Source organism: Emys orbicularis, chromosome 16 (assembly GCF_028017835.1).
Source record: "Emys orbicularis isolate rEmyOrb1 chromosome 16, rEmyOrb1.hap1, whole genome shotgun sequence".
Classification (NCBI taxonomy): Eukaryota; Metazoa; Chordata; order Testudines; family Emydidae; genus Emys; species Emys orbicularis.
Window position 1 is genome coordinate 30,398,961 of NC_088698.1, and position 132,892 is coordinate 30,531,852.

The 132,892-nt window shown below is 43.9% G+C and overlaps 4 protein-coding genes across 8 annotated transcripts; 2 read left to right on the plus strand and 2 right to left on the minus strand.

Moving 5' to 3' along the window:
- Positions 1-10,854: 10,854 nt before the first annotated feature.
- Positions 10,855-26,455, minus strand: GLTP (glycolipid transfer protein). The gene is made up of 5 exons (XM_065417837.1): positions 26,353-26,455; positions 15,178-15,239; positions 14,233-14,366; positions 12,765-12,915; positions 10,855-11,820 (listed from the first exon to the last, which is right to left on the minus strand). The coding sequence occupies exons 1-5, from the start codon at positions 26,453-26,455 to the stop codon at positions 11,638-11,640; spliced, it is 633 nt and encodes a 210-aa protein (XP_065273909.1). The 3' UTR covers positions 10,855-11,637.
- A 9,299-nt stretch (positions 26,456-35,754) lies between these two features.
- On the plus strand, positions 35,755-46,587 carry TCHP (trichoplein keratin filament binding). The gene is made up of 12 exons (XM_065417839.1): positions 35,755-35,945; positions 36,472-36,682; positions 37,547-37,603; positions 38,725-38,793; positions 40,952-41,125; positions 42,125-42,237; positions 42,578-42,644; positions 42,970-43,142; positions 44,188-44,269; positions 44,535-44,720; positions 45,097-45,240; positions 46,186-46,587. The coding sequence occupies exons 1-12, from the start codon at positions 35,755-35,757 to the stop codon at positions 46,216-46,218; spliced, it is 1,500 nt and encodes a 499-aa protein (XP_065273911.1). The 3' UTR covers positions 46,219-46,587.
- A 7,047-nt stretch (positions 46,588-53,634) lies between these two features.
- On the minus strand, positions 53,635-103,651 carry GIT2 (GIT ArfGAP 2). 4 transcript variants are annotated; one of them, XM_065417559.1, is made up of 22 exons: positions 103,600-103,651; positions 94,308-94,441; positions 91,869-91,981; positions 90,692-90,797; positions 90,184-90,270; positions 89,900-90,030; positions 88,763-88,857; positions 87,086-87,131; positions 86,577-86,582; positions 80,048-80,096; positions 77,011-77,083; positions 76,572-76,669; positions 75,741-75,852; positions 74,484-74,626; positions 73,461-73,610; positions 69,260-69,508; positions 67,311-67,400; positions 62,621-62,703; positions 62,293-62,481; positions 59,349-59,474; positions 54,680-54,743; positions 53,635-53,847 (listed from the first exon to the last, which is right to left on the minus strand). In XM_065417559.1, the coding sequence occupies exons 1-22, from the start codon at positions 103,649-103,651 to the stop codon at positions 53,635-53,637; spliced, it is 2,409 nt and encodes an 802-aa protein (XP_065273631.1). The 4 variants fall into 4 exon arrangements, with proteins under 4 accessions (XP_065273631.1, XP_065273630.1, XP_065273632.1 ...); XM_065417558.1 differs by lacking the exon at positions 86,577-86,582 and having other exon boundaries at positions 80,048-80,099; XM_065417560.1 differs by lacking the exons at positions 59,349-59,474; positions 86,577-86,582 and having other exon boundaries at positions 80,048-80,099.
- A 2,785-nt stretch (positions 103,652-106,436) lies between these two features.
- On the plus strand, positions 106,437-125,988 carry ANKRD13A (ankyrin repeat domain 13A). Of its 2 annotated transcripts, XM_065417546.1 has the most exons (16): positions 106,437-106,552; positions 109,300-109,432; positions 109,593-109,717; positions 110,246-110,291; positions 111,038-111,181; positions 111,752-111,947; positions 113,288-113,354; positions 116,847-116,928; positions 117,755-117,813; positions 118,277-118,279; positions 119,018-119,148; positions 119,901-120,058; positions 120,912-121,025; positions 122,143-122,303; positions 122,756-122,823; positions 123,920-125,988. In XM_065417546.1, exons 1-16 carry the CDS (start codon positions 106,457-106,459, stop codon positions 124,116-124,118), a joined length of 1,782 nt encoding a protein of 593 aa, XP_065273618.1. In that variant the 5' UTR covers positions 106,437-106,456; the 3' UTR covers positions 124,119-125,988. The 2 variants fall into 2 exon arrangements, with proteins under 2 accessions (XP_065273618.1, XP_065273617.1); XM_065417545.1 differs by lacking the exon at positions 118,277-118,279.
- Positions 125,989-132,892: the final 6,904 nt, after the last annotated feature.

Here is a 132,892-nt window from a genome sequence, read left to right on the forward strand (position 1 = left end):
GGCGGGGCTAGGGTATTCGGTTTTGTGAGATTAGAAAGTTGGCAACCCTAGCCTTTGGCTAGGAGATGGCGATCTCTCCCCCTGGACAGGGCCTCCCCACAGTGATGCAGGGCCCTGCCACCTTTAAAGGAGAATGCCACAATAGTCTTGCACAGGGGCACTTGGGAACCGCAGCTGCCCACTCGCTGGGCCAGGCACCTGTCACATCTCTGCCCTGCAATCTGCTCTGGATTCCAGTCCCCTCCCCGGTGCCCTGCAGCGGGGACCTTCTGACCTATGTAGCTCGGGTTATAGACACACCTGAGATCCCCTCTCTGCCCCAGACATCAGGACAGCTGGGAGTCCGATTTACAGGGAAGGGCTCCCGAGAGTCCCGGTGTCAGCGAGGGGCTCTCGGATCTGCAGCTCAGTCCCCAGAGCTTGTTGACCTTTAGGTCACACTCAGAGGCCTGTTGATTTGCACAGGCTTTTGGCAGAGGGGATACTGGGTGGGGTCAGAGGTTCTGTTTCCCTTGGGGGCTGAGGCTGCAATTTGCATGGAGCCAGGTGGTACCAGGGTTCCATTCTTGGCTTTAAATTTCCAAAGAGACTGGCTGACCCAGGCATGCTCCAAATCCAAACCGGCCAGCACCTATCCAGCCGTCTCCACGCCGCCTGCAGGTTTGCCCCTGAGATCCAGCCTGAAAGGTGGTGAGTGACCCACCTTGGGGGAGCTGCAAGCCACACACAGGCAGGCTCCAGTTTTGGATCAAGAGCTACAATTTGTGGCTCGAGGACCCCCCCCCCCCCCCCCCGCTGCGTGAGACGCACCAGAGCAGAATGAGACTGACCCGCCATTAATGCCACATGACACAGCAGGAAGGGAGGGCCGTGCACGCTAATCACCGTCATTTCCCCGGGCACACACAGGCTAGTACAGTCCCAAAGTTTCATTTGGAGAAAAAAGGCAATGCCTGCAGTCTGCCTTGTGAATTAGCAGCGTCTGGGTCGCTCCCGTCCTTGGCATTCAAACCACTGCTTCTCTGATGAGCCATCAGACATGTTTCCTCTTAGGAGGGAGCCACTCGACACAAAAGATTTAAACTTCCAGTTTCTATGTATCCTCTCGAGAGAAGCGGGACAATCTCGCCGCAGACTGCGAAGCCCTGAGAGCCGACGCCAGGGGAGAGTCACTAATAATTAGCAATGCCAATCACAAACGATTTCCGGCTCTGGACTCTGGGGCTGACCTGGTGTACCAGGCAGCGGTTGTGTTGCTGTGTCTTGTACAGCACTAGACACACTCTCAGCTGGGGAGCGGATGGGGGGGGGGGCTGCTGACGTGTTACTGTGGCTCTTTGGCAATGTACATCGATAAATTCTGGCTCCTTCTCAGGCTCAGGTTGGTCACCCTGGTCTAGATACTGAACTCCCCTCTCTTCAGGGCCTGGCTCAGTGACTGTTTCTGCTCAGTGATGGGGGAAGCCACTGCCTGCCCTGCACCTGTCCCATGAGGACATAATGCCCTTCAGTCTCCAGGGCTCTTGGTCTGGCAGAGGGAGACCCTGTCAATAATATAGAGGTCTGACACCACAAAGGACAGCCTGCCTTGGACTGGGCTAGTCTCTCCGACAAGGCCCAGGGTGGACAAGCAAGTGGGATCCCTTCAGATTTATGGGCATCGCCTACAAATGCCAAGAATTGGTTCAACAACTAATTCCTGTAGAGAACTAAGAAAACTGCTGCTCAAATTGCTCCCAAACGAGCACGCTCCCTAATCTACCCTGGAGATTCACCCCCGCCAGCCATAGGGCATGCCGGCGGAGTGACACACAAACACTCTGGAAACCAGCCCGGCTGACTTTGTTATTATACAAACAATCTGGTGAGTCTGAATGGTTGCTGAGATATTAAAGTGAAAAGCAGGGTGGACAGACAGACAGACAGACAGACAGATAGATAGATAGATAGACTCCCATTAGAGTTGAAGAAGGACCCATTGATATCAGAGTGCTGGGTGTATCAGAAACACCCAGATGAGTCAGACAGAGAGATTAGACATAGATCCCTCTAGGTTTGCAATAAGGCCTCAGAGAGAGATTGCTGGAACTGGCTGGTGAATTTCCGGATTCTCAGCCATAAGGAGAGGGAAAGCAATGGTAGGTGAAATGGAGGCAGGCGGGTCAAGAGGAGCTCCCCTCCATCACCAGTCAGAGAGCTGCGGATTTAGCCTGCTGAGCATTTGTGGGTTTCAATGCGCCTGCAGCCATTCCTCACCACATCCCAAATCCTGTCACAACACGCCTGATTGCATCAGAAAGCGATTCCCCTCCCTTAATCCAACTTCTGGCCCGGTGGCGGTGCCTGCCTGGCCACTGCAGTGTCTGCAGAGTGGCTCTTCCGTTCCCTGCCACCACAGATGCCAGATAAAAGGCTTTTCCGACAGTGCTGAGCCCCAGTGACACAGAAGACCATTCAAGAGGGGTGCTGGAGCCCAGTAACCCTGACATCGCCTTTAGCACATGGAGCGTTTGCTCCCATCAGCCCAATGACTGAATTGCAGGGAAACTCCCTGCACTACGCTATTTCACCGACAATCTGCAGCAGAGATTTCAGCCAGGCAGAAACCACTGCACTGTTCACCACTGCTTCATGCCTCATGTACACGGGGTGAAACACACCTCCCCAGCTGTGCCACACGCATGGTACGTCCTCATGGACGCAACACCCTCCCAGCAGGACTTGCCACTAATGAATGCTACTGTACTTCGTGCCAGGACTGCTGCTTCCTCTCTTCGGTTCATATAATCACCGCCCCATCTGAGCATGGGCCAGTAGTGCATTAAGTGATGTCATGTGTTAGCTCTCTCCTCTCCCCAGGGGAAGAGAAGGGTTTGGAAGGGAGGGTTTGTTTGGGAATTACTTATTGATCGGATACTTCTCGACACAGGATGCTACATGTTTGTGAGAGGAGGGAAGGGCGAGGAAAGGCGCCTTGTGCTTTAAGGAGAAGGTGGCAGGGTTGTGTGGCATAGTTCCAGTCACACACATGAACCAAGCCTGCTCCACAGCAACCGACCTGATAGTGTCACTTCTGACACCCCCCCCAACACGCTCCAGCTCCCTCCCTCTGGACAGTGACCCGGGCGGGTACAGAGCCTCAGAGAGGCCAAAGCCCCAATGGAGAGGAGAAATGCTGCCCCCAGCAAAACAGTGTGTGACCCCTGGAGAGGGCACCCCCACAGCATCCTAGGGGAGGGGGATCCCCCAGGTGTGGTAGGGAGCCGAGCCCCGGGGGGGGGAATCCCCCAGGTGCGTCCTAGGGAGCCGAGCCCCAGGGAGGGGGGGATCCCCCAGGTGTGGCGGGGAGCCGAGCCCCAGGGAGGGGGGGATCCCCCAGGTGTGGCGGGGAGCCGAGCCCCAGGGGAAGGGGGCATCCCCCAGGTGTGGCGGGGAGCCGAGCCCCAGGGGAAGGGGGCATCCCCCAGGTGTGGCGGGGAGCCGAGCCCCAGGGGAAGGGGGCATCCCCCAGGTGTGGCGGGGAGCCGAGCCCCAGGGGAAGGGGGCATCCCCCAGGTGTGGCGGGGAGCCGAGCCCCAGGGAGGGGGGATCCCCAGGTGTGGCGGGGAGCCGAGCCCCAGGGGAGGGGGGGGATCCCCCAGGTGTGGCGGGGAGCCGAGCCCCAGGGGGGGGGGGGGATCCCCCAGGTGTGGCGGGGAGCCGAGCCCCAGGGGAGGGGGGGATCCCCCAGGTGTGGCGGGGAGCCGAGCCCCAGGGGAGGGGGGGATCCCCCAGGTGTGGCGGGGAGCCGAGCCCCAGGGGAAGGGGGGATCCCCCAGGTGTGGCGGGGAGCCGAGCCCCAGGGGAAGGGGGGATCCCCCAGGTGTGGCGGGGAGCCGAGCCCCAGGGGAAGGGGGGATCCCCCAGGTGTGGCGGGGAGCCGAGCCCCAGGAGCTCGGGGCAGCCCGGCGGGGATGCTGGGAAAGCCCGGAGGGGACCGGGCTCCGCAGATGGTTCGGTTCGGTCTCCCGCGCCCCGCCCAGCCCCACGCCTCCCCGCCGCGGGCAGACGGCGCCCCGGTACCTTCCGTTCGCTTCCCCGGCGGAGCGCAGCTAAAGCCGAAGGGGCCCGGCCCGTCTCCCCCGGAGCGCTGGGGTCTCTGGGACGCGCCGCAGAGCCGGGACTGGGCGCCCCGCGCTGGCCGTGATTGACCTGAGTCCCGCGGCCCCACCCCGCCTGGAGCGAGGGAGGGAGCCCGGGCCGCCCCCCGGCCCAGCGCCAGCCCCTGCCGGCGTCTCCAGCCGGAGCGGCTCAGGTTCCCTCCGAGGGCACCGCCTCCTGCCCGGCCCTGCGCGCCCCGACCCTGCCCCGGGGAACCCGGACCCTGCGCCCCGACCCTGCTCTGCCCAGCACCTGGGGACCCGCTCCCTACACCCCGACCCTGCCCCGGGGAACCCGCTCCCTGTGCCCCGACCCTGCCCGGCACCGGAGGACCCACTCCCTGCGCCTCGACTCTGCCCTGCTCCCTGGTCCCCAGACTCTCTTCTGTGCCTGGTATGGGGAGACCCGGACCCACCCTGCTTCCATAGCACCCCCGCTCCACGGGGGCTCATTAATGTGAAGGGACTGGAGCAAAGACAAGGGGGCAGCACAATGGGAATGGGGGACAGCTGGTGCCAGGTAAGAGCCACCCAGCTCTGCCTGTGCTCCTCCCGCTGCCCTGCTGTCCCTCCCTGAAACACCAGCCTTGGTCTCTCCTTTTCTCACCGGAGATCCAGGGATGTGCACAAATGACGCCTGGGGCCTTGGCCAGGAAACTCACTTGCCTTGTGACAGAAGCTGGGACATCACCCAGCTCTTCCCACCCCAGGCCACCCCAGTTGTGCAAGCCTGTCCCTGCTTACAACAGCCTGCTCAGGAGACTAGCATGGTTTGCATGGGGCTGGGTGTAGCTGGGAGGCACCAATCCCGGTGCTGGAGGAGAGGCTCTGGGGAACTTGGGCTATGAGAGAGAGAGCATTCCTGAGGGCTGGGGTAACTCTTTACCTGACTCCTCTCCCCTGGTTTCAAGCCCAGCATTGTCTATGCCAGGGACCCCTGCAGATCCAAGCTGTAGATCGGTTTCCCTTCTGGACAGGGACTGTGTGGGCAGCAGCTAGGACATTGGGGGTGCTACTGTCAAGCAAAGGATAAAGCAGAACAAGCAATTTTCATTCCAAGCAAATTGAGGAACCTGTTTAACCTGAGCGTAATAACGCCCCTTGCTGGGTAACTGCGCTAGGCTGTTGGTGCTGCATAGGAAGTTACCTAGCCACCATACAGCATCTGGGAAGAAACCTTTTGACCTCTAAAGATGACTTCTGTTCTCAACAGGCCACTCCCTGGAGGCTGCGTGTCATAAGCCTACCAGCAAAGAGCAATTGCTAGTTTACTGCCATGTGCATGCACCTGGATTTTGGTCTAGTAAGTGGAGCTGAGGACTGTGAATCGGGACTCCTGAGTTCTTTTCCTAACTTGCTACCAACTTGCTGTGTAACCTTGGGCAACACAATTGTGCTTGTTTCTTTGTGTGTAAATGCATATAATGCCTACTTCGGAGGCCTTCATTTAAGTGGGTTAAGAACGCTGGGATCACTGAATGGACAGGGTGCTGGAGTTGCGCAAAGTACTATTATCATCTATTATAAGCAGAGCCGGTAACATTACACTTAAGTTTACCTGACACCTTCCATTATAAGATCCTGTTTTCAGTTTCTTATAACTTTGCCAAATTTTAACCATTTGGGATGAAATTTTCCATGCCAGGTGTTTGCCTCCAGCTGAACTTTTTTGGAAAGTTTCAGCTAAAATGGTTCAGCTATTTTATAGAATGAGGTTAGGGGGAAATACATTATTTTGCCCATGTCAAAAAAATTCATACAGCTGTTCTGTTGGGAAGTTCTAGCACCTCCCTGCTTTGGAGAAAGCACTTGAAATATGGCAGTGGGATTGCCCAGTGTCAGAGACGTGCCTTTTGCTATTCCCATGAAAATCTGCCAAATTTAGCAGTTATTAGCATTTGAAAAATCTCAGTTTGTACATGCTCAGTAGAGACTTGTTAGAGTTTGGCAGCTAAATTCTCCAAAGAGTCCATCCACACTGAGCATGCTCCAACCCCTTGCAGTGTGGCCATGTGTGACCAGACTGAACATGCACCCAGGGCCGGCTCCAGGCACCAGCTTAACAAGCAAGTGCTTGGGGTGGCCAAGGGAGAGGGGCGGCACCTGCGGCAATTCGGGGGCGGCAGGTCCCTCACTCCCTCTAGGAGCGAAGGACCTGCCGCTGAACTGCCGCCGCCAATCGCGGCTTTTTTTTTTTTTTTGGCTTGGGGCGGCAGAAATGCTGGAGCCGGCCCTGCATGCACCATCACCACAGAGTGACTGAGCATGCTCCAGCCCAGGGCTGCAGGGGCTGAGCAGGACTTTCCCTGCCATTGCGTCTCCTGGCAGCTGGGGGACTGCTGTGGCACCAGGCCCTGGAACTGAGAGCAAGGAGCCTGGCCCTCCGGTGCTGCTCTCAGCGCTCCCCTTGCAAGAGCCTGGTGGAGGGGAGATAGGAGCTTGGAAGGGAGGTGGGTTAGGAGCAGGAGGGGACAGGAGCAGGAGCAGAGAGAGTCGGAACAATGGGGGGGAAAGGGCAGGAGTCATGAGTGGGGGAGGATAGGAGCAGGGTTAAGGGGAACATGGATGGGAGCGGGAGCAGAGGGGAAAACGGGCAGGACTCAGGTGCGGTGAATGGGCAGGGACTGGGGGAGGGATGGCAGCAGGGGGGAATATGAGCAGAAGGGGACAAGGAGAGCCTGGGGCGGGGGGACAGGGCAGGAGGGTCTATAACCACCAGAGAACTTGCCCCCATCCCAACCTGGAACTGCCCCCAGCATTCCTGAATCTCAACATTGCTTTGCTGTCTGCCAGAGCTGTGAAACCACCCCCAAAGTGCGTGCCTCCATCGCCCTCTAGCGACAGGACCACAGCAGCTCATTAAGCAAGCGCTGCCCGGGATGCTGAATGAGGCAGGTATGCTGTGCAAAGAATAGTATGTGATGGGGTAATTAAAGACTGCATCACAGTGCATATGCACAAAGGGGTCAAATGAAGCCCTTAACTCTGGTGTTATTGTGTCCTACAAAGCACATGAACGTGCACGGTGCTTTCCAGACAAACGCAAGCCAACGTCCCCAGCCCACGGTCACTCACCGGTCTGAAGAGGGGATTCCGGTGGCACTGATGGTTATTATAACTAGGGCAAAGTGGATGCGTATCAAAGCTCGGTGCCCACACAGAGCAGAGCAGAGGCTGCCATAGCCAAGGCTGGAGCCACTGAGCCCATGGCATTAAATCCACAGACAATGTAGTTGCGATAATGGATAATCATTTTGTCTGATTGAGGCTGGTGCATAAAAGCAAGGGGGAAAGCTGAAGACAGAACCATTATTGACTATCTGCACCCAGAATGCCTTCGCTATCAATGTACTGGGCCAAAGTCTATTCCTGTTTACACCAGCTTAAATCTGGACCAACTCTGTTTAAATCAGGCTGGATTTACCCTGGAGTAGGTGACAGCAGAATGTGATACATCCCATCCACGAGCCAACTCCAGAGCAGACTGTTGCTGAGCGTGTGGCGGTTTACATATCGTACTGTTTGGGAGTTTGGATTGGCTGATGGGATTTTTTAAATTCTGGTCAGTGAACAAGGAGCTGCAGCAATCAGCATGTAAAGTGAGCAAGAGCAAGCATAGGAACAAGGGTGATTATTTTTAGATAATAAAACAGCTGGGAACAAGGAGGACCCCGTGCAGTGGGATCAGCCAGACGCCCATGGACCACCAGCAAGTGCGGGGATGCGATCAGTGGTCCGTTGGCCAGTTTAAGAACTGCTGTAAACTGTGGCTGTTCTGAATGTTCTTGGAATGGTATTTGTCACTGACAAAGGGCCTGATTCTGCTTCTCCTGAAGTCCGTGTCAATGCTCCCACTGGGGAACAGGATAGGGCCCAATCCTTAGTGTGTCTGTAACCACTGGGCACTACCCTCTCCCATTCCATCCCTTGCTTTCAAATAATCTGGTGTCCCACCAAACGCCATTGAGAATCATTCTGAACACACACGTGCCTTATTTGTGTTAGTCACCCGTGCTTGTCACCTTCAGAGAGTGCCAACAAAACACTGTTTGCTCTGGAAGCCAGTGTATAGCTACAGCAGGATTCCTACCACAATCACGCATTAGCACTTGCCTTTAGAGGGACACAGTACTGCTGCCTCCTATAAATGCTCCTTCCCCATAGTTTCTCTTCAGTGAAGTCCCTATTACTGCTACTGTCAGGAGCGAGCGGGTTTGGTAGGGAACTCACCAAGGTTCATCAGCATATTCACACTCTCGAGGACCAAAAATATATATAATTATTTATAAAGTCAGCCACTTTGAAAGGTGAGCTGCTGGGGCCCTTTGCGGTGGAAGTCAACGGGCTGCATCTTTGCACGTCAGACACTGAAAGACCAAAGATTGGCAAACGTCTCCATTCAGCTCTATGAGCGGTTACATTCTGCACTGACTGATGAATGCTAAAATCACCCCACTGGCAATTAACCCTGTCACTGCTGGTCAGGGCCGCCCGGGGGGGGGGGGGCAAGTGGGGCAATTTGCCCCAGGCCCCGCAGGGGCCCCCATGAGAATATAGTTTTTTTGGTTGTTTTTTTTTTTTTAAGGAAGGGGCCCCTGAAATTGCTTTGCCCCAGGTCCCCTGAATCCTCTGGGCGGCCCTGCTGCTGGTCAGCATCTCAGGCCCCTCCACGTGACCTGTTTGCATAGCATGGCTTGAACATACCCCTCACTCTGAATTCCAGGCGGCTAGGAGGACAGGCACCCGTCCTGCATGTTCTGAAGATGCTGATGGCTCAAGGCCACAGCTCCATCCTGGAACGTTCGGCTCCGCCCACTGGACTCCAGCACTGCGCAGGGGGATTGTGGGAGGCCATACAAAGCTTTGTCCCAATGCAGCACTCCAGGGCAAGTACATCAATAAGCCAGGAGGAGTGAATGACCCTCCGAGAGCAACACTTTAAAACCAAAACAAACCCACAAGGTAACTGTGCCCATCACTCTGCCCAAGGCACCTTGGTACTGTGGAAGATTCACTAGAAGCTCAGATGTTTTTGGTGTCTTGGCAATTCAGCCCCCCGCTGCTGCAGGAGAAGGGGAGTCAGCAGCCCTTCTCTCCCAGGAGACTTAGGACAGAACACTTACTGCTCAGGCCCCAGGGCAAGCAGCATGAGCAGTGCTCATCACACACAGGCAGAGCGTTCCTGCAGCTTTAAGAGCAGTTTGCCCCTTACAACACATGAGACCAGGATGGTCCTGTTGGTACTCTTCATGTCAGGCAGGGCGGGTGGGGGGTGGTGGTACTCAGGTGATGCTAGCTGCTGCTTGGGCCCAGCTTGAGGGAGCACATGTATGGGCTGGCTCATCACTGGCCCCCAGCTGGGAAGCTACCTCACTGCTTCTCCTGCCCCTCTGCTGCATGAGCCAAGGCAGAACACCCACCCCAGGAATCCAGACAGGACTCACACCTCAACCTGGGCAGCAGGTGGAGCCCCCAGCCAGAGCCCCAACTCCACCCACCTCCCCCAGAGAAGGCCCAAGCCAGCCAGTGCACTCCAAGCTGCGCTGCGCCTCCACCTCCTGAGACCCCAAGCTACCCCCCCTGGGAAAAGCTCATCTCTTCCCAAGAACCTGAGATTTTGATATGCCCCATGCAGGGTCCGGGGCCAGAACGTGTTACTCAGCTTCCCGAGTTCATCAGTAAGCTTCCTGGACACCAGAGAGCTTACTGCTGAACCCAGGAAGGTGAGTAGCACACAGCCTGCATGGGGCATAAGCAAAAACTTCCCCTGCAAACCCCACAACCAGCTGTGCTAGGGGATGCATAGCCTGCCCTGGCCTTCTATACCCACCGCCTACACGCCTTGCTGTAAGATGGCCGCCCCTCTGATCAGGGATTCCCCAAGCTCCCTTCTCCAGCTGATCGCTATGCTGACAGCAGCCCCCTGTGTGCAGTCTCAGCAATGGCAAGGCGGGGCTTGTGACAGAGCACCTTTTCCTTCCTTCCATGGAATAGGGCATCCTGCATGCCCTGAGACAAGGCACGTTTAGAGGGAAGCCTGGATTGGTGCAGCCCTGTTCTGTAGCTCACAGGGGACAATGCTGGCATGTTCCAGCAGCACTACATTTTACTCTGAGATCAATAAAGTATTAAGCATGGGATCAGATGAGCACCTGGCCAGATTTTAACCAACCTTTTTTCTCCTAATGCTGAGCACGTGGATGGAAAAAGCAGAGCCTAGTACCTGAAAGTGTAGCTAGATCCCATGGAAATACTTTAAACAGTAGAACTCTGTGCCAAGTTAAGATAGCCAAGGTGGCCTGTAAAAACCACAGGTAGGAAAAGGCAGCAGGCAATTTGAACCCCATTACTCTGTGCCTCCACACTGGTAAAAGTTGGAGGAGCAGGACAGCCAAATAAAGTTTAAATAGCAAACATAAGTCAGCTGAACTAAAGCTAGATCATGCTAAACAGCAAATAGCCCCATCTGCTGGTGAGATACAAGGACTCTAGATCTGAAATAGGCTTGTAGGTAATTTAGCTACTAGAATTATCTAACTGCAGATCTAGGACTCCAGATGTTTGCAGAGTGAAGCATCACATTATCAAACAGATGCTCTATGTAAAATTTAAGAGAACAGATGGGGTGAGGAGACTGGCACCGAAGGAGAAGGAATTTCTCTAGTCAGATAACATCAAAAGAATTTCAAAACAGATGTTTCATTTTTAGCATTTATTTGAAGTTCTCTCCCCTCCCTCCCTCATTGTCCTAAGGTAAGGCTCAGTTGTGCCACAAACCACTATTAAGGCAACTTGTATCTCTGGAGACAAATTTTTAAGATACACATAGCAGTTACAAGTGGTTTAACTTGGAGTAACTGTCCCTGAAGAAATAGTTAAGCAGAAGAAACCATTCCCACACTGGAGGAAACTCAGAATCCTACAAGATTTCAATGTGACCGGGGTGGGGGGTGGAAAAAAAATCACTGAAGGCTTATTTTCTTGCAAATTTCTGGCATTAATTTTGGAAGCTTCTCAGTCACAGTGTAATCAAGCTGTTTAACCATATTAACCCCCCACACAGGCCATCATCGGTAACTGCTGCAACGGGAGTACAAACACATTGTGGTATCTAAATATACACCAATATCTTCATAAGACACACACTTCTCTCAAACTGAGGCAGAGCCAGAAAATAGCAGCAGCTAAGCATTGTTGTCAGTTACACCTCATTCCCCTAGACAGCGTTTAAAGAAATCTGTTAAGTAAAGAGTAGAAAGTTTCATTGCTCCCCAGTTGGTAAATAGGTGTTTGAAGTTCCATGAAGATTTGAGATACAATCATTACTTTATTGCTCTGTTTCTATAGAAAACGATTTAAAAACCAGGCTATTCCCTGCATATCCAGGCCAGGAATCAGTCACTTGCTGACCAGGAGCAGCCCCCGTGCTCAGTGCTTTAGGGTTCCCACTTTAGGATTAAGGTAGTGTATACTTGGTGGTAGGAGTCCTGTGCAAATGTTAAGCTTTGTAGTTCAGTTCTGCATTCATTTTTGTGTACATATCATAAATTGCATCCAGCACAGGAGTGGCTTTTGCTAGGAACTGGTGGATCTTCTCTAAAGTCTCCTCCTCGTTCACTTCTTTTCCTTTCTCAAGAGCCTTCAGTAAATCCGACTTGTAAGGAAGAGCATAGACGGATCCCTAAGAGGGGGAAAACTTGTAGTGAAGCAGAGGTACGCAAGACACCTGGTGCGCTTCAGAGTTCACACTGTTTTTTGTACAAATGGACGATAAAATGAACACATCTTGGACTGTATGCACCCTAGAAGCTGCATGAGCTCAGCACCTCAAAGCAGCAGGCCCACAAGGCTTAAAGCCAAAGGTAGGTGCAAAACTTAAGTTTCCTTCTAAGTTGCCTAATTGACTGAGGAAATCCTCACTATAGAAGATTAAATCAGCACTACCATCCCTTGCTCCCTGCCAAGACACCCCCCTGAGCTCACCATTGTCCATTTTGCCTACCACAAACTCCCACTGCCTTGCCCAGGCTCCCATTAGCTCTGTTAGGGCCCATCCCCCAAGCAGAACACTCCCGGCTCTGCACCAAAGTGGTGAGTTCTTACAAGCTCAGCTGAGACCAACAACCTGCCACACAGAAGTTGCTGTGACAGGCATCTACCACAGCAAACTTTGATAGCACCCCCACTGGCTACTCAGAATTGAGCATCTCCTTGGGATCAGGGAGACTAGCCCAGAGCCCACAAGTCCCCTGCATAGCACCAACTGGCCAGGATTCCCAGGAGTGACTAGTGACAGAGGCCCAGGGGCTGGGTTTTCAGCAGGCAGGAGCTCTGCACTCGGAGAAGTCAGGTTCCTTTACAGTGTGTAGATTGACTCCCAAACCCTGACTCCCAAACCCCGAGACACTTTGGAAAATCATGTCCCCTCCCGGCCAAGCCTAGGAGAAGAAGCGGAGCAGAGCCCAATCCTGCACTCCTTATGCAGGAGAGACTAAAGGTATTTATAGGGTGAGCATCTAGGCACCAACTCCCAGCCGCTTTCACCACGAAGCACTGCTCCAGGGGCTATGCCCAGCCAGTCAGTCGGGCGTCTCTCCCCCGGTCCCTTTGGAGGCAAGCACTCACTGAAAAGAGCTTCTGCAGCATCCAGCCATGATATTTCTTCAGGGCTATTTCATAGGCTTTCAGTGCATTGACTCGGATGAGGTTCGGGTTTTCCTCATCCCTCTCGCCATCCGAAAGGCTCTGCAGGAGAACTTGAATGAACTTCAGGCCCCTGAGTGAATAAGGAGAGCACAGAACAGCTGTGTGAGAGGTTTGCACTAGACACACAACTATCCATCAGGCATTTCACAGTTCTACTATCACCAGTCAGCCCAAGTTAGGAGAGAAACAGCATCTGCCAGCTTGGCAATTCCCTGCAAGTGTCACCCACGGTACCAGTCTCAAAACGCCTCCCCGAGGGAGGTTAACAGGCTGTGGCTGCAGCAGGATTCTGGATTTCTTGCAGCAGGGTTGTCACATGGCCCTCTCCAGAATTTACCATTCCTGCCATGTATGCATCAGGCAGCCCACATGGTCTAGGCCAAACCTCCTTTTGAGCTCCCCCCTCCCCCACACACCATAAAAACTCCAAGGGCCAGCGGGGGGTGGGGGGGTGGAAGGGGAGAAGAGAGACAGGGGAAAGTTCAGGGCTCCTGGCTTCAGCCACCGCGTTGAGGGTATTTCAGGGCTTCAGCCACAGAAGGGGGCACAGGGCTCCAGACACTGGGAGGGGGCGTTCAGGGCTCTGCGCACAGCTTTAGCCCCGGAGTGGGAGATGCGCTGGGGCTTGGGGCTTCAGCCCTGTGGCTCTGCTCCCGGCTCCTGCCCCGCTGGGGCACAGGGCTTTAGCCTGCAATGGGTGCCAGGGCTAGGGGCTCTGGGCTTCAGCTCTGCCTGGGCACTGGGGCTTTAGCCCTGCTGGAAATGCAGAGGCTCAGGGCTCCCTGCGGCTACGCTCCCATTTTCAGCCTGGTGTGGGCACTGGGGCTCTAGACCTGTGGGGGCACCAGGGCTTGGGGCTCTGTGCTTCTGCCTTGCAGCTCTGTTCCCAGCTTCAGCCCTGCAGGAGCACTGGGGCACCAGGCTTCAGCTCTGCTGATGGCTTCAGCCACCGGGTGTGTGGGGGGGGTGCACACGCCTCAGGGCTTGGAGCTCCAGATTTCGAGCACTTGGCGGAGGGGTAGGGGGTGCTTGGGACTCTGGTCCAGACTTCAGCCCCCTGCCTTTGGCTTCACCCTTGTGGGGAGGGTCAGCTCTGCTGGGGCTGAGCTTCAGCCCCCTGAAACCAGCTCACAGCCCCCGGGGGCTGCAGACCCCTGGTTGAGAACCACTGGGGTAGAACAGACTATGTATGGAAGCCAGTAGCCTTGTTTTACCAGGTGACAGACATACTGGAGGGGGACAAATTAATAGCAATGGAGTTTTAACTAGGCCAGAACCACGCAGAGCGACTCGTTCTCTGTAGTGGAATCAGCATTTGGCATGCAAGTCTAGAGAGCGAGAGATTTACACCCACAAGTGTGCAACAGCCACACAATCCACATTTCACCTTTTTAGCCACATTAGTGCCAGTGTTGCACCAGTTTTCGGCCACTCTGGTCCATACATTTCCTTCTCCACTTCCAAAATATTCTTTAGCGTTTTGAACTTGGTAGGATTTGATTCATAAACTGCTCGGATTTTCTGAAATAGACCAAAAGAAATAATTCAGAGCTTTGCCTGAACGCAGCCTACAGCCTTAGAAACGAGTGTATTGCAATTAAAATGCAGTGTTATGAGCACTGACCTCTGCACTCCCATTACAGGCAGCTTAGCAATGTTCAGCAACATTGCAGGAGGAGGAGGAGAGAAAATGGTCTAAGTATTTATCCAAATTCAGGGTGTTTAACATTGGTAGATAGCATCACAGCTGCATAAACGGGGAAATCAGCGATGAACTAGCCAAAAAGCATGTTTGCTGGAAACCCAAGTCCACAGAACTGCAGGCTCCTTCAGGAAGAGACTCCCATTTTATGACTGCAATTTAACTAAGAATATTCCCAAGGCCTGCTGGAGACATTGGCCTGGTGCTCTCGCCAATTTTGTTCCTTGCATTCATTGCTATAGGCACTGTGTGGAATTTCAAGCAGAAGCAACTAACTGAAGAGGCCAGTCAATACAGAAACCTAATAGCAAATGTCAATCCTGAACCTAGAGAGGTCTTCGCGGGGGGAGGGGGAGGAGGTAGGAAGCAAGAAGCAACCCTGGACTGAATGCTCCTCTGCTTGAAGCCGTGCTAAGAAACCCAGTGTGACCCTCTTTGCCATCTCCAATTCACAGCTTTCCATTTTGACAACAGCTTCACATGGAGAAATTCGCCATATTCAAGTCTCCCCAGCACAGCACAATTATTAGTGATTGTAGCCTTTAGTGTTGGGAGTTTGGTGACGTGGTGCAAGTACCACCAGAATACAGGTCTTGAAGAATCGGAGATCTCAGGGATACCCCTTCCTACCTTGATATTTCCAGCTAGATCTGCTTTGACTGGCGAATACACGATTGGTGTCCCAAGGCAATCTAGAAAAAAAAAAATGAGGGCGTGTGTCAGGAAGGCCAACAAAAAGCCAATTTATGTCACAGAACAGATCCCTGAATCAGGGTATACAACCAGATACCTCTGAAATACAGTCAAAAGGCAACAGATCCAGAACAGATCAGATACAAACAAGCCAGGGTGAAAAAAGTATGAGGTATCTACAAACAGCCGAGCTACAAAGGGGGTGTCCAGTGGATAAATAACCACACACACTTGGGGCAAAAAATCACAAGCAGTCCTACTGCTTCTATCTTCACAGCACTTCGGGGACAAGCCAATTCAGCTTCAGCTCCTACCAGTCGGTACCACCAATTTACTGGGGCAGCAAGTGAATCCTGCTTAAGGTCAAAATGCTCTCAAGGCAGTCAGCTCGGTTATGCTGTATTACCACATCACTTTAGATCCCCCAGTTTCATCGTCACTGTCACGCGTCAGCTGTTTAGTGCTTACACATGTCCCAGTTTGAACGCTTTCCTTTGTCGAGGAATCTGACTTCCCAGCCCTCTATGGCCTTGTCCTCACTGCTCAAAAGGAGGGATGTTTGCATGAGCTGTCAGGAGGGAAGAACACAGGGAAAAACAACATACTTCAGTTTTACCATGAGGTCAACCCCAGGTGAGGGTCGAGCGCTGGCCAGGTCCAGCTTACCTCACTATAAAACTGAAGTGCCGTGTCTTCATTGTGCTCTTCCCTTGGGACAGCTCACACACTAGTTTCTCTGAGGTAAGGCACACTAGTTTTTCAGTTCTTAGCAATAATCTGTGGATTCCGATTACTTCCTCCCTTCCATTGTTGTGAACCTTATTTTTAATCAAGGCTGGTTAACTGAAGGGCAGTGCCACCGACTGTTAGTGTGTAACATTTCCCTGACCCCTGAACAATCCTTCAGAGAAATCCGTGACCCTATTTGCATAGGGCTGGCAATGATATTTTGATCCAGCAGAGATGCCAAGGGATACAGACCCTTTACCTCTAGGTCACAGGCCTGAATTTGGATTGGGTTGAAATGGACCAGGAGTTGGGAGTCTCCCTTGGACAAGCGCACAAGGCAGAAAAACCCAGCTCCACAGTCAGCCCCTTCCAGCAGGGTCAGAGGCACCAGAGGCTGAATGATCCCGCTCACCCTTCCCAGCGCTCTTGCCAGGCCAGGGCAGAACCACACTGACAATGGGGAAGAGGGAAGGACGAGAGCAAGGCAGAGCTAGGTCAGCTTCATGGCTGCCCATGACGTGCCTGCACTTCACGGTCTCCAAATTCACTTTATCGAAGCCTGAAGCTTTAATTTCTTGTGCTTCAGCCAGATCCCCAGAGTTACGTACAGAGATGGGGAAGGGCCCTGGCACACTTGCAGTGCTGGCTCTCAAGAACATCTCCCCTAAACCGGAGGACAGCACACAGCAGAGCACCAGGGGCCAGATCCCTCATGCAGAGAGCGCCATGTGGGCAGGTACCACAAGCACTTGGGAACCATTTTCACGCCATCTCACTACTTGACCCAACTTGAAGGGGGTTTAGGTTACTGTACTGTGACTTATGGAGTTCGAACAAAGTGTTTCAGTAAAATCAATGCATCCAATTAAAAGATACAGCACATCATTTATAGTGGCTGGCAATCAAGGCAGCCATTATACTGCTTTATATGCTGCTTTAGTAGGGGGACTTTTGTAATGCAATTCTCCCACAATAGCAGACATTGTCAGGAGCACGACCACGGAGGCAGCCCCTGGAACAGAACACTAGCTATTGTCTGATGGACATTTAACTTAGCAACAGATTCCACCCATGCAATGAGAGATGGACACGGCCGAGAACTGCACATCCTGACATCAGGGCACGGAAAGGCAACAGAATCAGCACTCTGGGTTTGCCACTGAGGAGCATCAGCCCAGGAAATGCAACTGGGGCAATGCACGCAATACCCCCACCCCGCAGCGTCTGGGGCTCCCTGATACAGTGCAATCCCCACTGGCAGCACACCTTGGGCACCACACTCTCCCAGCGGGATTTTTCTGCATGGGGCCGGCCAGTCTGCTTAGAAAAAAGAAGTCGCTGTACACATTCCATGACGCCCCTGCCCCTCCCCCACAGATGGAAATGCCTAACAGGCTATGGAAATCCTGTTAGCCAGCAGCCTGGGACCACCAGGCCCGTCCACACTAGACAAGCGAACGGGTTCATTATTTCCACGGGACAAGCGCCTGAGCTCCCCCAGCCCCAGCACACTGATGGGAGAGGAGTTTGACCTAGACATACATTACTGCAGCACCCAGAGGCCCCAGCCCATCACTGCACTGGCTGAAGAGGAGAGGACGTGAGCACAGCTTGGGCCATGCGATGTTCAAGCTGGAAGCCAGACTCCCCAAGGAGATGGCAGCCAGGGCAAGGTGCAGGGTCAGCTGGAGGGAGACGGGTCAGGAGCAAAGGCAGATCCTGAGCCTTCAGCATCAGGAGGATGGTTGAGACTGTGCAAGTGAGCTCACCCGGAGAGAGCAGAGGGAGACGAGAGAGAGCAGAGCGGGATCCCCTCCCAGAACAGCCAGACAGGGAGGAGAACCAGGAGGCAGTCAGGAAAGCCGAGGCAGGACAGGATGCCAGAAGGAACCTGGGCCTGTCAGGACCCAAAGCAGCAGTGATGTCCACAGGGATGGGCTGAGAAGGAATGCTGGCCTCCATGCCACTGAATGGCAGAGATAGTGGGTTAGGTGAGCAAAGCGCTGTTTGAAAAACCCCTTTTCTGACTCCCCACAGCCCATTCTACTTTGGGGAAAGGGCCCAGGGCTGTCCAGAAGGGAGCCGCGGTGAGATCCCAGTCAACCAAAGCAGCAGCCATCCCAGGGGACACAGCTTTCCAACACCCCGACAGTGCTCACAAGCTGTTTCTTTCTTCCCACCATTAACTTGTTAAAACTTTCAATACACACATACAGGCCTCCCCCATCCCTCCATACGTAAGCTTCTCACAACGTATTAACCCATTGCTACCTTATCTTTCCTATACTTTCAACATTTGATTATACAGAATATGAATCAATTTGCATTACCGTTTATAATTGGTTTATAAAAATCCAACTAGTTTTAAATCTTATTCTGCCTTATTCTACATAGAGAGAAACTGAAGGGGAAAACATTAGAATAAGATGAACAGAAGCAAAATTCAGAGGCTGGGCAAGGAGCGGGGTATGCATTTAATAGGATCATTCAGATCCTTCTAGGAAAGCATCCTCTCTCTGAGACTGTTCTGGTGTACAACTCTTCCCATGGCAGCCCAGCTTATGTTGTCTGTGCTCCAATCGCGGACGCTTCCTGGATTTCCGTTTTCATAGCACTACTCAGCAATTAGTGCTCTGCTGAGCCAAAGGTTTTCAGATTTATTCAGCTTCCAATGAACGTCCATTAGGTTTAAAACTACATGGTTAGCTTGTAACAGCTTTATCAGATAGGAAAAAACTAACTCAGCAAGTAAGTTCTGCCCAAAACATGTGGGTGTAGAGGAGAATTCCCAGAGCGTGGAGCCACAAGCTGCTTCTTGCTCCCCTAAGCTCTCCTATTGCAGCAGCCTGTCCAAGGCTACGCTTAGCACAAACCCGGTCCTGTGAACACGACTGCTCTGCCTGTCACATTCCTGTTTTACCAGTTTTAGCTCAGCTCAGACCGAGTCCTTCTGCTTTGCATTGCCCCAGAGCGCAGCATAATGGCTCTTGCTGGCGGCCTCACCCTAGCAGCTTTGATACCCTTTACAGGGAGGTGCCACCTTCCTATTTCATCCCAGGAAGAAATCCTGGAGAAGCTGGGGATAAAGCTGAGGGTGAGATGAATAATCAGCCCTCTTTCCTGCTTGCGCTATACCAGACACTTATTTGCTCACAATTTAACAGCAGAATATCCACTGTGTTGAAATATCCCAATGCCAAATAAAAATCAGGATTTTTAGGGCTTGTCCACACATGAGTTAGTCCAGAACAGATATCACTTTAAATCCACACCCTACTTTGATCTGAATGAACTTTCAAGTGTAAACAAGCCCTTCAATTACACTGCAGATGTGTCAGTGGTTACACAAGACCATCATTATAGGGAGTTGTGAAGGAGGCGGCTGTTAATGGCTTCACTGTGGTGTGTTTGTAACGCAGGTTACTGCTCCCTAACACAACACTGTCTGCACTAAGGGAGCTGGGAGCTCGGTAAGGTCACAGTGTGATAAAACAAGATTTCTGAACAGAGGTTTTGAGACAAGCCTCTATTGCCAGGGTCACCAGGCTGTCCTATGCTGCATTTGAAGGTTGCTGGTGTGAGACAGCTCCTCTCACACAGCAAAGCTGGTCTGTGTTTTTGAAGGGCTGGCTCAAGGAAAGGAATCCTGGGAAATGGGGAAGGTTCTTGGAGTGACAATACATGCACATCACTTCAGGCTGAAATCTGGTCTCCCAAGCTGCCTTCCCACAACAGCATCTTAAAGTCCTCCCCCAGCCTGATTTGGAACAATGCCGTAAGAACTCAACCAACCGCTAGTGCAGTGGAGGGACAGAAGCCACGAAGTACTATAAAGGTCACTGCACAGAAGACCGAGCTTCCAGTGCCCCGGCAGTGAGGGGGGACAGGACAAGGACAGCAGTCCTGTGGTTAGAGCACTGGACTCCAATCTGGGTTCTATCCCTGGCACTGCCCCTGATTTTCCGGGTGACTTGGTTAAATCATGATCTTGTGTTGTTGCTCAGCTCCCTCTTTGACGTGGTTGGGCTAGCCCAGGCGGCTCTTACAGTGACCAGTTTGACTTGAGGGAATTTGAACTGCGAGCTTCAGCAGTTTTTCAACTCAGTCATTTAGCCAGTTGGATGGGATCTTTGCCAATTAACCTTCTACTGTACGAGTTCTCCAGTGAGAGAACTCCAGTGGTAAAGAGTGACATTTTTGTTCAACAGATCTGCTGCTCCCCATGTGAATTCGGAGTCAACATTGTTATTCAAAGTTACTGTTTTTTACCCCAGATAGCTATCGGCAGCAAACAGGCTAGACTCTAGAACCGAACTGTTAACTTGGCTCTAGTCGCAAAGCCAAATCCTGCCTTCACTCTCATCTGTCATAGGCAACATTTGTGGGGCTGCCAGAAGAAAAACAGCTTCTCTTGTACTCTGAAAAATCTGACCGTCATTGAGCATGGAACCTCTGCTGCCCTTTTTACACCGCTGCTTGGCGACACAGGGTTACCCTTCACACAGACTGTTCCAGACCCTCCCACACCAAGCTGCGGTAGGTTTGGTGCGATCACAGATTCCAGGGCTGCAGGTTTAAAACAGCTCCACATTGGAAAGATTCTCCCCCCCCCGTCAGGGCTGCTGACTTTACTACTGAACAGAGGTTCTCACGCTCAGCAAGCATCCCTGCCCATCTCTGGGCAAGGGGTTGGGCAGAGCCAGGGAGTTCAGAGGGGCATCTGTTTGGTGTTTTAGACTGATGGCATCAGTGTCACTCTTCAGCGTTATTGTAAACGGTGACAAATCCTACTGGGCCTTAACTGCCTCCACTGCCTCCAGGAAGCTGACACGAGCAGAACGAGGTCGTACAGCAGCAGCTCTCGCTGAAGTAGCCCCGATGTTCTTCCGACAGCATTACCTAGTCCACTGGCATCCAACTGCCAGGAGGAGCTCAGCATGTTACAATGCAGCGAGACAAATAGGAGAGGCCTGCAATGGAACACAGCGTGACCAAGTGGACTGAACACAGTACTGGGAGCTAGCAATGCCCAGGCACTAACCCTGGCTCCAGTACCCACTTGATGTAGACCACAGACAAGTCACTAACAATTATATATACACACATTTAAAAGCCCCCCCCCAATCACCAGTAGCTGAGTTCCACTTCATTTATGTTCCACATCCCAACCTGATCGGTCAAAAGACAATCCCCACCTCACTCAGAAGGATGCTGCCAGGATACTTCCCTCCCCAGAGCACCGCAGAAAGGTTAATGCTCTTACTTGTGCTGCTGTTACCTGCATTTCCCAAGCCATTCAAGGAAAGAGTTGTTCTACCCATCCTATCCAGTAGATGGAGTCACTGCTTACCTAAGTCATGCTTATGCTGCCAAATCAGGTAAGTAAATACTGGGTTGGAGGGATGGATTCATGTTACATACAGAGTGCAACACACCTTGGGGATTTTTCCCTCTTGATCAGAACATGAATAGCAACATCTAGTAACCGCCACAGCTCACACAAGCAGTCACAACTCAGCGACCTCCCACTGTTTTGAGTGTGGGCTCGAGATCTTCCTTCTTGCTCTCGATTCCCTTTGCTGACAAGTATTGGTAGCCTTCCAAAGACAGTCACCATTAACACACTGCACTGCTGAAGTTCTTTTTCTATAGATCACACACACAAAATGACAGAAGGATAGATGCCTCCTTATTCACTTGGATATCAGACAACAAGAGAAAGCAAAGTATCACTATACCCTGCCTGTAAACAGGGCGGGAATGGTGGCAAGATTCAGTTGCTTCATAATTGAGTGTATGCTACTTATCTGAGAACTGGGCTGATTTCTAATATGCTGCATTCCACTTAACGGAGTAATTTGCAGGAGATATAACCAAGCAGGAACATACCTAATTCTTTTGACTGTCAAACATTTATATTAAAAACATGTTTAGTTTACTGGGACAGGACAAACCCACATGCTCAGGGAGACAGGCAGCTTTCCTGGGAAAGCACCATCAGAACAGCTGTAGAATCTAAGCTTCCATTTTAACCCCCGTGATTGTAACACTAACTCTGCAAATGCAAGCAGAAGGGAATTGACACAGTCCTACAGCTCCAAGGCCTCTGCCAAGCTACAGCAGGGTGAAAACTGAACTATTCCTGGTCAGTTTTATTGCTGCTAGTCAGAACTCTGGGCAGCAATGAAACTAACAGAATCAAGTCAGCTTCCCCACTGCGGCTCAAAAGAGCTGCAAGTCAGTGTCCCCCAAATGACAGATCTTGACCCATTAGGGGGTCACAGGAAAGGTGTAGGTGGGTTGCCTATCACTGCCCTCCCATGTCACTCCTCACCCCATGCATGCTCTGGAAGCATTCTCCTCCCCTCCCCCGCTGCACTCACTGCTGCTGGGCCAGGGGCAGCAGGGTGGGAAGTGGCAGAGGCAGCAGCAGCACAAAGGAAGCAGATGGAGCCAGCAAGCTGACAGCAGTGGCCTGAGAGAGGAGCTGGCTGGGGCTGCAGAAGGGGGAAGGGCTGGGCGAGCCAAGCAGGAGGCTTGGGGGTAGGGGAGGGGAGAGCAGGGCACTGGAGGGCTGAGAAGAGGAGGAGCAGGGGAAGACAAAATGCAGTTGGTGAGTCACCTCAGTAAAAAGTTTGGCAACCACTGTAACAGCTGAGGCAGGCACTGGAGCTATCCGCTGGGAAGGCAGATCAAAACCTGAGTAGGAGAGACAGGCAGAATCACAGACCCCTCTCCACTGCTAAAGCCAGGCGGCTGGGGGAGGGTCAACACTTCATTGGAATCCCAACAGCCTCCTCTTTGCAGGGAGCCCAAGAAGGTAGGGGGCATAGAAATTGGCTTCTCACCTGGTCAGTATCTTTGGCTAGCAGGTTTAATCCTCTGGCTTTTAGGTGTGGGGTACAATTGCCAAACGTTGTGAGTGCCCAGATGGGAGGAGGGAAAGCTTTACAGAAAGTACAGTAGTGAGAAATGTTGTGGGGCTGAAAACTCAGTTTAGGGAGGGAGACATGGTGCAGAGAGAGAGATGAAAGGATGAGGAAACAGTCAAAGACCATGCAGGAAAAGATGCCCCATAAAAAAAAGTTAATGGAGATATCCTATGGAAGGGACCTTGAAAGGTCATTGAGTCCAGCCCCCTGCCTTCACTAGCAGAACCAAGTACTGATTTTTGCCCCAGATCCCTAAATGGCCCCCTCAAGCATTGAACTCACAACCCTGGGTTTAGCAGGCCAATGCTCAAACCACTGAGCTATCCCCTCCGCTCCCCCCATGACCTATTATAAGACAGCACAGGGAAGCAGAGTTCACCTCACTGTGTGCGGTGAAAGAGCAAATCTTTAGACGGCAGATGTACCCAAGGTATGAAGTTTAACTGCCATCACTGCTTGAGGATCAATTGATCAGGGGAGGCCTGGAAGCCACAGAAGTTAGAATCCACCATACCCAAACCTTACATGAATTCTTGAGCAGGCATTCACCACAGTCCTAAAGCTTAGGCAGGGCTTTAGTGCCATGGTAATAAACATCAAGCCTGTTCTTCTGCTTTAGCTGCAACCCTCTCCTGCAGATGTGAAGAGTGGGGTTTTACTTTACCCTGCTTCGTTAACCCTGCAGCCTGCTCAGTTGAGTGCTGACTTTCCAGCCAAGTCCTGAGAACTGAAATGCAGAGTTCAGCCCTGAAAGGGAAACAATTCTTACATCTCAACCACTGAACAAAACAGATCCAGTAACTGTGAAGAGAATGCAATTGTTAGCGGGCGACTCAGCCCCATCTCCAGGTCTCTCATGGAACACAATGTCTGTCTCAGGAAGCAGAACAACATTTCAGGTCGATTTTTTTAGTCTAATGGCCTGTGTAACACAGGCCAGAGAAAATCATCCATAAATTCTGCAACAAGCCTTGTGGCCTACTTGTCAACTCCCCTGGGGTGAGCAAGTAAACAATGTCTTGTCCCAACAACACGCTAGATGCCAGGCAAGCGGATTTTACGCCTGGGGAGCTCATTTTCTAGGACATGATTCAGACTGCCAATTCCTTGAGGACTGGGCAACGGTCTCCCATTTAAATCCATGACAGGGGGTGCTGCCAACTCTAGCTGAGGCAGAATAACTGATGCAGTTTTCTCAAGCACCATCAGCATATTTAATGCCAGGTCATGGGGGCCTGTTCTTGTGGCTGGACTGGCTCCATTTACAAGACGTCTGAGGGAGCAGGGAAAGAAGGAATATCACCACCCAAAATCCCCCTTTCCTTGAGGGGGGGCACTGAAATCATGGGAAGCTGCTGCTTCACTGATGCCCTTTCCTGGGGCCAGGCAAACACTCACTTGTCCTGTGGCTCTTCCAGATACATTTTTCTGGACATCCCGCCTGGGCACGGAGTTTCCCTACAAAGCCCTTGTGGACCCAACACACTATGCAGCCTTAAATGCTGCCTTCAGACCCCCCTCACCTTATTCCAATGCAACTAATTCAGCTGAATTTTAAAGGGGGAGACTGCTGTTTAACAGTCGCCTCAGCCACCTCCCAATATATTAAGATCTTGGAGAAGTGCTGGAAAAGTGTGTCATTATCGGAGTCCGAGTTTAGAGCGAATCATCACTTTACACCTGCCTGTGCCCCTCCTCTTAGGACATTGTAACAGAACCACAAGCCAAGTCTCCCATGCTTTTGAAAACCAAACAGCCCCCCCCTTCTAAAAAAAAACAAAAAAAAAAAACACACCGATCAAGGCTGTGCTGGGTTTGAGGCCAGAACAAACAAGCAGTGCTTTAAACCCCAGAAAGTTAAAGCTTCTAACAAACACTGGCAGATCCATCAATATAGGGCTCATAGTGAGAGTCATATACAAACCGACCATGTCCTCTCCACACACTTAAACTATTGACCATGTTTAGGTGCATTTGGCTGATGTAACCATGTCTCATAAAAGCCCCACATACCATTGCCGAGCTGTGTCAATTAACACAGAACCCCTTGAAAAGATTCCCAGGTTTTGTTTTGTTTTTTAAAAAATCAGCAGCATCAGCCCACACATAGGAGAGAAAGCCTTCTCTGAAGGGTTGTGCTAAGTCAGGAAAGCAGTTTAGGGAACATTAAGGGTGTGCCAAACTTTTCTATTTTCCACAGTCCCCCTCTCCAGCCCAGTCAGTTACAAACTTATTGCACAGCCATACCACATGCCGGTACAAAGACTGCATGGAGCCTAGGCCTTGGCATGTTACGTTTTTAAGGTGTTGACATTTTGTGATAAGTTTTGCAGGAATAAGCTATCCCGGTATAAGCAGCTTTATACCAATATAACTGAGCTACATTAGGCACTGTACATCTTTAACGCAGTACAGCTGGTGTGTCTAGATGAGCCCTTAGATGGCTGTACTCCAGTTAATTACACCATTTCCCCTAATACAGCTTTCCTTCCTACATGTAAAAAGCAGCACATGAAACACCAGAGTCCATGCACTGGCAAAGTGCTAGAAATGCCTTAACTCTAAATTAAGGAGCCAGCTGAACCCCCCCACCCCACAGAGCCTCTCCAACAAACTCCCATGGGTTTCGCTAACCCTCACACCTCTCTGGACACAGCTGCTGAGGATCTGGTACAAGGTCTCCTGACTCTCTCAGCTCCAGGCGATAAGCACAGTGTGCCAGCCAATACAGTCTGACCCTCTGTCTAACTGAGCGTGTCCGAGACAGGCTGGAGCATCCTGACACTACCTGAAACAGAAAAGCAAGCACTGTTGAGAGGGCTGGGTACACGAGGGCACAGCAAGCGAGTGACCTGCAGGGCACAGGGAAGGATCCCTGAGCTAGCAAAACAGCTGCTGTGAGAAAATGGCTCAGACTTGACAGATATCCGGGGCACACGCACCCTATCAGCTACCCACCGACAGGCCACTGGACTCATCTCAAAGGCAGCACAGCCGCTGTGCCTGACATCCGTGTCTATCCCGGGTTGGGCTGCCAGGGCACATCTCCCCCCCTGGCCGGGACAGGGGCCCAAGCGCACAGGGCGTGTTAGGGGCCAACCTGTGCACAGCACCCCCGGGGCTGGAGCAGGGTCTGTCCAGCGTCAGGCCTGGCATGGAGCAAAGGGCTCCCCTTCGCCTGCACCTCACCACAGAGAGCTTAAACCCAGCAAGCAGCGCACCAGGGACTCCAGCGGGCGGAGGGGAAACGAGCCACATCCCCGGGGGCGAGCTGGCTCACCGGGTCCTGCCCTGCACCCCCCCCCCCGGGGGTGCTTCCCCCCACCCAGCCGACCCAGGCCGCTTCCCCTGCCCTGCCCAGCCCCGCACCCACCCGCCGGGGGCTTCCCCAGCCCCACGCCTCGGGCTAGACCCTGCCCCAGCCCCGCGGCGCGGCACCCCTGCCCCTCACCGAAGAAGGGCGGCAGATGCGCCACGGCGTCCAAGAAGGGGCCGGTCTCGATCTCCCGGTCCGCCGGCACCACCCGGAACTCGTGCTCCAGCAGCAGCGCCATGGCTGGGGGCGAGGCCGCCTGCGCCACGAGCCCGACCGGAGCCGCCGCCGCCTGGGCTCGCACTGAGCGCGCGGGGCGGAGCACCCGGCTAGAGCCTCTTTAGGGCGGGGCCCAATTGCCGGCCTGACGTGTCCCGCCCAATCACCGGGCTACTTCCGCCCCAGCCCGCCCAATCACCGGGGCCTGCCCGGGCCCGCCCATCCCCAGGGCCGGGCGCCCCGGCCCGCCCATTTCGGAAGTGAGCATGGACAGCCACGCCTCCCCCGGCCCCGCGCGCCCCCTGGGGGTGACAGTCCGTGCGGCAGGCGCAGCGCGTGGGCCAGCCACACCTGCGCCCCCATGGAGCCCTGGCCCAGGGGATGGGCCTGCAGTGTGGAGCCAGGGCACTGGGACGTGTTACGTACCCCTCCCTATAACGCACCAGCCTGGGTCACCCAATGACATCCATAGACAGCAGGCTTAAAACAAACAGAAGAAAGGATGTCTTCACCCAAGCCACAGTTAACCTGTGGAACTCCTCGCCAGGGGATGTTGTGGAGCCCAAAATGATAATTGGGTAAAAAAACACAACAACTTGGTAGTTCATGGCAGATAGGGACATCAATTGCTATTAGCCAGGCTGGTCAGCGACACAACCCACTGCTTTGGGTGGCCCAACCCTCTGACTGCTGGCAGCTGGGACTGAGAGACCAGGGACGGATCACTTGATAATTGCCCTATTCTGTTCATTCCCTCGGAATCATCTGGCATTAGCCACTATCTGGATACAGGGCTAGACGGACCATTGGTCTGACCCAATGTGGCCGTTCTTATGATAATTTGCCTGGTACTGAAGTTAGGTTTATCAGTCTGTAATTGCCAGGATCATCTCTGGAACCTTCTTTTAAAATCTACGTTATATCAGCTACCCTTCCTGTCATCTGGTACAGTGGTTGATTTAAGTGATCGATTACATATACATACCACAGATAATAGATCTGCAATTTCATATTTGAGTTCCTTCAGAACTCTTGGGTGAACACCAGAGCTGGTGCTAGGCATAAGGAGAGACAGCAATTGCTTAGGGCCCCGAGCAGCTCGAAGGGCCCCCTTATTCACTTTTTAGTATGAGAATTTCCTTGTTTTATACAGGGGGGTTTTCCTGCTTAGGGTCCGCAATGGGCTAGCACCGACTCTAGTGAACACCATCTGGTCCTGGTGACTTATTACTGTTTGATTGATCCATTTGTTCCCAATCCTCCTGTATGGACACCTCAATCTGGGACAGTTGCTCAGATTTGTCACCAAAAAAGAATGGCTCAGGTGTGGGAAATGGCCTCACATCCTCTGCAGTGAAGACAGATGCAAATAATTCATTTAGCTTGTGTGCAACAGCTTTGTCTTCTTTGAGTGCCCCTTTAGCACCCCGATGGCCCAGTGACCTCACTGATTGTTTGGCAGGCTTCCTGCTTCTCCTGTACTTAAAAAACATGTTGTTGTTAGTTTTTGTGTCTTTTACTAGTTGCTCTTCAATTTCTTTTTTGGCCTGACTAATTATACTTTTCCACTTGACTTGCCAGAGTTTATGCTCCTTTCTGTTTTCCTGGGTAAGGTCAGACTTGCAATCTTTAAAGGAAGTCTTTTTGTCTCAAACCACCTCTTTTACTTTGTTGTTTAGCCACGGTGGCATTTTTTGCTGTTTTTTTTAAATTTGGGGTATACATATAGTTTGAGCCTCTATCATGGTGTTTTAGTGCCAGTGCCCAGTGCGCCCCACCTTAGTGCCATCCACAGCTCCCAGTGCACCCTGCCATGCTAGTGCCAGACACAGCCCCTGGCATGCACCAGTATGCTAGTGCCAACCAGAGCACCAGGCATGTCCTGCTACGCTAGTGGCAGCAGTGCCCAACACTCCCCAGCTAAGCAGCATCACAAAGCCTAGTACACCCCCCTGCAGAGGTGCCCCGTATGTCCCATGGAACATAAGAACGGCCATACAGGGTCAGACCAAAGGTCCATCTAGCCCAGTTTCCTGTCTTCCGACAATGGCCAATGCCAGGTGCCCCAGAGGGAATGAACAGAACAGGTAATCATTGAGTGATCCATCCCGTCACCCATTCCCAGCTTCTGGCAAACAGAGGCTAGGGACACCATCCCTGCCATTCTGGCTAATAGCCATTGATGGAGGTAGCACTAGTGATGCATGATGTGCCCCGTGGACCAAGCCGATTCTTAGCATTATCCCCAGAAGGCAGCTTGCTAGCCAAGTCACCCTTCTGGAATTAATGCCATCCAGCACCAAAGGCCTACATGCCTGTTGGCCAAGCTGAGTTAATAGCAGCCAGCACCAATGGCTTTCAAAGGTAGGTTGCAGGCCAGAGCTGTAAAAACTGGGACTGGTCCCTGTGTTCTGTGGAGGTTATCCTGACAACCTGAAGTCCAGGATATTTCATGAAGGTTGAACCTTTTATCTGTTTTCCCCTCCCAAAATGTATCTTTCAGTTGCTTTTAAATGCTGCATTATATGCCAAGAGCCCTGTGCTGGGTCATTAACCTGATCAGGATAACATCCCATTCTGGCTCAGGAGCAAAATATATTTCACTGCTTTCTTGGCTAAAGGTCAACCTGGCCGGGACAAATGTATCTCGAGGCCTTTTTGTGCCAGGAACTACAGTGTGTTGCTTAAGACAGAATTTTGTGCCTTTTGGTGCCTGTCCACACTGCAGCCTCAAACTGCGCTGGCTCTCCCCATTTGTGAAAATATCTGCCAATTACAGCTCCACCTCGCAGGGTAGAGCCACGTGAGACAGAACTGTGCTGGAGCAGCTGCACTGAACGCAGTTCAGAAATGTGTGTATATATGATTTTATCTACAATAGCATCTATAAATCAAACTGTAATCCTAGCAACACATGCTGGTAAAACCGACTGGTTGTGCAGACTCTTTATTTATACTTCATTGGCCCTGGTCCAGAGGTTCCTTTCTCAGGCCTTAATGAGGTATTCTAATCTAGTTTGTCATTAATTATTTAATATAGCTAAATTTTTTATATGGCACATAACTTACTGTCCTTGTTAGATCAGGCTTAAAAAACTTGACATGCAGACGGTGAATTTTAAAATTCCTTCAAAAGGGAGGAAAAAGAGATTCAAACCAAAATCCTGCACACAGAGTGCTTTTTCCACTCAGAGCCCATGTGCAGTGCTTTTTTCATGGGCAAAGAGAGTGCTTTCCCTAAATTCATACTGGGCTCCAGGGCACATCTGAAACAAAATACACCCATGGGGAAATGGAACTCTGGGAAGAAAAGACAAGATAGAAATGTAGTAAATTGTAGTAACTAACATTAATCCCATTAAGCTTGGCAGGCACCAGTGTAGATATAGAACTTGTTAGTGACAGAAGCCTGAATCAGATTGTCTATCACTGCAGTATCCTTGAGAAGCAACTTGCTGAATAATACATCTTCACTAATTTGTCTCAAAAGCACAATTTCATAAAAAGTCCTGTACATAATTAAATATATAAAAATTGTGTGAATGCAATGTTAAGGTAGCACAATTAAAATCAGAAAGTGCAGAAGTAGAGGTTCCAACACCCCATTAACTTGTCATCTCCTCTCTGTTTTACATATATATTATACATTTTACAGTATGCATATGTAGCTTGGCCCAAAGTTGGGTATATATAATTGTAACTTGAGGATTAACAGGTTCTTGTCCCAAGATCAGGCACAGTAAGATTATTGTAAAATTATCATATAATTTGGGAACCCCGATGTGCACAGGTGCAATACTTACACTATAGGAACTCTCTTTATATATAAATATATGATTTATTAATAATTTAGCAAAGTTATACACACCCTTAAACTCAACAAGGCAGATAGAGATAATACAGAAAGTACATTTGGACGTCCATACTTACACCCTTATCTTTCTTAACCAATTTAACCATTATCTTACATACTTAACCATTATCGTTCAGACAACCATTATCTTTCTCATCACTGTCATCGTCCTCATCTTCCCCGGTGGCCATCATTCTAGCCCCTCACAAGGTCTACATCTTTCCACCCTCCTGCTGCCCCTGGGATGTTACTTTTATAGTAGGTTACGCTGACGCTGCCATGTCCAATGCATATTCAATAGAGGTCCTTATTTGTATTTCCTCCCCTTAAGGTGTCCGTTTTCTATCGGTTAGTGTATATATGATGTTACCCTATTAGCATACACATCAAATTGATGTCTTGGCACCTTTGCGGTCGGACGTTCTGTCTGGAACCTTCTGGATGCTGGTGTCAGCTATGTTCTGTGGGTGGCTGATGTCGGTATTCTGGACAAAATTCCCCCTCTTGCATGTTACTTTCAGTTCCCTATAATTTATGAGTTACTTAAATTTATCTGTGCCAAAGGTTATAGGCCTCAAGCCTCGCACTATCTGTTAAAGCCAAATCTTACAGGATAAAAGCCTGTAGGTTCCTTGCATTACTACTAAATATAATAAAGCAGAATAACAAAGCAATGCATATAATACATGTAAGCTGGCCCATTGGGCTACACATAGTAAGATCAAACGGGACATTTAACCAGCAAAACAAGTGCAAAACATTGCATATGTGCATCACAATCAGGTTAATGTTGCTGTTGGAACCTGAATTTCTGTATTTTCTGAGTCTTTGTGATTTGAACTTTGCAGCACTAATAGTAAATTGGTGCAATATTTTGCATTTAATTTCCTGGGTTTTAGAAAAAGAATAAATGTCTTAAGTTGGCATAAGTGCTTATCTTAACTCAAATGATGAAGAGGATAACTTTAAACTGCCTTAAATATTTACAGCACAATAAATACTTAAAGTGCTTGAAAGCCTTACAATGGTGTAAGGTTTTAAGGCACAGTAAGTACCTGAGGTAGCAACAAGTGCCTAAAACAACTCAAATCCTACAGCTCACTGAACCTGTTCAACCATTTTATTTGTGGCTGCAGAACTGTTCAAACTACTACTAACACACATATACAAGTGTGCACTTACGAAAGAGCTTAAGCTTATTTAGGACCCAATCCCCCAGGTGCTGGACACTCTCATCACACACAGTGGTGAGCTCAGCACCTCAGAGGATCAGGCTCTTCGTTTGTAAGATCACGAGGGCCAGGACCTTGGGTCAAATCCTGGCTCTATTGAAGTCAATAGCAAAACTCCCATTTATGTCAATAGGGTTAGGATTTCACCCCTTTTCTGTTTTTATAACGTGTCATGTAGACTTTGAGCACTGTATAAATAATTTATATGAATAGCTGCTTTAAGCCTCCAGACTGACAGGTGTCTATTGACATGCAGTTAAAGCGCAGGGTGATTAGGTGCACACTTAAAAAACCTCAAAAATGTTTTGTGCTCAGTTGTATAAAGAGAATGTATTTTGCAAGCTGTAAATGCCAGCTCTGGATATACCTGGCTTTCTATTTCTGTACTTTTTTACCTCCTTTTTAGAATGGTGCCTATTGCTATTTGTCTTTTTTAAAATGCCGGATTTTGTTCAAAATTTAACAACAACAAAAGCACTTTGAGCAGAAAACAATCCTAGAAATATCCAGCTCAGCAGGCATTTGTTAGTAAATAATGAGCATGTGAAACCAGGGGATTACATTGTTAAACAACTTTCACTCTAGCATGTGTGATTGAGCGCCCACTAGTTGAATTGTGTTTGAGTGGGATCTTTCTCCGATAGACCCAGCCTCCTCCTCTGTCTTGATGAATTCAGAGATGGCACAGCTCAGTTTTTGTGAAATGAGAATAGAAGCAATTCTGATGTCATAGGTATTCAGAGTTCATGATTTGTATGCGATATTTAGCTAAGTGTGAGTTATTCGCCTACAATCCACAAACACTTGTATTTGTTAGTTGCACAACCTCTGTCTTCTTTACAACTTCTAGCTGAAGAACTTGGACCTGTCAGCAAGAGGGAGTGTGAACAGATGATAAACTGCAAGTAAAAGGTATTTGGAATATGATTCACTTGGAATAGTTTGTTCTGTGTCTTGGGGTTTGTTGACTTCCGTTTGCAAGTCTACGGTCCTTTCTTGAGTATGAGCTCTCTGTCCTCTCTGAGAATTTATATCAGCCAGGTCAAAAGTTCATGTAGTTCAGTTTTGCCATACTCAAGTCATTAGGGTGCCCTTCTTGCTGATTACTGCTATATCTGAGCGGTATTTTATAGCTAGAACCTGCTGCAGGATTATTTAAGAAAGATTTGTAGTAATAATATAAATTAAAAGCACCTAATTTAGGGGAGTTTTGTAATGTACTGGCCAGGCCTGTAAGCAAATGAATGAGTCTAAATTATTAATATTACTTGAGAGACTTACATTTCTGGTATCCTACAACCAGAGATGAGAACACCAACTTTTAAAAATGCATCCAGTTTGCAACCTTATCTCCATTAGGTTTATAACCTTGCTTGGCAATGTCAGGAAAACCTGCTACCCATTGGAAAATGTGACCAGAACAGTCTCTCCAGCCTTTGTAGAGATGCAGAAGCTTAGAAACTTGCAACCACATCCTGCTGTCTAAAGGGCAGTGCATCTAATTTGCCCCCCACCATAACAGTGATACTCTTACCCTGAGCTCTTATTAAGTGACTAATAATGATCAGCCTATGTATGTTCTTGCACCAAATGTAGAATTCAACAAGACATAGGATGATTAGAGTGAGTATCAAGCGATTGTTGATTTGAATCAGTGGGATTTCTTCAGGTTCATACAGACACCAGATGATTTGGGACTAGCTTGTTGAGAACACCAGGTTGCGCTCCCTTTCATCTTTATGAGTTCACCCCCACTACAACACTGCCTGCACCTGTAGCAAGTGCTGTTGTCAACAACTTGTTCCTCATTCACTGTAACTTTTAAACCAGGTCTGAAAGAAATTAAATTCCTAACCCTCCAGTGCAAGTAACATTTCAACTTATTCAATGATAACTGCTGACAATAACAGAGCATTTTCAAAACCCAGCACCAGCTCAAAGCTCAGAGCAAAACCCCACTCAGTTAGAGACATCCCAGTGGTACTGCCAGATGTATCAGAGGTATCTCCTTGATGGCCTGTCAGATCTCTGGTCTTAATGGTCAGCGTGTGGATGTTTTGTCATGCTTTGCTCATCATACAGCCTGCTTTCCAAAGGTTAACATGCAGACAGCTACGTTCCTTTTGAATACTGGCTTATCTCCGAAACTCATCTATTCTGCACACAGGACATTGAAGGCAATTCAGCCATTTCAATATTCCCTGCTAAAGAAATAGTTTCAATAAGGTCAGACTCAAGAGAGCATGATTTACTGTCACATTGAGTGCAAGGCTGTAATGTAGGTGCCTAAAATGTTCACATGTATTTTTTGATAGAAGGAGACATCTCAAGTCAATTCAGGGCCAAAAAAACTAGGTATTTATAAAAACAAGGCTTTATAATGCCTAATATCAATGTTTTTTAATTCAATTGAAATGGTGTTCTGTTTGGCACTAAACCTTCCCCTGCAGCATTTGCAACCTCAATTATTTCACCTGAGGCTACTTCATGACAATCAGAGAATGTAGGATTTACTAATGCACTCACAAGGCAGGAGAGAAGGCCCACCACAATGTATTAAATCACTGCAATAGTCAGTTTGTGTCTGCTGCTCAGGCTACTGGAAACTTCTCCTTTGTCCGGGGTCTGCTCAGAGGTATAACCTGAGCCTTTGCAGAGTCATTACTACTATCACATCATGTCATTAACATTGTAACTCCCATCCATCCTCATCACAAGTAAAACTGATTGGAAGGAAAAGCAAAACTAACAAGTCCATCTTCTGGGTTATCCTGCCTGGAATGATAAAAGCAAACAAATGTCATAAATGGTGAAAAATACATTAGCTCATTAACATTCTTCCTGTGTGAACAATACTGGTGTTATTAGCAGCACAGGCAAATTGAAATGCATAATTTTAATTTCAAGATTGACCCTTTAAAATGCAGGTGTCTGCCCATGGAATTAATTCTGTCTCACCTCTCCTTTTATCTCTTCATCCTTGCATTCTCCTACTACTCACATACCTCTGGAGCACTCTCCCTATCGCAGTGAGACCACACTCTCTTCCTTCTAATCCCCCTTGAAAGTAAACCACTCCTTCTACAATGCCCACTTAAATGCTCATCCCACACTGGACAAAATGCTGCCAGCCAATCCAGTATAGGGAAATAGATGTAAAAAGCCAGCAGCACTAGTAAACTGCATTGTCTGTAGCTCATGGTGGGGTTTACTGTGGTTGATCACCATCCATCCACTTAGTGTAAACTCCTGGGAGGGATGATGCCTTCTTCTGTGTCTTGTATAGAGTCCAGCTCAGAATAGGGACTTTACCAATAAAATTAACAGTGACAGGTTAGTGAGTCCTTCACGTTCCTGAATATCTGGCCGGGCTTGTTAAACAATAAAGGGCCAGATTTTCAAATGTGTTTGTTGTTCAAAATGAAAATACATGCAGAGTGAACGTGACTGTATGTGCAAACAGTCTGCATGCATGTGCAAATAGCGCACGTTTGTGCATGTAATTGTCAGCGTCAAAAGGGTTTGAGTGGGAATGTGTGCGTGCAAACGTGTGTGAGCAGCACGGAGGATGTGAGTGGGAATGTGTGCGTGCAAACGTGTGAGCACAGAGTGTCTGAGTGGGAATGTGTGCGTGCAAACGTGTGTGAGCAGCACGGAGGATGTGAGTGGGAATGTGTGCGTGCAAACGTGTGAGCACAGAGGGTCTGAGTGGGAATGTGTGCGTACAAACGTGTGTGAGCAGCACGGAGGATGTGAGTGGGAATGTGTGCGTGCACAGAGTGGTGGAGGCGGTTTGCACGGGTCAGCTGGGGAAACTGCCCGCGCGCACAGGAGGGACCGGGGAGGAGAGGGCGGGGTCTCGCCTCATTGGGCGCTCAGGGACAGCGTGTCCCTCGAAGGAGCCCGTAGCCCCGCCCGGAAGCGTTGCCATGGTGCTGCGCGGCGGAGGCCGGAAGTGCTGAAGCCGTTACTGTTTCCCCGGCGGGCGCCGCTCGGAGGGAGTTCTCCCTTCACCCGGTGCCACCCCGCGGGCTCTGTCGGTAAAGGTCCCTTGGGGGCAGCCCAGCAGCGCCTCGGGCCCCGCAGCCGGTGGCTGCATCTCGCCCGGGGGCACGAGCGGGGCTGGCCCCTGCCTGGCGCTGGCCTCCCCTCGCCCACCCCCGGGAGTGCGGGGCCTGCCCGGGCCGACCCTCGGAGGCTGAGCCGCGGTGACCCCGCCGCGCACGGGCTGGGCCGATGGCGTTGCCTACGCTGCCCGCCTGCTGGCCCAGCCGGAGCAGAGCCCTGGAGAAGCAGATCGTGCGGCAGCGGGACCAGGAGGCCCGTTGGCGGCAGCAGTGGGAGCGGAACAGCCGCTATTTCAAACAGTCCGGAGTCTGCAGCTCCAAACAGAGCCAGTGGAGCTCGCGCCGGTCCTATCAGCAGAGGTGAGACTCCGCCGGCGGGCCGCGGGGGCTCCCCGTCCCCAGGGCTGTGGGCTTCGTGTTCTAGGGCGGGGGGGGTCTCAAACTGGGGGTCGCGAGCTGCCAGCCTCCACCCCAAACCCCGCTTTGCCTCCAGCATTTACAATGGGGTTAAAGAAATTAAAAAGTGTTTTTAAATTTTAAGGGGGGGGGGGCGCACTCAGAGGCTTGCTGTGTGAAAGGGGTCACCAGTACAAAAGTTTGAGAACCGCTGTTCTAGGGCCTCTGGGATTAGGCCTTGGGGCATCGCCATCATTCCCGTAAGGAGGGCAGAAGGACTTGTGCATGCCCTGGTATAGGAGGCAGAGGACACTGGGAGGTCCAGTTTTGTTCTTAGTCTGGTCAACTGAGAAGGTTTTTGGAACAGCAAGTGGTCTGTGTCATTAGACTGACACATGGCCCCACTGCCATGTGTCCTGTGTTTTGCAGACTCTCTTACTCTGGGCTAGCAGGATGCTTAATCCTCTCTTCCGTTGTGTGTCTTTGGTAGCATGAATGCATATCATTGTGAGAAAATGAAAGAGGAAAAAAAAATCAACTTGGAGCACAGACGAGAACAACTTAGGAAACTTTTGTATGAGGAGCGAGAATTGCTAACAGCAGAACTCAGGGAGATGAGACTGAACGAGGAGTCTGAGCTGAACAAGATCAGAGAGAGAAGTGAAGATTTGAAATCTGCTAGAGAAGAGCGTCGGAAAAAGGTAACTTGTGAGAAGTGGTCTGAGGTGTGTGTGTGTGTGTAGGCTAAGCTGGGGTGCCCTTCTGTCCCTCTCACACCTGCAGCTGAGGGTAAGTCTCTCTTTGATTTAAAACTTGATTAGAGAAATAAGTGTCCCCTGTGTCTGCCTGATTCTGTGTCCTGCAGGAAAGGGAACTCGTGATTTCTAAATACCTGTTTTGGCCTTGGTTAACTGAGTGTCAAACAACATGAGAGGAAGAACTAGTCTTGACTTCTTCTTGCTATTGAAGATCCCTCAGCACTTTTTGTAAGAGCTGGGGTGCTATCCTTGAGATCCTGACTAATTATATTCAGCCTAGTTTATATTGCTGCAGCAGTTTTAACTGGGGAAGTCATTCTTCACTTTCCCTCCTGTTGCTACTTCCATGGGTGGCTGCCAAACTGAACCATGAATTGGCTGCATGTCACTGGTGGGTGAGTCAATCCTTAAATAGACAGTTTGCAAAGCATTTGGAGAGCCCCCTGGAGGAGAGATGCCATATAATTCTATACAGTAATATGTCTAAAAATTCTGGGGTTTAGCCTCTTATTGGAGGATTAAGCCTTAATAAGAATAATTCCCCTCCCCCCATATAGTTACAATAGTATATGTTCCTGACATGCTGATGGGATGGCCAATCCCTTTGATTTAAACTGAGTGTTTTTTAATCCATTTAAAAAAAATGGATCTGGTAACATTCCAAATATGTATTCACTAGCTGTCTGGGGGATTGTCTAGTGCTGTATTTCCCAACCTTGATCATACTTAACAGATGTTTTGGGAGATTGTAATATTTGTTAAAATTTGATCTACTCTGATGTGATCTGACTCATGTTTTGTTGATAGGTTGCTGAAGAGCTGCTGTATGAACACTGGAAGAAGAACAATACCAAACTCCGAGAGGTGATAATTATTCACTTCACTAATGTTCTGAGTGTACTAAATCAGGTTTTAGATTTTTTTAAAATGAAGTAACAGATGTCAAGCCAAGAAAAATGGTTCAACTACTTAAGAGTTCTGTATCATCACTCCAAAGGCATGTGCTCTTCCAAATAATCAGAAACCTCTTTATTCCACTGACTGCAGACCCTCAAATGCAATCACTAAAGTAGAAGCACCTCCTTGTGAGGTGAGGTTGGTGCCAGTGCAAGAAACTAGACAGACAGCAAGATTCTCAGATACTTGGCTCTTGCCTTGTACTATAGGCTTAGCGGATACAATTTTCAAAAGAATCAAAGTCCCTTTGGAAGTCAGTGGGACAGAACTTCTAGAATCAAAGTCCCTTTGGAAGTCAGTGGGACAGAACTTCTTAAGGGACTTTGATTCTTTTGAAAATTGTATCCTGTACCACTAAAGTGCTTTCTTAGCTTTTGTTCCGCTGGTCCTCCACTCTGCCTGCTTATTGCTATATTCTTTAACGTTTGTGATTATTCCCAACTAGTCCTGTGATTGGAATTGCTACGTGAGTCCTAGGGCTGGCAGGGGCTGAGGAAGGCTGTACCAATTGCATGTTCAGACCTTGGCAGAAAGAGCATCCCACTGCTGGCTGTAAAACACGCCACAACCACTAGTATAAAGGCTCACTTCTGGGGTGGTGGGCAAATCTGCTGGAAGGAATTCTGCTGCTCAGTGTTCCATGCTGCAATCTGATCCTTAGCAGTGACCTCTATGGCTTAGGTAGGGGTGTATCAGTAGGCTCCACAGAGTCCTATCTAACCTTCCTTGGCCAAAGAGGTTCACCAGCATCTCACCTGAGACAGGTGATCATTTAGTCTCTTCTGAAGGCTGAGAATCTCCCTGATATAGCCAAGCTCAGGGGATTCTGCTGCTGCACTGTGGGCTACCCCAGAACAGACAGTTGCCTGGGAATGCAATGCTTACTAGTTAGTTAGTTCTCCCTGTCTGCAGACCTATGGCAATCCACATCATAGTTTCTTAGAGCCTGTTTCATATGACATAGTACAGAATGGGAGACCGGACTGCACCACTTGATTTTCTGATGATCTCTATGTTCCCTTCTTCAGATTGAGTCAGAGCTCCACAAGAAGCATGTGATAGACGTTTGGGGCGATCAGCTCACAGAAAAGAAGCAGGTATGCTAGGATTGCTCTAAGTCAGGGTTTCTCAAACTTCATTGCACCGTGATCCCCTTCTGACAACAAAAATTAAGATATGACCTCAGGAGGGGGGCCTGTAGCCTGAGCCCCGCCACCCAGGGCTTGGGCTTTGGCCCCAGGCGGTGGGGCTTGGGCTCTGGGCCCCAGCAAGTCTAATGCTAGCCCTGATGATCCCATTAGAATGGATTTGCAACCCACTTTGGGGTCCCGACCCACAGTTTGAGAATCACCACTCTAAGTCATACTGGTACCTCTTAGCTGTAGGAGGAGTGCTGAACTGTAAGAGCAGATACTATTTAGGTTTTTTGGGGGTTGGGGAGAGGAATGCTCATTTTATCTGACCTCCCGCTGGGAAACCTTGCTTTCTGTAGAGACTTACAAGCCTTCCACCTCCTGTGCTTAGATATTAGTGTTGTCAGAGGTGGAAGGGACTGCCAAATACTTTCTTCTACTCAGTTGTGAGTGAATGTATAGTGGTGCCTCACTGTTTTATATGAAGATGGGATCTTGCAATTTAATTCTGCCTCATCTTCTCTGTCAGGCAAGTATATAAATCTCCTTTCTGGCTTTATTTCTGGTTTGTTTTCCTGATAATATAAAATCAGCAGCATTGCTTAGTAGACTAAATAAATTGCATGATTTGTTGTGGCACCAAGGGCACTGTTCCAACCTAAGAGACCTAAATGCAGTACCCATGTGAGCACATCTTCAAGAACTTGTTCCTACACCACAAACTAAACTTTGTCAAACTTAACAGTTTCAGATATTGAAATAAGCAAGGTCTTATTTAACTCTTTGGTTAGTCTGAAGGCAGCCCACAGCAGATGGCTATGTTGGCAGTGAAAGTACAGATTGTCAAGCTTCCTGGAGTGGCTCACGGACATGAGTGCCAACTACAGGGCAGACAGTTACAGCCAATTTGGAATTTGTGCCCTTGTTTGTATGTTCTATAATTAAATTTCACCAACCAAGTATCAAGTGTGAACTCCTCAGGCACTATAACAGCCTTAACATGGAGTCACAGACAGTCCCTTGGGGCACTCTGGTTTATCTTGCCATATGATAGATGGACCTTTACACGAAAAAAATCACAATAATATTCAGGTTACTCCCAGTCACCCCAGGTCATTTGTACCTTAGGTTTCTCACCAAAGACAATGCTTGTAGCCAATCCTATAATAAACTAAAGGTTTACTAACTGAGAAAAGGAAATAAGAGTTATTAGGTTAAAGTTGGTAAACACACACACAAATGAGTTATAATCTTAGGTTCCAAAAAGTAATAGACACTGAGGTAATGTGCAGGTTCTATATGTCCTTTAGGGCTTACCCAGCTAAACAGCTGGGGATCTCGTGCTTATACTGTGAAGTGTTGCCTTCTCCCTGAAGTCCAACCAGCATAGGGATAACAATTTCTTCTTGATGTGGATTTTTATTCAAACTATTGCATGTCTCCTCTTCATGGGGAGCAATCAACAAAGTCTTTTGCCCACTGATGTCCAGTGGATTGTCTGGCATCTACAGGTCTTTTGTTGGGCAGGAGATGACACCTCTTGCGGTATATTAGTATTTCATACTTGTTAATGCTTCTCTACAGACTGGGGATTTACAGTTGTAGAGCAAACACTTTTATAATTACAGAGCACACACTTTAATATTACCTTCTAACATGGGGTACCGACATAAGCTGAATACATGCAGCATCCTACAAGCATTTCATAAAGTCTAAACACATTCTTATAACTCTGCTGTCTATATTAACAATAGTAACATGCAGGTGAGCCAGACTGGTTTCCATCTATGTATTTGTCAGTATTCAGTGAAGCCTAGGGGCCTTAGCATGAGTTGGCACCTGGTCTGTCAGCATCACACAGATAAAGAGGGCTCCATTTCAGCATTGTCTCTTTGATCCCTTTAGAGGTGCATAAGGCTTTGAACTAATTAACAAAAAATGTTGAGTACCTTCGTTTCCAGTTGGAATCCAGGGGCTCACTGGGTGCTCTGCATGTTTGAAAATCAGGCTTTTAAAATGTTAGAATATTTGTATATCTAAAACACCCTATTAGTTGAAATACATGTGAGTTTGATATTGAATTACAGTTATTACGTTAAACGTTTTGTTTGGGCTCAATCAGCAAGAAGCAACTGAAAGAGAAGAAAAAAGACGGTATGAAAATGAATATGAACTTGCCCGAAGGGAAGCAATGGAAAGAATGAAACAAGAGGAAGAAAAGAGGCGGCTGGAAGAGAAGAAACGAGCTGAGGTGTTACTGCAACAAATGGAAGAACTGAAGTTCCGGGAGATGGAGGTAACCATTTAGTTTCCCCTCATCTGAAGCAGAGTGCACTTGATAGCCTCCAGTCCAGGTGGGAGATACCAGAGCAGTGAGTTTGTTCTGGAATCCTAGAAGGGAGAGGCCAGGCCAATGTTATGATTCTGGCTGAATTTGTTTCTCAACACTGAGGTGAAGCAGCAGGGCCAGTCGTTCTAATTGGATATGATGTGGCTTCTGCTAGCAGTGGCTTCTTATTTTCTACCTGCGTGTTGGTACTTTTCAGTGAGATTTAACCTTGGGCCTTCATGTGTTCCTCCTTAAGTATTTGAGCACCGCAATTGCATCTGTTGCCTCAGAGAAAGGAGGGTTGTTTTAGGAACCTCACCAAGCACGGTAGCTTGCAGACTGAAGGCTTTTTTCCAACAGGAGTTCCTAGTTATGTCTCCAATATTCTAACACATTAAGGCAAGAGTGAGATTAGTGTGGGATATTTACCATACCCAAAAAGGAGTCTAGTTCTTCTTAGAACTCATCCCACTGCTGGCAGTAAAACCTGCCACAACCACAGGTACAGAGGTTCACTTCTGAGGTGGGGGGCCAGCCTCCTGCTGGAAGGAATTTGTCTCAAAGTGCTTCATGCTGCTAGCTGCCAATACCTGAGAACACTTCCAGGTCAGGGAGGATTTTGTCTTCTTCCCTTCTCCTTATTTCCCACCGGAACTCTCAGGATCAGGCTTTAGGGCTACTGCTCTGTCAACGAGGACCAACGAGTCATTGAGTCAGAAGCTGCTTCAGTGGGCATGGTTGTTGTATTGGAAAGTACATCCTGAAGAACTTACCCTGTTCTAATGGTAGTGCTGGATAAAGAGAATTGCAGATGCTACTCCAGTGTTGATGGGAAAATAAAAGATGGTGCTGTGTAACTGGTTCTCTGTGCTGCTTTTGCCCTCCTGCAACAACTATAAAGGATCTGAGAATGGATGAGGAAGTTGGAGGCCTTAGCTCCCTGAAATGCTATTCCTTTTATAACAGGCAACAAAACTGAAGAAAGAGCAAGAGAATTTACTAAAACAGCAATGGGAGCTGGAGGAGCTGGAAGAAGAGAGGAAGCAAATGGAAGCATGCAGGAAAAAGTTGGAGCTTGGGTATGATATGGTATAGTTCAGTGCTGTGGGTGTTGGGAGAGCCATTCCTGTGTCCATGGTAGCACTTACTATATATGGGGATATTGTCAGTGTCACTGTGGGCTGTATATGTTAATTTACTTAATATTGTATGTCTAGAAAATCAAGAGCAGTGGATGGGCTAGCACTTTAAATAGACATAGAAAAAAAATTACACTAACGCAGTAAGAATGGTTTCCCCCACCACCAATGCTTATAGATGGTACTAGTCATGGTTTGCTTTTCTGAATGTTGCTAAAAGAGAACATGGGACTTTGGAGCTAGTCTGGTTTTGTATCCTCTTTTTTTTTTTTTTTCCTAGTCGCTTTTTGAGACATCAGTATAATGCCCAACTAAAGAGACGTGCACAGCAGATACAACAGGAGCTGGTAAGCCAAGACCAGAGATCACCTAACTATTTTATGTAGTACAGTCATCTTGCACTAAAAACTGCTGTTTCTACATGTTGATTACTTTGTTTGCGTATCTCTTGTCTGTCCAGAGCCATACCAAGCTCCTTCCATCTCCCCCTGGTGGCATTAGGGCAAGAGGAAATTAGGAGTGGTGCTGAGGATCTGTTATGAGCTTCCAGTCTGTGATCAGTCTTGACATTAGCATGATTGTGCACATTGAGAATTTACTTGCGGCCTGGTTTGAAAACCTGCTGTGTGTGTGTGTGTGTGTGAGTGAGTGACTTTTCTGGCTTTTCTCTAGGAGATGGACAGGCAAATACTATTAGCCCTTCTAGAGAAGGAAGATGAGGATCAACGCCTCCACTCTGCTAGACGGGAGCGGGCTGCTGCAGATGCTGCCTGGATGAAACATGTAATTGAGGAGCAGCTCCAGTTAGAAAAGGCCCGAGAGGCAGAACTGGAGACCATTTTTAGGTGAGTCTGACATGCTTGCTGGAGAGAGTTTAAATGTGATGAATGATTCCCTTTAAGAACATCCTCTCTTCTAGGTTGGTAGAACTCTGTAAATGTTACTTTGTTGATACACACAGGTGAGGAAGGGACCACTAGAAGCCATCTTCTTCCTGGCTTCCTAGTTAGTCTTGCAGTTTTAGAAGGGAAGGCTGATTACACAGAGTCCTGTGTAACAGAAGTAGGGGTGGGTTTTAGGTCCTTTTCTACTTTCCATCTTTTATGTTGAATGGTTTAGCCATCCAGTCACAATGTGGAGGTAACACAAGGATATTCAGGTGAAAGGACACAGTTCTTTTGGCTGAAAAGCATCAAGACCTTCTGGTTCCTTCTCCTTGATGGGAGTGATTCCATAATCCGTCTTTCTCTTGCTGCAACTAGTACTAGAGTTAATAAACAGGGAGCAACTATTTTTAGAAGTAATGGATTGGCAACCGTGAACAAGTCCAATCCTTGCCCATCCACATCATGACTCTAGTCAGACTTTTCTGACAAGAACTTAAAACCAGCATTTGATCATCCAGCCAATGGGCTTTGGGGCCTACGTATGACTTCTAAAATTGTGTGTTGTTTCCTTTGTTTCTCAAGAGAGATGGAAGTTGAAAGAGAATCCACTGTAACCCCACTGACTTCAAAAAGTTTCCATGGGGGGGGTGAGTGGGAGCAGAATTTGGCTCAGTGAAAGCTAGAGGCGTCGGTATGATACTTCATGCCCAGACAAGTCAGGCTGCACAGGAACTTTCCTTGCTAGACATGCTGTGGGGAAGAGAAGCTTTGCAAACTAAATTTTCTGCCAGGGCCCTGGTTTCCCATCCCTGTCGGAGGCAGAAGCACTCCTGAGCATAAGGTTTATAACAGACAAATTGCTTTCCTGCGGTTCTCTGCCTGCACATGGAAACTAGAGAGGCTGCAGGAAATATGGTATTGAAGACTTCTCTGTTCCTGTCTCTCGTTATTGCAAGCAATAATGCTGGAGATCAACTCTCTCTCTCTCTTCCCCCCCCTTCAGGGAAGAAGCTAAACAAGTGTGGGAAAAAAGAGAAGAAGAATGGGAGAGAGAGAGGAAGGCCAGAGACAGACTGATGAATGAGGTGGTGCCTTCTTGACAGTGATTACTCTACTGGCTGAAAGAGGGACTTTCACACTGGTGTATATTTACATAGAATACATAGTAGCGGCTCAGTAAGGCTGGTTAGCTCTGTGCTGGGGGATGGGCTTTTCTGCTGGCCCAGTGTATTTTCTGAGACCTGGGTTAACTGTCTAGATAAAGATCTGCTTAGTTTGGTTTCTGAGTCTGGCCCCTTTCTTTCTATTTACCCTATTTCTTCCCTTCATCCGCCATCTTACTCCAAACAGGTCCTTGCAGGCCGACTGTGTCAGATCCAAGAGAAGATGGAGCTAAATCGACACGCCCAGGAGGAATGTGTAAAATACCGGGAACAACTGATTAGAGAGCTTGAGGAGGCCAAAGAGCTAACTCGTCGAGAGAGAGAGGAAGAGGAGGAACTAAAAACCGCTCGCAAACAAGAGCTGGAGTCCCAGGTAGAGCCCAGGTCTTCATCAAACCTGCACCCCAGGTCATTAGGATGCTGTTAGCAAATCTCCTTTGCTTACCCAGTTTTGCTAGATTTTAGTGCATGGAAAAATGCTCTTCGATTCCTTAGTGTCAGAACAAGATTCTCGGTAACTTTCTACTGAAACTTTCCCAATTTTGCTAGCAAAGGTAGAGTACACGCGCCAGCAGCTGTAACTGGTGCTTAGTCAGGTAACCTCCCACCCCCATACTAAAGTATCCAATTAACTAAGACGGATCTGACACTGATTCAAGCCTCTTGAGTCCTGACCTTCCCCCCCCTTTGTTTAGTTTGGGTCTCTACCTGTGATCTCACTTTAATAGCTTATCTTTAAAAATACTCAGCTTACAGAGCGTCACCTGCAAGAGCAGGAAGAGTTACAGCGCCAGAAAGAGGAGGAGGAGGAAGCAAGGCTGGCAGAGCAGCACTGTGAGGAGTTAGTGCGGCAAGAGGCCAAGCGCATGACTGAGCGGGGCTATCACAGTAAGGTAAGGAGCAGGATCCTTGGCAGGACCCAATGAAATCATGCATGTTGCCCATGCTAACTTTCCACCCCCAGCTAGTTCATGGTGTTTGACAGTGGAGGTCAGCATGCAGCAGAGAGTAACCAGCAATTGCCTCTGAGCACAGTTCCTCTTCATCAGGAAAAGTCAGAACTGCTCCTGAGGTGGGCAAAGGTTTCACACCTAAAAATGCTCTGTTCTGTCATTGCTCAGGGGCAGTGACTGCTGGCAGAGTAAGTTCACTGCCTCTCCCACACTGCCATTTCTAATGGATCTCCCACTGTCCCTGGAAGGTTCAGATTGCTGTGGTGTTGTCTCAGGTACTGCCCGTTTCCTGTCTTTTGCAGATAGTCATTTTATGAGTCTTTTAAAGCAAGATCTTTCACAATTGCCTCAAAGTATATCCCTAGTTCTCAGTCCATGCACTAGGGTGTGGCTATCACCAGGTGATTCAGAGAGCTGCTCCCAACATCCCCTTCTCTGCCCAAGAATCCAAAAAAGCTGCAAAAGAAGCAGGACCTCGTTAGTATTCTGGCAGCAGGAATGCTGCATTTGACAAACTGGTTTTGGAAAGTTTCTTACATGCCCAGAAAAAAACCTGTCCTATGCCAGCTGGCTTCTAATTTTAGATGATAAGGCAGAGTGGCTTCATTCTTATCCCTTTACCGTAGCAGTGATGGTAACCTCTGACACCCTCCCATTGCTTGGCATTCTGATTTTCTTTGGAGAAGTGACTATCCAAGTCACTGATGGCTTTTCATGAAGGGTGTTGTCTTGTCCATTAATAGAACATGGTACTTTCTGTACAAACCAGAACTACCAGCTGCAGCTTGTCCACTAAGGGGCCAGCACCTTGAGTATTACGTGCCTGGGAGTTTAATTCTGAATGTAAAATTCTTATGGTACTTCTTGCTATTGACTTTCTTCCAGCCCCGTGGTCGTCCAAAAACAGCTTGGACCTGAGAAGGGTTGCCCTTAAGTTCTGAGGTGTGAGCATCATAGCATCAGTATGAAGGACTCAATGTTGCAGGCTATGTGCCTGTTAAACAAGATCAGGATGTTGTGGAATATTTCAAAACCAAGAATCAAGGTGCTGTTGTCATGAAATTGTCAGGAATAGTCCATGAAGCTGATGGAGATGTGCTCAGTGCAAATGAAGGTCGAAGTTTTCAAAAGCATTCAGCCAAATTCTCCCATTGAAGTCAAGGTCAAATTTCCCTTGAATGCAGTAGCAGCAGAGGTAGGCCAATGGAGCTTTACTTGAAAATACTATCCTAAGTGTGGAGATGGCTCTACACCGTTCACAGCTTCTAAACACTGGAAGCAGCTGGAAGTGACACGATGTAGCATGTAAGGCAAAGTCGACTGTCCAACTACACTTCAACCAGGAAAAACAATGATGGAAGAGTAAATATGCAGAAAGCTTTAAAATAGCTGCATGTATTCTTGACTAATGCAACCTAGTTGCATCAATGATACTAAACCACTGACTGTTGCCGTTTATAGCGGAAAGGGTTTCTTTAGCACCATGCTTTTTATATTAACCCTAAGTAATGTTTGCTCAGAAATCCCTCCTGTGCTTCCTTATCCCCATGCATTGTAGAACAGTGTGCATGAGAATTGTAGTGCTATAGTGTGTCAATTCTTGACACAAGTTTCATTTAGGCTCTAGGACTCTAAAGATTTAAATAAATGTTTACTTGTCTGTTTTAGATTTACTCTTTGAAGTTTTCTTACACCATTTCATTTTGAAAAAGAGATCCCTGCATTGGATGTGCTTATGACCAGCTATCTAGTGAACAATGCAGTACTGGCCTCAACAATGGATGGCACTGGCTTGAAATTAGACACTCCTAGTTCTTTGAAAGTGGGGCTTTTCTTTAAAAAAAGGCTAGCTCACCCTTCTTCCCAGACTAGAAACGCGTGCTAAAGGGAGAAGTGATTCTCCGCCCCTGCCCCCCAACTGTACCTTTGTAATGAGGTTCAGAGCTCTTCAGTGACATTACAGCTTGTCTCTGCTGTTAGAATCAGAGCTTCAGCCTGTACAGGAGTGGGGTGGTGGCTGTTGCTTCAAACTACCTCTTCCTACTCATCTACTCAACTGCACTAGCAGGGCCAGTTGAGTTTTCATGTGCTATAACATAGCTCTAAACAAAACAATGTTAGGTTAGAGGTTTAGACCCTCTACCCTATTAGGGACCAGTGTGAAATCCCTGGTTTGGGTGTTAGGTTAGCACACAGGACATAGAGTGAGGTGGGGCAGTAGTTCCATAAAGCCCATGGAAAGAGGTGGTTAGTGCTAGTCTACTGAGTCTTGCTGTGCACCTGGAGGTTTGCATCCTCTATTGTAAAAATCTAATCTTGCCATCATGTGTATTTTTAAAAGGAAAACATGAAAGAGGAGCAACTGCTACCTAAAATTCACCAAGTTTATCCAGTACTTTCACCCCACAGAGAGTCAGGGGGTAATCTTCCCATTTATTTTTTTCAAGTAGATTTTACTGTAATTGAAGGCAGCAAAGTGACTGAGCTCAACAGTTAAAGTAACTACTGCTATGAACATTTTAAGTTGGTGCAGCTGTCTCGCTTAAAACATCTACTATAATGGACAATGATGTTTAGGCAACTCAGATTCCACACGTATTTGCTTGAGGCTAGTGGATTCAATTGTATTGGAAGATTCCCACATTGTGCTAGTGGAGACCCATTGTGTATTACAGGGAGTTAGAATCTTGTGACTTCAAACACTAGTAGCAGTAGCTCTTCTCAGTTTGCATAAGTTCAAAAGTAAATCATGAGTTGAATGAATTTCCATATGTAAATCATCACACAGGTGGTGAGTGCAGAGTGAGTTTCAAGAGGGGAAAATGCCAAAGGCACCTTAATCTAGTGGACCAGTTTTAACTGGTATGAGATACATTCCATATTCATGATACAAAATTCAAGATCAGCACTATGACTTCATTTATGTAATTGTGTTAGACTTTGTCTAAGGCCAGGTCTACATGAGAAGGTTTGATGGTATAGCTCCAGTGGCAAATCCTTCTAGTGGAGGTGTAGTTACCAGCAAAGCAATGCTTTGGCCTGTATAGCTCTCACTAGTTCCCCAAATGAAATGAGCCATGTTACCAAATGTACTTTGCCAGTATAACAATGTCACCAAAAATTAACACCCCTAAGCAACATCACTGTACCAGGAAGAGTTTCTAGAGTACACCCCACCCTATAAAATACAGAATAAAACTGATGTAGTTCAACTGAGCACCATTAATTTCACATTGCCCCCACATTCATTTGCTATAAGCCCCCTTCCAACGGTCAGTGGTGGCTTTTAGTTTTATATTGTGCAGGATTTCCTTCATTGCCTGCCAATACCACTCCTGAAGCAGCAAGGATGGGTTATTACAGCATGATAAAAAATGTGACCATTTGATGCACACAGAATGAAGGAGTAAGAAAAGTAGCTGAATTTATTGGCAGTTTTCAATCCTTTATAGTTTTTTAATTTAACTGGCTGAACACATTAAGGATAGTAATGCTCTACAGTTAAGGAACCAGGCAGAGGTGAGTAAGTTGGTATAACTTATGGCCCTTTGCTACCACATCCCCATCTGTAAAAAGCAACAGAGGGTCCTGTGGCACCTTTAAGACTAACAGAAGTATTGGAGCATAAGCTTTCGTGGGTGAATGCCCAGACGCAAGACTGATGAAGTGGGCATTCACCCACGAAAGCTTATGCTCCAATACTTCTGTTAGTCTTAAAGGTGCCACAGGACCCTCTTGCTTTTTACAGATTCAGACTAACACGGCTACCCCTCTGATACTTGACATCCCCATCTGTAACAGCAGTTGAGACAGACACACTTACTGGTATGTAGCTTCTCTCTCTTCTGGATTTGGCCTACTGATGATGTGCATATGCCAGAAGATAGCAGGAAAACTAGGACCACCAAGGTCTAAATCCTTAATTCAGCTATTTTAAATACGCACTGCTTCTCAGTGCATTAGTTACACGGAGATTTACTCCCTTTGCACTGTTTATAGTACCATCTTGTATGTACTTTGTATTGGGCCCATATATCCCAAAGGCAAAGCACTTTAAAAGCCTGTTTATTGCATAAGTAGCAGGCAAATAATCCCAAACAATTTTATAACACTTAAAGGGTTGTACAGTAATTTTATGTAATACAGTAAACATTAAAGGCTAAATCATGAGTACAATATGGACAGAAATACAAGTTCATAAAAAAGGCATTTTCACTTTCCTGTGCAGCATGGTTTGTAGAGAGAGGATTACATTTCTGTAAGCGCAAGAGGGAAAACATACAAGCTATTTGAAAGTGGGGTTCCAGCCACAGGAAAAAACCCACATCTTTTTGCACCTAACCTACTCCAGATATTTTAATAGCTCCTGCCCTGCAACCATTCAAAGCACGTCTACACTGCAATGTAAGACCAGGGTTAGTAGAACTCGAGTTAGCAGACCCTGGGTTTGTTCACCTAGGGCTTGAGGATTTGTCTACACTGCAATAAAACACCCACACTGGCCATTGACAGCTCTGCAGGGCTACGAACCTTGCAGGGTAGATAGCCGAGCTTGAGCTGAAGCCCAGGCTCTGGGACCCCGCCCTGTGAGCCTGAGTCAGCTGATACAGGCCAGCCGCAGATGGTTTCATCGCAGTGGAGACGTACCCTGAGCATCTACACTCATCTATAACCACAAGTTAGGAATGGCTGAATGCTCCAGCATCTACACTGCATTATGCAGGCCCGAGTCCTAGCACCCTCCAAAATGTGGCTACTCTAGCCCTTTGTTCATGATGCAGTGGGGAAATTTGACCATCCGCTAAACTTGACTGTTCAGAGGACAATGAAAGACAGGGTGTGGGATGCTTCTGGCAGACTCCAGAGCGCAAGTCCAGTAGGGCTGAGCCTACTCTGCAAAGCAATAGGGCTTGAATGCTGGGTCTGGGCGTGACCCTCCTCCCTCCCTGGGGTTCTGGACCGTTGGCTAGTGCAATTTGTGTATAGATACACAGGGGGTTAGGCTTGAGTCTGAGCTCAAACCCTTGGCTTACAGTGCAGTGTAGATACATCCACACAGTCCAAAGCGTAATGCTACACAAGCTTTGGGCCCAATCCACTGCTTTGGCCAACACCAACAATGGGTGGAGTAGATTAATACATTGAGCTAACCAGGGTTTGGTTGGAGTAGAGTCAGCTTTTGCTCCAAGTGCCATTCCCATAAAGTGCACCTCTGTCCTACTGGCTTCTTGAAAGGAAGTACCATGAGAAGAATACGGCCGCTATCACACCAGCTGTAGAACTGCTTAGTGCAAGAACTTGCTACGATGACCAGTACGTAAGCAGAACAGGACTATTTAGACAAGGTGCAGTTTACCAACAGGACCATAAAACTGATGTTTGACATTTAAAAAAATATCTAGATACAGAATGTGAAGTGGGTTACACTTTAGCCACACTTGTATAGCTCCTCATGCCAGAGTCTAATTGAATCGGGTACTTGCAAAACCTGCCGCCAACACAGGAAAGATGTACAGTTATTCATCTGAAGGGACTTTTCCAGTTTTGGCACCGAGCAAGCATTTTAAAAAGTTGATATCCTTAAATAAAATTTTAGGAAACATTAAATTACTCTGTATCCCACACAGGATATGTAAAAACCACGTGTAGTGATGTCCTGATGGATACTAGCAAATAGCATGCTGCATGTCCCTACTGTGCTAGTTCAAAGCAGTTCTTAAGTGGGGTTATTCTATTTCATACAATGCATTACGAGTGCTTTAATTTTGGTAATAGATTTAAAAAATACTTCTCTACTATTCAAATCACAGCCTGGTCTAAATGCATTTCCAGATGCTTAGAGACAGCGCTAGATACAGGAGAGGGGACAGGATACATTATTTATGAATCAGACTGCAACAGGATTATCCCTACCTACTTTCTTTTAATCCCAAAATAGTACAATACTTTAAAAAAGGCAGTTAATTACAACATCAGCATCCAACACTATTATGGCACTTATTCAGTGTTTATATATACATACAAACACATTATAATTTTAAAAGGAAGGAACCTCTGAAGGTTTAATTTTTGTTTGTTAACCTAAAACACGGCAAATTTTTATCACCAAAAAAACCAACCTAAAGAATTGTGATTTAGCAAACTAAATACTGCAGACTCTGCTTATAGAACAGTAGACAGCCTCCTACAATAGAGTGTTTTTGAATCAAACATTTATGTGAAAAATAAATTTAGCATTTATATATTCAGACAAAACATTATATGGTGACTCTTGACCAGTTTACCTGTAATCTCACACTTGAATGGTAACACAGTGAGTAAACTAACATGGCAGACTGCATGCGTGTGGTCCTATGGCTTTTGGGGCCTCCAGAGGAAACTACGAATTGTAGGAGTATTTTATAACAAGGGAAGGTGGTTAGCGTGGTGGAAAACCCGCCTTCAGAGTTCAAACTTCCTCATGTTTTTATATGTATGTAACTATGTATAACATCCAGGGTTTATAATCCAGTCATTATCTGATGGTTTAGCATCACTGGGAAATAGCTATGTTAAGTGTTGTTATAGTTAGAAAAAATAATGAAGAACTACAACATATCTGCTCCCTCTTTGCATTCAGTCTCTTATCTTTTCACTTCAACAACAAAAATAATTCAACTACTTTTCCTTTTAGCTCAACAGCATCTGCACAGCAACAGCGAATCACAAAACATGATAGTTAACTAAGTTCCCATTGCAAGACCAAATTCTGCCCTCAGCTGTTTAACTCACTGCAGATATTGGTACTGTACAGGTGTCACTGAGTGCCTCTGAATCTTCATTACTGATTGCATACGAATCAGAACAGCTGACATTCAGATCTCCGGGGGAGGTTATAGGACTGATTGGTAAACAGGAAAAACATCTTTTTATATATGAACTGAACAAATTGTTTGTAGCCAGACTGGGACCTCTCAATCTCATTTTCACAGGTTCACTTGTAATTAGAACAGTGCTTTAAGTGATTATCAAAACAGGTCAGTAGGCATGAGCTTGACTTAAACTCCTAAGTCCACATTTTCAAAGGTGACAGGCACTTAAGAACCCAAATCTCACCGACTTTCAGTAAGACTCTGGCTCTTTAAGTACCTGTATCCCCCTTGAAAATGAGGATTCAGGTGGTTTTGAAAATTTTACCCATGATCTTTAAAGAAAAAGGTACTGGAACTTAGCTAGGGAATACATTAAAGTGGTTGGTTAGCACATGGTGGGTTGTGTATTGAAGGTGACCCTTAAGGTAGGTGTCAATCTGTATATAGTTTGTAGTTTTTGGAAGCTTGGCATGAGAGGTACTATATAAAAAGTATATTTTTCACATTCCACTACAGTGAGGTATAGATATGATGTACCGTGTCAGGCATGGCTTCTTTTGAACTGGCCCTCTTATCTTCCATTTTAAAGAAATCACTGAACTCTTTAGTGAAACTGCATCTAAAAAGATATTAAACAACAATACTGCTGCAAACAAGACAGCCTTAAAGAGGACACTAAAATGGGAATAAATGCTGTGGGAAACTTCAAAGTGAGTTTTTCAGAGAAATGAAAATGATGGGTTGTAACCACTAATGCCTTTCTAAAGTAACATCAAATGTATAGACTAGTGGCATAGTGACAACTAAAAGAAACTACTTAATCTCATGCTTCCTTCCAAAATAGATAAAAGTGACAAAGACCTTGTAGAGTTAACATTTAATAGGTTTGGATGCCCACAACTACTAGTTTCAGCAGACTAAGGACTGGTTATTGCACAACAGTTGATATGAAACAGAGAATATAACTTTGTATTCAATTCTCAGGAAGACTATATAAAACTTCATTCTACTGACTTTTCACCAGTTACACTCCTGGAGCCTTCACAGTCCACTGTCCTGCTGAGAGAGAGTTTCTTATTCAAGGGGATTCACCATGCAGAGCAGTTCAAGGCTAGATTCTGCCCTTTGATATGCGCATTTGACTTCAAGGAGAGTTGTGTGTGCGCGTGCAATATCCGAAAGCAGAATACAGCTCCAAGGAATCTCCTATAAGAACCTCTGATACAATGTTGGTATGTGATATTGGCTCAACAGCTGTTTGCAACACACTATATTCAGTCATTAAACTGGCAACACAGGCACAAAAATAAGGCAGTGGGTTAAATTAATCTTTGAAAGTTCTGTTAGAAAACATGCAAAAATAATACTGAGTTTAAAAAAGTTGAACTTCCCCCCTTAGTTTTCTTGTAAAAATTTGAAAAGTTACATGTCTAAATTTAAACTCCAATCTCTAAAAAACCAAGACTAAAAAACCCGAGAGGACTCAGTTGTTGTTCTCTTTGGTTGTGATGGTAACCAGTTGTTTAGCAGCCTTGGCAATGTCATATGCACACTGAATCACTTGCTGAGTGACCAGCTGGATGTCCGTGGTAGGGCAGGTCTCTATGGGCAGGGTTTTTTTGCATTCAGACTGGAGTCTGTAGGCACTAGATGTCAGCAGCCGCAGCGACGTCCTTACCAGCTCAGATTTGGGTTTCTAGGAAGGGAAAAGCAAACAAAGCTTGAGCTAGCTAGCATGGATTATACACAGCTGTTTTAGGATGACTTTGAATCAGTGAGATTTAGCATTTGTTTGAAAATGCTTTAATACTGTAGCAAGGTGGCCTGGGCTCAGTAGCTTTTTGCTCGTCAAAGGCCAGGAAAGGAAGGGCTTGTAGGGCACCTTGCGGCAAGACAAGACATTGGGCAGAAGCAGACCCTTTGGAATTCATTGAGACCCACACAGATAATTATTTGCTCCCAGAAAGCTGCCTATAAAAGACCTGAGAAGTGGTCTAAAGACATGGTCTACATCCATGCAAGTCACGAGATGACAGGTCAAGCAAAGTTCTGGTATAGCTCCATCGCTGTTCAAGCAAGATGTAAGCGTCCTTGGCTTATGGGAACTGTGGGCATTTCATCTCAACCAACCTGTGCATCCTGGTGTACCAACTAACTCTACCCACTTGGCATGGTGACAAATAGAAAGGTGCAAGGTCTGACAAAGATCCTCATCTTGATGAAAGTAATGTTCCTCCCTCCTATCTATCCATCTTTTGCTTTTTGTTCATTGCAAAAAATCTAAACCCAGGGAGGAACCACTGTAAAATAAAAAGGAGCGAAAGCTTAGGAATTTTAAATTTCCTTATTGATTTTCTTAACCAAATCAACACCCCCGCCCCCTCCCCCATGTCCAATCAGAAATATTTCACTCATTGCACCAACTTCCCTTAAAAGGTTCTTCTGTCACAAAGCCTCAAGATAAGCGAGATTGAGAGCAGAATACATTTGAGAAACATTGCCATTGCTGAAGAAATAAAGCGACTCACTTTTGGGAACAAGGCTGCCATTTCTGTTACTGCCACATGTATTCTTTCCGAGCACGGTATATAACTGCAAGGAGATGCAAAAAAGAGTATTCAAAAGCAGCAAAAACACTGGATTTTCTTGAAGTTCAATTAGTTAGTGACTATTTCTCCAAAAGCAAACAAGTTAACAGAACGGCACATTATCTTCTAACATTGTCTTAGCACAGCCTCCAAACACAACTGTAGCAGATTCTCTGCAACACGCAAGTCTGATGAAGCTTCCCATTGAAACATTCATTAGTAAATTATGTACAAATTTGTGTTTCAACCACACTGTACTACAAACAACTTCAGGAAAAGCAAGAACTTCACAGCTGATGTAAGACTCTTTGCATTAGGTAAATCAAAGGTTTAAACTATTCTTGGATTAACACAGCTTGTGGGGGAAGGAGTAATGGGTTGCACACGCTATCCTGTATCCAGCACTGTCAGATACTCAAGTATGGAAATACATGCTTACAAATGTGAAAACAGCACATCAGTGTACATGACTGACATTTCCTAAAGTCACAATTTGAACATTCAAATTTTAGAGTTTGGCTCTGCATTCCCACAGAAGTGGCACAATATGTTCTAGAGGGGTTTATCTGCCTGTTCAAAATGTAACGTCAGAGATTTAAAAAAAATTATACATATATGTGTACGTGTGTGTAAGTAAATGGCCAGAAGACAATTGCAGGCACAAAATAAAAGTTCCAGATTCTGCTGTTTAAAGGGTATTTTAACTGGAGACATCAGGATTGCACAAGTGTATCTAAGATCCCAGAGTGACTCTCAGATCCTAGGCTGAGTGTGCAGGGCTGACAAAAAACAAAACACATTCTTGTGTGTGTAGACTGAGATCAGATTTAATCTGCTATTTTAAGAATGGAATTTTCTGTACAAGCCCCAAAGTACTATGAAACCAAACTTTAGTAAAAGATTTAAGTAAGTAAGCTGCCAAGTCAAAGATCTATGCAGACTTAGATATATACTAACCTTGGAAGTGGAGCTGAAAAATCTTTAAAAAAAACAAAAAAAACTTTTATTTAAATGTTTAAGTTTTACACAAATAATATTTTGTCAACAATTTGGGATGATCAAAATTAGAAATGAGACCTACTAGGTCACCTTGTCCATACCCTGGTAGCCAGTGCAGACTGCTTTCCTACAAATGATCTTCTTTGGTTACATTTATGAAGTTCAGAGTTTCTCCAAGAAAAGAATTGCTATTTATCTTTACATCAAATCTGCATAAAGCTATTTTCAAACACTCAGCAGCAATATCTAAGGTGTATGACCTCCACAGACATTTTCACCAGTAATCTCCCAACTGAGCTTTGAAACACACATAAAGATAGAGCAAAAGCTCAGAAACGGACACTGCACAGTATATTGTAGTATTGTTGTAGCCATGTGGATCCTAGGATGTTAGAAAGACAAGGTGGGTGAGCCAATATTTTTTATTGGACCAATTTCTGTTGGTGAAAGAGACAAACTTTCAAGCTACACAGAGCTTTTCTTCAGGCGACTGAAGAAGATAAAAGATCCAATAAAAAGTTATTACCAACATCCACCTGGTCTCTCTAATATCCTGGGACTGACATGGCTACAACACTGCATACAACATGTTGTGAGAGACCATTCCAGGTGGAGTGGCCTGTTAACACCTCTGCAGTCGTAGGACAAAAAAGGGGGGTTAGTGGGTTACTGATTGTTGTAATAAGCCATAAATCCAGTGTCTTTATTAAGACCATGATTTTCAGTGTCTAGCAAAGTTATGAATTTAAGCTCACAGGCTCATCTTTTGAAGATGTTGTGCAAGTTTCCTTTGAGGATGAGGACTGAGAGGTCAGATATGGAGAGATCGTTTTGTGAAAAGTGTTCGCCTGTGGGTGCTGTGGGGTTTTTGTCTGATTTTCTGGGAGAGTTCATTTGAGTGTGTCGTGATTGTCTGGTTCACCCACATAGTTGTTATTGGGCCATTTAATGCACTGGATGAGGTCTACCACATGTTGTGATAGGCACGTGTAGGACCTATGGATCTTGAAAGGTGGGTTGTGGGGGGGTACTGAATGGTCTCCTACAATATGTGTTAACTACTTATGCTAAACAATCTGTTACACCTTGTATTTAGCTCTGACCTTGAGTACCTTTCTCAGACCTGAAGGAAAGCTCTGTGTAGCTCAAAAGCTTGTCTCTTTTACCAACAGAAGTTGGTCCTATAAAAGACATTACTTCCCCCACCTTGTTTCTCCAGTGCACAGTATATACAATCTCAACTCATGTCACTTGTCAGGGCTTCTCAGGGCCAAAGGTTAACCCTTGTGCATTCTTTAGCTTGCTGTGAAGACACAGGCCCAGGAAACAATTCACTTTAGAGAACATTTATTTCCATACTTGACAGTCCATCGTGAACATTAGGCTGTCAATGCAGTATTGTTGAATGTTAAATCTTCCCCGTTCTTCATTGCATAAATCAAAGATTACCAATTTACAGAGAAGCTGTTATGCAACTCCTAATTCTTATTCGGGATGCACACCTCACTTTTTTGGTGAAGTGTAACTACAAGATTGTAAAACTTCATCTAAGGCAAACTGAAAAAAGATGAAGAATGCCTGGTGAATGTAGACACATGGTGAACACGTACTACACCAAACCAGCAAGAGACAGCAACTGGTAAAATACATGCATTTCATCATGGTTAATATTTACTTTTAGACTGCATAGTTTGGGCTAAACTTTCAATTATTCTGGTAAGCAGAACTATTACGAAGTGCTAACTAATAATCCAAAAGTAGATTTTAAGAATCCTTACAGATTCTGCTTTAGACCTTGAAAAATATTTAAAAATTAGAATTAAAATTGATCTCTGTTCAAAAGAGAAGCTTCTGGTCAATAATTTTAGAGTTACCTGAAGCCTGAAAGAAGTTTAGCCTTCTGTCAAAAGTCTACTTTTAAAACCTATACTTTCCAAATACTCCATTTAAGATAATAATCTACAGGATAGTTAGTATAGTTCAGACCTTAAGCTAGTATTTTTAAAATTAGTTTATCAGGCAGTACCATTCAAAAGAAGAATATTTTTCCTTAGCATCATCTCTCAATTCTAAATCTAAAAATCACTTTCAGACTGAAATCACAATCGTTTTATTCAATTAACTTGCAATACTGAACATGCAAAAAAACCCCAAACATGTAAATTACAGATACACTAAAAAGGAAAGCAACACACTTAGGGGTCATTTGAGTTATGCAGGAAAGTTGCTATAAAAGGGGGACATCTTGATTGTGTGTGTGTGTTGCATTCCCATGGGCTCTTCCAAACAAAATGAGACTTCCCACCATCACTAGTTTTTTACCAAAAGTGCACTGTAGCAATCCCTGCTCTACTAGAAAGGAGAGTGGGGCTAATAACCAATTTACTCTCCATGAGCCACACTGAATAGTAGAGGAAACCTACAGAAAACAAGAAAAAAAAGGTGCAGTTTAAGCCTCCACTGATTTCCATGGCACAGTAACAGGCCCCAGTAATTATGGAATGTAAGAGTGTATTAGAGATGCAATAGTTAGGTGCATATTTCCAGGCCATCTGGGTTTGTTGCATCAAAGTTTTCAATGTATATTTGAGGAAAGCCTCTACTGATGTAAGATAAACAGTTCAAACACTAAGTACTTTATTAGTACTATGATTTGTATCACCATAGCATCTAGCAACCCCAGGACCCTATTGTACAAAATGTGCAGACACAAAACGATACTTCTCACTAGTGATGATTTTTTTTTTTTTTTAAACATACTCTGACTAAAATCTGGGTAGACACTAGAGGTCATAGTGCGACTGAATTGGCTTCCTAAATGTACACAAATTTTAGGGAATTGTCAAATTTTGAAAAAATTCTTATTACAGAGAATTTCTGAAGACTTCCTGTAACCCTTCCTCTCACTTTGATAGTGATGACTGGCCATAATAGTGTTTAGGATTAAACCTTGGGGACAGGTCACAGCCCATAAACACTGGATTTTAAACTTTCCTTTAAACAGGTTTTGTATCTCAGATGCAGTAGGTCTTAAAAGATCAGAACAGTATTTTGGTCAGGTTTTGAAGTTTTGGGTTGCCATTACATAAACTTATTAAAACCTAAAATTTAGTTTTGATGGTAATTTATGCAAGCTAGAAACTAGGCTCTAGTATTCACCATAAACAGACTGTTATTAGACTAAAAGAATAAATGTTGTGTGTTATGGGTCATGCAAATAATGCTATTTCTGCAGTAACAGTGCATGGACACTGCTACAACAAATTATGTCATCAATGATCAGATGCAGATTTTTTTGATAAACAATGACCAGAATGGAGAGACAAGCTAGGGCTGTCAGAGGGAAACCTCAAGCCTCTGTTAGCTGTACCACTAGGCCCTGATCTTGCTCCCACTGAAGTCAACAGTAAAAGCTCCTATTAACTTCACAGGACATAGGATTGGCCCCGTAACTCTTAGTACTTATTACCTATAAGTTTTCTTATCATTTAAAGCCTTTCATGCATAACCTCGAACCACCCCGGTGCTGAACGTGCATGAAGGGGGAAAGGCAGCAGAGAAAAAGAGAAAGGACACTGTGCCTGGAAGGCAGGGACAGAGGCCAGAGTACCAGGAGGTAGGCTCAGGCTGCTGATGGGTCCAAGGCTGCAGGGGAGCTCTCTCGGCCCATGGAACCAGGGTACTGAAACAGCCGAGGCTCTGTCTGAGCTTAAGCATGCTTGCACGCTCTAATGGTCTATTTAGACAGATGAGTACAGGAAAAGGAACAAAAAGAGTGAGAAAAAGGAAGGAGTTTCATTAGGAGATGGAAGAACAATTAACATTCATGTTCAGATTATCCATGTGGCAAGTCATTTTTATTTACAATATTCCCAACAAAAGTTTGGAAGCAATCTCATTACAGTTCTCAGAAGTTCAATTATATGACAATATATTTGCAATGGCACTTCTCTAAATAGCCTTATTCATATCAAAATTAAGTTAAATAGATTTGTTCCATTATTTTCCCATATAGCTTGCCCCTGCTATGTGATTCATTGAGCAGTAGCACATCTGAGGCAAAGCCATGCAATATAATACAATATTGCATTTTTGTTCGTGGCTAAGAGCTTTAGAGGGTCACGGTCACCTAAGTATGGTAACCAACATGCTCCATTTGTGGCATAGAAGAAACACTGCTTTAATAACCAAACAACTTGTTCCTTACCCTGATCTCTTAAAGCCTTCCCTTCAATATCTTTCTTCTATAACAAAGAAGGGACAGAAGAGGTCTCTTTGCAAGGCTAATCATTATTTCTTCAAAAGATTTCTCCGTTCATTTTTCTTATTTGCATTTATTAATTTAATTTGTTTTATTTACAGATCTAAAGAGATACTTGTCACTTGTGTTAAAAAAAATGCTCCCTTAACTTGAGGAAGGTTTAAAGTATTCTTTACTAAGCAACCTCACTCAATTTAGCAGGGGAAAAACATGTCCTGGGTTCTTTATTCTAGATGATTTTGGTGCGTTTCAACTATTGTTACTGGTAAAATATACAAATAAAATTTAAAATAAGAATATTGGTTATTTTTTACTGCAGCTCCCCTTTGTAAGAACCCTGGGAGCAAACAACAAGAGTGGTTTATGGAAGGGGCTAAGTCTGAATTTTGACTCAAGTGAGCTCAGTCAGAAAATGCACTCTGACTTCTCCACCCAGGATCACACAGGAAACACTGTGCATCTCCCACCTAGCCAAAGGAAAGTGCAAACAAAGTAAATAAGCATGGAAGAAGCAGAAGTGGCCCCCAGAATGCAACTGTTGCCTATTTTTCCTCAATTGTGGAGGTAAGGAGCTCAGAAACTGAACTATATGAGCTGCAAGATTTAACAAAGGTAGTTAGCCGGTTTCATGGGTAATGTGTTGTATAGTCCTTCAGCGCTGAGGCTGTGACTGCAGTTCAAATGAGAACTGCCAGAGGAAAAGAGAAGTTTATTTGGAGCCTAGGACCACTCAGTGCTAACATGGAATGCACTAACATGCGCTATGATATAGCTGCCATTATATGCCTATAAAAAACTACCTAGGAGAACCACCTGCTGCTGTTGATGCACCACAAAGAATCATTACCAACAACTCAGGGAGATTTGGCAAAGTTAACTGTCAGGTCAGAGTGCATGGGGGGAAGCTCAGGCTGAGTACTAATTTGATGTTCAGATAAATAGGCCGCTTTGATTTTTAGCACTGGCAAACTTGAGAAAAGCCTATCTAGTTCTTGGCTCTACTTTAACAGTTCAGAACAGCTTTTGCTGATGGCTTATCTATTGCTATAAAAAATAGACGATACAGGGCTATGGCTAGGGCCCTACCAAATTCATGGTCCATTTTGGTCAATTTCATGGTTTTAAAATTAGTCAATTTCACATTTTCAGATATTTACATCTGAAATTTCAGGGTGCTGTAGCCTGGGGGTCCCCGACCCAAAAGAGGGTTGGGGGGGCGCGTTGGGGGATTGCCACCCTCACTTTTGTGCTGCCTTCAGAGTTGGGCAGCCATGGAGCTTTCGCCAGGAGGTACCCGCAGGTGGGCATGATTCCCCCCACCCCGAAAGCAGCCATACAGTGGAAGAGGAAATCCTGTCCCACCCCAGCCAGGACTACCCAACTGGGGTGCTCCCAGCAGCACAGGGGAGATCAGACACACCTCCACCTCCGGGAACCTCCTCTGGCTGCAGGAAGCTCTGAAGGCAGCGCAACCACAGAGCTTCCTGCAGCGGAGGGAGGTACCCCAAGGTGGGGCTGATCTACCCCTGAGAGTGGCCATGCAAGGGAAGAGCAAGTCCCATCTCTCCCCAGCCCGGCGCTCTAACAGCTGGAGCACAGTACATGGTAGAAGCCCCCATCGGGGGCACCCGTAGCCCTGCTCCTCCCCCCCCTCCAATAGGTACATCTCATGGGGGAGGTCTGATTTCATGGCCCATGATGTGTTTTTCACAGCCGTGAATTTGGTAGGGCCCTAACTATTACAGAGAACATAGCAATTATGTACACAAACAAAACCATCTGCAGTTTAAGGGCCAAATCCTTCCTGACTGCAGCTGTTTCACAGAGGTTACACTCAGTTACTGCTGAATGTTCCCTTCTAGGTGCCCTGATCTATAACTCCTGTGTAGTTTGAGAATCCAGGGGAAATCCCACTTGTTCCCAGGCCTCTGCAGTGGTCCCTTGACCTCCGCTTTCTTAGCAACAGGATTTGCAAGGGAGCCATCTCCCAACACTTCCCCTTGCTTGTACTGCTTCTTACTGAGTGGGATGCAGGCAGACTGGGAGCAGACACTGCTCCAAACAGCAGCTGCTCCCAGGGATATCTGCCAAGTCCCGAGGAAGTGTTCCATGGAGAGAAGCTATTCCATGTCCTTTTGCCCACAGCCCCAATAACATCTGCTGCTCCCCGCAACCCAGGGAACACATGACCATACATGATTCATTTACATGAAATTAAAGTCTCTACGCTTGGAAGCATTTTATTATATTTTTAATCTTGGAAATTCCAGAGCACTTAGACTCCCATTCTTACCTGTCATGCTTATTCTCTTGTGCTGCTCGCAGCAGCTCCTGGATATTTTTAGTGATCTGTTCAGTTTTTCGAATAACATCTTCTGTACTGGGCAAAGTGGAACTTGGGGTTGCATCTGTATCTGAGTTCTCAGGGATAGATCCTTCACCCTGCCAAATGATACTTCTCTGCCTTCCTTTCCTACCTGGCCTGGGGGAAAAAAAGAAGAATGTTGAAGTGAAGTGGTCACTGGACTACAGAGCAGTTTCTATTAGCACTTAACTAGGGCTTTATGTCTGCAGACACTATACAGACACAAACATTAGCTCATTCATGTAATAAGACATACCCCGTCTCATCCAACTCCAAACTGGGGGTGGGGTTATCATAGTCACTTTCAGGCATGCTATTCTGTTTCTCTAATTTCGATGCCTACAAAGAATAAAGAAATGTTTAAGGATAGTACCTAAAAAAAGAAAGGGTCAAGAACTTTGCCAGGGAACTATTCCCTGTGTAAACTAGTTCATTCTCTTTGCACAAGACTTCATTTAGGTCCTACATTACTTTACAAGCTCAAGCTGTCATGGCCATCAGTCTCTGTTCGGTGCTACGTTATACCCACTCACACATTTTAGGCTAAGATCTTACGGGCTGAGATTTTGTTAATTTCTCTCACTGTCAGCTGTCATGTATGCTTACGTCACTATATGCAGCAGCAATGCTGAAATGAGTTAAATACCATAGGTTATTCCTCCATTTCACCTACAAGAAATAAAGTGTCTTGCTTGGCTAGTTATTCCTTCTTTAGTAAGTAGTTTCTTCACAAAGTACATTAAGTATTTTATTTTTAAAATATATTTTATACCTTGACATATCAGGGAATGTTCTTCCCCAACCATTACAAGCTGATCAGCTTTACAGAGCAGGGGTTCTGCTTCTTCATCATCATAACCCAACATTCAGCTACTTGCCACTGATGATCTTCCTGCCCCCAAGAAAACTTTGCCCCTGTTCCCAGGATATTCAAAAGGGACCCCACACAACGATCTTGGGATCACTTCTGGAGTCTGACAACCACCCCGTTTCAAATGACTGAGCAAATGCGCTTTTGCAGAAGCCTGGAGTTGGAAAATGGAATTAGCTCAACTCCCAGACAACCGCAAGTCTTACATCTTCCAATGCAACACAGGACCACTTTATGGGCAAGAGGGGGACATCACCTATTACTGCTTTATTGGGTATAGTTACCTCTAACCCTCCTCAATATAACACACTTGGCATACTTTTTCCTGAGCAGAGAGTCAGTAATAACTGAGCTTACTTGTATTCCTATGACTTGGGATTTGTATCCCTTGAGATGCCATCATATGGTTCTCTACACTCAGGAAGTTTCTCTCATTAGATTCCATGTAATCTTTCAGGTAACGAGTTATTCTACCACTTCTGTGAGCTCCAGTATAGTTTATACCCAGGGAATATACATCCCAATGATTTTTGTTCTGAATACCTCACAACCTCACCAATCTCAGGAATTCATATCCAAGGAAAGTCTGCAACTTGGGATTTTAAAATAATTCCAGAATAATTCCATGGGACTGGAAAACATAATGCAAAAGCAAGAAAGGGAAGTATACTCTGGAGCTCTCTCCCTCCTTCCTCAAACAGCAGCCCTGGATTACTTATTCTCATTTTCTGGGCCTAACACCAAAGAACAGCAAAGATGCAGCAACTTGCCAACTACAACTCCCCTCAGTGGTGCCCAGGCCAGGGCATTCTACGTTAGTACACATTTTTCTAGAGGACAGACAATTATACCCTTCCCACCTATGAACATGCCACATTAATGTCACTATGAGGTTTGGTCTTTTACTGCACAGTGCAGATCCTGGAATTGAAGTAAAACCAATCTCAACAATGCTAAGGGATTTCCTCATTCGCAGTCACATTAACCTCCCACTGATCTTTATTAGAAAAACAGAGTGAGGTTCAAGGGACCCTCCAGTGACGGATTTTAAAGGAAGGCTCGAATCAGCATGCTTAACACGCACTTTCCATTATAACAGGCACGAATGAGGCTAAGCCTGATAGACAACTCTTTCTATTATTCTTATTTACAGAAGTGCCCCCATGTGCTAGGTGCTTTCCAAACACTAAAGGACAGTCCCTGCTCTGAACAACTCAAACTAAAGAATTTCTATCCAATTTACAGTTACCTTGCATAGAAAGAAACCTAAATTGTGGTGTTCTTTTGATTACATCTAGTAAGGTAACTAGAGAAGATAGAATCTGAAAACAATGCTAGGCAGACTCTGACAATATAAAGCTGTATGTAATAGCATTTGTATGGCATTTATTTATCAGATGGTACACAGATAAAAACTGTTTGCTAAATGGCAAAGCTGAACACTCTGGTCACAAACAAAAACAGCCAGTTAAAAAACCCAGGACTTAGCCTTAGTATTGGAATTAGAGATGTGTAAGGTAGGATTAACCCCCGCGCGCACGCGCGCGCACACACACACACACACAAATATTTGAGCAAGTTTTTAGTTCCAGTAATAAATTAACTGTACCCAAATTGGCAATTCACACTTTACTGTGAAGGAAGACAGCCACTTAAAGATTTGTCATCTGCTACTATTCCATGTAAATCAAGTATTTTTCAGATTGGGCAGAAGTCACCATGTCACTTGTAGTCAGAATTAACTTGTGTTCTGAGGTTTTAAAGAGGGACTTTCATGCTGAAGAAAACAAATATCTGGCTAAAAAAATAAGCAACTGAAAGGCAAATGAATCCTCAAAATGTTGCTATACAAAGCTCTATTCCTCACAGTTCAACTGTTAAATAATAAAGCTTGAGTTGAGACACTGCATAGCTGCCAAAGAAACAGACTGATACAGTGTCAGCTACAGGATTGTGATTTCACTGCGGAATCAGATACAAGGAACAGTTGGGCTAAAAAGGGAGAGAAGGTCTTTTTAAAGAAAGGTATCTCCAAAAATAGCCATGTTTTAAAAAAAGTCATCTATGAATGCTTTTCTCCTTTAATTTGCTCCTGTGAAAGTCCTGATTTAATATTGAAAAGTGGAGCTTAAATCAATAACACACGATACTACAAAATGGGTTCTGTTAAACTATCCATAAATATATTTATATAAAACAGACATAAAAGTATAGGAAGAATACAAATATATTAAGTAGTATATAGCAATAATAGTTACATCCATTAAAGACACTTAATAACTGCAGATCCAAGCTGCAGATGAGAAATGAAATTCACTCACTGTGGTGACCCAAGGTGATTCAAACTTATGCCAATGTTTCATCTTGCTCAAAGAGTGTGTAAAAGATATCAGTTTTCAAATGATAAATTATTCTGAAATATGCTGAATAAACATGTGTAGCAAGAATCTATTTGTTAAAAGCACAGTTCTTATACAATGGTTACCTTGTAGTTGGGGCTTGTTCAGATAGCATTATTCTGCAATTTTTTGGATACATAGAAATATTTCTAAGATCCCACACAAAATGTAAAGTCTATAAATCAGGCATGACCAGTCTACTGCATCAGATTGTTCAATTAGCCAACCATCCCTAACCTTGCGATTTTGTAGTGAGGATACTTCATTCTGTGCTTCTATTAATTGTCCTCACATTGGGTTGGATTTAAGACTGCAGTGGAACAGTGTATAACAAGGATGAGAATACTGCAGGGGTTCTCAAACTTCATTGCACCGCCATCCCGGGAGGGAGGCAAAGCCAAAGCCCCACTTCCCCAAGCCGGGGGGCCAAAGCCGAAGCCCAAGGGCTTCAACCCCAGGCAGGGGGTCTATAATCTTAGCCCCGCTGCCCAGGGCTGAAGCCCTCGGGCTTGGGCTTTGGCCCTGGGCCACAGCAAGTCTAAGCCAGCCATGGCGACACCATTAAAATGGGGTCGCGACCCACTTTGGGATCCCAACCCACAGTTTGAGAACCGCTGGAATATAGCATACTTATCTGTTTCATATTTCAATGTTTTCATAAAAACGTACATAATCACAGAATCATAGGGATGGAAGGGACCTCAAGAGGTCATCTAATCCAGTCCCCTGCACTCCTGGCAGGACTAAGTATTATCTAGACCATAATGTCTCGATGAACCCTGCAGTTCTGAATCAAAACTGTTCATTCATGAGTCAGAAACAATGCAAATAGAGGTATCTTTGGGATACCATAGACTTTTATAGTTCAATTAAAATCCCATAATGTAATGGCTTCTTTTTTTTTTTTAAAGTCAGTGCAGTGCTTTTGTAAGGTCCTAGAAACCAATGTTTGTTGATTCTCAGGCCGCAGCAATCTAAGCTACCTCTAACATTGTGCCATGAATGTACTTTTAACCCTGACCTAAAAGGAGCATTGCTAAGAATGAATTCAGTCTCCAGGCCCATTCAAGCCTTAGCCTCTTTCAGTACCACCAGTAAAAGGGCTACACAATGTTAAACCAAGTGGTGGGGGATATGGATGCTTGTCTGATATAACTGGACAAAGAGCTCACTCATTTCAAACAGTCTACTAAACAGCTGTCAAAAAGTAACATCTCTGTCCATCAGTACCAACCTGGACTGGATGCAAAGTGGTGACCTCTAGAGGTAACAGGCTCCATAGCTTTTACTAACCCTTTGAGCATACCTGTGTCCCATGCAATGCATTTTAGTCAGCAGAAAAAGTACATACTGATATTTCATGAGCCAGTAAGTGCCTGCTAAATTACTTTTCTTCAGCCACCAGCTCATTTTCAATAGCATATTGTGGGATAAGTGATCTGGAGCAACTTGTGCGTGGTGTTAAATGCTACAGGTATTTTAGTTGGTGTGAAGTTAGACAAGAGTGAAGCAAGTGTATCCATAGTATGTGGCAAAAGAAACTGAAAGTGATGAAGTGCTGCTTCATGCAGGGATGAAGGCCAGTTAACAGAGAGAGGGGAAAGGACAGAGGCACAAGGCTTCCAGGGAGATGGCCACCTCCTCCAGGTAACAGACCAATTCAGAAGGTACTTAACCCTTCGTGTGCTTTCATCCCTTGACCAGGAAAGCGTGGAGGGGAAGGAAGGCAGAGATGAAGAGGAGGTCACAAACGCACTCCTCCCGATCTAAAAAAAAAAGGGGGAGGGGAGAGAAACACTCGGGAAAACAAAAAAACCCCACAGATACTCTGAAAATAACTTTTAAACATATGTGCATTTTAAAAATTGGATAAATCAAAGAGATGACATGATCAGAATGATTGAGAAAACTGACTGAGCTAGACTGGACTTGTAACTCCGGCAAAATGCATTTGACTTCTTCAAGCTACTTCGGGTATCAGTATTAAAAGGTGTTGAATTCCAAAGTGAACAAATACATTCACCAAAATGTGAAGTTAAAATTCTGCTTCTGCAAAGGCGTTCATTTAACTAATATATCCCACTAGGATTCAGTAGAAAGATTTTATTAAAGGAAAAAAAAAAAGTATGTTTCTGTAACCAAGTTTCACAAGAAAGAAAGCAATGCTTTAGAACTGTTAGTTCTAAACCAACAAGACGTTAACAAATGAGAAGTTTCAGGAACCTATGAAGCTTTCTTACACTTTGAATAAATTGCTGTGTACAAAAGAATTCTGACATTTCTTGCTGCAGGAACTGACTTTATACTGAAATCTTTCACAGCAAGTCAACATAATCTATGATGAGATCGCTTTTATCATCTAGTTTGAATTTCTAATAAGCACTTTATTATTTCCAGCAGTTTGAGAAGTCCCATACTTGTTCATCAGACTGAAAAACATCCAAGCTTGTGGCATTAATGTCGGATGGTTCAGCTCATCTGCCAAAATGGCACTTCATGTAAAATACTTTAGACATTCATGACTACTGCTTGCACGAAGCATTTTGTTTTATATGCACATGGCACTTTTTTCAAGCCAGGAAAGAAATTTCAACTTTCAAACAACTAAGCAGTCTCTTTCAAATGCATTTAATGTTTGCAATTGAGGAGAATACAAGATAGTGCTGCCTCACAGACAACATATTGACAAAGCCTTAAAATCCTGATTCATGTCAGCAAAAAATACTGCCACACATTTCCCCCTGCCTCTGGCAATTTAAAAAAAGATATGATAAAGAATGAACTCTTGAGTGTTGGTGTATTTTTTGTTGTCAGTCTAGAATGCAGATTCCTTAGAGCAGAATCAGTGTCTATGCTGACCACACTATTGGAACTTTAATAATTTAGGAAAGTACTAATCAGGACAGACTTGGCCACCTAAAAAACTAGGCTGTGAACACTAGAGTTAAAAACGAACAAAGTAAGAGACAATAATGAAAAGCTATATTGCAGAGAGATCCATGAAAGTAAACTCTCTTCCAAGAAAGGGTTGGGTGCTTCGATGTAGCATTTCTACTCATTAGCGATCTTCAGCAAAGTTCAATCCTAGTGTTTTCAAAAGGCTTGCAAGTTCTCATAGACTCATAGACTTTAAGGTCAGAAGGGACCATTATGATCATCTAGTCTGACCTCCCGCATGATGCAGGCCACAAAAGCTGACCCACCCACTCCTGGAATAATTCTCTCCCTTGAGAGTTCTACATATAAGCACATACCTGTATGCCCCAAGATCAGAGATCCACAAACTACACCTATATCTTGTTAAATTCTGGGTTTTTCTCTCCTACTTTTGAAACATTCATGCATGCATATATTGGCAAATATATTGTGGCTAAAGGAAATAGCTGAGCAGAAGCCAAAAGCCTCAATTTACATATCAGAGAATTATGTTACAGCTTTTATTCTTCAAACCATCAAGCTCCTGCAGACATGTTAATACAGCAAACAGTGATAATTCTTACTGTTTTACTTTACTAGGAGGCAGACAGTCTAGAGATTTTGGTAAATAATCAAGTAAACAAACAGAGTTGCAATAGAAAAAGCTGAACATACAAAGAAGAGCAGAAGCATTAGCAGTTTTACTTACATGTGGAGGGAAAGGCTGCAGTCTTGTTATGCTCTCTTCTGGATATGTGACTTCTCCCATTGGGAGGTAGGGTTTCTGACCCGATCCAGTCTCATACATAGACATAGGTCTGCTACCTCGTGCAGATGGTCGTCGCTTTAAAGAAGAATGATTGTTGGGGTCTGTGTATTCAGAACCAGTTTGGACCTGATATATATTGGTTGTGGCCTGTCTTCTGAGGTTCGTATTTTCACTCTGTAGTGTTTGAAGCTGAAAGAAATGTTTAGCAGTGGGACTTTGTTTTTCTACAGCAAGCAAACTGAGTATACAAATACAGCTTGTCACCTTAAAAAAAAAAATCCAGCTAGCTGTTACTAGATTTTATTATTATTTTTAAATGGAATTTTCTCTCTAAAAATCTACTTCATTTGCTTAGACAAAAATATTTTACTGCAGGTCTGGTAGATTTATAAGTGTCAGTTTCAACTTACTATTATTTTAGTTGGGATGCAAGTCAAATTGGATCTTACATTTGGCTGTTGCAGTTAAAAGCATAAGATCCATTTCCAGGTTAGTTGTATTTTTACATAAATTTTTCATTACCACGAAGGCTGTTTGAACAACAGAAAAATAAATTCTTTTCAAGCAAAGCACTCCAGTTCAGCAAACAGTCACTACAGTAACTTAAAGATGACTTAAATAAAGCCTCTGAATATGCAACTGCTAAAATTATAGCACAGATACAGCACAAAGAAAACTAGAGCTTGCTTTGCAAAGCAAGAGGAAAGTGGAGTTAAGCTTATGAAAACAGGATATCAGCTACTGCTTTCTAAGACGCCAACAAGACTATTATTAAAATCTGTGGGTGGGGAAAAAGTGCAGCAATTTAAATTTTGTTGTAGAAGAAAATTTCTCAGAATAAGTTTGCTATATTAACACATCATGAAGAAAACTGCAAATATTTAAATATTATGTACATCTTCTCAAACAATATATGGAGCATACGGTTTCAGACAGCTGATGGGCCATTCATTAGGAGTCACAATATTCGGTATTTACTTGCATTTTGCTTTGCATCATGTGAACCTTCAAGAAAATCAGTCTGTGCTGTAAAATTGTAGTCTGCCTGACACTGTCCAGTACCCATAAGTGAAGATTCTGACTAGCATCCTGAAGCCATTTAAAATATTGCCTCTTCCCACTCTGTGCAGTCTGTCATACCATGTATTGTGTGTTAAGATTTAAGGATCAGTAAAGAGCAATGCTACTCCTTAAAAGTTTGACATTTTAATACAATCAAGCAGGTCCATGCTGCACAATCTCCTTTTCCCTTTATTTTTCACCACATATTTTATAAACCGGGTGTGGTATAATTTCAGCTGTCTGCTGTTTTTCATCTATTGTCATATCAGATCAATTCACCACTGTCACTGTTTAAGTTCACAAACAAGTGCCCATGTGTCAGAAAGTCATCTGTTTTTCATGAGAACACCCTTTCACTCGATTTAGGGAGAACCCATCCATAAGTGACATACACCAATAGAGGCTCTGCCTCTTCTTTAATTGGTATCTTTTTAAAGTAACTGAAGTGTGAGAAATCAGATACATATCATGCTACTAGACAACTAGACAATTTTTTGCTTATATATTTAAATTTAATCTATGCTTAAAAATATCAAATAAACCTATGCCAATTAAGAGACCAAGGGCCATATTCTCAAATGAGATCTGGCTCCTTTGCTCTGCTCAGGTGCTGCAAAGCATTTAGATTCTGACCACAAATGGCCAGCAGAAAACTACCCTGCCATAGGGCAACTTCTTATTGGCCTAAAGCTACTGTAGCTAGGTACTATGCCATCCATCCCCCTTCCCCTTGGAGCAGAGGGTAAGGTGGAGGAGCCATGTCAGGGATGGTGTCCCTAGCCTCTGTTGGCCAGAAGCTGGGACTGGGCGACAGGGGATGGATCACTTGATCCTTACCTGTTCTGTTCATTCCCTCTGAGGCACCTGGCATTGGCCACTGTCGGAAGACAGGATACTGGGCTAGATGGACCTGACCCAGCATGGCCGTTCTTATGAGCTTTGCTATGCCTAGCCGTCGTTGGTGTAAGTCACTAAGCCAGTGACAAATCAGTGCAGCCCCATAGCTGTTCTAAACATCACTGGATCTGGGGCCAGCACAAACTGATCCTCAGAATGAGGGAGCTATGACTGGCTCTCTGATGCACCCTAGGCCCCTCATCTGCTGCACAGGAAAATCTGGCCCTGTCTCCTCCCACTATGCTGTATCAATGTACTAAAATCCTAATATATAATGGATACCCCACTCCTACAGCAAAAGCTTTTTCTAAGATTAGGTTCCTTAAAGCATAAATTTATCTCTAAACCAAAAATTAATTCAAATGATACAGACAGCTGCTTAATCAAGACACCTGCAAAAGTAGCAAAGAAGTCCCATAAGATGTCTTAGGTTCCTCTATACATTTTGCGTTCCAACAGAAATCTCAAAGACAAAAACAGGTAACTGTACATATAACTGCCCTCTTTGTATGCACAGATGTGTTTTGCATCTGCTGTTACCTGCTATGTGAGAGAGCAACTTGGACAATAACACTTGAAACCATGTCCCAACTGCTCAGTTGATCAGGTTAGGGATAAAGCTGAAGATATTCTCAAGCCATGAATGGTATTAAATCCTAATAGCTCAGAGGCCCACAAACACTCCAGGCTCTTGAAAGCAGCAGCACTGCGCAGTGGCATTGTGTCAGGACACTGGAGAAAGCAGATAGGACAATCTTTCTAGTCCTCATTGATGGGGGGAGGGATAGCTCAGTGGTTTGAGCATTGGCCTGCTAAACCCAGGGTTGTGAGTTCAATCCTTGAGGGGACCATTTAGGGATCTGGGGCAAAAATCTGTCTGGGGCTTGATCCTGCTTTGAGCAGCGGGTTGGACTAGATGACCTCCTGAGATCCCTTCCAACCCTGATAGTCTATGATAACTCTTGCGCTACCTTAGGAAAGTTGACATCTCCAGTACTGTAGCTTGACAGCACCTCTGGGCTGGTTTTCTCTACAATTATAGAATACTGCAGTTACAATTATGTGCCATTCCACAGCTGCGCAACTTCAAGGGGGACTGGTTTTATGTCAATTAATGGAATCCCTTCCTGACAAAGTAGACAGGACAGCATGGCAAACAAATCCAGAATAAAGAACAGACAGTGCAGATCACCAAAAAAATAAAACCAAAAACAAATACTGAGAGTAAGCAATTAGTTATAGGTTTTGAAAAGGAATCCACATGTACACTGACCCACTGAAAAAACATACAACTAATCCTGTATGTTTTGGGTACTAGATCTTACCTCATCTATTTGAATGTCGGCCAACTAGTTAAATTCTAGAATCTTAATGACTTTCTAGTATCAGTAACTGATAGCCTGCAGACAGAGGAAGTTTACGCACCAAGAGATCTAGTGGGTCTTTTCCATTTTCAGCAATTCTATTTTCTTCCCCTGCAATGAACTTTTGCACCTTAGCTTCCAGTCACTCTGTTTGGTGGAGATCGTCCCATAAAGCTGTCTATGTTTTCTTAAAACCTAGCAGATATCTTAGCATACATGTAGACCAACATTATAGCTAGTTCGATGAAGACAACTAATTTGCAAGCATGTAATGTACTATATTTGTTACTGGCCTGTTGGGACACAGTGACCTTTTCTACACTAGGATTTGAAGGTCTGGTAGCCTGGCTTTAACTTGACATATGTATACTTTTAACATATGCTAAACTGGTCTTGCCGGCAATAGAGACTTTTAAAATGAATATAAGCACTACCCCTTATTATTGGATTAAATAACTGACCTAACAGAAAGCAGAAGGTACACTTTATGCCCGTCTACTATCAGCTGTTTCCAAAGCCTCAAACAATTGCTCATTTTGAAACAAGACAATGGAATGAGTTTTTTTTTAAACAATGGTTTGGGAATAAGGAAAAAATCAATGAGGTTGAACTAAACAGTTCCCAATAACACCTTCTATGAAAGATGAAACATTAAGAGTTTGCTCTGCATGGATATACTCATTTTTGTTACATCAATTCCAAAATAGTTTTAATTTGTCAAAATATTTTGACTGGTCTTCACACATGGTCCTTTATTTTATATTTATATAAAAAATAACCTCATTAGCTATAGGATTTTATGTTACTATACTCGTTACCTTTTTCTGCATGGTTCTCAGTTCATCACTCAAGTTGATGTTCACCTTCATTAACTGCTGTATCTTTACCTCAGAAGCCACCAAAGCATTCTTAACTTGCATATATTCTTGTGCTGTCACTGGTCCATCTGACAAGTCGGAATCCAGGCTCTATAAATAAAATAAATCATCAGATAAAATACTTACCACACCTATAAGACAGACAATCTACCGTAAGGAAGCAAAACAGCAATGATTTTAACAGATTCCAAAACTGACTTCACACGAGTCACCGAGGAAAGTAACAACCACCTAACAGCACACTTTACACAACTAAAGCTATGGACCATCTCAGAAGAAACCTGGTCTCAATTAATTCTTAGCTCATTTACATGCAATAATATTAGCCTCGGGATTTCAAACAAGAAAAGGATGGTATTTAATAAAGATTTTGATTAAAAACAATGCATGGACTAGTATTTGATATTCTGGCTCTTACTATTCACATTAGTTTATGGGTTAGAGCAGGTGAGGAAGCCAAGATTGTTACGTTCTATTCCCTGTTTTATTGGATTATTTTCAGGAATTATTTCATCTCTCAGCGTTCATTTATCCATCTGTACTTGCTATCTCATTGATATGTAGGTGAAATTTCATGTAAAAGTATTTTGAGATATTCGGATGAAAGAAGCCAAGTGACATAATACACTAACTGCTGAAGTGCTTTTGTATTTGTGCTATTGGGTCCATAGTTTGTCTCCAAATAAAATAAATTCTGTAAGGGACTCATTTTTAGAACTGTTTCATTAATGCTTCATTTACAAATGTTTTAAGTCATATTTCTGATCCTGCATAGAGATTTTATAGAATGTGGGAAGCGACTGTGAAATGGAGTTGAAATAATGATTGAGGCCCTAATCCCATGAACACTTACACATGTGTTTAACTTCACTCACATGAGTTCTCCAATTGATTTCAATGTAAGCACGTACATAAGTATTTGCAAGAACGGGGTTTAATAGCCTACATCATTACTAAACCTACCTTCTGTCTATTTGCTTTTGCTGCACTTGCTTCCAGATCTGTATCTTCATCTGATGCAACACTGTCATAATCAGGCTGGTCGTTATCTTGACTCTCACTACTATGCTGACTGTTGATAGCTTTCAATATCAGTTCCACATTTTCTATAAACAAAAATGAGTTAATTAGGATTTGTATGCAGAATTGGTTTATGTTGTTTAATAATATCAGAAGAGAACTTCAAGCAGACTAAAAGAAAACATGAGGAGAAATGTTAGGACAAAAAATTATTCTGTTTCTAACAGAAAAAGAAAAATATTAAGTTAGCGCCATCTAGTGTGACTAGATTATCATTACCTACAACAGCCAAATCTACAGTAGCAGTGAAAGATTAATTCTGCAGTCTTTAATTTTATTCCTTTGACCTCCTTGAAGTATTTAGGTAACTTCAAGTAACTAAGGAGAATTAAGGTTTACGAGGTAACTTAATACACTTCACACAGTGAAGAAAATAAGGTACAAAATAGAATGAGATTGCCAACATATCTACATCACTATTCAGTTGGGTAATACAGGGAAATTGTATCATAAAATATGATCTTTTGGCATCTCTTTAGAGAGAATATTTTTGTATTTAAATGTTTGCTTCATATCTCCAGTGTTGGAACCACAGCTGTGTGTTACTTTTTGATTGCTGTTTTAAATGGTTGTACTCTTTGATATCAGCGAACTTCAGATATGCTCAAACAGCACAGAAAGTGAGCATTTGCAGACAACCTAACACTTAGCAAGTTCTAAAGCATGTTCTCAAGCAGAGTCCCAAATTTAGACAAGTGTCCATAATCCCTATAACACTGGCATTTTCCTGATCAACATTCCATTGACTGGTAGAGATATAGTTATAGAATTTCTGGTCTCCAAAGACTTAGGAAGCCACCTGGGGAATTCCACAGAATGCTGTTCTATACCATCAGAAAGGACACTTCTGGATTGCGTACATGTCTCAAGTCCATTTTGTTAGAAATATCACCCTTCATATTCAAGTCTTCTATAATTAAGCATTACTCTTGAGCTGTCATCAGCAAACACTACTGGCCTCTTTACATTAATCAAATCATACACCCATCGCTTTATAGCGATGACTTTAATTTGTTTACTCATTTCAAAAAATGATCAAGTCACATGATGTACTTCTAGATAATGAATTAGTAGAACTGTTATATCAGTTATACCACAGCAAGTAGAGAAGATTAGACAATTAGTCAAAAACATATTCACCTTTCGAGCCAGTGACAGGATTCCCTTGTTGTCTTCGCTTGGCATCACTTAGAATGTCTATAACTAGTGTAGCAAATTCATGGGCATTAAACCGAGCTAGTTTCTGTCTTCCCTAAAACATAGAACAAGATGCAAAACGTTACACAGGATACCATTTATGGACACAGCAATTTCTTGGCAAAACAGATACATAGTAATAGCATTTGTGCATCGTAATTAAAGCTCTTTGTATTTATATTATAACCCCATTCTCAGGGTTTTAAAAATGTCCTGCAAACATTTGTTTTCATCAAAACTGCATACAAAGGTGACTACCTAGAAGCAATATTAGTGTGTTTACAATAGTTAACTTTTTGTATTAACATTAATATAGTACCTTATCTTAAAATACATTGGTTGCAAAAAAAATTGAAGCGTCACCATCTGCTTAATCACACTTCTGTATGTATTTATTTTAATTACACACACACACACACACACACACACACACTTGCTACAAGTAACACCCAAGATTACTGTAACAGAAAGATATGGGAAACAGTGCCTCTATTTTTCCCTACTTTGTTTCATTCAGTTTCATCATTTTCCCTGTATGGTGAGTTGATTACTCAGTTTCCCCTGCTTTGTGAAAGATTCAAATAAGGGAGAGGAATACTTTAAAAAAAAAATAGGGAAATGTAACTGTAAAACCAAAAAATCAGGGCAGATGTAATGTGAAACTACTGTAAACTCTTTTAAGTGGAGTGTCCCCTTCCCCCCAGTTTATTAATGTAAACACCTGCACGACGTTAATAAAACTCTTTTGTAACACTCACAAACAAGATAACTTACCTGATTCCGTGTTGAAGAATACTCAGGATTTACAGGAAGAAAAGGGACAAGCGTGGTCTCAGTCACCAGTGTACTGTGATTCTGAGTAGCAAGCCAAACTGTTTACAGAGAAAACAGAGCCAGTGTTGGAGCAGCTTCACCCCATGAAACATCTACTCATTGAACTAGATCAAGAGATCAGAGTTTCAACACTAAGCGTAATCAGAGTCAAAGGAACTGCTTTTTCTGAGAGTTCTCCACGCAGTAAAATAATTAGAAAAACATATTTTATACCCCAATATAAAACTGAACACTCATTACATGTAGTAGAAACTAAGTACCAATCAACTCCTAAACACAAAAATTACTTCACCCATAGCATTTAGTGGCACTAGCACCTTATGTGTAACATAGCATTTCAAGTTTTAACTACATATATATTCCAGAAAGCCTTATTCACCTGCGTCTGTTTCCCGCCTGTCAACTTCATCATATACATCCATGGCAAGTTCTTCAAATAAGTGGTTACTTAGCTAAAAATAAGAGTGAAGTGATTAAGGATTCGTTAGCAATAAATCAACCCCCCAAAATCTCTTATGCTGCAGAAAGCAAATGTGCATGTCTGTACTCGAGAGACAGACAGTCTGTTACTTTTGCAGTCCAGGAAGCACTGACTGACTGCCAGAGTGAAGCTGTTCAATTTCCAAAGCAGCGTCAGAGCCTGCTGGGTGCTGGATCTAGACCAGCGGTTCTCAAACTGTGGGTCGCGACCCCACTTTAATGGGGTTGCCAGGGCTGGCGTTAGACTTGCTGTGGTTGGACCCCCACCACATGGGCTGAAGCTGAAGCCTGAGCCCTACCGCCTGGTGCTGAAGCCGAAGCCCGAGGGCTTCAGCCCTGGGCAGCGGGGATCAGGTTACAGGCCCCCCCGCCCAGGGCTGAAGCCCTTTGGCTTTGCTCCCCCCTACCCCCAGCAGGGCTCAGGCAGGCTCAGGCTTCAGTCCCCTCTCCTGGGGTCATATAGTAATTTTTGTTGTCAGAAGGGGGTCGCGGTGCAATGAAGTTTGAGACCCCCTGCTCTAGACAGATCAGGCCTGTTCTACAGCCAGCCAGTACAGATAAAGGAAAACTGACTTTTTTTCCTGACCTCACGAGAGTCCCAGCCCTTCCAATAATAATATATTGGGGGAGGAGAGAGGGAGGTATTTCTATGATTAAGTGAGCAGAGCAGGCTTAAGTAGTGATTATTTGTTCCAGAATTTATTCCTAATGTGAACAGTTCAAGAGAGATGCTTATGTTTGGAATGAGAGACCTGTTGAGAGATCTGAGATTGTGTAAACCAGGGGTCGGCAACCTTTCAGAAGTGCTGTGCCGAATCGTCATTTATTCACTCTAATTTAAGGTTTCACGTGCCAGGAATACATTTTAACGGTTTTAGAAGGTCTCTTTCTGTAAGTCTATAATATATAACTAAACTATTGTTGTATGTAAAGTAAATAAGGTTTTAAAAATGTTTAAGATGCTTCATTTAAAATTAAATTAAAATGCAGAGACCCCCGGACCAGTGGCCAGGACCCAGGCAGCGTGAGTGCCACTGAAAATCAGCTCGTGTGCCACCTTCGGCACGCGTGCCAGAGGTTGCCTACCCCTGGTGTAAACTAAGGTTTCAGGGTTATTCTAGTATTTTTATTCAGGTAGAGGGACCCTGGGACGTCACAGTGGCCAGTAATATAAATTGCTAATTAAAAACTGTAAAAATGCATGAGTGAATGCAGTCCTACTTCCTTCCCCCAATACAAGACAAATAGGCAGGGTCAACTTAACCCCCTTCCTGGGATCTGACTTCATTTACAAAGAAACTAATAAATCCCAGCCCAAATCACCCCACTTCCCCAGGCATGGCTGCTCCTCGGTCTCCCCCCAGGGCTGTTTGGCCCAAGACCTTCTCTAGCCGAAGAGTTACTCCCAACCTATGTCCTGGGTGGAGTTAACAACAGCTACAATGAATCAGCAAGAGTACATCTACATTTACTTGCAGGGTTGTAATGCCTGCTAACAGAGTGGGTTTAAAGTGGAGATAGGGTTCAATTTTGGAGGGTTTGTATTTGGCTGAAATTCTTTTTTCCATACTGCATTTTGTTCTCCAGACTTATTGCCCAGTTTAATCAGAAGTTTCACTGCCATCACTATAATCTTTGCAGAAAACCACATTACTGCATAAGAGGATGATACAAAAGTCATTCTTCCCCAATTTACTAAACTTTCATCCCCTGAAGAAAAGTCAGACTGAAATAGTTGAAAATTCTCTCTTCGGAGGGAACACTGATGGTATTAAGAGCAGGCCCAATAGATTCTCAACCTGTCTTAAGCAGGAATTGGTTTGGAAAGTATTTTTAAAAAGATACTAGATGAACTAGTATTAAAGGCAATTGTATCAGGCAAACACTAATACAGCTATTCTTACTTCTCAAAAAGTTAAAGGCAAATAAAATAACATTTGAGCATGCAGCGTATGTATGAACACATGAAGGCATGAGATAATATAAAATTAAAGGTCATTAGTTTGAGATAACATTATTAATGAGAGGCAGAATCAGAGATCTTACTTGCAGTTCTTCCTAAACACAAATACATTTCATCTCCCATCCACCAGCAAATATTGAGTTTTTTTATTTCCCCCTCATGCCTTTTTCAGTCTCCTTCCATGTTCTGCTTTGAATGTATCAGTTAATATGGAAGTGATATTTGTATAGGCAGGAACTAACGAAAACCACACTGCATTATAGTCAGTAACAACTTGGGAGATGAAGTACAGAAGTTTGCCATGTTACTAAGGGCTGGTCCACACTAAGCCCCCAGTTCGAACTAAGATATGCAACTTCAGCTACGTGAATAACGTAGCTGAAGTCGAAGTATCTTAGTTCGAACTTAAAGGTACTTACCGCGGGTCCACACGCGGCAGGCAGGCTCCCCCGTCGACTCCGCCTACTCCTCTCGCGGAGCAGGAGTACCAGTGTCGACGGCGAGTACTTCCGGGATCGATTTATCGCGTCTAGACAAGACGCGATAAATCGATCCCAGAAGATCGATTGCTTGCCGCCGAACCAGCGGGTAAGTATAGACCAGGGGTCGGCAACCTTTCAGAAGTGATGTGCCGAGTCTTCATTTATTCACTCTAATTTAAGGTTTCGCGTGCCAGGAATACATTTTAACGTTTTTAGAAGGTCTTTTTCTATAAGTCTATAATATATAACTAAACTATTGTTGTATGTAAAGTAAATAAAGGTTTTTAAAATGTTTTAGAAGCTTCATTTAAAATTAAATTAAAATGCAGAGCCCCCCGGACCGGTGGCCAGGACTCGGGCAGTGTGAGTGCCAGTGAAAATCAGCTCGTGTGCCGCCTTTGGCACACGTGCCATAGGTTGCCTACCCCTGGTATAGACGTACCCTAAGACTACATGTGGCATAGCATAGGTTAAGTAGATGCTTTACTTACAGACTGAAGCTTCTTCTTAGCTGCTTTTGCCAATTCAGACAAATCCAGACTGCTATGAAAACAAGAAGTGATCACTATATCTACAACAATGAAGAGGTCAGTATGAACAGCAATTCTTTATTGCTAAGTTTCTCCATAAAAAGTCAGTTCATTTTCATTTGACACTTCTTTGAATGTTACAAAGACTACACATTTTTTCAAACTCTAAGGGCTTGTTTACACATGCAAATTAATCCAGAATAAGGCAGAGTGTAAATTTAAGGCAGATTAACCATTCCTGATTTTCTCCACGTGCAGATGCTCTTATTCTGGAGAGTGCATCCACACATGGATTTACATCAGGAATGTAGAAAAGCCCTAAGAGTTTAACTTACATTTCAGGTACATGCATGCAACGTTGTTGTAGCTATGTTGGTCCCAGGATATTAGAGAGACAAGGTGGGTGTGATAATATCTTTTATAGAACCAACTTCTGTTGGTGAGAGAAACAAGCTTTTGAGCTACACAAAGCTCTTCTTCAGGTCTGGGAAAGGCACTCCGAGCATCACAGCTAAATATGAGATGGAACAGATAGTTTAGCATAAGTACTTAGCACATATTCTAAGGCAGTGTTTCTCAACCTTTTTGATACCAGGCACCAGCTTGCTGCCTTCCTAAATTGTGTCAGGAAGATCTCAGGGACCGGTGCCAGTCCATGGACTGGTTGTTGAGAAACACTGTTCTAAGTGACCATTCAAGGTGAAGTGGTTTGTTACCACCCCTGTAGTCATAGAACAAAAAAAGGGGGGTTAGTGGGTTACATATTGATTTAATAAACCATAAATCCAGAGTCTTTTTTAAGACATGATTTTCAGTGTCTAGCAAAGTTATGAATTTAAGCTCTCTGGCTCATCTTTTGAAGATGTTGTGCAGATTTCCTTTGAGAATGCAGATTGACAGGTCAGATACAGAGGGGTCGGTTTGTGACAAGTTTTCACTCACATGTGACAGGGGGTGTTTTTGTCTTCTATCATTTTTCTGTGAGAGTTTATTTGAGAGCATAGTGATTGTCTGGTTTCACCACATAGTTGTTATTGGAGCAATTAGTGCACCAGATAAGGTACACCACATGTTGAGATAGGCATGTGTAGGACCCAGAGGTCTTGAAAGGTGTGTTGTGGGAGGACGACAATAATTGTAGCAATGGAGCTATGGATGCAGGTTTTGCATCTGTTCTTCTGGCACGGCCTGGTGCTGCTCTGAGTTGGTGTGTCCGGGCGTGTCTGTGGGGCGCTTGCTTCTGATGATGAAGTTGAGGGGTTGTTTGAAGGTCAGAGGAAGGGGTTCAAGAAAGATTTCTTTCAAGATAGGGTCCCCATCAAGTATGGGTTGTACCTCTTTGATGATACCCCGTATGGGTTCCAGTGTGGGGTTGAAGGTGACAACTAGGGGTGTGTGGTTGGAGGGGGTTTTGTTTTATTTCTGTATTGAAACAGGTTCTCTTGGGATGTTTGGGCGGCCTGTTCCATGATGCATACATTTACTTCTCTGGTAGAGCGTCCTTGTTTAGTGAAGATGGTTTTGAGTGTGTTAAGGTGTATATCCCGGACTGTGATATCTGAGTGCCTGGCTGTAGGCAACAGATTTTTTGCTGTGTTTGCGGTGGTTACTATGAAGATAAGTGTGGTTGTCCTTGGATTTCTTGTACATAGTTGTTCCAGGACACACAGAATCAAGTGGCTATTAAAATTCCAAATGGCAATCCTGCACATCTAAAGAGGCAGAATGTGTTATAGGACACTGAAATGCTCCTAGAGGGAAGTTTAAAAATAAATACTCTTCTGACCATGCCCTAAAAAAAATGTCCTGTCAACTAATGAACAGCTGTAATAAACCCACAAAGATTATTTTACTTGATTAGTGGTAGAGGTGGGTACCACCAGGTGGATAAATATGTTAAAGCACTAAGGCCTCATCTCAAAGTCACCCACAAGATGTATTGTATTGACTAACTATGAAGCAATCCTCTGATATTAGCTTCCTGTCTCAAGATTGACACACAAATTGCAAACTTTGTGGTTAGAACAAAAACAGAACTTAATGTGGAAACCCCAGACCCAGAAAGTCAACAAATTGTGAGCTCACTGTATATTACTGGGTGGAATCCCCCCAGCACAGACACAAAATCCTTTCAGTAGAACTTCTTCCAAGGAACTTTGTGAAGGAAAGACTCAAATAAGGTAGTTTGATGGAAGGCTCTGGGGTAAGTTCCTGCAAGCAATTATCCTAGATGAGGATAAAGAGGAAGAAATGCCCAATGGAGAGGGCCCTATACAGCAGTGAGAGACCAAAGTTCTACTGCAGGCCGTATGACCTGATGTGTGATCTTGAACAAATCACTTCACCTCTCTTTGCCTCAGTTTCACCCTATGTAAAATGGGGCTTTTGATAGGGAAATTTCTTACCAATAGTTTCCTTTCTGCTAGCAGTATCTCCCACAATTCTTTAGGTCTGGGCTGCTCTCCTTTCTCTGTAGCTCACGGAGGCAAATCAGAGTTTTGGAGCCACACAGCCATGCCCCCTCAGCTTGCTTCCAGATGAGTTATTTCCAAGCTGTAAAACTTGCATAACATCATTAACAAATAAATATTACACAGATAATGAACTATGTACATTAGACCAAGGAAGATTGTCATATGGTAATGATCCCACTTAATATCTGATCTTTGACTCATGAGCCATCCAGTGTGGATACAATTGTGGGAAATGCTGCTAGCAGAAAGGAAATTATTGGTAAGAAATTTCCTGCTCTGCAGCCCAGCATCTCCCACAATTCCTGATGTCTGGGAAGAATGTTATAGAAAAGGACAGAAAAAGGAAAACGGTATCCATCCCCATCTATAATATTTGCTCAAAGGGCGCAATCATTTCTGGTCCACCGCCTGCTGCACCTTCCTGCCAAAGGATGCCTCTGTAGAGGCCAGGAAGTCCAGCTAGTAGTGCTTAATAAAGGTGGGAGCATTTGACCAGCATTACAAATTTCTGCTGTGGAGGCATTAACTCTTTCTGCCCATGAGGTCGCCAGGGATCACATGGAGCATGCTTTAACATTCTGGAACTGGAATCTCCAATGCTTTTTTTGCTTCCACAATGCATAGTCTAATCCACTACCAATAGAGAAATGAAAGCTCTGAGTCCTTTCATGGAAGGATACAAACAAGGCACCTGATCTCCTTGTGGACTCTGTTCAAGGCAAATTTTCAGAGCCCTTCTGACATTTAAGGTGTGCCACCTCTCCGTGGTGGGATGCTGTGGCCTTGGACAGAATAAAGGTAGAACCATCTCTTGGGAACCGTGGAAAGAAGAGCTAACCTTCGGGACCAATGATTTTGGAATTCTGAGCACCACCTTGTCCTCATGAAACATGCCGCAAAGTTCCTGCATAGAGAGCACTGCCAGCTCCAATGCTTGCCTGTTGGACGTGATGGCTATCAAAACAAGTTTTGATGGACAAATAAAATGCTGACACTGACATCAGTGGTTTGAAGGGTTTGTCAGGGCTCTCAGTCCCACTTGGGAAAAAAAGTTCTAACTGCCAGACTGGCTAACTGCACTTCCCTAAGGAATCTGGCTACGTGGGGGTTCTTTGCCAGAGAACCTGTGGATCCTGAAAACATCACACTACTAAGGGCAGACACCTGACAAATAACAGGGTTGGGCTGGAGACCTTTGTCAAAAACTTCTTGGAGAAAACCCAAGATAGCCAGAATTCCCGAATTTCTTGGGTTTGCTTCATGTTCCTGGCACGAGATGCAAAACTTGGTTCAGAGGAGTATGCTTTCAAGGTTGATACTCTTCTAGGATAAAGAAGTGTTCTGATGACTTTGGAGGACAGACTCAATGATACTAGTGCTTCCCTTTCAATAGCCAGGCTGTTCGATACAGCTGGTTCAGGTCCAGATAAAGCAGAAGGACCTTATGGGAGGATGTCCTGTCCCATTGGGAGCTGTAGCAGCAGTCCCAATTTCAGCCCTAACAAGTCCCAAAACCAGGGTCTCCTCATCCAATGTGGGTTTATCAATATTACTGTTTCCCGTTCTCATTTTATTTTCTTGACCATCTTCCCTAATAATGGGAAGGGTGGAAATGCATAGAGCAGACCCTTTAGCCATCAGTGCAATAGGGCATCTGTTCCCATGGATCTGGGGTCCACTTCCCTGGTAAAGTGCTCTAGTGTCTTCGCATTCACATGGTTCACAAATGAGCTGGTTGAGGGCAGGCTGAATGATTGTATGATTAACTCTAAGACATCCTAATTCAGGCCCCACTTGGAGCTGTTCACCTTGCGTCTGCTGAGCCAATCTGCCTTCTGGTTCAGGTCTCTCTTTATGTGAGCTGCCTTGAGGGAAAGGAGAGACTGCTCCACCCACTGTGTGATTTGCATTGCTTCAGCATGTAGCGCTGGGCTTCTTGTTCCCCCTAGATTGTTCTTGTATGTGGCTGTGATCATATTGTCTGACAATCAGGACGTGGTTCCCCTCTAGGCTGAACTGGATCCTTCGTAGGGTCAGCTTGAGCATTTTTAGTTCTAGAAGGTTTATGGTGTTGGTTCTTTCCTCCAGGTTCCAATGCCATGAGCTATTTGAGACCCCAGATGTGCTCCCCAGCCCTCCAGGCTCGTGTTGGTTGTGAGGATCAGGGGATCTGGAAAGCATATAGGCATGCCCATTGCAGACACTGCCCTGGGCTGACCACCATGTGCCAGAACTCTCACTTGATTTTTCATACGTTCTGGGGAGTATCATACCTTTAAGATGAAGCCTTGAAGTCACTGGATATGTGATTGCACCCATGGAGTGATCCCTATGCACAACACTAGGAGGCCTAGCAGTTGAAGACTCAGTGCAATCAGGGCCTACTGCAGCTCCAAAACAATGAGAGGAGGTCTTGAATTTTCTGGAATCTCTCTAGAGATGGAGATAACTTTGCTACTGAGGCCTCTATGTCCACACCCAAGTGAGTTATTTGGTTGGATGCCATCAAAGAGGGCGGTTGGTTTTTTGATGTCGATAAAACCATGCACCTGCAGGACATTCAAGGTCAGGGACGTAGCTCTGTGTGCTGGGGATGGAGCTCTAATTAAAGATGGCATCCAGGAAGGGGTACAGGTGGATCTCCTGTGACCTGAACCTGGCTGTGACTACCACCCACATCTTCGTAAAGACCTGAGGACAACCTGAATTGGAAAGGAGGGAGGGTGTTTATGAGCCCTATTCCTTTTCCCATGGTGCTCAGGACCCTTTTAGGACTGGGGCAGGCAGGGGAAAGGGAGATCTGTGACCCCCACAAGCCTGCCCTTTGTTCTCCAGAGGTCCTTTGGAACTTACTCCCTGAGTTGGCTGACTAGGATCCTCCTTGTCCATGGAGTCTCTCCCTGTTCTGCACATAGACTCCCGGTCCATTTTTCCAAGGTTGTAGTTGCGGCTGCTCCAGTGAGCAGGGGATCCCACATGCCCCGGGACCTAACATTAGGGAAGGAAGGAAGGAAGACTGGAGGTAGGCTGGGCACAACTCAATTTTTGTCGAGCCTGGGAGGACGTTATCACAGATGGAGCACCTTTCGGATTTCATTTGGTGTTTTTCAGGCTGCTCTGCCATACCTCAAAGGTTCAGAGGAGGAAGCAGACAGGTACTGCATCTGAGGCTCTGGAGGCATTCCAACACCTGGCTAAAAAACTGGCTCAGAGGCGGGGGGGGGGGGGGGGGGGGGGAGAGAGAGAGAAATTACTGCTCACCACTGTGCCAGATTTTGTCAAAAAAAAGTTCCCCTTAGGCAGATGTGAAGGCAGGAGCTGTAAAAACCGTACGCATGCTGCCATGGAGACAGAGAAAGGAAGCTAACAAGAACTGAGGGGGTGTAGCCTGACCACTCAGCTCCAAAACTCCGCCTCAGTGAGCTGCAGAGACAGCAAAGCAGCCCAGATGTCCAGAATGTGAGATTCTGGGCTGCAGAAACTCACCTTGCTCTGTAAAGTGCTTTGAGAGCTATGGATGAGGAGTCTTAGGGCTGGTCCACACTAACCCCCCAGTTCGAACTAAGATATGCAACTTCAGCTACGTGAATAACGTAGCTGAAGTCGAAGTATCTTAGTTCGAACTACAAGGTACTTACCGCGGGTCCACACGCGGCAGGCAGGCTCCCCCGTCGACTCCGCGTACTCCTCTCGCGGAGCAGGAGTACCAGTGTCGACGGCGAGTACTTCCGGGATTGATTTATCGCGTCTAGACAAGACGCGATAAATCGATCCCAGAAGATCGATTGCTTACCGCTGAACCCGGAGGTAAGTATAGACATACCCCTACATAAGACCTAAGTATTACTATTAATGGAAAAAGACCCTACTGCACCATAAAGTATTGTACAAAACTATACTCATCACTTGTATATCTAACTGAAGATTAACTGGTTTTAATTAAAGTTTTTTTTAAAGCAACTTTGTTACATTCATTAGTGTGTTTGCAAAAAAACTGAAGTCTGTTGTTTACTTACAGCCGTCTTATTTCCAATTGCACAGCAATAAAAGAAAAATATATGGACTTTGTTATGATATGTTAACTCTTTATATTTCTTTTAAATAAACATGACCTTTACATTCCTAAGTTCTTATCACTAGCACAGCCAACACTACAAAAAGTTTACTAGAAAAGACACCATTTTCCTGAAAATTTAAGTCTTACAGTGCTGTATCAGGATACAAGTTCAAGAGCAATTATTGATATTATCAATTAAGTTTGCTTTCCAACACTACTTGTGCATTTTCTTTCACATACCTAACTGATAAATTTCACACCCTTTTACTTTTCTAGTTTTCCTCAGATTCTAAAGTACTAAAGCAGAAAAGCTCATATGATGGACCAAACGTGTCAAAAAAGGAATAAACACAGTGTAGTGACAAGAGAGTTGAAAGATATTTCAATCGAAAATTCAAAAATTTAAAGTACCAATTATTAATTATTTGATATTTATTCAAATACATGCTATTCAATCAGCAGTCTTACCTGTCTGCCATTTGAGGTATAATAAAGTGTTGTCCATTGTTGTGATCTGAAATTGAGTTAAGCTAAATGTTAAAATACTTAGGATGTGTTTCAAACAACCACTGTTACTGGCCTACATTTCTCAGTTTTATTAGACTATAGAACATATTTGTTTTACTACTAGACTGTTTAAAGTCACAGATCTTAGCTCTGCAACCTGCAGAAAGGGAATCTGCATTTAGCAGATGCAGGATGATTGGCCTCCCACATTAGGTTTCCTCCTAATCCCCAACAGTTAGAGTGTCTTAAGCCCTGAAGCATAAGGCTTCTTCCAAAATTTGTTAGCATTAACTAACAATGTTGGATAGTCTGGTTATCCATGTCAATATCCAATCCTTTTGTGAAATATACTAAGACTTGGACCTCAATGACATCCTGTGACAAGAAGTTCCATAGTTTAATTATGTGTTGTTTGAAAAAGTATTTCCTTTTGCCACATTTTGATTTCACTAAACGTCCCCTTGCTTTTGGATCGTGAGACACAGAGAATAGAAGCTCAAAATCTACCTTCTTCAGACCATTCATTATTTTATATACTTTCATCATGTCTCCCCTTATTCATCTCCTTTCTAAAGTAAACAATCCCAATCTCTCTCTATGATTTTTTCTTTGCCCCTAATAATTTGTCACCCTTCTCTGAGCACCCTCTAATCCTGCAACATCTATTTTGAGATGGGGTGACCAGTACTACAGAATATAGGTGAGGCACACCATTTATTTATATAATGGCATTATATTTTCCATGTTATTCTCCATCCCATTCCTTATGTATCCTTAGATCACATTTTTTGACCACATGTTGAGCAGAGGTCTTCATTGAGCTGTCTACAATGACATTCAGGTCCCTTTCCTGAGTTGATAGTTAATTTAGAGCTGTGAAAGGCGTATGAGTAGTTTAAGGTTTTCATTCCAATGTGCATTATTTTGCGTTCATCAATATTGAGCTTTACTTGCCAGTGTGTTGCCCATTCACATAGATTGGTTGGGCCTTCTGAAGTTCTTTAGTTCTTTCTGGACTTGACTAACCTAAATAACTGTGTGTCACCTGAAAATTTTGCTACCTCATTGTTCACCCACTTATCCAGATTGTTAATATATCGAACACCACTGGACCCAGCACAGAACTGGGAGACACCCTCGTAACCTCTTGCCATGACAAAAACTGACCATTTATTCCTACTAAGTCTCCTGTCTCTTAGCCAGCTGTGGGAACATGCTGCATCTCACTCCATGATCGTTTCTTTTGTAGCCTTCGGTAGCTCTTAAGCAGATTCTGTCACTTAATCACCGAGTACCTCATGACCCTATAACCCTACCAGTCAGAGCATGGGGTATTGGAGACAGAATGCATGTTGTGTTACAACAAAAAGGGGATTTTAGTTTACCATTATGTCTAGCAACACTCAAAAATGTAATTCAAATTTTAATTGTACCATCTCTAATTTAAGCCACTAACATTTCCTTTGCTGTTCTAGGATTTCATGCCTATTTTTAACAGACTTGAGAATTTTTATAAATGATCTCATGGGGCTAGTTTTAACATCAATGATATGGGTGTCATATTCTTTTTAGTTTGTATATTCAAATAATCACTATTTGAAAAATAACACTTTTTTGGGATAGTTTTTTTGTACTCACCTGGTTTCCTGCCACAGAGATAGAATGCTAGTCTGTCAGTAAGTTCATACTGTATTTCTACAAGGCGCTCTGCCAATTCATGGTGCCCTCCTTGTCTATTAGACATAAAACAGAAAATGGCATTCATTTATGATTCACTGGCTATAAAATGTAAAGGTTCAAAAATTGCTCTGAAAAGATTAAATTTAGCATCATGAATACAACATCAGATCACTACTACATTTTCAATTTAGTATGTGTTTGAGATTTTTCCAAAGGGTGTGAGAATCACAAGAGAATCTTCAGAAGTAAATACTAAAAGGGAATTAGACTTTTCTGATCTGTTCAAAATGAGTTGCTGAGTATTCTGGAATAGCTTTGCTTATCTACCTGCTAGAGAAGCTGATTAACAATTTATCCAAAACAGGCAGAATAGTCTTTTCTGAGCAGTTTTTGAGATGGGAAACCAACCGTGTCCAGTTTAGCATTGGAATAACAGCTGTGGCAACAACTCTGGTACATGGTATCCGATTCCAACGGAAGACTTGTTCTGTCCTCGGTGTCTCCTTATATACCATTTCCAAACCAATAAATAAATCCAAGCACTGAGACTACACGACTTCTGAATCTTGCTGCTACTGGAATTGTTTGGAATACAGCCTTAGCGTGGTAGCTTGTCTGTAATTTTATACACACAATGCATGCTAAGTCTTGCTACAGTAATACAAATAAATAACGTATTATTTGAGATTTGGTTACTTAGATGTGCATCTTCCTTTGCCATATTGCTGCACTTGAAATCATACAGGCACTCATGCCGCTGGAGCTCCCTTGATGCAAAAGAGAGGAAGCTGCCTACAGTGTGTTCTTTGCTAGGGAATTTGGAATTGAGTCCCCACCGGTACTAGAGAGCCATTTGGCTGGTAGGGCAAAGCCCTTCTGAGACCCTGCACGGCCAATCTGTTCTCTTAGGTTGAAGACTGGAGATATTTTATTTGTTCTGTGTGCATTTACTTTATCCTGGGAAAAGCACTCATTTGAGGTTTAATTGTGAAATTAAATGTCTGTCAGGATACCCAGAGAACCTGGGAGAGGTGATAATTTACCTTTTTTTTTTTTTTTAATTTAAAATCAAGACTAAAAATCAAAACCATTTACCTTGCATAGTCAACTGGAGTTTTTCCACTGGAGTCTTGTGTGCCAGGGTCAGCACCATAGACTGCCAACAACTCTGCCTGTAAAATCTGTCCTGCTTTGGCAGCAACATGAAGCGGGGTGTTTCCTTTCTCCTAAAAAGTCATTAAAAACCACACATGCTTATGTTCAATAGGCAGGTCTGAATACGTGACTGATATAAAATGTATGTCAGCTGAAACCAACATAAATATAATGACAGACTAAGAATTGATCTAACACCAAGCTAATAAAAAAGGTTTTCATACAGGATGAAAAAAGTTGGCCTGAGCTCCTAGAGAGAGTAATCTCAAGCACGTCTCCAGATTCCCTGTCCTCACACTGGAATGGAGTTGCTGAAAAACAAAAAGGACTGTCTGTTAAAAATCTGGATACACAAGAACAATGAGTCAGTCATCTTCACTGTATTAGGAACAGATATTAAAAAAATCTAGCCATATAGCCATTGAATATTTTACTTTCCAACAGTTTCTAGTAAGGTGGGTCAGTTAACTTGAGGCCTGGGGTTCTCTAACATCCATATATAACTTCTGTTAGTGCCAATCAGACACTGTTGAAAAATATTTCCCTTCAAGGTTAAGTTTGAATGCTTAATACATTTGTATACACAAAAGTGCAGTACCATGGAGATACTAGTTATCTTTCATATTAAGATCAGAGTAATTCAAGTCTACTCAGGTATCAGTCTTGCAGTATCTTGTGACAACTGCAAGCTGTTTTGTTCCAGTCCACAAACTGAAAGAAAGCAAAACTTACCTTACTAAGGTCCTTGGCAGTAACACTGTCGTCTTCTCGGCATGGCAAGCGATGAACAAATGCTAACATTTGATATTTAGCTCTAATGAATTCTGCTTTGTTGGGACTGTAAGAAGAAATCAAAGCAAAGGAGTTGCAAAATAAATGTTGGCTTTTTATAAATAAAATTAAAGTACATAGGATATTTCAATACAGAATGCCAATAGATTTGATTTTTGCACAGAGCAAATGACAGAGTAAGACACTAGGAAATATTTTCATACTTCAATCCAGATTTTAATTCCCTATTGAAGGGTATTGTTATTGAAAGTAGTGTCAAAATAATTAGAGCTAGTAGTGAAATTATCTCCCCCTTCCAGTGAAAATTTCTGATAAAAATGAAAATGTTATTTTCTTCAACAACAAAATTGTTTGGGGGAGGAGGGCTGGGGTTCGTAGAAAAACTGAAAATGCTTGTTTTCAGACAATAACCCTTAGAATTCTGGCAAAAATTGAGATTTTTGGTGAAAATTTCTGACCAACTCTAAAAGTAATAAAGTTACTTCACTATTTTCAATGATCCTGCTTACAAGCTTAAGGCCTGTCCTGAAATGTTATCAAACCCCTCAACTTCTATTGATTTCACTGAAAGCTGCAGGTGCTCAGCACCTCTCAGGATCAACACCTTAAACTAATATACAAAGTCCGATAAGAAACTATGTTTTTAAAACGAATTAGCTGAGCTGCTGAAAGAACACACTGATACAGAAATGGAAAAGATGACATTTGAGGCATAGAAGAGAAGATTAAAAAAAAAAACAATACCCAACAATTGAGACCACAGATGATACATTAATACTATTGATGCACATGATGCAAGAGAATGAAAAGACCTCTTCACTCATTTCAGCATAGTCTTTGAAACCCAAACTTTAGTGATCTTCAAGGATACTTCAGAGAATATTTAACATCTCCTCTGCTGTGAGCACAGATCAGGGGTTAAGTCAGTGAATAAAGGAGACTGGATTTTCTCAGATTTATTCACATCAGCAATACTCTTCAATGTCTTTGATAAGACTTGATACAAGATCAGGTTTTTACTCATCTGTTGCTGCCCTTCTCACAACTAGTCAAAATAGGTACATTTTTACAAAGGGGCTCCTGAAGACACACAGAATTTTATAAACATTCTACTTACTGCACTTTATCCTGTGGGTTAGCTTTGCGCCTTCCGCTCAGAACAGATGCAGGGTCCAGCAAAGAATGTTCCCATATGGAATTAGCACCATTATTATACAGTGTTTCAACCATCTGAAACCCAAAATGTGTGCAACAGGCATTAAGTATTTTACTACTACCTCCACAGGCAGAGCAGCTCACAGATGGTATTTCCCAAGTGGAGAGCATTTTTGCGCTACTCCAGAAAGTTGCCAAGGAAAAGGATATTTTTGGACTTTTTTATTACTATTAAAAGGCAGCTGATGTCAAACCTTATTTTGTTAAGAAGAGAGCAGGTTAGGGTGATGTTCTTTTGTCTATACTTTCCACTATCAATTTTAGATTGTACGTGTCCCAAAGCCCAGTTAAGCTTGCTGCAGCTCTTCTTGTTTTCAGTAAGAGCCTCCCCCTCAATCGGAGTTCAAGAAGAGGTTCATCATGTATGTTTACCTATTCTATTCATTTTATTGTTGTATGGCACCTGGAGATCTTCTTGGGGTGGGCCTTAAAAATAAGTAGTTTCACAGATTATACTGCAAGCAGGGAAGGCAGCATTTACCTGAAGGCAGACACCTAATGCTGCTTTAAATTGCATCAGTATAAGCAGATCCACTGCTTTGCATCTGGGGACCGAAGACTTTGTTCTCCCAAAGAGACCCAAACTCAGCCATGAAGGAGAGATGGGCAGAATTCCTGGGGAGATCAGTCAACCAGTTACATTTCATGAGCTGGCACATTATCCACTTGCCTCTTTTCCCCACAGGTTCTTTGTTTTGCTGTAGGGATATAGGTTAAGAGGCAACTGGTTGTCTCCTCAGACCTCCCTGTTGCGTAGGAACTGAAAGCATGGGTGGCTTCTCCCCACTTTGGCTGGGAGTGATCTTTTTTAGGGTGTGCAGGTGAGACATATGGCATGGTTTCTCCCCAGCTGTGGATCTTCTGCTGCTAAAAGCAGCAGCTGCCTGTCTAGAGAAGAGTGCTGTCTTCTGTACTTAGAAAGTAGCACCAGAGCACAGAGCAGAGAGGTAGTGTGCATTTTGGGGTGGGGAAAGGGAGACAAATCAGACACATACAATCTAAACTTATTTTTAAAATAAAATATAATTTGCCTGAATCTTAACCTAACCCTCACTTTTATTTTAATTTCATACACATTTACATAGTGAAAGTATTGGAATCCAGACATGCTACAAAGTAACATCTCACTTTTTAAGTTATTAATCTAGAAGTCTTTGGTTTGTGGTTTTTGTTTTTTTAGAAAAAAAAAAAAAGGACAGGTTCACATGGAGGTAAATGAGAATGGCAACACATTTGCATGTTTCTGTGTCCTAAATGGAATGTCAGATCTAGTCGTGTGTATACCAGATTCCTATACTGAGCAAGGATAGCTCCTTTAAATTAACTAGGAGAAAGCTTTGTTTTGGGAATAAATGTTCACAGGCACATATTTGTATACGCATCTGACAATCAGTGTCCATGCCAGTATATATTCTGACCTAGAACTGCTACAATATGCAAAATGCAAAGAAATGGAAAATCATGCAATTTTTACTCATTGTTAACTGGCCTGCAGATGCCAGTCAAATTATTATTGCTGCAAGTGCCGATGGTCCACCAACTCTCACCCACAAACACTACTGCTTGGTCTGAACTTAAAAGTTCTGTCAACATAGCTACGTGGGTCAGGGTGTGAAAAGCTGAATGACGTAGCTATAAAAGCTATGCCGATATAGCCCCCAGTGTAGACACATACTACTACTGTTCAGGAAGGTGTTGTTCCTACACCAGTAGAAAAAATCCCTTCCACCAGTGTAGGCTACATCTACAATCCCGGGGAATGCCAGCATAGCTGTGGTGATGTAGCTATGCTAGTACAGTCTCTATAGCGCAGACATACCCTCAAGTAAATTTAAACTTTGAAAGAGCAAAGCAACTTTTCAAGAAGGCTTCGTTAAAGTAGCTACCAAAGGATCTTTTAGGCTTCCCAAAATAGAGAACATGTGAGAAAGAAGAAATGAAAGCAGAAAGGGCAGGCACTTAGAATTAGATTCTCCTAAATAGCCACAGCAACAGACCTCATCTGTAGCTCTGGGGGGAAAAAAGGCTTGTTAAAACCTGACAATCTGAGTAGAAGTGGATGTACTGCAGTACTCCGGTTGGACAGACAGACAAAAGTTAACTCTCAAAACCAAGGAAATTTTAACTATACCCCAGGCTCTGAATTTGCCCTAACAGTAAGTTTAAAATGTGGAGGTAACACTGACTTTAATAATCTATTACAGCAATGTAACAGAAACCAAGAAACCTATTTTAAAAAGAGCTTAATGAAGCAACCCTCCCCACCAGAAAGTTTAGTAATTAGAGTTCTCTAAGAACTGCATTTTCCGACTCTCATCAGAAAGCAATCCTCAGCTTTTACCTGAAGCAACGTTGGAGGCCATGGTGTGTGTTTAAGATGCCTCACTTGAGAGATATGACGTCCTAGACTCCGATGAACACTACAGCATTCATCACAAATCAGAATTCCCCTGTTTACTGATGCCCAACAGGGGTCTGGAAAAGAGAAGCATATTATAATATGGGCAGCACTGTGGGCCAGTGGTTAGAGCACAAGACTGGGAATCAGGTGTAATGGGTTCTATTCCTGGATCTACCATCACTTACTTGCTATATGAACTTGGGAAAGTCACAGACTCCCTGGGCCTAAAGATGTTGGGGGAAATATGGGTCTTGTGGTTAGACACTGGACTGGGACTCAGGAGATCTGGGTTCTGTTTCAAGTTCTGACACTGACTTGCTGTGGGACCTTGAGGAAAAAAACCCCACTTACTCTGATCTGTTTCCCATCTATAAAGTGAGGACAATACTTCCCTTCCTCAATAGGAGTTTTATGAGGCTAGATTCATTACAGTTCATGAGGTGCTCAGATACTACAGTGAGGAGTGCCATAGAAAATCCTATAATTATTGTGTCAGTTTTCCTGTCTGTAAAATAGGAATAATGATACATATCCCATCTTTGTAAAGGGCCTGGAGATCTCTAAATGCAAAATACTATATAAATAATAAGTATTATTGTATTTATTGTTTATTGCTCAAAGTTTTAAGTCCTGCCTTGTTAAATCTGCAGTGTGTTCTTATGTATTTTTATTTTAATATACAAATAAGAGGCACTATTTTTGTAAGACAAAAGAGCAGGATATAGCTATGTTAATTTCAAGAATTGGTAAAAAAAAAAAAAAATGCCACAGTGACACAATTCCTTACAATGCTACTTTTATGCTAAGCCAGTAATCATCTAATGTTATAGCACAGCATGTTTTATCATCCACAGTTCCCCATAGTAAGACTAAGTAAAAGACATCGAGGCAGGTCAATGAGATGTGTTCAGTGTTCTATGGAATGATTTTGACCATCATGAGAAGTCACAATGCCCTAGGGTATTGCGCTGCCATTCTGGTACATGAGAAAAACCAGACAAAAGTATATCCCCACAATCTTTACCCACATACTAACGGTGTATGTCACTTGAAACTCCTGTACTGTATTCCAATATGGTCTCAAAAGAAGTCAATAACCCATTTCCCAATCTACTTCTGAAGTTGCAATTCCTATTTTTAGAATTTATTATTGGCTTATGGTAGTGCCTTACTATGTGCCAGGCACTTTCAAGTCAGACAAGAAACAATGGTCCCTGCCCTGAAGGACTCACAAACTAACAGACAAACACACAAAGGTTAGGGGGAATGGGAAAGACACACTTTCTTTTTTACTGAATGTACATGTCACTCTTTTGAAGTGTATGATGTATTTTATATAGCATCTCTAGGATCACATGAAACAAGCTGCAATTTAGCCTGAGGTCAGAGATGCTGTTTCCTTTTAGTGGTAGTGCAAGCAAGATAAGTTTAGTAAGACCAATACAATTATTTACAGTTTAGCTAGTTTCACCACTAAAAATAAAGTGGTGTCAAGTTTTAAAGAAAGACTACCCCCCAGGACCTGTGCCAATGGGATTCTTCACTTACACCACTTTTTCAAGATTATGAAGTTTAAACAAGGTGTTTGTCTTCACAGTAAATCCATCTGGTCAGGAACAAAACTCAAAAAGAAGGTAATATTATGATGACCTGTGTTATTTAGCTAATTCATGCCAGTTAATTTACAGGATCATTCAATATAATTAGAACTAATTAACAAACTAAGCTTTTTGATGCCAGCATTCACTTCAACATAAATCAGCGAAAACAGCAATATATTTTTAAGTACTGAATATCTAAACAGAACATTTCAATTCCTAATGTTTCTCCTCTCTTCAGATACATTAGAAGCTTCCAAAATGTACAAGCCCTCCTTTGCTTATTATGTTTATATCAAGTTTGTATTAGATAAAAAGCAAGATTCTTTTTGAATTTAAGCTTGGCTACTGTACTGCTATTTCCAAGGATTTTAGACCCAAGTATTTAAGGCTCTGTTTCAGATAATACGAAGTTTCAAAAGACCAAAAACCAGCAAGTGGACAACCAGAACCTGGTCAGCTTTCAGAGAATTAATATTCTATCAACTATACAGAAACAAGTTTTTGCTCAAAATAGCAAGGGCTATAAAATTTAAACAGTTTAAAGAGAAAAGTAAATATGAGTATGTAGATTCCTACAGCTATCCTTATCTGAACATCACTACAGCTTATACTGATAGAATATTTCGTATGTGGACACGTCAAAGCAGTATACACACTAAACAAAATATACCCACATCGCATCTTAGATAGATGTTAGAATAGCTGTGTAATGGAGAACATTTTTAACAGGGCATAGTTTACTGTACAAAGACACGTGCATTCTGCTTGCTGACTATAGTAACTATTCTTATTGCTGTTGCACCCAAAGGACACAATCAATTTCAGGCACTGTAAAAACACACAGCAGGAGACAGTCCCTGCCCCAAAGAGCATGCAATCTGACTTGAAACAAAATATTGCAAGTGGAAGTAACAAGAGGGGAGAGTACAAGAGTAATGATACTGAGAAGATAGTAGCTTCCCTGAATAGTTCAGAGAGGGCATTCTATGCATGAGGAGCAGCATGGACAAAAGCACGCACAAAAGCACACAGAAGCTTGTGGCAGAAGATGACAAATAAGCATTTAAGGCCTTGAGTCATTGGCAGAGTGTAGGGAGTGATGTGATAAGAACAGAGTTAAAATGTGATACAGTGGAAAACAGGAGAGTCAATGGAAGGATTCACAGGGGATTGACACAATCAAAGTGATGGGCCAAGATGATGTCCTTAGCTCCTACTAAGTGTTAGAAACCAGAGAGAAGGTGGACATAATCATTAAGCCATGAGATGCTAAGGGTCTAAATGAGAGTTATCAACATGGACTAAAAGAAAATGGTTGATTTTGTAAGGTGTTTGGGGAGGAAGCAGCAGGATTTAGACGACGCCTGGATGTGTTAAGCAAGGAAGCGGGAGGCATCAAAGAAGCCCCCCAAATTACAGGCCTGAGTGACAGGGAGGATAATGGGTTCTGACTGAGTGTGTGGGAGTGGAGGCGGAGAAGGAAAGGAAAGGGCTGAGGAGTTTCATTATAGTCAGAATTGCACTAGTTTAACTAAAGGTCCAGTTTTAAACAGATTTAGACAGACTGTGCAAAAAGCTGCATGAACCCTGTTAATTCAATTTAAACCTGCCTTACAGGAGGTCAGACTGGATCACAGTGAACCCTTCTGGCCTTATAAACTATAATCTTCATCTGATTTAGTTAAACTCAAGTGGCTTGGAGGACAGTGATGTGAGAGTGGGGTAGGAAATGGTGAGTTAAACTAAATGCATATAAACCAGGTTTAAAAATTGAATTAATTAGTGCAAAATCCTGTGCATACACTGTTTAACTGAATCATTTTTTAAACAGACACAAAGTTAAACTGGTGAAACTCTGTATATAGACAACACCTAGTTTTAGCCACAGTTAAGTTCAAAGTGGAAAGAGTCCAGAGGAGAACAACAAAAATGATAAAAGTTTAGAAAACCTGACCTGTGAGGAAAGGTTAAAAAAAAAAAAGGGCATGTTTAATCTTGAGAAAAGAAGACTGAGGGGGGACCTGATAAGTCTTCAATTAAATTATGGGCTGTTATAAAGAGGACTGTGATCAATTGTTCTCCATGTCTACTGAAGGTAGGACAAGAAGTAATGGTCTTAATCTGCAGCAACGGAGATTTAAATTAGATATTAGGAAAAACTTTTTAACTATAAGGCTAGTCAAGCTCTGGAATAGGCTTCCAAGGTAGGGTGTGAAATCCCCATCACTAAATTTTTTAAGAACAGGTTGGACAAACATATGCAGGGATGGGTCTAGATTTACTGGGTCCTGCCTAAATACAAGGGGCTGGATTTGATGACCTCTCAAAAGTCCCTTCCTGCCTTATATTACTATTCCAAAACTTTGGGATGTTCAGAGTTTCTGTGCATTGCAATCTAGTGATTAATTCCAGTCTTTCTTTTGAGAGGATCACTGGCCTGACAAATAAATCACAGCACAAAACACAAATATAGTATGAATCACAACAGCTTGAGAAGGAAAGACTATTTGTGATGCTTGGGTAGTCCTTAGAAAGAACTGTTACTGAGCAGATGTAAATGAAAAAACCACCAAAAATACATACCTTTTAAAATATTTTTAAAACAAAACTTCCAAATTATGGTTTCCCAGTTAGCCCCTAAGGCCATGATCCTCCAAATACTTATGTATGTGTATAACTTCACTTTTGTAAGTAGTCCTATTGAAGTTAATGGGACTGTTCATAAGTACAGCTACATATTTGCATAATGGTTTGCAGGAAAGATGCCAAAAAGAGGCCCAAAAAGCCAACTCAGATAGGGCAATTCAGATACAAAAACACTGGACTAGTGCAGGAATCTTCTCAAGCAAAACCAAGTAGAAACTCACTAATCTACTTTTTCTATTCAAGCTGAATAAAATGCAAAGAGTAAATTACAATGGAGGAAAGTAAAACTGATTGTGGCGACTCTTCAGTTTTAACAATTTATTATGTTATTAGTAAGAAAGGTAAATAATTTAACATTAATTCTTTTTTGACCATGACCATTTAAATATTTGAGTAGTTTTACTGAGCAGCACTAAAATTGAGCAGATAATATCATCACTCGCTACTGACAAAATTCTGGTCTCTTCGGGTATGTCTACACTTCAATTAGACACCAGCGCTGGCCTGTGCCGGCTGGCTCAGGCCAAGGGGCTGTTTAATTGTGGTGTAGACGTTTGGGCTTAGGGCTGCAGCTCAGATTCCTTGATCCCATAGCCCAGGCTGCAGCCTGAGCCCAAACATCTACGCCACAATTTAACAGCCCCTTAGCCCGAGACTGAGTCAGCTGGCACAGGCCAGATGGGGGGTTTTAATTGCAGTGTAGACATGCCCTCAGATTCATTCCTCGTGCAAGCTCATAAGGAATTACCCAAGCTCTGAGCTCAATTTAGTTCAACAACTGTAAAATGAAAGTAATGTTAGAAGAACATCTGTCAGATTCTTTTTTAACTCTGATGCTAGTTTAATGTTTAAATCTACCTACAAAATTGCTTTATTCAGTTTACAAATCAAGAGTCTTGTGCTATAAGAGACCAAGAGATCTGAATTTGTAGAAATTAACATATTTCAAGGCAGCACAACAAATTTGTTGTGATTTCTAAACTTAGAAGTAGTATGGTACATTATGAACAATCTTATGCTAAAAGCTAATACTTCAATGTTATTTTAATCTGACTTGATGAAGCAGAATTCTTCTCTGAACACAGCCTTCAAAATTCTAGATCACTCTCACACAGATATAAAACAAGCATGAAATATACGTAAAAGGACACTGTCAAGTAGTGTGCACACCCTTAAAATGTGTAACATTTTAGAGGCATTCCCTGTTAGAGTGATAGTATTGATGGAAATGGTAACATTTTAAATACTGTACATCCATCATAGTTTAAGGCTATATTTTAGGTTTTACAAACCTCATCAACAAATTAAAACATTGCCCTACACTATTTCTAATCACTGGATTAGAATAAATTGCCTGGAGAGGTTGTGGAATCTCTATCACTGAAGAGTTTTTAAGAGCAGCTTAGACAAATGCCTGTCTGTCATGGATAGTCTATATAATACTTAGTCCTGTCATGAGTGCAGGGGACTGGACTAGATGACCTCTTGAGGTCCCTTACAGTCCCACGATTCTATGATTCAATTTCTCATCCAATTTCTGCAGTACAGGCATAATGAATGGGCATGGACGATAAACTCCTGAACACACTGGAGCCCTATCCTTGGAAAACTGTACCTACCTTCAACAAATCCCACAGGATTATGCTTCTTGCTTATGCTTTGGCAACACTGCTATGGCTTGGCATACCCATAATACACTGACTGAATTGTCAGGAAGTGAAACTGACTATGAAATAGTCTTTAAAAAACATCTAAGCCAGTGGGTCTCAAACTTTTTTTACTGGCGACCCCTTTCACATCACAAGCCTCTGAGTGTGACCCCCCTAATAAATTAAACACACTTTTTAATATATTTAACACCATTATAAATGCTGGAGGCAAGCGGGGTTTGGGGTGGAGGTTGACAGCTAGCGACCCCCCATGTAATGACCTTGTGAGGGGTCCCAACCCCCAGTTTGAGAACCTCTGATCTAAGCAGAAGAAAGTGTAAAAAGGAACAGCAAACACAAAAAATAAATCAATTTTTAAATTCTCCCATTTTAATATTCTGTTAGATTATAAACATATGTATGGAAACATGTTTAAAAGGGTAATCTAGAGACTGTGTCTCCTTAAATGGAGGTTCACTCATGGAATTAGCAATGCAACAAATTCTTTACATTATATAAGTATGCCAATTTACAAGATTTATCTCACTAAATGTTTTTCCTGCAAATTCTATGTTAGACATTTTATTTTTTAAACTTGATACCTAAAATTGTGAGATGAGTAAGGTGTAACTTCGCAGACTCAGAAGTTTCATTCTAGACCGGTGGTTCCCAAACTGGGGTTCTCAGAAAAAAATTCTGTAATGGTGTGCAGAACAATCCCTAGGGACTCCGGCCACGGGGTCCAGCAGCCCGAGCACTGTGACCATGACTTCCTGGCAGAACAAGTTTAAGCTTTGTTGCAGTCGTGTGTTGTTTGCCTGGACTGCTCAAGACCCGAATGCTTGTGGGAGGAACTCTTTATTGAGTTGGCTTCTTAAATACCTTCATGCTCTTTCACGTCTGGTACTCCTGGATGAAACATGTAGGAGGCTTAATCAAAGTGATATAAGCTACAAAAATGAAATCTTGGAAGAGTGTTGCCGTTTTCATAATGTAATAAAATTAATAATGTAATGATAAATAATAATGTATTAATAAATAGTGTGTAATAAGCGCGTCATAAAAAAACAAATTATTTCCAAGATCACTGCTTCTATAATTTATACTCAGGCAAAGGAGAAAATCCCTGGAAATATTCTTTTTTTTTTTCTTTGGGGGGGGGGGGTCACGAGATTTGATATTTTCATGAAAGGGGTTCGCAGGTTGTTAAAGTTTGGGAACCACTATTCTAGACCCTTAAAGTCATTGTCTGTCGTTCCCCCCGCACACAAACACACACACTTAATTTTTCCCTTCACGCACTCCCTGCCTTGAAAGGCCACCCCTTTCCCCTCAGCTGTCCATCACCAGGGACACCCCCACATCCTTCTAGTCTCTCCAGTCTATAATCTGGGTGTCATCTTTGATTCAGCCCTCTTTCTAAACCCACACATCCAGACCATGCCTAAATCTTGCTGATATACACACACACACACACTCTCTCTCCCCCTCCCTCCCTCCGGCCTTTCCTCTTTGTCCACAACACAACAATTTTCATTCAGACCTTCATCTTATCTTGATTACCTACAAGTTCTTTCTCTCTGACCTTGGCTGCTACAGCCTTGCCCCCCACAAACCTAATTAAATCACTGCAGCTAAAAATCTAAAAACATGCAAAAAAGGAGACAGTCCTTGTCTCAAAGAATTTACAATCTAAATGTTAGTAGCTGAGCTACCATAAAGTTTTTTTTAATTATGTTGCTATCATTGTACAGCTCATGTTTCAAACTTGAAATTGATAGTAAACTGAAGTTGTGAATGACCACAATAGTACTGATATTTAAACAGCTCCCCCAAGTACACACCCAAACAGCTTCCCATGGCTAACAAGTTGGTGGTCCAATATGCCCTTTCATTTCCTTGTTTGGAAAGGTCAGTGGCTGAATGAGCTACAACCACTTGTTTCTAGAGATGGTTCCTCAAGATTAAGAAACTTTACCAAAGCATCATTTTAAAGCTGTAATTCTTGCTCTAGAGCATAACTGGGGAACTGAAATGGCAAGAAATGAGACAGGAGCAACAACTTAATTTAAAGAAAACAATTTGCTTTTACCTAGTAATAGTAGTACATGGTGACATAAACAGGGAGTCCTTAACTCAGAAACTAGTTTTCTAACATTTCAGTTTGGGACTTTTAAGTCCACATTCTGGAAGGGCATGGAAAGGTGGCTTCCCTGTTCTACAATTGCAACTTCAATTGTTTAGTTTTTATTTTTTTTGGTAAGTGTATAACTAGTTTATGTTTCTCTCAAGTCTGGGTGACGTAGTGCCAGAATAACACTAATACTTTGCACTTCTACCACACTATCCATTCATCCAACAAATTAAAACTCATTGCAAACCCTGGTGAGTTAAGCCCATCAATACTCAAGAGGTAGAAAAGTATTATTATTCCCATTTCACAGGGGCACAGAGACGGGAAGTGACACACACTGATCAAGCTAGCAGAACCCACATCTATTGATTTCTAGTTTTGTGATTTGGCCAGATGGCCCTTGCCCAAACTAGAAACTGTTTAAAAACATTTTCAGTATACAGATGAGTTATCAGAAACCATTCTAGAAACCCTCTTTTGTTTGTTAGTCTATATTTATACTCCAATAGTGCTCGGAGGCTCCAATTATTGTGCCCTTCACTCTATAAACTGGAAGAGACAGACCCTGCTCAGAATACACCAAAGGTATTTCAAAAGCCCATGTCCACAATAGAACAACAAACCAGACTAGCTGCGACCATGCTTGGCAACCTTTGTCAGACACAGTCCTAGGACAGCCAGGCTCGACAATGGTTTTCAAACAGGGGCAGGTAGCATGGCTCGTGGCTGGAGGCGGAGAGGATGCCAGGGTGCTGCAGGTGGCCCCGGGGAGCGGAAACGGGGGCGCCCAGGCTCCGGCCCCGGCCCCGGGCAGGACACTCCTGTCACCGCCGATGAAGACCAGGCTTGTTTCTTTGCTCCAGGGCAGCCGCTGTCACTTGCGAGGAGCGCACAACGCCCAGCTCCTGCACTACTTCTGCACCGGGCTTCCTGTTTGCTACTCGCAGCCAGGGCGGCTTTTTCCGCTCGCACCCCCGAGGCGCCCGCCACCGGCTGCCCGGGGCAGGGCCCGCCGGCCACGCAGCCCCCCGGGGGCTCGGCCTAGGTCCAGGTGCAGCGCGGGGCCGGGCGGGGCGAACGCGGCCCCCCGGGCAGGGCTCGGCCAGGACCCCGGGCTCCCTTGGGGAAGGCCCCGGAGCGAGAGTCCCAAGGGACGGGGCACCTCGGGGCCGCCCATCCCCCTCAACCCCGGCCGCTCCTACCCTGAGCGCTGCAGTCCGCGCAGACCTCGCTGCTCCTCAGCCGCTTCGACATGTCGGCGCGGGCGGCGGCCGCCTGCCTCAGCCTCGGGCGGGGGCCGTGTCTTCCTGCCGCTCTAACGGGTCCCACTGAGGAGCCCCCGCCAGCCAGCAGGGGGCCGCCCCAGGCGTACGCCAGCACCGCTCGCTACGCCCCCAGCGCCATTCACCAAGCCAGGCAGCAGACTGTCACGTGACAGGGAGGCCTCCTAGGCGGCGGCCGCCATCTTAATTCCTGGCATAGCTAGGGCTGGAACGGGCTTGGAGACCATTTTAGCTCCTGGCAGAAACAGGCCCAGAACCAGACCAGCCTCAGAGCCCTTTCATGTCTACTTTAACATTAGAGATACACATTATAACCCAGGCATCCACTGCTCCCAAGGAAACTCTGTGTGCTCTTAGAGCAGCATTTGACCATGCACAGGGGCAAATCCCACAGGCTCCTTGTCACCAAGGCACAGGGGCACCATAAGTCAGTCAGGAAGGGAGTGGGGGTCTGAGACCAGACTGGTGGGTGGAAAAGGCTGACTCAAGGCCAAGCTAGTCCCCCTAAGCTTTTCCCTCTCCGAGATGCTCTGTCTACCTCCATAAGCAGGAGCACATGGTAAAAAAGGAGAAGAGCAAAGTAGGGAGGTTCTACCATAGAATCATAGAAGATTAGGGTTGGAAGAGACCTCAGGAGGTCATCTAGTCCAACCCCCTGCTCAAAGCAGGACCAACCCCAACTAAATCATCCCAGACAGGGCTATATAACTTATGTATTACGATATAAACTTGCCTTTGTCTATAGAGCAGTGCCAAGCCCAACTGTTCAAATATTATGTTAGACCCCAAAATAATGAGATGCAAAAATTAGCAATGAACTTTAGATTGTCTTCTGGTTTTCAAGCTGTTAGGGCTCACTTGGCTCACAATTTCAAGCTTTCCTCACTAACCATGAGGGCTAAAAACTAACATTAAAAATGACAGCTGGAATTTTCATGTATTCAGTTGTTTCCAAGAGCTGGGCCTTAAAGTAAAAAAAAAAAAATTGTAAGACTTACCATAAAACTATAAGTGTTAACAATGCTGCCATCTTTCACCTTGAGGGTCATCTGTCTGATCATTTGTAACCACTAGGTAGAGAGAAGAGCAGAGGATCCACCCTCTTGCTGTAGCTTAGCAGCCAGTTAATAGGGGGCTAGAATGGGGGGAGGGAGGTCTGCTTGCAAATGTACAAATCTGCACAACTGACCATATGATATATATTAGCTGTCTCACCCTATGGCATCTATCTAACTCCCTACCTACTTACCCGTTGCCCAATCTATAGATATTTACTAATCTATCCATCAGGCTAGCTCCATACTTGCCCATTTATCTAGCTGTCTCCAGACTGCACACCCATTTATCCAGCAAATTCTCTATTGCCATCTTACATATAAAGCACCTAATAGTAAAGTATCTGAGGACCACGAAGGGCACCCTCACTTTTCTCTGAAGCAACAAGGCACTGGCCAGTGATGGAGACACAATACCACAACCAATGGTCTGAACCACTGCTCTGTACCAGGCTGGCCAGCTGCCCTCTTCCAAGATGGCAACCTGAGAAGGACGGGTAGAAAGGAAGTTGCTGTCACGCACGGTTTGTGTCTGCAGATGGGAGAGCATTGCTGCCCTCACCAAAGATGGCAGCCGAGACGAAACGGATTGGAGGCAGAATCACACTGCCCTAACCCAAGATGGCGGCCTGGGAGTCAGTGAGTGATACTACCCTCAGCCAAAACGGCGACCTCGGCTACACGGAAGTACTAGGAAGGGTCGCTCCCGCCCACGTGGTTACGGAGCCTTCAGGCGAAACCAATGCCCTGATGGGGCGGGGGAAGAGCTCCCACTTCCGTGTATTTTCCCCCGCCAGGCAGTGGGCGAGCCTGAGGGAAGGAAGGGTCCATCTGCCTGCTAGAAAAGGGGGGGGCGGTAAGGGGTAACTTTCCCACCCCCTGGGCTCGCTAGCGGGGCAAGGGGACTGGCCCCGGAGCGGCTTGTGGGAGCCGGGAGCCTACCCTCTTCCGGGAGCCTAGTGGTTCGCTCCGGCCGCTGCCCTGGCTGGTGTGAAACATTCTAGGGAGAGAAGGAAAGCGAGGGGCTGGGGTCAGGAGAGGGGAAAGGTCAGCGGTCGGGTGAGAGGTCACGGGAGGGGGCTCGGGAGCACCGCGGGAGGGGGAGAGACTGTAGGGGAGCGGGGCCCAGAGGGTGAGAGGGCCGGGAACCTGTTGGGGGGGCAGAGGGGGCTGGTGGCTGGAGCCTGTTGGGGGGCAGAGGTTGAGGGGCTGGTGGCTGGAGCCTGTTGGGGGGGGCAGAGGTTGAGGGGCTGGTGGCTGGAGCCTGTTGGGGGGCAGAGGTTGAGGGGCTGGTGGCTGGAGCCTGTTGGGGGGAGCAGAGGGGGCTGGGGGCTGGAGCCTGTTGGGGGGGGCAGAGGTTGAGGGGCTGGGGGCTGGAGCCTGTTGGGGGGCAGAGGGGGCTGGGGGCTGGAGCCTGTTGGGGGGGGCAGAGGTTGAGGGGCTGGGGGCTGGAGCCTGTTGGGGGGCAGAGGGGGCTGGTGGCTGGAGCCTGTTGGGGGGCAGAGGTTGAGGGGTTGGGGGCTGGCATGTGGGTTGTTTGAGGGGGTTGATGTGGGGAGGGTATTTGTGAGGCACCAGAAGGGGGTCGGAGTCAGTGGGGAGAGAGTCTTGTGGGGCTAGGGCTGAGGGGCTTGGTAAGGGCCCTGTGAGAAACAAAGAGGGGGAGATCAGAGTGGGCAGGCACCCCCCAGGGAGGATTGAACCCTCTAATACGTGGCAAGATGAGCTCTCCACGTGAGGCTAGTAGCAAGTTTCCTCTGCACGTCTTAGTCTGGAATAATGACTACAGACAGCTGGATAAAGAGCTGGAAGGCAAGGTAAAATGGGCACCAGACCAACATATGGTGCAGTGACTTCTTGTAGGAATAGGGATTGTCCTCCTCTGAAACTGCTCAAGGCAGAATACAGGACATGATGGACTGATAATTAGATCAGGATAATAGATCATCTATATGCATTTTAAGTGACATGGGGACTTAGAAAGTAACTTTATATCTTAGTTAAGTTTCTCTTTGTTAAACTTATTAGGGGTTTATTTTTGTTTGTTTTTTACAGTTCTTTGTGATTAAAAGGGGATCACCTCAGGAAGGCACAGAGATTATACCCTTTGTCATGCAACTTCTGCATATTAAATATTTGACTGTCTTTCAATATAGCCAGATTCAAGGCATTGAGAGAGATACAGCTGGATTGTAAAAAACTCCGTAGCTGTCAGGAAAATGTTAGAAATCATTTGAATCAGGGCCAAAAGACAGGCAGATGTGACAGGCACTAATGCTTTTTGCCAGAAAAGCAGCAAATAAGTACCACCTAGCTGGGAGGAGAGAGAGGAGGAGGAGGAGGAGGAGGAAACCAACACGCAGTAGGGTGTCAGCTACTGCTGAAGATGAAACACAAATTGATTTTTTTTTATCAGAATGGCACCCTCAGGGAGCAGTTCACTGAAAATTGAGGGGTTTTATTTTTCTTTCTTTATATTGTGTTGAGCCATTATCTTCCCTCCCCAGTACTGATCTGGTGTTAAGATTACTGCTTTGCAAAGATTGTCAAGGCAGTAATTTCCTTCCTTATTAAGACACAAAGGGCTTATTTCAAGTATAGTCCTCGGAGCTTCACTGGCTGCCTTAGAACATAGGAGCCCAGCAGCTTTGCACTTGCTAGACTATGGAACCACAACTGTGGTAGAAAATAGCTGATCATCATGGCTCACTGTAGAACAGAGAACACACAAATCCAGCAGTCAGCCAAGAGCTGTGATGAAAGTACCAGAGTTAAAAGAAAGGCAGTAGGAGAAACATTCCAATCTGTATCAGATCCCAAGCAACAAACATACTAGTAGGACAGTAGTGCAGGGTACACACTGGTAGAAGCATAGCCTGTTTGCTTGTATTGTGCCTGAAACAGTGAGTATGTATTCTGAACTCATCAGCTAATGCTACCTTCTGACACAAATCCTGATGGTCATCCACAACTCCAGCTATACACTATGAAACACTAGTATTGGCTTAAAGCATACCTGTGTTGTTTCTTGAGAATCTTGGAATGCTGTTACTGTCTCTAATTCATATAATCTTCAGTCTGTACTAAGGGATTCTCTATAGATATTATTGACCCCTTGGTTGGGGTGTTCATCTCTCTCTTTTAAGGTTATAGCATTATTAAAATAAACACTTGTAACTTAACAAAGATGATTTTACTGCCTCAGTTTATTTTTATTATCTGTATTCTGGTATCACCCACAATGCATGAAGCCCTGTTTGTGCACACAGTAGTCCTGTTCCCTGCCCCAAAGAGCTTACAATACAAGAAGACAGGCAACATATGAAGGGTTAGAAAGACGTATTCCATCAAGCCTAGAAACATCTCTCTTAAATGAAAGTTTTAAAAGGCATTCTGGGAGTACACTTCCTCTTACGTCTTCAGGACAAACTGCTTGCTGTGTGTGGCAGATGTGCTTTGATAGGATTTGAGGGATTGAAAGAAACTAGCCAGATACAGTCAGCATATGAAATGATAAATGGCTATAATGTACAGCTACAGGATAATCGTAGCAAAGAAATTGTGATAAGACTGTTCCAAAGTCCTTTATATTTTGGTCACTGCAATAGGCATTGCAGTTTGGAGAAAGTAGGATTGAAGATCATATGAGCTGCAGCAATGAGATGAGGATGGTTTAACTCAGATTCCTTTATGTTCACTACTTGGTGTTTTAAACATAATGCTGTCAAATAACCATGTTAAGTTATGTAATAACTTTCTTTTCTTAGCCCACTCTTGACTTTTCCCATTTTCCTTTAGTTATAGATGCTCTTCTGTTTCAAATCTCTAAAGCTAGTAGTGAAAAATATATGTAAGGTATGAGTATGTTGTGCTTGCATGTTTTGGATATTTGTGCCTTGTGTAGTTCCATTTCTTAGTGATTTGTAGAGAATGCACTCACTCTTCATTGTTCTGTGTGTCAGTCAAATAGATGCTTTTTTAATTGTCATGTTCGTTCATATTCTCACCAAAAAATACAAAATGTACATTGTAAACTGTCACCTGCTCTTGAAAATTTTTGCTGATTTCAACATGTTGGATATCTTCCATTATACCCTCCAGTGGCCATTTAACTGGTGACTGCCCATGGTACAAAATAAAAAGAATGGAGCACTGTCTACTCCTCCTAAAAGAAACTGTTCATGAAGAAGTGGGGGAGGGGGAAGGAATAATCTAGAATGTTTTTGTTTCCCCCCCCTTTTCCTCCCTCTCACTTCCCTCCCCTTTTCCTGTCATGGTGACACATACCTCCCTTATCCACAATCACTTCTATGATGCCCAATTCTACTCCTGTTTGACTTCAGTAGGGCGGTAGGATCAGGCTTTTAAGATGGCAGTTCAATAGCAGTATCAGAGCAAGTCATGTAGGATAAGTGGTTCCAAGCAACGAACTGTTCTGTAGGAATACATATTGAGTGATTACAGCTTATTGCAGAAAATGTTTGTTTTAACTTTCTTAAATGTGTTCTGATTTTACATTTGATAGCTAATGCTGAAGCTGCACTAACTCTTGATTACTCAATAGGACGTCGATCAGCGTGATCCACGGGGTCGGACCTTGCTGCACCTTGCTGTTTCCTTGGGATATATAGAGTCTGCCAAAGTCCTTCTTCGACACAAGGCAGATGTTACCAAAGAGAATGCACAGGGATGGACAGGTAAGAGATCAGCTCACAGGCAGTTAATAGTTTTCACCTTCAACATTGAGGGTCTAAAATCTGTCTCTATAAATGTCACCTTAGGACCGTGGGATGTGGCTGCAGTGTTCACTTTGCTTTTGTTAATATTAAACCTTGCCTGTGTTTGGGTTTCTTGCAGTTTTACATGAGGCTGTAAGCACAGGAGACCCAGAGATGGCATACCTGATACTGCAGCATCGAGACTACCACCAAACGTCTGCAACACTTGGAGGGGTTCCTGAATTACTCCAAAAAATTAATGAGGTAAATGTTTAGTGAGACCTGAATTGCATGCTGATCAGTTGCAGCTGGACGAATTGTTAGTTTGGTTCTAGGTGACTTAAATCGGCAACTTTAAAGTCAGGATGATGCATGATGCAAAATTGTGCCTGTCAGCTCTATATAAACATGTGGGAGACTATGGAGTTTTCTCTGTTTTTATTAATGATCTCGGGTCTTGGAGGAGGATGCTTATTCTTCCTCAGTCAAAGACTGAGAGTTATGTGCTTTTGTAGTAGAATAACAAATGAAGAGTAATTCAGTAGAAAACAATGATAGCGTTAGACTGTTGCAGAACAGTGTTACACTCTGTGCCCATTAATTTAAATTAAATGACAAATATCAGCACGTGTAAAATTCATACTTGTTGGTTTCATTGTGCTTCCTATCAGGAGCATCTCAAAACCTCTACTTTCTCTTGTTTCTAAAATGTACATTTGACATGCTGTACTGAATATTAATCTAGTGTTCTCTCCCTTGGTGGTTCATTTGAATACTTTTTTTCTACACTAGACTTCTGATTTTTATGTGGAAATGAAATGGGAATTCACTAGCTGGGGTAAGTTTGGTTTTTGGGGGGATTTTTTACCTCTTTCTTACCTCTAAGTTTTAAAAATTGCTGAAATAAAAAGTATGTTTGCAAAGAAAAAACAATTGTCGAGCCCTTACTCTCTCCCAACCCATATTTTTTTCCTTCAACCCAAAAAGTCTTTTAAGTCTTGAAGATTCCTTCTGACCACCTTAGCATGCTGCACAAACTGTACCCTTCCTTCAAATATCTCTTGTTTAAGGTTTTTTTTTTTTTAAAAAGGAGTACTGTGCTGAAGATTCTTCTAAGGCCATTCTGATTTTTGGGAAACATATAAGTTATGACAGTTACACAAACATTCTGCATCAAGACATAAAATATTCAGGAAACTTATTCCTTTACACTGCAAAATAGCATTACAAGTGATTTGACTTTCTCCAAACCACTACATATTTAGCCATTGCATGAGGCAGGTTACAGAATTGCATCAGGCCACTGGTCTGTTCTCGTGTGTCGTTTCCCTATTGTGTTCATCAATAAATCAAGAATCAGTCCTGATAATCTCTCTGTTATCTAGACATTGATTCATAGGTTTAAGGCTAGAAGGGAACATTATAATCATCTACTTTATGGCCTGCATAACACAGACCATAACATTTTTACCAAGCAATTTCACCAAGCACATAACTTCTGGCTGAGTTTAGTCTTCCTACATTTGTCCTCTCTGTTAAGGATTTTTATATTTGCATCTGTGTGTGTCATTGTTTCTTTTATAGTTCCACTCGTTTCCAGAGTCTGTCCAAATGATACCTGTCGCATCTGGAAAAGCGGAGCTAAGTTACGCGTTGATATCACATTATTGGGCTTTGAAAATATGAGCTGGGAACGAGGGAAACGTAGCTTAATTTTCAAGGGAGAAGGTAAATGCTTTAGTAGATTTGATTCATTGATCGTCAATTAGTACACAAACTACGCTGACAGATTCCTAGTGTTACTAAAAGGACACACGTAATTATAAGCTTTATTTTTGCATGCTTTCACAGACTTATTTGTGCTGGGAAGTGCGTTTTCTGGGATTTCAGGTCACTGGGCTAAGCAGAAGTGGTTGGACTTTCTGTTAAGAAAAATCTTCTGGAGCAAATATGAATCAATAGAACTTGACTTGACCCTTCTCTCCCACTCTCAACAAAAACAAAAAAGAAATCTGCTGTGTTTTTCTTCTTGGAGGCCTGAAGCTTCATTATTAGTCTCTTAATTGCATTATGCAAAATTATCATAAAAATGACTTGGGCAGGCACCCAGTCTGCTTGCACATCCTTACCATGTTGGTGTGTAGTAACTTAAAAAACTTGCCCTAGGTAAGTGAGTGATTAAAACTTTGCAAGGCAGCTTTAATTCTCATTTTAATCTATAGTGTGTGTCTTGGTCAGCTCTTCATCCTGAAGGTTAGTTCTGAAGTCTGTAGTCCATAAAATATATCCTTTCAACAGATACTGAAGGCTGGGCAGAACTAATTGAGATAAACCATGATGACAAAGTTGTCACGACAGAGCGTTTTGAAATCTCTCAACAAATGAAGCGTCTGACTTTGGGCTCTGTGACGCCAGAAAGAAAGGAGGTGGAAAGACGCCTTACGTCTCCAATTATTAATACGTGCCTTGATACTAAAAATATTGCTTTTGAAAGGTAAGGTATTTATGCTTCTCTTAATGAACAAATCCTCCAGATATGAAATATGCAAGATTATTATACTTGCAATGTAGTTTTTAAAAGCCTTGTAATATGTATCTTAAAAATAATATGGGATGTAACAATAACTGCATATCTTGTTCTGTATAGACACTTTATAACCTCTCAGCTCATTAGTTCTTGTCTTGCAAACAATTTCCATTTGGTGTGAAGTCCATTTGCACCATAAGATTTGGTTTCCCATATTAGTGAGGCAAGGGTTATATTGTCTGATTTCCGATATGTACCGGTGGTTCCTGCTTATTTTGTGAAGCATATGTGCAGTATTGAAAAACCAATAATAGGGTTTACAGCTTTTCTTGACTTATTCGTTCTACTCTGGCTTTAGCTTAATCATATAAGTCTATAAGAATATCTCTAAATATTATCAATTAGAAAAGACAGCAAACTACTTATAACCCTATTCCTCCTTTTGTTACATTAGTTTATCCGGCATTTAATCTGCATGGTCAAAAGAGTTCAAATGAGCTTGCTTTCTCTAGGAAGCATCTCTCTTGTGCTGCACATTTCTGGGGTGCTATAGAGCAGTTGTTATAACTGCTGGAAGACGTGGATTTTGTTTTGTTTTGGTTTTTTACTGCAAGGAAGAAGAGTTTGTCAAAACATGGATGCAGAATTGCAGCCACTGAGGGACAGCAGCTATCAAAGCTCACTAATTGATTCCACTAGATGTGTAAAGATTTTTATTTATTTATTTTTTCCCCCTTGAATACTGAGATGTACTTAAGGGGTAACATGTTAAAGTCTTTAAGTTCTAAGATTCACAGACTCTCAATGGGACTTAAGTTCCTAAGTTTCTAAATTCATTTTGAAAATGGGACTTAGGCGCGTTTGAAAACATTACCCGACATTTCATAGATAAATGTTTCTTCAGCTCTACCAGTCCAGTTCCCCCAACTGTCAGCTACATGTTGCTAGTTGAGATAAAGCTCAGCAAGTTAATAGTGATAGAAATGATGCAATGGTTTCCAGAAACTCCCAATTCTTAGCTGGTCAGGCATTCACATCACAAACTAAAGTCACGGTTCGTTGGTCTCTGCAATTAAGCCAAAGTCTGAATGTGAACAGAAATTAAAATACTCTGAGTCCTGTGTTGGAAAAGGGTGTTGGTGTTTGCAGGGACAGCTTATGGTATTGCTGCACCTTTTCTCTAGAGCTGTTACTTTTGGTACCTCTCAAAACACTATTCAGGTGAAATGTTATTAGGGAAAACAGGGGCTTGGGGCTAAATATAAACTGCAAATGCATAGATAATTGTGGTGTTTACTCTTTATCAGAAATACATCTGGATTTTGGGTATGGAGGACAGAGAAAGCAGAAGGTGTTAATGGCTATGAAGCAAAGGTAAAAAGCAATTCTTTACAACTAAGATATCTCATAGCTAATTGAATTATAATTGTGATCTTCTGTGTCCCCTGTGTATCTTGGATTTTTATAACTTGCTTTGGTATCTGTAACTTCTGTGTTTTTGCCACCAGATCTGTTTTGGGAGTGACAAGTCTTGGAGAGGATACCAAATAGCAAGAGGGGTGTCCGTGGGTGAGAGCTGCGAGGGGTGGAGGGGAACATGGGATGACAGGCACCATGGAGATTGTAGCAGATAAAGGGGCAGGAGCTCAGGAGGTGGGGGTAGGAGCAAAAGCAGACAGGGAGAGGCTGCTGGGGAGAATGGTATAACCACTAGAGAATGCTTTCTCCAGAACTTAGAATTGAGCTCATTGGTTCTGTGTATCTACATTCCTTTGCTGTCTGTCAAGTAGCTGTGAAACCCACTAGCAAAGTGTTTCCATCCCATGCCCACTCCACCTATCATCTCTCATTCACTGTTGAAATGTTGACTCTCATCTGGACCTCTCTGCAGCATTCACTGCTGTTGACCATATAAAGATACTATTGTCTCTCCTGAGAAAGGTGGCAGCAGTCAATGTAATGCGTTAAAATGGTTTAAGTCCTTCCTGGAGGGATGCAGTCTATGAGTAGTGATGGGAAACTGACCCCTCCCTTGTGGAGCTGCACAAGGATCAATTCTCTCTCCAGTCCTATTCATCATCTACACACCGCCATTAGGCAACATGGACTCCAGTGCCACCAATATGCAGATAATGGAGCTCTACCTTTCCTTCACCACGTGCCCATCCCACTGCCACAAAGACTGCCTAGTGCTTGGGTGAAATCCAAGGACAAAGAACAGCTGGCTGAAGCTGAACAGAAGCTGTGCTGGTGGGCAGAGGAAAGCATTTTGAATGATTCACAGCCCTGGTGCAGTCACTTTTGTTTGAAGGTACATACCCACAATTGGTCAATTCTGTCTTATAGCTTAGGAGACTCCTGAATTCATCACTGATGTGAAGTTCTCTCATAGCAGCATATGCAAGTAACTGTTTCTACCATCTCCCATTGGCTAGGAGACTAGTGGACAGTGACCTGGCCTCATTATTTATGCCTTTGTCACCTCGTTTGGACTATTTCCTGCACATGAAGCCTTCAGTGCTTAGGAAACTCCAGCTGGTACAGAACACTGCAGCATGTCTCCTCAGCAACACTGTGAACACATCAGACCCATCCTCAGCTTCTGGTGCTAGCTTCCTATCAAATACTGAGTCAAGTTTAAGGTCTTGGTCCTTATTTTCAGGGTACTCAGTGACCTGGACCCAGGGTCTCTCAAAGATAACTCAAGCTCTGGGATGAAGACCATGGTTGACAACTCCACTCCTCTGGCACAGTGTAACTTTCTACCATAAGAGTAAAGTGCATCTGCGCAGTAGACAGCGCTTTCTTGGGATTGCCCCGAGACTGTGGAATGAACTCTCCCAGAAACTAAGGACAATCCAAATCTCACCACTTTTCATTCTCAGTGCGAGTGTACTTCTTTGACCTTGCCTTCTCTAAAATAAATATATCCGTAGGGGTGTGTATTATAAAATCCCAAACACAGTCATCCCCTGCATGCACACCTTCCTCTGGGGAGAGGATGAGGGACCAGTTATGTGCCCATTATTAGTCACATTGCTGTAGGCATTCAGATACTATGGTAATGAGCATGGTAGAAGAACCTGTGTAGAATAGAATCTGTAGGACCTCTGCTTCATCTCTTGCTGAAGTTAAAAGGGGATTCTGGTGAATGAGGGCAGGGAACTGCAGGAAGAGAAAACGTGGCTAAAGTGGTTGAACGCCACTCTGGAGAATCGGATTCTATCCCTGCCTCTGTCACAGAGTCCACAGCATCACATGGCAAGTAAAGTAAACAAACTTTTTCACTGGTAGTCACGAACTGTTCCTCATTTTCGAGTGCCTACCTTGATATCCAGAGGTTGCATTTAGTTTTTGTTTGTTTTTTGTTTTTGCAAAAGAGCTGAGAACTCAAAACTGCAACTGAGGTCAATGGGAGAGGTACTCTGAACATAGTACTTTCTAAGTACTCTAAAAATTCAGGTCCTTGACTTGTTAAATTGGGCACTCAAAATTTGTTGACGCTTCTGATCTTAATTGCCATGTGCTTTAGATCCCCGTGTGTAAAATGGGGATAATACCCACTCAGGTCACAGGGTTGTTAAGATAAATTCATTAATCTTTGTAAAGAACTAAGATACTACAATGAGAGCACCATGGAAAACCTATGAAGAAATTCTAATTTACCTCTGTTTGGTGAAGGATTTGGATGGTATATAGTCTACTGCATTATTTACTGTACACTAAATGAGGATTAAAATAAACAATGAATAGCTTCCCATTCAATGAGCACTGTCCATCCCGGGTGGTATGACCATGTAATTAAATTGTAACATAATGTAGATGCTCAAGAGGGCCAATTTAAGGTTCTGGCATTTCTTGACTTGTGAGTGTAGGTCTTTGCAGACTTATTGTTCTTTTAATGTGCGGGGTTTTTTGTTGTTGTTAAAGTGTAGTGGCTTAAACCTGTACAATCGACCCGTGTGAAACTGAATTCATTTGAAACTCTGGTATGGTCAAAAAATTGGTAACGTAAATGGAACCTTCTCACCCCTCTGGTTGTTTGGGGTCAAACCAACAAGGATTGAATCCTATCACTGCCGCGGAACCACTCCTAAGTATGAGCGCGCACCGGTGAGAGCCGGAGTTCCTTCTAGTTGTTGCATAATTCCATCTGCAGAATCTTATCAGTGACTTCTTAAGTAGAAAGAGAGAGCACAGCCACAGCCTGACTGCTCTTCCCTGTCCCTCCTCCCTCAAAATTAACACGTAAGTGGGGGATTCTACACTTCCTCAGTTTAAAGTGCCCATCCAATCTTTCAGCTGGAACCAACTTCATTAACAGGAAATTTGTCTGCAAGCACCTGAGTCTCTGGAAGGGCCTGACCCAGTTCTCACTGAAGTCAATGACAAAACTCCTTTGACTTTTGCTGCTGTAGGATTGGACCTAAATGATGACTCATGCTAGCTAGTTTTCCTTTGTTAATGGATTCTTGGATAGATATTTTTATATTCATTCTAGCAGCTTGCCCAGCAGATGGCTGTCTAGCTCAGCATTAGCTTGGGACTCTGTCAAAGTAATGACATAACAATACATATTTGTAACATTTTCAGCACTTCATGGAAAAATGAGTTAAATAGGCAGATCACACAATCATGTTTCACCGATTTCTGATACATTAAAGGTAGACGGATTCTTGCTCCTCCTCTTTCCTCTGCCTCTTGGTTTAACTTTTTGAATTTGTTGCTTGGGTAACTTTAAAGATGCTGCTTTTCTTATCTTTAATAGTTGTCAGTGGGCCCTGGTCTATGACTGGAACCCCTAGGCACGACAGTAATACATATGATAGATAATAATAATAATAATAATTAATATCCTTTTTAAAGGTCTATACAGCAAACAATGTGAATGTTGTCACAAAAATCCGAACAGAACACTTGACAGAAGAAGAGAAAAAAAGATATAAAGGTAATTTCCCATAGGTTATCTGAAACTAAATAGAACATTTTGTTAAGATCTTTGTACAAAGAGGCAGGACATAACCTTTGTGCAAAACACATGCATGGTGAAGAGTAACCGGGCAGGTTACTCTCACTTGCCTCTGAACCTGCTGTAGCTAATTCCAATTGCTGTGTACTTGAAGTGGCTTATTACTTGGCTCGCTGAAGTTCTAATGTAAGTGTGAATGATTCTGTGTAGTTTTGATTCTATTTGTTGGAAAATTAGTGTCAGAGTTTCCTCTAGAGCCTCAAAAGGTGGTACCCTCCCCCACGGTTTCATTTTCTGTCCCTGCATATTCTCTGCCCTGAAAGCCTCTGTACTTTCACTTCATATCTGTTCTTTTTACCTGGGTTAAAACCATAAGATGTCTGCATTATTTTTGTATTCTTAATTCTGGGGTGCGTATTGAGATTATAGTAGAAGGTGGAAGCAAGACCATAACCTTGTGTGGGGGAACAATTGCCTCTCGGCAGTTTACAGACACTCCCAGAAACGAGGCATGGTGGACAATGATACATTTTAGGTGCCCCCGATGTTAGTGTCCTTAAAATCATCATCCCTTCACCCATTTTATTCTTAAATCTTGGGCTTTTCTAGCAAAGGGCTCATCGAAAACCAGCCTTGCCACAGTTGTCCTGCATTGAATGAGCAGTGCAAACAAGGCTCTGTCCATCTTCTTTTCACTGTGGAGCTGGGGCTTCCCTTGTCACAGAGCCTGAGTGGATGCATGTGCACTTCTGTGTTCATTAACTCTGCTAATGAGCCTATTCCTTCTCCCTCCCTTTTTCTCAAGCTGACAGAAATCCACTGGAATCTTTTCTTGGTACTGTAGAGCATGAGTATGGTGCACAGGTGAGTAAAATCTTTCTCTCATCACTGACTTTAAAAGCAGTCACTGCAGTGTTGAGAAGTAACATGAATGAGTTATGTGGATCTTATGCCACAGCTTCATCAAAACTGTTTCTTCAATTCTAGAAACTTAGTTCAAACGCTGGGTTCTAGACTTGAGAGTTTTAATCCCTCCACCCCCACCTGTTGCTGTAAGAGTAATTGTACCTTTCCTTTTGAAGAAGCTCAGGACTGGAGGTGGGTCATGGAATCTGGAAAGAAGAGTGGGAAATTGGGCTGCTGGAGTGAGATTAGACTCTGAGGGTTTGCCATGGGCTTCTGTTCTTACCCTCCCCCACCCTTCCCCCCACTCCAAAAAGACTGGAATAACCAAATGTACTGAAACTATAAGCTTGCAGACCTGCAGCAGCTTTGGATTGAAGATATGATGTTTCAGTGGTGACCCAGCAATACAAAGAAGTGGCAGGGGGTACAAGTGCTGCAGCAGCACGCTAGCATATAGCAACTTTGAGAAATGGGAGGTGTCCTTGGGTTCTATGCAGAGTGTGAATTATTGATGTTACCAGCCCTGCATAAGAGAAAATGCTTTTACATCTGTCCGGGTTTAAAGATGAGTAGGTAATGGATTTACCAGCTGATGGCTCTGCCATGGGTTTTGCTGAGGATCTTGCTTAGGTACTTGGCCTTCTTGGAATTTGAAGTCCCCACCAGAATACTGGCTACTCTGAATAATGCGGAGCCTGGGACTGCTTTATATTATGTATGCAGTGTAGTTGTAGCCATGTCGGTCACAAGGATATTAGAGAGACAAGGTGGGTGAAGTCATATCTTTTATAGGACCAACTTCTGTTGGTGAGAGGGATAAGCTTTCGAGCCGCACAGAGCTCTTCTTCATAGTTTCTAACTTTGACATATTAAATCCTCACTCACACCATTCTAGTTTGGCTACATTTTTGTAGGTAGATTCTCCTGTCTTCATAAAGCATTGTGAGATCTACAATCTGCTTGAAAAGCACTATATTAATGTAAAGATCTGTCTTTTAGTCTGTTGTATCTGTGTGTTCATTTCACTGCTGACTCTCAATTTAGGTGAAATGTGCTGCTTTATGCAGTTGTCACTTAGATTGCTCTAGAATCTGAGATACCAGCTGAAGCTTTCTGTAGGAGGGGTTGATGTCTACATATTATGTACTGTTTATTTTTACAGGACCTCAAAACAGAGTATGCCACAATGAATAACCCTACAGCCATTACTCTGGAGGAATATTTTGACCCGAAATTCGACCTGAAAGATAGGGACATAGGAAGACCCAAAGAAGTCACTATTAGAACACAGAAGTGAGAAATGTTAATGTGTAACTTGCAATGCTTGTCTTAAACTCTTCCTGTTTGAGGTCTACCTGCTTTGATTCTCCTCCAGTGTTTTGCTTTTAGAAATCATATTGTAAATGTCTAATACAATTCACTTTATTCAGGGAGTGGGGATTGAATTAAGGGTGGCATTTTCAAAAGCACTCAGTCTTGGCCTGCCTGCCCATGCTCCCTATAAAACCAGTGGGAGGAGAGTTAGGTGAATGCTAACCATTTTAGTAAAATCCTACCCTTTAGACAAGTGAATGGTGCCAGTCTGTCTGAGGGCTCTGGAGGCTGAAGTCTATCAGCAAACCAGACGTAACATGGAGAGTGCCAACACTAGCTTCTCCCATACTGTGCCTCAAGTCTGACTGGGAGTGCAGTTCGGTCTTCAGCCTCTGAGACCTCCAACCAGGGTGACAGTTATGAGGTTTGATTTCTGTGATGCATACATCTGTCTGCTGGAAACTGGACTGACACCACCTTCTCACCGCATGCATTCTAAGCCATTCTTGGATGGTAATTATTCTTGGTCCTTACTGCTTAGCTGGGTTATAGTTCAGGTAGGCCACAGCTTCAAAAAGAAGCTATGTATCCCAGTATGCGCCAGAGCCATATAATTCATTTTCCAACCCTAGTGGTACTGTCATCAGCCTAATACTATGTGTATTTTGCCACATGTATAGTAGAAAAGTGAAAACTCTTCTAATATCCTTGTGTATAACTCGCTGTTACAGGTTTAAAGCAACCTTGTGGATGTGTGAAGAATTCCCCCTTTCTCTCATGGAGCAGGTCACTCCCATCATTGATCTGATGGCCAGAGCTAGTGCTCATTTTGCTAGACTTAAAGACTTCATCACTTTGGAATTTCCACCTGGATTTCCTGTCAAAATTGGTACTGTTCAGCAATCTTTTGCACTTAGACTCTTTCTTCATTTCCATTTTGCTTCTATTCGTGTTCTCCACCACAGCACAAAGGTTTAAAAACAGGGACAAAAATTAAAATACAGTGCAGTTCCTAAAAATGCCCCCTGTCACCCCACCCATCTCCCAGTCAGAGAACCTGGGAAAACAGCTGAGCCTTACCATATATCTGGATGGTCCTTAAATCTCCGCTCTGAAGGACCAAGCGGGGAAGTGAATTCCAAAGGCAAAGATACCTCGCTAAGAACTGGCTATTGCTAGTCCTGTCTATTAGCACTAGTGCCTTGCATAACTGCAACTGTTTCAGTATCTCAAGAGACCACCTCTCTCCTCACAAAGCTGGGACTCAAATAATTGGGGCTTTATAGGTCAAAATCATCATCTTAAACTTCACTGAGGTGGCCACTGCAGGCAAGCAGCAAGGTGTGATGTGCTGTCTTCATAGAGCTGTGGCTTCATAAAAGGGCCACCACTGCATTCTACACTAGCTGCAACTTCCAAATGGCATCAAGGTGTGTCCCTGTGAAGAGTGCATTGCAGTGATCAGCACCGGGTGTATTGCAGGGAGGTGGGTTGGTTGACTGTTCTGTGAATATAATGCGTGTCTAAAAACTTCACTTGCACAGTGCTAAGTTATGAGACGAACTGACTACTGAAATTTTATTCTGTGGTAAAGTGAGGTGCAGTTCACTGTACGGCTACATAACATCTGTGAAATTTCTCTCTTTAAGCATGTATAAAAACCCTTTGCTGCTGCTGTAACTGTGGAAAAGTGTGTGGCTCTGCTGTGTTTCACAGAAACCTTGTACTTCTTCCATTTACAGAAATTCCCTTGTTTCACGTGCTTAATGCTCGAATTACATTTGAAAATGTTAATGGCTGCAGGACAGCTGAGGAAACTTCATCACAAACTGCTGAAGGTGCAGAGTGTGAGTTGGGTAAGAAGGTGTAAAGCTCTGGTGGGTTTATGCGAGGGCTTTGTTTGTGTACTTGCTATCAATGGGATTTATAGAATAAAGCAAACCTGTAGGCTCTACAGGCTTGAACTGAAAAGACCACAGTAGGTTGTGGTTCTTACTGTAACTGATCTGGAAAGCCATATGTGTAGTAAAATATCTAAGTGGCTGGAATGTGTATTCACCAATCAGATTAACCCATTCTCACTTCAAAACCCCCACTCAATTCCCTGTTCCAGGTTAACTCCTTGGGTACTGGAGACTAATGTTCTTGTCTTTATCGTTTATACAAAACCTGTGTATGTGAGAAGTACAATGGTAAATAGTCAGCGATGGATTTGTTTCCATGCTTATATAGAAAGGGCTACAATGGGGAGGGTGTGCACGATAATGGGGAAACAACATTGCATATGTATAATGCATTCCCCTGTGAGCTGCTGACAAACTCTTCTGCTAGGAATCATCAGCCTTAGCGATAGGTTGGCTGCACTTCGTGTTTCTTAACTTTTTGGCAAACTTGCCTCTCTTGTTTTTACTTATCAAAGTTCAGTGTAGCCTGCTTAGTTCTTTGGTGCCACATGTCGGTTTTCCCTGCTGCAAAACTTGCTGGCACCATGTTCATCTATGTTCTATTTATTCCTGTACCTTGGCTGCTATGCAAGCCTCTCCGGACCCCATTCACATAGGATGGATGTACTGTGGGTGGTTCGCCTGAACCGAACGCCAAGATTATAACAGGGTTCAAAAAAGAAATAGATAAGTTCATGGGGGATAGGTCCGTCAGTGACTATTGGGCAGGGATGCAAAACTATCCTCTGAAGTATCCCTAGCCTCTGTTTGCTAGAAGCTGAGAATGGGAGACAGGGGATGGATCACTTGATGATTGATTCCCTGTTCTGTTCATTCCCTCTGAAGCACCTGGCATTGGCCACTGTCGGAAGACAGAATACTGGGCTAGATGGACCATTGGTCTGACCCACTTTGGCCATTCTTATGTTCTTGGGGTGTTGTCTTGGCTTATTTATATAAATGAAAGTGGGTTTGAGAAGTTGATTTTTGGATTAACAAGCTGTAAGCGTACAATACAGTATATTTTTAGCTTCTACAGCCTCTAGCTTTGAGGTCGACCAGTCTGTGTTTGAGATCCCCAAATCTTATCACACTCAACATGATGGTAGAAACGTGCGTGTGCAAGATGAAGATAATGAAATAATGCAGTTTGCTATTCAGCAGAGTTTGTTGGAGTCCAGTGGGAATAAAGTAAGTCTGTACTGCCAGCTGTTCAATGTTCTTTCTTTTTCTAGATACAGTATCGTATGTCTCCTTTTACCTCAGTCCTGGTTTTGACTTGGAAAAATTTACTTGGCTAGTTTAAAAATGAAGTACCAGTTCACCGAAGTAATTGTACACCTAATACAGAGTTAGCTTCTTGTTTCAGCTTTATATTATCCACCAAAGCAATATTTCTTTATTTTAACATGAGCTGTATATAGCAAGACACGTCTCTAAACTCATACCAAGGTATTTATAGCTTCTGCAGGAATGGATGACAGATCCCTGTAATATTGCAGTTTTCAAAAGAATCTTAACACAGAAAGTTTTTGAAACTTGTCACCGCAAATATCAATGAGATATTCATGTCTGACTTAGAAATGACGTTCAAATATGACTTGCATTGCTAATCCCTGAATCTCTGTGGCCCTTTCCCCCAGGAAGCCTTAGGAATGCATTCCAATGGAGCAGTGGCTTATGCGCAGGACTTTAATATACAGTATCAAAGGTAATTTCAACTTTTCTAAAATTCTTAAACGCATTGGGCCAGAGTGTCAGTACCTCCAAGAGTAGCCCACAGGCGTGCTGCACTTTGTATAGCCAAGTAGGAGAGCACCCAGGCATATAAGGCAAGGCACAGCAGAAGAACAGAAGCCCAGATAGCATACTTTGTGGTACTGCTAGTCTCCAAGAAGAACCTCAAACAAGTCTCCTTGTATAGTATCGGGGTAGCCGTATTAGTCTCTATCCACAAAAACAACAAGGAGTCCGGTGGCACCTTAAAGACTAACAGATTTATTTGGGCATAAGCTTTCAAGAAAAAGTGAGGTTTTTTTACCCACGAAAGCTTGTGCCCAAATAAATCTGTTAGTTTTTAAGGTGCCACCGGACTCCTTGTTCCTTGTATAGTAGAATATGGCCTTGCTAGCTCAGTCTAAGGATTGGAGTTTTGGTTTCTTCAACCAGCCCTTGAGCACCCGCTGAACAAAGGATCCTTTATCTAACTAGACCAGAATTCAAGATTCTCTCTTTCTCCTGCAACAGCTGCTAATGTGACCCCTCTAACAAGTGTCATCACCCTTATTTACCACACCCTGGACACTTGAGAATTTTTGTTTTTTTCCCAAACTTAAGTTACCTGTTGTTACAAATTTAGGAGCAAATTTTTAATGGCCCTCTGAAAATAGGCTGCAGTATCTTAGATTCTTCCTCTTGCAGATGCAAACAAGCATTTGTGTATGCATAAAGAATATCATCTCACTATCAGCTTTGTACATGCAGATGGTTGTGCTTCTAAACTAGGTGAGTGCACATTTAGAGGCTGCTGAAAACAGCCATTAGGGAGCAGATCTTCGATAGCAGGCTCTCAGGAACTTTCAGAGAAAAATGGATGTCCAGTTTGGAAACTGCATGACTACTACTCCTTCATAGAACACAATCCTCTGTAACTGTCCTGGGGATTGCTTTCTTCCCCCTTCAGGAAAGGGAGGCTATCTGGCAGTTGGAGAGTCTCTTAGAGACCTTGCTCAAAAACTGATAGGAAGAAAATGAAGTAAAATGGGATATGTACCTCTCAGCTCTTGAAACTGTTTCTCTCTCACCAGGGCACTTCAGGAGAGCTGTATTATGAGTTCAAGTACTCCCCATTTTAGCACTCCAAATGAGTCATCCAGCTTTGATAAAGACTTACAGCTTGCCATGGAGTTGTCTGTCAGAGAGCAGCAGGAGCGGGAGAAACGGCGTCGTGAAGAGGAGGAGGAAGAATTTCAACAAGCTTTGCAGCGCTCTCTCACAGAAAAATAGACTCCTCCTTCAATCCTCTAAAAGACTCAATACTCAATGTATGTGACACCGAGGGCTGCAGTAGCTAGGAGCCTGAGGACCACTCTTTAGTTGCATAAGTAGAGGACGTCCTAGCCACCTTTTAATTGTCACCTTTAACATACAGATGTGGCCCAGAGATGCTACAGCTCTGGGCATGCAGTTCTCTATCTTGACCCAAGTGCCCTGGCAAGTTGTGTGCGGACACCTATAGTTTCTATGGGCTGCTACCTCCATGATTAAAGGTGAGGGCAGCGGTAGAATTCCGGGAGCTATATTTGGCTCCCAGGCCATGTCCTGTTCAAAAATTTCATAAAGGGAAGAGAGAGAGAAATATATTAAAGAACTGGAAACCTTGCCTGGGCTATATATGTAGGAGCACAGCAATATTTGAGAACCTGATACATAGAGAGTTCAGAAGAGAAACTTCCTTATACCTACCAAAGACATATTAATCTGTTCAGTCTTTTCTAGTAATTGAATGCCAGTCACTGTTTCTTTTCTAAATAGAGAGGAGAATGTGTGAAGTAGTCTTTCACTCCAGCAAGTGTTTTCCATTAGGTTTGGGTGCACATGGCTAAGGATATTTTCTCTTTTCAGTTCCTGAGCATTTAAAATGCAGCCATGCTTATCAATATGGTTGATTTTTAAACTTGAGTTAATTCAGGCTAGAGGTGCACTCAAGATTAAACTAATGCTCTCTGGCCAAGGGCAAAAAAGATAGCTAATAGAAGTTTTTTTTCCCTTGAAAAGGGACTACCTGTTCATTCAAATATAGGTTTCTCTGTAGTGATTCAAGACCAGCTGAGTTCACACAATCAAAGAGGGCAGCAAGAAAATACATAGAAATAGGTGCTTTTTTAAAAGATCAATTTACTTTTTTTGTGAAAAAAACTTACACTGATTTGAAGGTAGTGTGCTGAATTCATACAGAGAAATTAGGTGAAATTTTCGTGTATGCCTATAAGTAAGTAAGTTCTGCCATCTCAAAGGGAAATATAAATATTGCTTTTTAAAAGTCAAATGTAAATCCTTCATGTGAATACATATTTTTTATCTAAATCTTTTTATTGATTTTTAAGACAAACCAATTCAATACAATTACACTCTTAGGGAATAGTATTAGCAATACAGGAATGTATTTTTACCAAGTTTTCTCAGGTCTTTATTCATACTATATATTTTTAGTTCTTTTGTCTGCACTTCTGTAAATGTACACAGCATACATGCTGTGATTGTCAAATGCACTCCTCCAGTACATACTGTACAACCATAGGAAAGCCTTATTGCAATGAAACATATTACTGAGCAATATTTCCTACTTATAGCTGGCAGAAGTGCAAAGAAACCTATGGTACATGTGGTCTTATCCTGCATTTGTTACTCAGGCAAAACACAGGGCTGCCTCTATGTGACATACTATTAACCAGTCTAACTTGCAATAAAATAGACATGATCATAATCAGTAAAATGTAATTTAGAACTCAGTTTTATACCATATAATCATCCATTGTTTATGTAGCAATCAGATTACAATTCCTTGTATGCACACTTGTGCCAGTATAATCTGTGCCATGTTTGTTTCAGACTATGCAGCTTGCATTTCATCAAACTTTAACTTCATCCCTAAATAGCTTATTTGGGCTTAGCAGTAGCACTGTCACTTGCTTACCCGTAAGCAGCTATACATTGGAATTATTGCTCCTCTCTTTGAAAAGAGAATTGCTGTAACTGTCACACCGACCCGAGGGACTAAAGCCTTTTGTTAGGGTTTTGATAAGTTGTGAAATAACAGATAAAAGAATTCAGTTTTTTCCCCTCATGTGGAAATAAAGAACATTGCTCCCTTTAAGAGCATTTGTCTGGCATTCTGATTACTAATAGAAAAACAAGATCTCAAACCCACCTTCCCCCCCAGCAATTTATTTTTTGTGCTTTGGTCACCATAAACTAAATGTATATTTGCTTCCTATTCACCAAATGGGAGTGGAAGCTGGGTGGGATAATAATTGTTAAGCACATAAATTTTATTCTAGGCAGAGCTGGCACCAACAACCATAGGTCAGGTTGCTGAATACTTTCCATAATAAAATGCTGTTTTCAGTTGCTGTACAACTGTGACCATTTGGACTGAAACTTACCATGCCTGGTGTTTGCCTTAGGCCAAATGACTGTTTTATTTTTTAAGCTTCATTGCTTTTTGAGAACAAAGCTTGGGGGTGGGGGGGAAATGTTGGTAAAACTGTTAAAATCATTTAACTGAGAAGCTCTACTGCCCCCATGCTCTGGAGCAGCGGCTTGGGCGGTGATACTTGCTGCTCCTGGCAAAATCTGGCCAAATTTGCCCAGGTTATAAGCATCTGAAAAAACAGCAATTCCTACATACACAGTAGAGGCTTGTTATTAATTAGCAGCTACATTATCTGCACTAAGTGTGCTTGATTGCTCTATCCTTGGGCTAAAGGAATTAAGCAGGACTTTCACTGCATTTACTCCCACCAGTGACTGCAGTGGGACTGTACACAAGAGCTGAGAACAGGGAGACTCTCTTGCTGGGGTGCCCAGAGAATGTAGAAAAGAAAACCCCCTCAGTGGAATGTGTGGAGGGGACTGAGACAGGAGCTGGGATCAGGAGGGTTGGAGTGCTGGGACAGAATCTGACTAGGAAACGACTGGGCCCGGGACTGGCTGGAAAGAGGGGTAGAAGACTCGCGGTGCCTACACTTCTGAATTGATTGTAACATTTTAGCCCCTACTGGGGCCACTCTCACAATGACACAATTTCTAGCACTTGTCAAATTTTTTTCAATCCTGTCCAGAACTCCTTCCCCACTTTCCCACCTCCTGGGATGAGCAGCCAATCAGGGCTGCTTGCAAGAGGCAGGTCGAGCTCTCTCATGAGCCAGAGGAGTTCTGGGGTAGGAAAGGGGACAGCTGATCGCATTCTCAAAGCACCTGAGAAGGGGAGCAGAAACAGCTGAGCAGCTCTGCTCCCCCTGCCACCTCCTGTGAGCAAAGGGTCCGTCTGCTCTCTGCTCTGCCCCTCTCCACCCTTGCAACAGCAGGCCTGAGAAGGGGAAGAGAGGGTAAGCCCCTGGAGCTCCCCCTAATGGAAGGGTGAAGAACCCCTCGAGCTGCAGGAGGGGCAGTGATGAGCTGGGGGGTGGGCAACGTTGAGATGAAGGTTGGGATGGCATAACTAATTGCAAGGATGGGCATGCAAAGGGTACAAAATAAACTAGGATTTTGGGGTTTGGGGAGAAGCTGGAGGTGCTGTACCAGGAGGCAGCACTTCATACAAATCTGGAATTTGATCTTTAATTGGGTTTTCTGGTGAGAACTCAAATCGCTTTTCTCTGTCATTGTCACCCATGCACATTGGGGGTTGGCAGGGGTAGTTCAAAAACTGAGTCCAAAAAATAGTTTTATTTTTATTTATCTTTTACTTTTCAGTCTCATTGGGGGGGGACTCAGGATTTTTGAACTTTCCAACTTTGGAAGGCATGCGATGAGTGAGGCAGGGAACTGCCAGGAGAGAATTGGTCTCATGGCTAAGGCAACTGAATGTCATGGTGGAGAATTGGTACTATCCCTCCTCTGAAAAAAGTCCGTTAACATCTGTTGTCTAGCTTGTTTTTTTTTAAAATGATAGTTACTAATTAGTAAAAGCATCAGCTGTGTAACCTACTCATGTAATTCACTATGTTCTTATGGTGTTTAAAAAAACCAAATCACAACTTCTTGTGTGGCTGCTGCATGTTTTAATAGCGAAGTGCCTTGCTCTATTGGGATAGAAATGTTTTTTCTCAAATCTTTATGCTTGTTTGTTCAGTGCATTTCTTTTCCTGTGCAGCTGTCTGAAATCACAGTGCATATTAATGATTTAATAAGTCCTACCTTGAAGCACAGTAACTGAAGTCTGATATTTAAGTTTTTTTTTCTTTTCTATGTTTTTGATGTACTTTTTGCTTAAATGAGACATTTTCATATACAAAGCTATCAAATATGCAGTGTTGGTCTAAGATAATTAAGTAGTTTAAAACTGATGCACATAATCCATGCAGACATTTTCTGACATTTATGGATAACTTTGAGTCTTCTGTTTTGAAACCCTTTGTACAGTACAAATATTCTCTGAGTAAATGAGAAGCATTTTAGACCCTTAGAAATATTTCTTTTGTTTGAGATCTGCAAGTATCCTTGTATGTGTAGGCGATAGGAGTAGAGCAGTAAAGTAGTGCATATTATAGTTGATGTTTACAGAAGCATTTTTTTAAAAGGGCAATTTTTTTTTTTTTTATGAATAGTTTGCATAGTTCTCACTTTCTACAGGGCTTATTTAGAAAGTACGTACCATTCTCTAAAAAGCTATGAATCATTAAAGCAGTAACCAGCTTTTATGGATTATAAATCCAGATTAACTCTGCTCTCTCAAAATTCATGCTGTAATTTGACAGTGATTGAATCTCCATGTGATCTACAGTAGGCCTATAATTCTCCCTGAAAATGAGGCTAAATGTTTAGGACAAATTGTTGGTGCTATTCTGCTGTAATTTCAAGCACTTAAGTATATTTGTAATTTCTTCTGAACACAGCTTAATATGGACACTTTTCTACTGCATTTAGATATCCTGAAAGTAGCAATTCATATTTAACCAGGAAGATGTGCAGTTGCTGCATTACTGTATTGATGTAGGAGAGAGTTCAGTCTACCATTAGGGAGCTAACCAAGTTTTATTTTTCTGAATTGCTATCTTTTGATGACTGCAATAGGAAAGCATGGTGAACAGGACAATAATTATTAGCAGGATCAATTGTAATTCACTTAATCCTCTGATTCAGGAGGTTCTGAGTATGTACTTAAGCACGCATTTAGTACCATTTACTTCAAGGGCATAAAGTTAGGTCTGCTTAAGTACCTTGCTGAATCAGGGCTGTAGTTCCTCAATTTATTCTAGCAGCAGTTGTGAGTAGGGTACTGACTTATTCAGCCTAAGTATATTTCACCTAAACAGTCTGAAATGACTAGCCCATCAAGGGAGACAGGTAGGTTTTGAGTGCAACATGTACAGCAAGTACTGTATGTTGCGTCAGAGGAACAGAAAAATTCAGAAGTGGTGTTACATTCTGAAAGTGGAACATTTCAATTTGCCTACAGGGATAAACAGCACTAAAGACCCTTCCACCTCCATTGAAGTCAGACTGCCTCAGTATTCTCCAAATTCATAGTGCAAAAACAGCTGTAGCATCCAAACAGAAGGACATGTTCCAGGTGTGGTTAGTAGCTAGTGATATTTAACTTAAAACTTGCATCTGCAATTCATAAAATATTAAGTGTAGGTGTATTTGCAATACATAAAGACAAGGAAGGAGAAGTAAAAAGCCCACTTGCTAATGAACTCAAGTGTACCACTAAATTTCAAATAAAGCAAATCAGTTAGAGGCCTTAAGGGACAGATAGGGAGCAAGGTGGGTCATTCACTAGATTTCAGTCTCTCTACAAACTCAGTACTAAAGTAGTATGAGGCTAGGCATTCTGAGGCTGGACTTGTTGTGTTTTTGTTTTACATGTGCCTATTTCCAACCTGAGAGCAGTTTTTGTAAAAGTCACACTGACTCCTATAATTTGAATAGATCAGATCATTAGTCTCTCTCTAAATGCTCCCTGAACTTCAAGAATGGACACAGTATTTATTTACTGTGTCCTAGAATGCTGTTGGTCAGTTAGCACGCTTTGTCCTGGAGCAACGTTCATACGGGGCAAGTGAAACGTTCCCTATGGTGTCAGTCTGTGTTCAGTTACTACAGTGTGTTAAATAATTTAAGGTCATGCAGGATTAAAACCACAGACCATTTTTTAAAGTAATTGCTCCTACAATTTTGCTATGAACAACCATTTGTTCTATAAAAACACAAGGAGGTCCAGCGGTTGCTAGTTACCTTAAGGTGGATTGCTACTGGTGGAAAGAGTTGCATCACAGCTAGAACTAGGTTGTGAGAGAAAAGATAGTGGCTGCTCAGCTGGTGGGTTTTTAAGCAGTCCTATTACTCAATTTTCAGTAAGTCAGATCAGCTGGGTGCTATGGGAAGAAAGTCAGCAGATAGGAGCTCATCTGAAATTTGTATTAATACTGGTGGTAATTAAGTTTGTGTCAGTTGTCTGAACACTTCCTAGGTTGGGGGGAGGGAGGAAAGACTGTCATGCAGTGCTGCAGATGAATAGTCTCCAACTTCTCCTGGAAAAGAATTCATGTTTTCTAATGTAGAGTGCCTCACGAGCCATCGAGAACCTGACTTTCACCAGTGCTGAGCACTCCAAATGTAGTCACAAGGGATTGTAGGGGCTTAGCTCTGAAACTCTCGCCCTGCCTGTCCCAAGCCCGCTCAACATGCCATCCCAAAATAGTGGACATCTTTGAGAATTTTGGCCACATTGTAGTTTGTTACAGCTAAAAAGCTCTTAGGGCTCCTCTACATGGAGAAATGCAGGAAAGTGACTGAGTTAACTGAAAGTGGGGAGCTAAAGTGAATTAAACCTGTAGGTGGGCCTAGTTGACCGTGGCTTAGAAATGACATGGGCTTAGTTCACTGTAGCTTAAGGTACAGCAAACTAAAGCCACTTTACTTCTAAATATCCATACAGGTGCTTCCTACATTTCAACTTCCGCACATTAACTTCACATCTTTAGTTAATTTAGTCTTCACCTTCTTGAGTGTCCCTATGTAGATGAGCCCATAAGGTCTTGTCTGATAATCCTCACTCACCCTGGGGTTGTCACTGCTTGTAGGGTGACTGTCAGTAATGGCTGCAGGGCTGCTTGCTAGGTCCTTCCACAGAGCTGTGGCAGAGTTTATAACATGTGCAGAATATCTGTACACAAACAACAGACTCATTGGGTTAGCTGTTTAATTTGTACAACAAGGGAGGTAGCAGGGAGTGGGGAATGTAAACAAGAATATCACTCCAAGCAAGCAGATAGGCTTGTAGCTACAAGCCTATAACCTTGAGTGCAGCTGGACTTTCCCTCACTACCAGGCGAACGAAGATGAAAGTGTAATCTTAGGTGAAATGAAGACAGACGGAGAGTAGACAGATGATTCGGCTGATACAATTTACAAAACAGAAAAAGGAGCAGCAAGAACTAAAACTTACCACCAGTTTACTCTCACTTTAGCTCATATGTTACTTAAAGGCTGGGAATTGCAGGGTACAAACACCAGGGCATCATCTTATTACAATACAGACAAGCAGCAAAAAGTCATCACTACTTTCACCAGCCGTCACATCCCTTTAAATGAAATGGAGCCAGCAGTTGTTACTTACATAAGCCACAGTAGAAAGTTGAAAACAATAGAAGAGAGATGCAGGGAGTTGTTCCTCATGTGAAATTAAAATATTCTAAAATAAATTACCACCACCAAAGCAGTCCTTTGTTAAATAACAAACAAGAAAAATCCAACTAACACTTATACTAGTGCAAAAATAAAATAGCAGCATCTATATGCAAGTGGGATTTGCCAGTGTAAACACTTATCACGTACAATGCACATAACAGAGCTGCACATAACTTAAACACACAACATTTTCACAAGGTTTTGAAAGTGACAGTCCCTCAATCTTATTACAGCAGGCTCTCAGCCATGACGGACACTCTTGGAAATATTTAAGGGGCTGAAGTTTACACTGTTAGTCATTTCATCTACTGAGCCCAAACCTATTACACATTTAAGGACATGAACATTTGTTCAGCCCTGGGGTCTGGTCTACAAAAAAACTTGGACCGGATTCCTAAAACCAACATAGCTATTTTGGTACAAGTCTGAGTGTAGCCACTTATTTCAGAATAAAAGCAGCTAAAGTCAGTAACAAACCAACATGCCCCCAAAATAATGAAATCAGTTTTAATTCATACTTTTATTTCAATTCAAATGTGTGCGTAGGCCAGCCCTACAAAGCCAAGTTCATGACTAGAGCATGTTTAAGCCCTCGTCTTTTGACTGACTTTTATAAAACTCACTCTAGAAACCTGATAGAAGACTTCATGCTTGAGTGGAGAGTTGCATTCCTTAAGACTGCAAAACCAATCAATACATCAGAATCCAATGCACTTGCCTGCTTGCAAAATTATGATTTTTAGAACAAATCAAAAGTTATAAGCTTTCCATTTAACTCTGTTTCTGTTACCACCACACTGTAGTCCACTAGGTATTTGACAGACTAGATTGAGAAAACTTTGACATTTGAAACAGCTGAAATTGTAATCAGCCTTGCTGCCAAAAATGGCACATGAACCACATTATCTAAAGTATATTGTTTTCATGTTAGGATCACTTAGAGGCTGTGTTTAAGGAGTACCATGAGGGTTACTCATGTCATATTCCCACCCAGGAATTGAGAACAGAATTCAGAAATACAGCAAGTCTAAGTGGTAGTGTCTTCCTGTGGGCAATACCAAAGTAAAATACTTCACATATTCCTAGCCTTTCCTATCAGAGTTAGGCCAAATACTAACTGAAGTTCACAGCTAACATTTTCAAACATGAGTGCTTAGAATTAGTCACCGACATAACATTTGCCAGACTGAGGCCACATTTATTTAAGTGTCTAACTTTAGGCATCCATGTTTGAAGAGATAGACCTCTGTTGAGCTACTAATTGCTAGAGATCTGGGAGGAGATTTTCAGATTCTAGCTATGGTGTCTTTGAGAGGAGGCAAGCAGTTGTAGGCATGCGTCTGCAAGGGAAACAACTGGTT

Excerpts from the sequence above, each read along its gene's own strand:
- GLTP (XM_065417837.1), bottom strand. The coding sequence starts at position 26,455 with ATGGCGCTGCTGCTGGAGCACGAGTTCCGGGTGGTGCCGGCGGACCGG. Across the intron at positions 15,240-26,352 it reads GCATCTGCCGCCCTTCTTCG|ATTGCCTTGGGACACCAATC; the intron begins GTGAGGGGCAGG and ends TTTTTTTTCTAG. Across the intron at positions 11,821-12,764 it reads TGCTGCAGAAGCTCTTTTCA|GGATCCGTCTATGCTCTTCC; the intron begins GTGAGTGCTTGC and ends TCCCCCTCTTAG.
- ANKRD13A (XM_065417546.1), top strand. The coding sequence starts at position 106,457 with ATGAGCTCTCCACGTGAGGCTAGTAGCAAGTTTCCTCTGCACGTCTTA. Across the intron at positions 109,433-109,592 it reads GAATGCACAGGGATGGACAG|TTTTACATGAGGCTGTAAGC; the intron begins GTAAGAGATCAG and ends GGTTTCTTGCAG. Across the intron at positions 111,182-111,751 it reads CTTAATTTTCAAGGGAGAAG|ATACTGAAGGCTGGGCAGAA; the intron begins GTAAATGCTTTA and ends TCCTTTCAACAG.
- GIT2 (XM_065417559.1), bottom strand. The coding sequence starts at position 103,651 with ATGTCGAAGCGGCTGAGGAGCAGCGAGGTCTGCGCGGACTGCAGCGCT. Across the intron at positions 91,982-94,307 it reads GGCCTCCAACGTTGCTTCAG|ATGGTTGAAACACTGTATAA; the intron begins GTAAAAGCTGAG and ends TTTGGGTTTCAG. Across the intron at positions 90,798-91,868 it reads AACCCACAGGATAAAGTGCA|TCCCAACAAAGCAGAATTCA; the intron begins GTAAGTAGAATG and ends TTCTTCTTACAG.
- TCHP (XM_065417839.1), top strand. The coding sequence starts at position 35,755 with ATGGCGTTGCCTACGCTGCCCGCCTGCTGGCCCAGCCGGAGCAGAGCC. Across the intron at positions 38,794-40,951 it reads AGCTCACAGAAAAGAAGCAG|CAAGAAGCAACTGAAAGAGA; the intron begins GTATGCTAGGAT and ends GGGCTCAATCAG. Across the intron at positions 44,270-44,534 it reads GAGACAGACTGATGAATGAG|GTCCTTGCAGGCCGACTGTG; the intron begins GTGGTGCCTTCT and ends TACTCCAAACAG.